Genomic DNA, 144179 nt, shown 5'->3' on the forward strand with positions numbered 1-144179 from the left:
GCCTCCTCTTTCTTGTCCTCAGGCTTCCCCGACCGCAGCCCGCCCATCCCGTCCCCCGCCCAGCCCGTCCCGTCCCCCGCCCTGCCCCGACCCCCGACTGCCCCTACATGAGTGCCCTTACCTCCGCCGGCACTGCTCCCGCCTGTCCGCTCGCACCACCGCTCCTCCCCTGCGCCATGTCCGCCGCTCCTCCTCTGCCGCTGGTCCTCTGCTCCTGACATCACCGCTCCTCCCCCGCGCCATGTCTGCCGCTCCTCGGACGCCGCTCCTCCCCGTGCTCCTAACGTGACCACGCACGTCGCGGCCGGCACTACTTTTGAGGGACTACTTTTTTTTTAATCTAAAATTTTAAATAACGTTTATTTTTTTAATTTATTTAGCCTATAACCATCTACACACCCTGCCGATTTCAACGGTGTATTGGGTGTGTAGATTGGCGCAGTGGTTCCCGAGTTTACCCGCCTCAAAGCCTGAAAGTTTCTGCTTTATTATAGTAGTATAGTTATGATCTAATCTAGGCCTAGGAGAAATGTTATTTATACCAAGGAAATGAAGGAAATTTCTGACTTTTATGCTACTTACATTTCCTGAAATTTCTTGAATTCACACCATAGTACATTTTGCATATATATTTATCTTTACCTGAGTTTACCTTGTGTTAAAAGGTCTCATAAGATACCAGTGGAAGACATTTTCTATTCAAACAACTCTCCTACGAAGTGCAGATTAAAAAGTGACATGAGAAGCCTTCAAATGACATTTTGCTACAAAATCATAATTTCACAACATTTTTATGGAATTTCAAGAAACTTCCCAAGAACAAATTACCCAATTTCGCCTAGTCTTACTCTACTCGCATAACTCCAAAAAAAGGACTTTCTTGAGAAAGCTGGAAGGCCAGAGGACTCAAAGGTCTTCTTTAGTTTCTGACTCAAGGTTCATCACACCCTGGAACATATTAGTGTTTTTAATATAACACATTATATAATCACTTTTGCACTTTTTGCACCTCAATGTGTGTAAATTACTTCTCTAACCTCTTCATAGGTAGTTTTTTCCCCTTTTCTTCCACCGCTGTAACTGATCGGAAAGGATGCATTGGTCGAAATAAACAACAGTAATGCAGACAGTGACTTTTGAACTCTTGAGATTTATTTCTATTGTGAATATTATTTGGTGTTGTTCATTTTATTTCCTAGAATCCTCACTTATCATCACAACTTTCCCTATCCAGCCACTCACTTTTCTTCCAATCTGATATATAGTTCTATAGACGAAGGCTTTTGAGGCTGAAAACATTATAAAAAATTAAAAGAAAAATTAGAGCCAAATACACTTAAATGTGGGATTCTCGGGTAGAACCTTTCTTTTACTCAATTATTGGTTGTTGAGGCTTAGAGAGATTACAGCAGCCAGGGAGATATGTCTGTATATCTGTGATATTTCTACAGTATTAACTTCACAAAAGGTCAGTGGAGAGCTATACAGGGTCTAAGACAATGAATGATAGGGCATGTAGGTGGTTTGTTGGCAGTTAAGGCATTTTGATGTAGTGTTCTTTCTAGTAGTGCGTCTCCTCCTAGATTGGAGCAGTATTGGGGAGGTTGTGATGGGATCTTGTTTCAGATCCTGGGTGAATAGATGGAAAAGGCATGTTGCCTTGTTTTTTTCTTTTTGTAATTTCTTAGTCTACAGTCTGATGGTGTCCTGGTTCTGAGTGTGCTGAGATTCCACAGTGATGGTGATCTTATCTACAAAATAAGTGGGGAGCCGGTCGTGATGAAGATTGGACAGCCTGGCAAAGGGAGCAAATGGAATTAAATCTCGATGAGGGTGATGTGATCATATTTCATGAGGTTCTGAGTGAGGTGTGCAGGGTGCCCTTCAGGGGTGCCATTGTGGAGGCTGAGAGGCCATGATGCAGGGTGTTAACACCAGCCAGATGTGTGAGTACATGGACTTAAATTGCAGTTCTGAAGAAGCTTTCCGAAAGAAACAGCTTTACTTTCTGGTACGAGGCCAACTTTTCTCTTTTGGCAATGTGTGCCTTGAGGGTGAGGTTGGTGTCTAAAGTGTATTACAGTGAAAGGTGGGGTTTGAAGCATCAAGGTTCATGTCTTTGAACCCAGTATCAGATCATAACCATTAACCTGATCAATCCGGCCAGAGGGGCGTTGGAGTGAAGACAGTCTAATCACAACCCTTTGTGTTCTTCCTGGGGTACAAATGAAAACTGTCCTCCCAAATCGAACATGCAGGGGAAAGGGGGAATGGAGAAAATAATAAATAACAGCCTATGGTTACTTGATGGGCCTGTCTTGCTGCATCTTTGGAATATGTATCGTTGATCAGTGTATGTAAGGGGCCAACCCTGACTAGTGCAACCTGTAGTCAAGATGAACAGGGCAGAATAGATATAAATATACTCACTCTTCTCTTCAACCTATTTACACTTATACAATCACACTCCCCCCTCCAGTACTCACTCAGTATGCGCATACAGACTGACAGCTGTAATTGCAGAGAAAAGAGTTCAGGAAGTTCACTATATTTATGTTTCACGTGGTATAGATTGGCATTGAGATTCCACCTCAAAGATTCTGGAGTCTACAGGGTTAAATTATCCACAGTGATAGACTCGGTGGATCTCTCATGGGTTGCTGCAGTACTTGATTGTCTGGAAAAGTGTTCTCCTTCTGTTGATCACTTCATTCTGTTTTTCTTCCATTTTCTTTCTTGTCTGTGAATGGATCATTTATTGCCAGTAAGGTATTTAGTGTACCAAGCTGGTGAAGGCTTTGACTTGTACTTCTGTATTTTAATGTTTTTCAGGGAGATCATTTGGATATCCTAGTGGATCAGATAGTGACATCATTGATATTCTTTCTCACACAGAGATTACTCCTCCTACAGTTTGTAAAAGAAGAGTGTCTCCCATAAGATGAACAATAAGACCTTCTATGCATGCATGTCCACCCACACTATGCACATCCGCCTACTAGACATACAAAAATGTCTACATGCAAAGACTTAAAAGGCAAAGATTAATACCATTAAGAGCACAGCCTACTGTAACACACAAGAAGAATTTGTGAAGACTGAAAAATCCATGTTGGATGTACAAAATAAACAATTGGACGCTATTGGCAGCAATACGGATAAAGGATTGTATTCCATTATTAATAGCACTGATAATTGAACTGATTTCATTAAATCATTATGTGGTGCAATTCCTGAGGAAAATCAGCAACAGAAGAACAGATATCACAGTGTAGTGTCTTCAAGCCACAGTAGTTTACCTGTATCTGATGTAATAAAATATATAGACGTACACGAATCAGGCAGATGAAAGAGAATGGGACTTGTCAGAAACAAATATTGATAAACTAACTCTTATAAGGTCAAGAAAAATACATTAAAGGTGTTTGTCAAAAGCCAAACAAAACTCTTTATTTTTCTCTTACATTGTGAAGTTAAAAATGTGTCTTGAATAAAATTAGCTGTATTTAATGTTGTCTTGTCACTTCCAATTTCCTGTGAATAAACATGGAAATGTTAATTACTTAACTAGATTTCCAATATGCCTCTTTATTATAATGTATTATGCTGCATTATAATGCACTTACCTTTGATAAAGTGTTTTGTTATGTATGTACTTTGATCCCTTGCATCAGCAGGCCTTGTAGCATCATCAATAGGTTTGTGTGGTGGTAGTTCTTTCTCATCAGAGCTGTCAACTTAAGGTAGATTAGAAGTACCGTTCTTGTTGCAATGTTGTGCAACACCGAACAAGCTGCTACTAATTTAGATAGCACCTCAGTTGAATAATGCAGAACCCCACCACTTGTATATATGCGGTGGAATCTAGCCTTAAGAATTCCAAAAGTGCATAAAATTACAGCTCTAATACACCTGTGAGCAACATTGTATATTCTTTAGCTACCTGTTGTAGCATTCAGGTCTGGGGTGATAATCTAAGTAAGCAGAGCGCGTACAGTCACCTAACACACACATATAATGTTACATTTTAGTTCAGCGTAAATAAATATGTAAAAAGCATAATGTACGTTAAAAAAAAAACCTAATAGAAAGTCATCCACGATGTCTCTTAAAAAGCAGTTGATTAGGCCACAGTGCCTGATGATGAATGAAACATGTGCTGATCCTGAAAATTTGACTAAAATATACTACCAGTCTATATTACTTCAAATTTGTATGTTTAAAGAGTGCTGTTTTTCCTGTTTCTGTGCAAATTTTCAGTGGCATTTGGCGGACAAATTAAAACGTGTTCCATCCACACAGACTATAACCTGAGGAAAATGAGCCATATGAAAAAAATCTTACTTTATTGTAAATCTTGGGGATTGTTAGGAAATACAATGTGTCTGGTAATGTTAAGCAACATTGCATTCTGGATACTGCGTAAAAAAATGGAAATATAACCTCTTGGAAACACCTCCTGCTGTTACTACTGCACCCTGATAGGTTCTTGAGGCTAAAATATGAAGGAAGCAAAGTACTTGAATGTGTTTCATGATAGACACACTTATGTGTGTGTCCCTAGACAAGACTGGGAGGGATATATTCACAAGGAAGTGGCAGAGAGAGGCGTCAGCCTTCTTGGCTTAACGCCTCTCTCCGCTACTTCGGAAACACAAGGCTGCACAGTATTCACAAGCATATGGTGCAGCCTTGCATTTCCCCCTGCGGTGGCGCTAAGTTTAACAACTTAGCGCCAACGTAGGCACTATTAGCGCCAACGTAGGCACCCTTGCACCAGAGTGCAAGGGTGTCTGTGTGCAGGGAGGTTTGTTTATGTGTAGGAAGGTATCCCTTCCTGCACATAAACAATCCTAAATGCAATTCTCTCATTTCCATGTGTGCTGACCTATGCAGCACACATGAAAGTACCAGAATGGCATTTTTTTAAAAGGTTGCACAAGGCAGCACACATGGAAAAAGCAAAAACGAGGAGAAATAAAGCATTTCTCCTTGTTTCGCCTGTTTAAGACCAGGATTTTCCTGGTCTTAATTTTGGCGCTGCCTCCTATTTACGATGCCCTTGTGGTAGGGTCAAAATTAATGGATGATGCAGTGGAACGCCCATCGCAACACCCATGACCCTCCCCTTGCACGCTAAATACAGCGTGAAAGGGTGCCTTATTCACAAGGCAGCGTTGAGCTAAGTTAAGTGGCTTAACACTGCCTTGTGAGTAAGGCGAGGCCCGTATCGCCATCACAATGTCACTGAAAGTGGCGTTTGTTGTGGCGATAGGGGCTTGTGAATATGCCCCTGTGTCTTATTTCAACAAAGAGATCCAAAATAACATTGATGCTCACCCTACACATATTGTAAATCTCCTCCTGAGTCTGCTGAAATAAAGTCACTCTGAAAATACACTGCTGTCTTCGTCCTCGTCACTGTTAGTGTGCAGCAAAACCCTCATCCTCCTTGACAGAGCATACAGAACAGCCATTGGGATAAACCCTGTTTTCTCTCCTTTTAGAATTTACACCAGATTACCACCTGCTCTGACTTGATGCTAATTTAAGAAAGCAAAAATGTGTTAATGCGACTACTGACAATTTCCAATTGGTTAATGCATACCATTTGGGAAATGCAGTTATTGCACAGGCCGCCCCCACAAGGCTAGAGGGCCGGCGCCATAACCGACGCCGAACCCCGGAAAAAATGGTTTTGGCGCAAAGAGGCGCCCAGAAGCGGGAGAATCGCCCGCTCCCCGGCCCCGCGACAGCCATCAGGTAGGTGCCTATCCCCCGGCCAATGGGGAGACAAGCGGGGTACAAACACCCCAATGGGAGAATCTGCCCGTGAAGCTGGAAAGACACAGGGGGATATAAGCCGCCTCTCCCCCTGGCAGCTCCTATCTTCATGGAGCGGGGGAGCAGCTGCGGCACAACAAGAATTTTGTCGACAGGAATTTTGTCGCCTGATTGTGAATCGCCAGTATGGGAGTCAAGGTGAAGCCCTGCGTGAGTGGGTCATCAGGAGCAACCACCGCCGCTGAAAGCATCCACCCCGCCTTCACTCGGGACTGGAGGGCAACTCTCCCAGTGCCTGGAGCAGAGCAAGACCGGCCAAGAAAAAGACAAACTAAGCACCGGAGAATCCCGGCCAGCGACGTCACCACCAAACTCGGCGGACATCGGAATCGCCGGAAGAACCCCTACGGCCTGGTATCATTGGTGTTTGGGACACGAGTTGAACTCCGGAGGGCTGCAACAGGATGGACTGGAGTCCCGCAGCCGGTTTCTGCCCCTGAACACAGGCACCGCACATAGGATGCACTTCCCGCTGGTAAGGCTACCGGCACCGTACCCCCTACGTGGACAGCAAAGAATGCTGTGATGACTTACCCTTATTACGAGAAAGGGGTGGGCCCTATGGGAAAGAGGGTAGGTAGGGCCACAAATTACTGCAAAAAAGTTTTTTTTTTACCTAAGCCTCTAATACTGATTCAGACCATTGATGTACGAAAAAAGAGGATAAATACAACTTTATTGATTTATCCTGACACTTCATTTATGTCGTTTTTCTTTATAATGAATTATAGAACTTATTTCATTTTTAGAACAGAGAAAGTATGTCATCAACTTCACATTATGCAATACAAAGATGTTTAAACACAAACATATAATATTTACAGTGCAAAAATTATGGAATTAAACATATTAAAGTGCAAATGTGCTTACAAATTCATGAAAACAAATCATTATACAGTTTCGAAAAAACAGAACCTAAAACTGTGATTATCAAATCAATTCCCAGGGGGTAAAAAACTTTTTAACCACCCTTGTCCCTGTAAAGATATTACTGTATTTCAATTTATTATAATCAGGGAATGAACAGATGCCGTTATAGCTATCTCTTTGAAAAATGGGTAGATGCCGACGCGTTTCGAGTCTCTCTGTATGATTCACAAGACTCTCATCAGGGCAGGATGAATCATATCCATGGGAACTGTTTACAAGAAAAAAAGGGATTGGGGAAATATTTTCAGTTTTTAGAAATTGGACCTCACTCCATTTGAGACTGCCATGAGAATTGTATCAAAAGATGCGGCATACCTTTTTTGACTAAAGATGCAATGATCTTAAGAATGTCTTCCAAGCCGTGGGTGTCACACTGCAATAAAGTATAACGCTAATGAGAACACTGTGTTAATAATTTGGGCTGGACTTTGTCAGTGTTTCAAGGAGGCGGACTGTTTGTTTTACCTTTTTATTTCGGTCTGACGCTGCGTTGGACAGCCGTTTCAGAATGAATCGAGGTATTGAGTGTGGTTTACATATCTGTAAAACAATGAGGAGCAGCATGTAATTCTAAACACAAGTGGAAAAAAACTTTGCGAACCGTGGGAGTGATACAGACGAGCACGACTTACTTGTCCGTGAACGTCAGGAAGCAGGATTGAATACCGCTATTAGATGTCTGGCCAGGGCGTGTGTCCTGCGGGGCACAAAGAGGAGATCACTATCTTGGCTCATCATGGGAGATAAAATTACATTTCCCCGTGTCAACATCTGTGGAACTCACCGTTAAATGTAACAGCGTTCCGCGTTGTTAGTCTCTCTCGTCCACGACTTCTTGCGAGTAGCAGTTGCCATGCATGCACGGTTATGGTATGAATCAGGTTCTCGGTCACCTGACTTGGTGGTGGCCAATCAGGCCTGTCAGAAGCTTGACTCATGTTTCCACTGTATTCTGGGCATTGTATTTTCAGGCAGATGTGTCGAATTTCAGCATAGAGGTCAGATCAATTTCTGAAAACCACAAAAACGGAGTCATATAAAGTTCACACACCCACTTTGGGTGGGAAAGAAAGCCCTCACACACCGACCTAGTCAGTGTCATGCTTCATCATCGGGCCCCACCAAAGAGGCCGAGTGCCTCTTTGGTGTGCTACGACGCCAGAAAGACTGCAGAGCTAGTTGTGTGAGAAGGGCGTGCTGTGAGGTAATAATTATAAAAGTGCCTAAAAAAGGTATCAAAAAGTAAATTTTAATAAGTGATCCCTAAGGCACAGAACACAGAGTATTATGTGTCTGAATTTTGCTGCCAAGGTATTAGGATTGGTAAAATTCAGAAATACTTATATTATTTATATCAGTCAACATGTTTCTGCCATATGGGTGGTTTAAATTTACCAAGGCATTCGTCAGGACTAAACCCCGGCGGTATGGACTCTCTAATCGTCCACCCTGACCTGGGGACGTGAAAGTGAAAATTTAAAAAGGTGGTCCGGTATCGAGGGAGCAGCTAGGTTTTCAGCGGGTTGAGAGCGCTGAGGGCGATGTGCCAGGTTCGCTCTAACCCCCCTCCTGAGACCCATGGTGCAAGTAGCGCCCTGTTTTAAAGTGCTGATACACTCCACAATTGGGAGTATTTTTGAATGAGCAACCCGCTCTTCTTTTAAGCACTTTTTCACCTTTTTTAATTTTCACTTTCACGTCCCCAGGTCAGGGTGGACGATTAGAGACCTCGGCACTCGGCCTCTTTGGTGGGGCCCGATGATGAAGCATGACACTGACTAGGTCGGTGTGTGAGGGCTTTCTTTCCCACCCAAAGTGGGTGTGTGAACTTTATATGACTCCGTTTTTGTGGTTTTCAGAAATTGATCTGACCTCTCTGTTTTTGTTTATTTGCATTTAACTGGGGATCGAGAGAGTGTCTTTGATTTTCCCTACCTCTCCTATTGTTGTTGTCGAATTTCAGCATGACATTTTTAAAAAACATGCATAGCTGTTATGCTCTGTTTACTTCACTCAAACTATTGAGTCCTTTATTCACACTGTCAAACTTCATAATGAGGTACGCCTCTTTGCGCAAAAGAGCCGCCTCCACGTTTGGTGATTGATGTTTAGGATCAACCCATGTTAACACTGTCCATTTGAAATCGTTTTCGCCATTGTTGTTACATAGAAAATGTTCAACCATAGGTGCATTTGGGACTTTTTTCTTTTTTCTAGAGCGGTGTTGTGTAATCCGTACATTGACGGATTGGCAAGTTTTGCTAATATACACTCTATTGCAAGGATGACTTACCCGGCATCCGATAAAGGACGGCAGCCCGGATCAGACCCTCCACATCGGCATTGGGTTGGTGGCACGAGGAGCAGCAGGACAAGGAGTATCGACAAGGGCAGCAGGAGCAGCTGGCTTCACTTTCGCGCTTTACTTTTCTTTTCAACGGCGATGGTCGAATGGCGTGTGGATGGGGGGCAGAGTGACCGGAGCCTCCACCCCTGCCTGTGCTACAGATCAAAGAAGCGATCCCATCGTATGGAACATAGGCTGGTATCCGCGCCGATGCAGAGTAAACCCAGGAAGCAGCGTGAAGGGCGGCCGGGGCGGGAAGCCTGAATCTCTTAAAGGGCCCCCAACCACCTTGAGGGTCCCGGCTGCCCACTACGCCTCCTGCCTTTCCGGCGTGCCTCAGGAGGGTAATGACGTGCAGGGCAGCGTAGAGCACCTGGATCCCTTGCGAGCAGCCAGCTACACTCTGAATGGGCAAAGCTCACAACAGAAGGCTGTAAAAGGGCAGTACCCGAGAGGTCTACGAGCCACGCGGTGGGTGGTCGGTGGGACCGGTGGGGGCGGCGGTGCCCCCGGGAAAACGCAACGGTAAGAAGTGAGGGTACTGAAGAGCAGCAGGAATATGGAAGGTGCTGCAGCCACAGTAGCCGACCAGGGGAGTTATGAAAAGTTAACAGACGCCAAGGAGCACCCACTGGGGGAACCGCAGAGAGGCCAGTTGTTGGACATTAGCGAAAGGAAAAGGGCAGGAAAAGGGCAGGCATTTCTTACAGTTTGAAAACACTCCCGCTTTATGCCAGGATGAGCGAGGGGTGGTTACCTCAGCTCCGCTCCCCAGGGAGCAAGCTGTAGATTCGGTGTTGTGTCTTAGAAGGACCATAACAGCCAGAGTGATCAGTTTCAGGGTCTACAGGGGGAAGGATTATTGTGCACACTATCAGGTGGGGGCACAGGCTCCGCTCGAGTCGTCCGCCCAAGGCGATGGCGCAGCCCAGCATTTCTTCCTGTGAGGTCACGCCGGTGTAATTATACTATTACGCGGTTTGGTGGGCAGGGGGGCACTTTGCACACATCTGCTTGTGTGTCACTGATGTCTCTGCAGCTCTACCGTTTATCCTTCATGGTGGCTACACGTTATTGTTAAGGCAAGCTAGTGTAGGTGGTAAGGGGCACGCTCCAACTTTAGTAAACTGTCCATGCCGGGCTAGTCTGCTGAAGTGAGTGGGAGTTTCGGAAAAGTGGCCTCTAAGCTCAGTTGGTTGGGAGTTTCCGAAAAGTGGCCTCTAAGCTCAGTTGGTTAGAAATCAGTGCTAAGAATGTCAAAGACACAAGTTCGATCCCTGTACAGGCCAAGAGTTAAGGTGCGAAGAAGCATGCTGTCCATTACAAGGAATCTTTGGATCGTCGCCCCCACCTGACGGGACACGATTTCCACTCCTGCATGATACCTCTGGAACGGAGCATCGTTTCCCGCTCTCACGGGCCCCAAACTCGAGGCCTAACCCCCGTTGAGTCGATCTGATGACTGCCCCTCTAACTTACCGAACTTCCCTTCATTGAAGTCTATCTCACCAGGATCCCTTCTCCTGCTGCTAAACGTTTGAGCACTGTCCATTAATCAACCCAGTCCTGATGAAGATCCTGAATTATGAGGATCGAAACGCTGTCGACCATACAGCGCAATTGAAGGCGCGAACATGCAATGTGGTTCACCTATGACTATTGCCAGCCTCCAAATGTACCATAATACAGCTGGAACCACATTATTGTCATAACTCACTGTATATATTCATGCACTAGTCACCTTGCGCCGCCTTTTTGCTGTTTACATTGTCACTTGCGTCGCCACCGTGCAGACCACTTGCACCCATTGAGCACCAAGTACAATTAGGGTTGTACCAATTTGTTTGTTTACAGTGCTGCTACAACTGTAATTTGTTTTTCCTTTGTTTTGGATAAATATGTTGCCACAGGCACATCTATAACTAACTTATGAGTCTCCTTTGTCCTTCCTTACAATGTTTTTTAACATGTACACTGTTAATTGTCTTTAACTAATACCAGTTGGGATACCATATTGTTGTACAAAGTCCATTACAAAGAGGCACATTCAGTTTATGGTCTTCTCACCTTGTCTGTACCCTACAGAAATGCATAAAACACGTTCAAAGACACAAATTCGATCCCCATACTGGCCAAGATTTAATGTGCGAAGAAGAATGCTTTCCATTACAATGGGGCGCATTAATTCTATGGTTTGTTCAGCTTGTCTGTGCCCTGACAGAAATTAATAAAACACGTTTGAATTAATCTCATACCCAGTTGAACTGGCGCGCAAGAAAACCCAAGAGCATTTCAGCTTCATGATTCTACGCTGGGCTTGTGTCCCTACGGCGCCTCGAGCTCGAGGCTAACTGCCATGTAGACCCGGGGCACTCGTTGAAACTTTAAATCGGGGAAGGATATTGGCACAATGGTTTGTTCCTACGTGCGGCTTGGTTAAGGCGATTTTCTGTATTTAATTGGTCCCCAATACAATGTCAGTTAGAAGCACTAGAATCGAATTTATCCAGCTAATAGCCAGCATGGCAGACTAACTCTGCTGGACGCCGACTTTGGTGCTGGAAACCAGGGTTTCGAGGCCGGGTTCTCGCCCACCTCACGTAAATACTGGGCAACCCAATGAATCTCCCTGTGGCAAAAGGTGTGATGAAGTAGCGGGGCTCGGGAATAGCGCGCCAATACCTTCGGGACGGGTTCCCGCTGTATAAATATGCAGCAAGAATTTTCTTTTGGGGTAAAAAAAACTGTTATTTTGGTATACAAATTGGACTTTGTTTATGAAAACGGATCCCATTCATTGCCCCCTGAGAAACGAGTCCTGCTCCTGATGTGTTAAAACGTTATTTCTCGATCGCAAAACGGAAATGTTTCTATCAACAAGTCAATGTTTATCAGGCAAGTGGGACTGAGAGCCAAGGTAAAGTGCAGGCTGCGGGTGCTTGCATTCCAGTGCCAAGGGCCACACAAGAGACATGCCTAAGACATCACAGCCAAGGGTTATATATGCCTGTATTGCAAGAGAAGTGTGTGGGTGCTAGGACTCGGCACTAAATGCAGAGCCCACCACGCCTTTGGTTAGGGAGTGGAGCAGCAGGAAGCAGTACATCGTAAAGATTTGGGGGGCCATGGAAGAACACATTTTGGGGGGGCTTTGTTCAGAACAGCTTCAATCAATCAATCAATCAGGTCATTTGTAGAGCGCACTACTCACCCGTAGGGTCTCAAGGCGCTGGGAGGGGGGGGGTGCCGCTACTGCTCGAACAGCCAGGTCTTGAGCTTCTTCCTGAAGGAGAGGTGGTCTTGGGTCAGGCGCAGATTGGTCGGAAGTGAGTTCCAGGTCTTGGCGGCCAGGTAGGAGAAGGATCTTCCTCCTGTTGTCGCTCTTCGGATGCGGGGGACGGCGGCGAGGGCGTGGTTGGTTGATCTGAGGAGGCGCTTGGGAGTGTAGAAGTTGATCCGGTTGTTGAGGTAGCTCGGGCCTTGGTCGTGTAGGGCTTTGTGCGCGTGGGTGAGGAGCCGGAAGGTGATTCTCTTGTTGACCGGGAGCCAGTGCAGATCTCTCAGGTGTCCGGAGATGTGGCTGCGTCGGGGGATGTCGAGGATGAGTCTCGCCGAGGCGTTCTGGATCCGCTGGAGTCTCTTCTGGAGTTTGGCAGTGGTTCCGGCGTAGAGGGCGTTGCCGTAGTCCAGTCGGCTGGTGACGAGGGCTTGGGTGACCGTCTTCCTCGTCTCGGTGGGGATCCACCGGAAGATCTTACGTAGCATGCGCAGGATGTTGAAGCATGACGAGGAGACGGCGTTGACTTGTCTGGTCATGGAGAGGGAGGAGTCCAGGATGAAGCCCAGGTTGCGTGCGTGGTCCGTCGGTTTGGGTGCGGTGCCCAGGGCGGGAGGCCACCAGGAGTCGTCCCAGGCGGAGGGTGAAGAGCCCAGGATGAGGACCTCCGTCTTGTCCGAGTTCAGTTTCAGGCGGCTGGTCGTCATCCATTCGGCTACGTCTCTCATCCCTTCGTGCAGGTTGGCTCTGGCGGTGGCGGGGTCGTTGGTCAGGGAGAGGATCAGCTGGGTGTCGTCAGCGTAGGAGATGATGTTGAGGTTGTGTTGGCGTGCGATGGTCGCGAGGGGGCTCATGTAGACGTTGAAGAGGGTGGGGCTCAGTGAGGATCCTTGAGGGACGCCGCAGATGACTTTGGTGGCCTCTGACTTGTACGGTGGTAGGCGGACTCTCTGTGTTCTTCCGTCGAGGAAGGAGATGATCCATTCCAGTGCTTTCTCCTGGATTCCGACGTTGCTGAGGCGCTGCACCAGGGTGCGATGGCAGACAGTGTCGAAAGCCGCGGAGAGGTCTAGGAGGATGAGGGCCGCTGTTTCTCCGTTGTCCATCAGGGCTCGGATGTCATCGGTGGCAGCGATGAGGGCGGTCTCGGTGCTGTGGTTCGCTCGGAAGCCGGACTGTGAGGGGTCGAGGGATCCATTCGTCTCGAGGAAGGCGGCCAGCTGTTTGTTGACGGTCTTCTCGATGACTTTGGCCGGGAACGGGAGGAGCGAGATGGGACGGTAGTTCTTGAGGTCGGTGGGGTCTGCTGTGGGTTTCTTGAGGAGAGCGCTGAGTTCGGCGTGCTTCCAGCTCTCAGGGAAGGTGGCGGAGTCGAAGGAGGTGTTGATGATGTCCCGCAGGTGGGGTGCGAGGACAGCGTCGGCTTTGTTGAAGACGTGGTGAGGGCAGGGGTCAGTCGGAGATCCGGAATGGATGGAGTTCATGGTGCGGATGGTGTCTTCGGTGCTGATCGGGGTCCAGGTGCGGAGGGTGGTGGTGGGTGGCGTCGTTGCGGTTGTGGCTTGCGTTGGTTGGTTGTTGAAGCTGTTGTGTATGTCCGTGATCTTGTTGTGGAAGTAGGACGCGAGGGAGTTGCAGAGGTCTTGCGACGGGGTGATGTCGTTGTTTCCGGCGTTGGGGTTGGAGAGCTCTTTCACGATGTTGAAGAGTTCCTTGCAGTTGTGTGCGTTGTTGTCCAGCCGGTCCTTGTATGCATTTTTCTTGGTGGCGCGGATCAGTTGGTGGTGTTTCCGGGTGGCGAGCTTGAGGGTGGTCATGTTGTCCGTCGTTGGTTCCCTTCTCCAGGCTTTCTCGAGGGCTCGACAGTTCTTCTTGGAGCACTTGAGTTCGTCGGTGAACCATGGTGTTTTTCTGCTGCAGGATCTGCTGGGTGGGGTTCTCAGAGGGGCGAGTTCGTCCGCGCAGTCGTTGATCCATTTCGCTTTGAATATATAACACAATTTCAGCTCTTTTCCTGCCCTCTTTGGTCACCGACGGTGCACAGGCATAATCGTCCAATCTCTAAACGGGTTTATACCTAAGATGCAGGGATAGCGACTTGTATGTTCCATATTGTAACACTGAAGCAGCTCACATGTGAAGCCACACAATAAATGTTAAACTGCTCAGCCTAAGGGAGGTGGAGCTCCTCCTTTAAAAATAAATAAATAAATAAATAATAATAATAATTAGTAAGGGACTGTACACCTGCGTGCACCCCAACGTGTGCCCTGCGTGGCACGGTCACCCAATTTCACTGTGCTCAATTTATAGACCATGGAAGGGGGAGAACTGAAGCAGCATCCAGATTTAAACTGCATGACCTAGAAATCAACGCACGTTTCAGCAGTGAGTGTTCAACTCACCGAGCCACCCTGTTGAAACTAACAATTCATTAGGTAATAGGCTGCTGCACAGCGTGTTGACTGGTGGCGTATTCCGATCACAATTGTATCTCTACCAGATACCAGATGTTTCTACAGCAGCCACAGTTTAACTTATGGCTATTATAATAAGAAATGTATATTCTGTAAAGCGATGTGCTGCTGGATGACCCTTGGCACACCCTACAGATAAAGTAATATAAGCAGTTGAGGCGGATATTTCAGCCACCCGCCACGAACACTCATTAAACAGAATAGCCTCGGGTCTGAACATGTCAGACCCAGCGAATGAGAGAGTACTTGCACCAGCCTTAGCACAGGGCATATATTTCTTTCCGAATCACGCACATTCCGGAGCATAAAAAACGGGCACGCTGGTTGTGCGCCTGAGATGACAGGTCTCTAAAGATAAATCGATCAAATGAGTAGGCATGACCTGGCTGTCAACTACCTTATGGGGAGTAGAACGTCTCTTTACTAGACGATTTTAAGTAATATAATCTCATAAAACATCCTACTGTTGACTAAGCGTGGGCTGGAAATCTGTTCCGTTCGTGGATTTTTGGCGATTTCGCAGTCTGCGAATCGCGCGAATTTGTCCAAAAATCAGCAATTCGCAAGCTGGCGGATTTTTTTGCTTGGTCGCGCTTCAAAAATACAATCTTGCGCGCGCGGCGTTGACTTACCGTAATTCTGAGTTCGCCAAGTTGTTTTTCCTCCTGGTTTGCGTGCGCTGCACCATTTTGGATCTTGCTGCGTGATCGCACCAGAGTTTTTCGAGCGCGAGTGCATCATCTCGGCCGCCATCTTGCACAGCCAGAGTTTGACAACGCGAGTACGTCATAAGGGCCCACGATCACGCATCGCAGGAGTAAACAATTGCAAACACGTAGATGCGGCGCGCAGCTGACTTCCGGCGGGAGATTTGAACAGCTCGCTTTCCGGAACTTGCAAAAATTGCAGTTCTGCACAAGAAATCCACCGCAGCCAGCATAAACCTTCTGAAAATGATGGTTTTGATCAGAATACCTCCTCAGATTGACATTTGGCTGCACTTTTTTGTGCAAGGAGTCCATTTTTGGGGGGGTGGGAGGAAGGAAGTGTCTCAGAGTCTCCAACTTCCTGTTCCTGTCCAGCAGGCTCCACCCAGTGCTTTGTCCATGTCCTGGTCACTTTTCATTTGGATCTGGAGCTGGAAGGATTACTTTTTGTGGCTGCTGCCGGATATTTGTATTTGAGGACTTTTTGGACTTTGGATCACTTGTGGATTTGAGATTTTACAAGTAAGTTGGTGTTGTTTGTTTGGGGCATTGCAGTTGCTGCAACTACAATTTTAAAACTTTTTCACAACTTAAAAAAATATATATTGTGGTTAGCCACAGTATCCAGTAGGCCCAGGGTTAGTCATGGGTGCATGATACAACTGTTTCTGTGAGTTTTGTTGAACTTAAACCTCATTTATGTCATGGAATTTTAGCTCACTGTTATATGTGGATTTTTTTTAATTTTGTGGTGCCTGTAAAGCCACACTAGCCAGTAGGCCCGGGGGGTAGTGAGTGGTGCATGGACCAAGTCTTTCTGTGGGGTGTCTTGAATTTAAACTTCATTGAGGGCATGGATGGCATTGGATTGTGGTGATTTGTGTGTGTTTTTCAACTTTTTGGGGTGGTGTTGGGGCCTGGCCATGTGGGTGGGGGCCATTTTGAGGCCTGGTACAGGCAGGGCCTGGCCATGTGGGTGGGGGTCAAGGGGCCATTTTGAAGCCAGGCAGTGTGCCCAGGTCTGCACCCAGTTTGCCTTGCTTTCATCCATTATGCCCAGGGGTACTCAGTGATGCATGAAACAACTCTCTCTGTGTGGTCTCTCTTCTATTAATGTAAACATCCATTTTTAATTAGAATTGCAATTTTTATTTTGGGTCTTTCCGTTTTTGGGTGTGTTGTGAAAATAAATGCCTAGTTGCAAATATTAATTGAAGCACGACATATGCAACATTTATTTAACTGATGTTCCTCTGGCTTCCTTTGCTTTTAGGTGCACAAGAGAACCACAAATCAGTCATCGTTCATCATCAGTGCCAGGAAGAAGTCCTGCTGCGGTGTGTGCAGCACAACATCACGTGACGTCACGTGTGGCCACAGACAACTCTGCAACTCATGCAACTGCGGCCTGCTGTTCTGACATCTGAAGAAGATGGACCCAAAGAAAGGTGGCCATAGCTCCTCTACCAAGAAAGTTGCCAGTGCCACTGCCAGTAAGAAGGAGCAGAAGAAGCAAGTGGCGCCACTTATCAAGGAGACTGGTGTACCCACAGACACTTTTTTTGGGAAAAAAATACCACGCCTGCAGCAGCGGGTCCGCCGGGGACCAAGCTGGGAGCAGCACCTCCACTTCATTGGGCTCAGTGCCACCACGCCAAGTTAGGTCCAAGGCCATGAGTGCTGCAGAGGCAGCCACTTTAATTGTTCAATCACCATCGACCAGTTATGTTGGCTCATCGCAAGAAAGTAGCATCCAATCAACGCAGGGTGTAACTCATCTGACGAGTGTTCAACAACCACAGCCGCAATGACAACCACAGGTGCAACTAGTACAAGCGCAAGGAGAGGCGCAAGGAGAGGCGCAAGGAGAGGCGCAAGTAGAGGCGCAAGTAGAGGCGCTAGTAGAGGCGCAAGGAGAGGCGCGAGGAGAGGCGCATGGAGAGGTGCGAGGAGAAGCGCATGGAGAGGCGCATGGAGAGGCGCAACGAGAGGCGCATGGAGCGGCACAACTGCCCACAATGCTTGTTCCTCCAGAAGTAGGGGCACATCAGGAAATCAAGATTCAAGCGGAGGTATCATCCGAGGAAGCCACTCCTCCTGATGATGATCCATTATTTTCCAGATCCCCAGCAAGAAAAAGGTCAAGGAGGGCTATTACAAGTTCTTCTTCAAGCCCCCTTTCTTCTGATGGTCTGAGAGTGAGGCACGCCATGAGCCAACAAAGGTAGCTAAGCAAGGCTTTCACTTATGGGTGATGATGACGAACAAGAAGTGGTGTATTCTGCTGCTGATGAACAGTCTGACGACAACCCAGTCATCAGTCGTCACTCCAGCCCCAGCAGGCATGCAGCAGACAGACATTTTGACCCTATTCCGAATTACTGCTGAGCGGGATGTGGGTGGCGTGGCACTGGTACCACCACCAACGCAGTTAACTACTACACCAACACAACCTACAGCTTCCATATTTTCTCGTCAGAAGGGACCTCCATTACCTCAAGTAGTGGTGCTGTGAGTGCACACCAGAGTCAAATTTAGCCATGCCCATCCTCCACTCCATCTGGCATTGAAAGTAGCACCTCCACCACCAGCAGAAATCTCCAGTCCCCAGTTTGGGACTTCTTTAGCGTTAGCAAAAAGGCGGAAAACATGGTCGTTTGTTCGATTTGTAAAACTGTAGTTAGTCGGGGTAAGCTTGGTACTAACTATGGTACCGGAGGCCAGAAAGGTCATCTCCCAAAACACTACACTATCACTTGGAAGGCGCACCTAAGGAAGATCCGGGAAGCCAAAAGTACAAGAAATCCAAAAGTATCCATTGACATTGCATCTGATGATGACGACGGGCTGATCGTCCAGGGGGGAGGTGAAGAAGCAACAGATATTTTTTCTGGTACACCCAGTACCCCTGGCAGCAGCACTACTGCATTGGTAGCGCCCACACTCTCTACCCCAGTAACATCTATGAGGCACACTAAGAGTCTGGGAGAGACACCAATGCGAAAAAGTACATCAATGAGCCTAACTGGGTTGAAGAAGTCTGCATCATCATCATCACGTATGAAAACGGTCCAGACAACCCTTGAAAGCATGTTTTGGTCGGATGCGCCATTTGATGCAATGCTGGCTAAAATGTTAGCGCTGGACCTTCTCCCTTTTTCTTTCGTGGAAGGGGTGGGTTTCTAGAATTTGTGTCAACAGTCTGCCCTAAATGGAAGGTTACCAGCCGGTCCTATTTTGCCAGAGTTGCGGTTCCAGCACTACATCAAGATGTGCTGGAGGTGATTGGGGCAGCGTTGCAGAAGAGTGCTGTTCACACTATTCACCTGACAACAGACATGTGGACCAGTTGCCAAGCCCTTGATTACATGTGCATCACTGCACACTGGGTCTCTTTTAAAGGGGTTAGAGACAAGTTATATGCAGGTGTTGACACGGACACAGTTTTTCAAGCTACTCGGAAACATGCAACAGTAGCCATGTTTGCCATGGAGAAATCTCATACTGCAGTAAACATTTTGGATGAGTTTCGGAGTAAGGTCTATGAATGGCTGCGTCCAAGAAAGCGCATGATTTGTTATGTTTCCACGGATAATGGCAGTAATATAGTTAGGGCCATGATTGATGGTGGCTATTTCAGAGTGCTGTGTTTGGCGCACAGTATTAACATTGTTGTTCAAGATTTCTTGAAAAAAAAAGTTACTGACCACCTGCCGAAGAATCTGCACACATTTCAGCCATTCTTTTAAGCCCGGAAGTAGCTGAGGAACATGCAATATGACCATAGACTGCCAGTCAGAGGACTCATCCAGGAGGTGGTAACACTTTGGAACTCAACCTTCCACTTGCTTGAGGGTCTGTCTGAGTAGTGCTTGGTAATCAATGAGTATGTCTTTGCACTGGGTTCTACTATGAAAGACATGAGGCTAGAGTTGGAGGAATGGAAGCTAGTTAAAAGCCTGACAGACATGCTTTGTCCTTTTGATGTCTTCACACGTGAAGTCAGCAGGGAGGACTGTACTTTGGGCAAAGCTATCCCATTGTTGCGCATGCTAGAGCACCAACTGAAGGCGGTGTCTTCAACGTTCAAAGGTGATACTGACAAGCAAGATGCATATCAGTTGGCTGTGAGCTTATTAACCCGCCTAGTTGACAATGAAAGGCTTAAAAAAATACATACAGAACAACATGACATTTGCGCCACTATTCTGCATCCACGGTACAAAAAGGCAGTGGCCAGGAAAGCATTCATTCCTTTTAATGAAGCAGATGTTTCAAAGTACAAACATTGGCTAGCTCTGTCAGCCACTCGGTTCGAAAAAGAGCGGCAGGAAATTGAAGGACCCGGCAGAAGTACTACTGAATCAGCAGGCCATCTGGAGTCAAGGTCCACTTCTGTGGCCGAAGGCAGTCACTTTCCCTCACAGCCGTTACCTACCCCAGCAACCGTATCATCATCCGCACCTGCACCAGGCCCAGCCATAATATTGTCGGAAGCGGATTGGATAACTCATCAAGGGTTTGCTCGTTCCAGTGCTGATGCAAAGGCCACAGATGGTACGCAAAGTGGAGCACCCCTGGAGAACCTTGAGTGGATGGTGCAGGCCTACCTAGATGACCCAACAGAGGTCTTCTTTAATCAGAACCCATTGCTGTATTGGTATGGGAAAAGGGGTCAATGGCCACTAATCACCAACCTGGCTCTAAATTATTTGTCTCTCCCACTCGCAAGCGTGTCTTCTGAACGTGTTTTCAGTGCTGCTGGTGTCATTGTAACTTCAAAAAGGACCCGCCTCTCGCCCAAAAATGTGGAGAGGTTAACAATGGTCATGATGAATCAGCACTTCATACCGCCAGATTACAAAATACGTGAATCCACGCAGGAAGAAGAGGACACTGACTTAGGTGACGGAAGTTCTTCTCTGTTAGCTGACCTACTCCCGTCTCAATTCACAGAGTTTGAGGACGAGCTCTACTTCCCTGACCCCGAGCCCTGAAACTGACTTCCTTTTTTTTCCGTCCTGACTCCTTATTCACTTTTACTCCTGTGTGTCTTTCTTTGTTTTGCAACTTTTACCAGCCACAACAAAACTCTAATCACAACAAATCCATCAGCAGCACTGTCTTTGTCTTTTTTTAATTTTTTTTATTCCTCATATACCAGAAGTGGGTATTCTAGAAAGGGTATCTCCTCCTCTCCTCAGTGCGATGTTCCGTCTGACTGGGCCAAATCTCATTTGGCTCCAGATGGGGAGAGGAGGTAGGATACCCCTCCAGCCTCCACTGTGAGCTAGGTCCACGCCATACCCTATAGTCTATACATCCCTCGGTTGGGTAGGATACCAAGCACCCACAGGACCCAGGTGAAATCACAGGAATATATCTCATCGGTTCCGCCAAGCCACCAGGGCCGCCCAAATTTTGTCAAGGCTAGAATTATCACATGTAATATCGGCTTCACTGATATATATAATATAATTTAAGAAATCTGCAAAGGTAGGAGAAATCTCCGACTTCCAAAGTTTACATATTTCTCGTCTAGCTATAATCATTACATAAAATATAAATTTAGTCCTCATCTCATTAAGCTGAGATCCAAACTCTAACCCAAAAAAATGGTCATCGGAGTGAATTTAAACCGTATATTGCACACTTCTATCATAAATTCTTCTATTTTGGACCAAAAAAGAGATAGTTTAGGGCACTCAACGAACATATGTATATCGTCTGCATTGGAAAACTTACAGCGCAAACAACAATATTCAGTATTCGTAAACTTGGACAGCTTCTTGGGTGAAAAATACGCTCTATATAATGTGAACAAGTGGTTTCGCTTTAAAGGGGCGGATTTAACAACCATATGCAACAATTTAAAAGAATTTCCCCAAAGACCTTGCAATTCGCCATGTTGTAGAGAAATTGCTTCTCCCCATAATTTATTAAGTTCAGGTTCCGTGACTTGATCTTTCTCATTTATTGCCTTGTACCAAAAGGAAACTTCTTTTTTCCAGCTCCCTTTTCTCTTTACTAGATCAAATTTAGGATTAGTTGTAAAATTCCAAGTTATAGTACTACACCAGCAGGATAACTGATAAAATTTGAATCTAGTAAGGGTTCCATTTGTTAATCTGGATAATGAGTCCCACTCCATTAGTCTTGAGTCTACGATGAGATCTTGCCACTGTCCAATGCCCGCTGTTCTAAGAGGAATCGATAATTGATCCCTAAGGCATTCGGGTGTTCCCGGCGAATCCCATATGGGGGCAAGGGGAGTGTAGTAAGGAATGTCCAATTTTTTCCTAACAAACACCCAATTTCTCAAAGCTGTTCCCAAGACCTTTAATCTGACCTTCTTGTAGAACTTCGGGTCTCCGAACTTAAATAAAAAAAAGTCTTTACCTTGAGGAATGTTGTGTAACAAAGCTTGGAATAACTGACCCAAACAAGATGTCTCGGCTTTATCGGCCATTGATCTAAAGTTTTTAAAATGAAAAGCTTGACAATAGTGGAGAATGTCTGGCAAAGCAAGTCCGCCTGTCTTAATCTTTCTTCTAAGTTTTTTCATAGAGATTCTGGGCGATTTGGAGTTCCAAATAAAGGACCCTATCCGTCCCTGTATTTTGGCAATATCCTTAGAGCTAAATGAAAGAGGTATCGAATTGAAAAGGAAGGTGATCTTTGGTAAGATAATCATCTTCAACAGATTCACTCTACCAAAGATGTTTAACGCCAGTCCCGACCAACGGTGTAAAAGTGTATTGATATCTTTAAGTACCCTCTCCAAATTAACTTTGGGTATTTCTGTAATGTTTTGTACAAGCTGGATGCCAAGATATCTCATATGGGTCTTTACACCAGGAAACCTAACCTCCTGATTCCATTGCATGACCTCAGTTTTTTCTTTGTTAACTTTGTACCCCGAGACTTCTCCAAATGCTTCTGCTTGATGAAATAATTGAGGGATTGACGTTTCGGGACTAGATGTAAACATTAAGAGATCATCAGCATATAGGGCAAATTTTAAATTTAGCTCATTCAGGCGAAAAGGTTCAATTAGATCATCTGATCGTAATTTGATAACAAAAGGCTCCAAGTATAAATTTTATAAAAGGGGGGATAGGGGACAACCCTGTCTAGTGCCACGTGTAATTTTAACCCAATCTGTAAGTAAGTTATTTACTAAGAATTTAGCTCTGGGCTGGCAATATAACGCTTTTATCGATGTTATAAAGTTAATCGGTATGCCAAACTTTGACAGAGCTTCCCACAAATACATCCAACTTACTTGATCAAAGGCCTTAGCGGCGTCGATGGCTACTATGCTTAATGGTACCTCCCCCACTGAAGCAAAGTCAATTGCCGCAATGGCCTGAAAGGTCAATACATTCAATTGTCTGCCCGGCATAAAGCCCCTCTGGTCCTCATGAACAATGGTCTTGATAACTTTGGCCAATCTCGCTGCCAAAACCCCTGCAAAGATTTTATAGTCCACGTTCAGCAGCGAGATTGGCCTATATGACTCAACCAATGAGGGGTCTTTATTAGGTTTCAAAACCAGGGTTACTGTGGCCTCTGACCAAGTCGTAGGTATAGGATCTCCTTCTAGATGTATTCCATTAAAAAGGGCCGTTAAAATGGGACCTAAAATTTCCGACCCTATTTGGTAAATTTCGACTGGGAGCCCATCTGGGCCTGCAGCCTTACCGCTGGCCATCCTCTTAAGTTGATCGTGTACCTCTCCCTCCTTAATTGGTGAGCTTAGGAATGAGCTATCCGTCTCTGTTAGGCAGGGTATATGTACTCCCTCTAGCCATTGAGCTACCTGTTCCAAAGTTGTTTTGTCATTGCTCCCCATATATAGATTTTGCATATAAGTTTTAACTTCACTCAGAATCTCCCCGCTATCTGATGATATATCGCCAGAGCTCTGTATCTTCAGTCCGGATATCTGGTTCCTAACACGATCTGCCCTAGCCTTCCAAGCTAGTATTCGCCCACATTTCTCCCCATAAGAAAAATTCTGAAGTCTACTCGTATCCCACCTTAATTTGATAATTTTATCTAGGTTGGCCCGGTATTTAATTTTTAAGTTCTCTAACTCCTTTTGAATGATGTCACATCCATCCGTTGTTCTAAGGAAGCTTTCTGTAAATCTTGCTCTTTTTGCTTTATAAGAGATAAAGAGTCTTCATCATCCTTTTTTCTAATTTTATTTCTTCTTATCATTTCGGATGTAAGTATACCTCTTAAGAAAGGCTTGAAAGCATCCCATAATATTTGATCTGATACGGTGCTCTTATTTATTTGAAAATATTCTGTCATATGTTTCAACAGTTCAAGCTTTAGGTTCTCTTGTGATAATAAAGATCTATCTAAGGTCCATCTCCTAGCTTGTAAATTCTGTGGGAGTTTAAGCACTAGCTCCACTAAGGAGTGATCTGATAATATTGCCGGGATGTAAGCAGTGGAGAGGGTCTCGGAGAGAAGACTTTGATCAATAAGAAAAAAATCAATTCGTGAGTGGTGCCTATGTCTGTGGCTATAAAATGAATAGTCTCTGTTATTCCGATTTTTAGTCCTCCAGACATCTATCAAATTGAAATCTTTTATTATGTTTCCAAGCTCCCTTTTAGATCTAAGTAGTGGAGGTACAAGAGCCTTAGAAGTGCGATCCAATCTAGGATCGAATACCAAATTAAAATCGCCACCTAATATGATGGGGGCATTCAAATCGATAAGGCTAGTTTTCAGACTAATCAAGGCCTCTGGCGCATCTTGATTTGGGCCATAGTATACAGTACACGTTACCTTTATGTTTTTTCCTACCAATGATGCGGTCAGCCATCTGCCTGTGTGATCTGTTTCATAGTTCTCAACCCTTATTCCACTATTAATTCTAATAATTATCATCACTCCTCTAGTATTAACGCTCTGTTGAGAACATAGAATGTCCTGTATCCATTTTGGGGTTTTAAAAGCCAATCTACACTCCTGTGAATTAAGATGGGTTTCTTCTAATAGAAGAATATGGGCGCCAGATTTATTTAAGAACTCACAAATTCTACCGAGTTTTCTGCTTTCCCTCAGTCCATTAACATTCCAGCTGATTGTTTTTAATGTATTCTCCATATTCCTTGATTATCACCTAAGTGGAAGTGGCTCTTAGTTACATATTGACTCTTAGTGCTCTCGGAATTTCTAGCTATATGAGGAATTTTTTTTTTTTTTGCTCCCTCCCTTCCTCCCCCACCCTCCTCCCCCCATGAGGAACCTTCCCTTATTACCTTTGGCGAAGACATCGCCATTCGAGGCCCTTCCCCCTGACTGGAATTCTGGTCCTATCCATGCATACTATACACATCATATGTACCTTCACCCATTTAATCCCAAAATAATGAAAATCTTTATTATTATTTTTTTTTTTTGTTCCCCTTCTTTCCTGTGCTTTACGTAAAGTTGTTTTTTTTTTTTTTTTGCTTCTCTTTGTGGTTTATTTCTCCTTCATCTCCCCCTCATATACCAAAACAACAACTTTAATGTAAGTATTTATATCTGTATCTTTACAAGGTGGTAATTCCATTATTATAATCCCCTAAAGTCTCAAATTTAAACATTCTGTTATCTCAGACTTTCCGAGCCTCTTTCAGACTTATTACAAAGTCGTCTAATTCCTGCGGGGATGTGAAATTATAAGTCTTATTATTCCATACCACTCGTAGGGAAGCAGGAAATTTCATCATCACCTGAGCACCCAGACCTCTCAATTCCTGCATCCTGGATCCCAGCGCCGTGTTGCCCCCGGGGAGGTCCCTCAGGGAGAGAAAGTAGATCACCCCCTATTAGTTAGCTACTCAGAAAAGAAGGGTAGAGTGCAAAACCCGCTCGCTTACCGCATGGACTCTGAAGGGCGACGATACATTAATCCGAGAGACCAGTCATTCCCAGTCAGGAAGGAGCTCTCACGACCGCCGTCAGCCGCCCGCCATCTTCCTCCTCATGTCTGAATTTCTCAATGTTGATTATGATTGTACCTACTTTTTCTGCACTGTCTTTGTCTTATTTCCTTATTGAAGGTGCCGCTGTGTCTGCAATCCTGATGTTCACAAGTTCACAACTCAGTCATGCTCCTCTATCCTCCTCCTCCAGACTCCCCCGATCCATTTCCCTCAAGGCAGATGGCTGGATTACGCAGAATGAAGAAACTGTCGCTTCGTAGACGAGTCCCCTCAAAAGAAGTGGGAATGGAATTAGTGACTATATGGTGATTGCTGACAGTTACTTCTGAAATTGACACGAGAGTCTGCCTTGTGGCCCTTCAATTTAAGAACAATATGTGGACAAAAACTGGAACAGGTAATTAATAATGCGATGGCATGCAGTGGACAGCATTGGCTGTCTGGCCCTGATGAAAGCAATTGCTGTTTGTTTGTTGTGCATGAAATGAATCATATGTCTTCTGTTATTATTTAATCTTTTACACACTAAATGTAACTCAAGTCTTCTCTGTTTTTTACCATTTTGAATTAAAATTGTACTTCAACTGCAGGGGCCACTACGTTGCATTTTCCTTTTCCAATATGCAAAATGTCCATGGACTCACTGTTTGCCAATATACCACGATGATGATGAGTGTTGATGATCAAAGTTAAATAATAAATATTTTTTCTTTACAGTCACTCACTGGGATGGATGGATCATCATCGTCACTTTGCGGAAGAACTATGGCCAATTCATGAGTGGCAAACAGGTAAACCAGTCAACAACAACTACTACAGCAGAACTACATGTCTGTCTAGTCGTGGTATGGAGTGGTCGAGCCAGTGTAGTGTTGTTATGCCAGAGTCCAGACAGCAGTTCATGTAAAATTGCGGCTATGTGGCTTGCTGCATACAATTAGATATGCTTTGTCTGTCTATGTCAAAGAGGTATGCTACATCAGGTTGCTTCACTCAGTGGTGCCTGCCTTGACCCTCTGCATGGCCCGGGCCTGCTGTGTGCTAATTACTATCCTTGAAAAGGAGACTCAGAGTTCGCACTTTAGAAATGATGCTTGTATGTAATACTGTCGCCTCTGAAACTGAAAGTATTATTTTTGCACTAAACAGTGTACCTTATATTTTTTTCTCTGTGGTGTTTTAATAACACTTCCTGTTTTTCCATCAACAATTACAGGCCGGCTTTTACCTTGTGCGACGGGAAAAACCATTAACTCAGGCTTACCATTAGTGATCCGCAATTCCGCATCCGCCAGGCAGGCAGTGGACAGTGTGTCTGGTCACCAAGATTGATCGACGGAGCGTCACATGGAATGGAGGAATACCGGCGAATAAGAGGAATGGCTGGATGCATGCAACTTCCTAAATTCAACAGGATAACTACAACATACAGTTACAGTATCCTCTTCACTTCTCCTTATCTTTTAAATAATGTTATTGTTGTGAACTTCTATGAGTGTGACTCTGTGCATTTTTTTGCTCTCTGCTTCAAGTTCATCCCTCCAGCCATTGTATACGTTTTTCTTTGCTATTTTTAAAACTAATTTAATGTACTATGGGCCATATGTATCAACATTCCGTTTTGCGATTCCTAAATAGCGATTTTTAAGGAATCGCTATTTAGAAATCGCAAAATGGTATGTATGTAGGAAATCGCTTCTTTTTAGCGATTCCTTAACATTCCTAAATTGCGATTAGCAAATTGCTAATCGCAAATTGTGAATATTTTCAAGGGTTCAGGGGTGTCTCAAGAACACTTGCTTGAAAAATTGAGAGAGACCCCTTAGCACACCAGGGGAATGGGGTTCTTGCGAACAGTGAAAAAGGAAAGGATCCCTTGGCGGACAATACTTAAAAATCAATCATATGCTATTTTGCATATACCATATTAAGCTCAAGAACACCCTGCTGCACCCCTGAAAATGACATGTGTGCGCATATTGCGCACATACATGCCCTAAGGGCATGTATGAGCGTCACATGGCACCTTTTGATGTTTAAAAAAATGATTTTTGAAAAGAATTCGCAACTTACCACCAACTAGAAGTTGGTGGTAATTTGCGATTCCTTAATGGCATTTTGGTGTTTTTTTTTTCATTGATACATTGCATTTAAGGAATCGCAAAATTTGCAATTCCTTAAATGCAATCGCAAAATAAGGAATGGCAAATTTAGTGATTCCTTATTTTGCACCAAAAATGTATCATACATACCATTTAGCAAAAATGGGATCGCAAACGCCGGAATTCTGCGAATTTCGGCGTTTGCGAACCCATTTTGCTTTGATACATAAGGCCCTATGTGTTTATTCTCTCTGAGGGCAGATAGGCAGGTGAAATTGCGTAATTACTGCAGCCCTGTACTGTCACATTGTTTCTTCATAGTTAGTAAGTTGTAGAAAGTACTACTTGGTTTTCAGTAACCTAACCATCCATTTAGCAAACAACTTCATGCATGCAGTAGTGCATACACTTACTTTATGTCCCTTAAAAGGTTTATGGATATCTTCGTATCCAAAGATTTGTTTATCTTTATTTGTTGTTTGTCCATGCTGTGTTTTTTTTCCTCTCTCCATAAAACTTTGCCCAAAACCCCCATTCCCATCCAATTTTCAAACCCTAACCCTCTTCCCCCGGGATGTGTGGTTTTCATTGAGGTGTGACTAAATGACAACAATAATTCCACACACTTGCTGGGGAGGATAAAGTCAAAGCAACAGAAAAATCATTCAATTCAGAATTTCATGTGCGCCATCGTCGATTGATCACCAACAACATCCTCCTCCTACACGTGATGAATCGAATGCTTAATGCTTACACTGCTGTGTCCTTCACCTTCAATACTATTTCTTATAATAGCCATAGTCCACGCAACTAGTACTGATATTTTGAATACTTTAGCACTGCTTAGGCTACAATTTATGGCACTGTTCTCTAAAGTACTATCTATCGTACTGTTCTAATGCTACGCTCAGGCCACTCAATGTTTCATTTCCTTTTTTTCAAATGCTGCTACTGCCAGTGTGTACCACTACTACTACCAGCACAACGATGACATTTCATCCATCCAGGATTCATTTGCCATGCAGCTAGCCCTGTGCCTAGCCCTATTCTCAAACACGAATCACAGGTAAGATAAGCATTTTGGGGAGGTAGAATAATGGGCAAGGACTCGGAGGAGAGGAGAGAGTGACAGTAGTACTAGTAAAGTACTAGTCGGGCAATTGAATTCACTAACTCTGTTAGTGGCGCTTTTGTACATTTGTGGACATTTAGATAATTCATGCTGGTAAGTTTGAGGAAACCATACGTACAGTAACCCCCGCCCACCACCACACAAAATAATATGAATGCGTATACTATGTTTAAGTATGTAAAATAAATAAATATATTTTCCCTAACAAAAATAAACTATTGAAAAGACCCAACCCACCCCCCTCCCTAACCCCAACCAATGTCCAAATGTCCAAAACTCCCTTTGAATCCTCAACGCCCAATTCCTACCCCCCCCAACAGTCTTTAAAAAAGGGGCAAGGGACAGTCACTTCTTCCGGCGTAGTCCTGTGGACAGGTGGTCCCGCATCTCTTTGCGAAGGTTCCGGAGCTGGCGCTTCTCTACCACGCGCTCCAGGGAGTCCACTCTCCAGTGGACGCGGCATTGACGTGTCATCCAGGCTCTGGGGGGGGCAGGTTGTGTTGTCTTCTTAGCTGCTCCGCGTCGGCGGCGGGAGGCTGTCGGGTCACGGCGCCGTACCGCTGGAGGCTGCTGACTGGTGGACCCGGGGGCACTGGAGGAGGATGCAGCTGTTGCCGTCTCCTCCTCCTGCTCCCGAGCCACCAGCCACCGATATTCGGCACAAATGGCCTCCAGTTTCCGGGCCCTGGCCCGGCCAGCCATCTCCTTTCTGGTGATCTTTTGTGGAGCATCTATGAAAAAAGAAAGAAAAATAATGTAACCAATACTCTTTAACATTAACACAAAATAATTCAACAGAATGTTGTCTCACAGTAACACTAGCAACTTGCAAGCACAGTATAACATTTTGGCATGTATCTTTCCGCCGTCTTTGTAGGCCTGTAACATTAGTGGGAGTTTCAGGAATTCTACTAGCAGCACTATGGACTCACTACATAGTCAGAGAGTACACCAGTCTTCTTCTTTTTTCTCTTGTTTTGCAAACGAAATGACTTGTACATGAACTTGTGGTAGCCGGCATAATGCCAGCTCAGTCAGCTTGCACCCAAGAAAAACAGACACAAGCCATGATGACGCAGACTCGCATTACTTTAAGCAGTACATGCAGGTGGGGATAGGGAAGCTCTTACTTTTCTATAGGGGTTGCACTGGCCATTCTCGGTTACATCAAGGGCTACTGCTCAATGTAATTTATATTTCGCACTGCCCCCCGGGCCTTCACTACTACAAAAGGAAAATGAAGATTATTAATTTCTGATCATATATCCAGCCGATCACATGATCTTTGCTTATATGATGGATGACTTTAGGTGATTTGTTTTGATAGATTGAGTGAACAACAGCGATAGTCCACCCATGATTGACACAGCAGAAAGAAAATTATTAACATAGGGAGTGAGTGTGATACCCATAATTGCCGGAGGAAGGGACTTGAGTTGATATAATTTGAACTATACAATACATAAACAATATATGCTGTGCTTGCAAAGTAAACTACTGTACTGTTAGTCAAGGGAGTATTTGTGAACAATCACAACTTCTAGTATTTGGATTTCCTCTGCTTTGCTACTCTGGCACGGACATGCTGTTCAAAGTAACACTCTTCAGCCACTGAGCGTCTGCTCTACATACACCTCTGCTATCTATGAGGAAGAAGATACCATCCAGGCTTCCAAAGTAAACGTCGATCATTCTTCTTAATGTCTCAACTGTACCAATTTTACTTTTTCTCATCAACCAACTAACACCCTTTTTATTTTATTTGGTAAACCACCGTCTTGACTTGCATTTGAGTTTCATCCAAATTATATATTGCAATGCACACCACACATAGATTTTCTGATTGATCCACACAGGCAGTCATCTTTTCTTTCTCCTCCAACCATCCTTGCCTCAAGCAGCCATGCATCTGATTCCTTCCTATCAGCCACCTCTGCCTGCATTCAAAAACACGTATCATTCTTTACAGTCACAAATGTTACAACTCGCTCGTCCTTCCTTTCACCCTTCTTTCCCTGTTCGTTCTTCACATCCCTCAAGTTCATCTGATATGACTTGGCTTCACAATAAAAGTTTCCCAGCTGTGTTGAAGTCAAATAGAGGGGGCCATTGCTTACTCGAACTACGGCCTCTAATGCTATTGCTAAGTCAATGGTGACTGTCTTCTCCGTGATTGGCAAAAATGTAGTTCTAAATTAGTAACTGTTCTTAACAGTACCCTGTACTTGTACTAGTGTACTGTCTACTGTACAGTACATCATACACTCCTTTGCGAGCCTACTCTAAAATGTCAATAAGTAAGGAGTATAATAACTTACCACCGTCCGCCGCTGCTGAGCCATCCGCCACATCTCCTCCTGGTGGCACTTGTGACGCCGCCGCATCAGCCCCGGGAGTAGTGGACGCCTCCACACTGCTGGCCCCGGCACTGGTGGTAGGAGGTGCCACATCAGATGTTGTGATGACGCTTAGAAAAAACATGTCATATTTTTAGATGCCATACACCACCCCCTATTTTGTCTTGTAATGGAAGAAAATGTTAATACATAACCAATTTTTAATTATTGGGAATGAAAAAAAGTGACGGTTTTGGGGAGGGTGTTAACCTTTTATATGCTCAGCCATTATGTGCTACATTTTTTGGCACATAATGGCTAACGTGCACCATTTTTCTAATTACAGACAAAAGATTCCATTGCCCTTCTGCCAACAAGAGCTTTTCAATTCACCACCTACTCCTCATCACCACCAGTACTTGAAGTTCAAACAAGGTGAGGGCTCCCGCACAGTTATTCTAATAATTAAATGTGTTAAGTTGAAATATATTGATTCTAGGGAAGGGTGTTTAAACTTTAACGTCATCTATCACCACTGCTCGCTCGGAATACTGCGCTACTAAAAATAAAGAAATAGTTGTTTTATTTCTTATTTGAAAATAAAACTAAAAAACTAAAAAACACTGTGTGGTTTTTGTTCACGAGTGAGTGAGCGGAAGAGTTTGCACTACTGCACTTTGCAGGCATGCTTCCGTGATTCTTATTAGATCGGGACTCGGTTATAGTCTTCTTCTGTTCTTCTGGGTTGTATAATCATTGGTCAGACAGACTGGATAGTCGGTCAGGGGATTGGAGGTTCATCTTCTGTTTGGACTGAGGTATGTGGAAAGTCGAACTGCACCTATCATCAAAAATGTTTTATTTCTCTTGTCCATACTTTAGTATGTGCAGAATAGTCCCTGAAACACTAGCGGTATGGTATATGCTCCTATTAAATAAAAAAATCCAACTACTAGCTTATTCTTGGTGGACACATTGACATTTTGTTGTTGGAAATTGTCAAAGCACTTACATTAAGAAGACTGGAATAGACAGCAAGGGCAACCCAGAGGACTGCACTCAGGGCCCGATTCACAGAACTAACTTAAGACAAAATCCTAAACTTCCTACCATTTTGGTATTCTCAGAAGGCACTTACTCATTTTGGTATTCACAGAAGGCACTTACTCATTTCGGTATTCACAGAAGTTAGGAGTCCTAACTTGAGGACTCTTAAATGCCTTCTGTGAATACCGAAAGTCTTAAAGTTAGGATTTTTCTCAATTTAGTAGTAGTAAAGTTAGGACTCCTAACTTTAGGACTCCTAAATGCCTTCTGTGAATGCCGAAAGTCTTAAAAATAGGATTTTTCTCAATTTAATAGTAGTAAAGTTAGGACTCCTAACTTTTGGACTCCTAAATGCCTTCTGTGAATACCGAAAGTCATAAAATTAGGGTTTTTCTCAGTTTAGTAGTAGTAAAGTTAGGACTCCTTACTTTAGAACTCCTAAATGCCTGCTGTGAATACCGAAAGTCCTAAAATTTGGATTTGTCTCAATTTAGTAGTAGTAAAGTTAGGACTCCTAACTTTCGGACTCCTAAATGCCTTCTGTGAATACCGAAAGTCTTAAAATTAGGATTTTTCTCAACTTTACTACTACTAAACTGAGAAAATTCCCAATTTTAAGACTTTTGGTATTCACGGAAGGCATTTAGGAGTCCTAAAGTTAGCAGTCTTAACTTTACTACTCCTAAACTGAGAAAAATCTTAACTTTAGGACTTTCGGTATTCACAGATGGCATTTAGGAGTCCTAAAGTTAGGACTCCTAACTTCTGTGAATACCGAAATGAGTAAGTGTCTTCTGTGAATACCAAAATGAGTAGGTGCCTTCTGTGAATACGAAAATGGTAGTAAGTTTAGGATTTTGTCTTAAGTTAGTTCTGTGAATCGGGCCCTCAGTGCCTAGAGCTATTGCTGGATCAGAGTTTTGTTTAACACAGTTTGCCGACTGGGCAAGCTTAGCTACCTACACAGACCATATCATAATAATAGTAAATAGTAATAGCACAGAGAGTGATAGTAGAGGCAGGATAAGAATGTAGAAACAGTCTACAAGAAGATCAAAGACTATTTTGTAAAAAATCGAATTAGGAAACAGTTTGGAATGAATAGGTGCTGTAAAAGTTAGGGAAGTATAATTATTAATATTAATATTAATATTACAAAAGAACAACTTACTGGGGCCAGCAGAAGAGATCTCGGCAGACCGATCCTGCCCACCTTGTTCCGCCGGCGTCGCTGTCGTCCTCTTGCCCCTGGGAGTTGCTGATGATCATGAAATAAACACAAACATGGATGATTGATTTTTTTGAAATATTTGATTTCTTTGACCCCAATCTAAAATTATCTCGGGGAAACAAATTACCAACAATTGCACTACATGTATTGACCTATCTGATCTGGTCAACTTGGAGGATAGTACAGTATTGCTGGAGAATTTCGCCCATACTTACTGTTGACACACACCTCATGTGTCCATGTCACGCGACAACTGCTACCCGCAATGGGTGCTGGGGGCAGCCGACTTGACGGATAGGTTTATAGCGGTTACTGGGCACACGTATATTCAACAGTTTTGATAATAAATGAGTTTAAAACAAAGTAGGTTGACACCAGTGGTGTGGTAAAACATGTTGTGTTATGTAGATTTTTTCTTCAGATTTTTACAACGCCAGCCAACACGTGTTTTGCCAGACAGGGCGATACCTGTGACTCATCAGGGCTGCATAAGGCGTGGATCAAAAATCTCTGACACATCGTATCTACGAGCATCGCCGGGACCCCTCAATCCGAGGTATCCGCCGCGCAGACGAACCCGACTTCGCCCTCCCCCTGTATCCACTCCACCGTACCTACGGCCCTTCCACCACCCTTGACCGGGTTGGAAATATCACCGGTCCTCTAATTTTCGATCCACGCCTTATGCAGCCCTGATGAGTCACAGGTATCGCCCTGTCTGATGAAACACGTGTCGGCTGGCGTTGTAAAAATCTGAAGAAAAGATCTACATAAAGCAACATGTTTTACCACACCACCGATATGAATCTGTTTGATGCTTCGGGCCTAAATTTTCAGTGGTCTGCAATAGTTCTTATCTTTTGGCATTTGTGAATCCCTTAGCGGAACAACAGGATGACAATCAGGCATATGCGTGTAACGTACAGGGATGGAATGTGCTTACTACTTCTGTCGACATTTTGTGGTAAACTAGCTTGTAGCAATATATGCTTGCTTCTTCCTACAAGATGTGATCCATGCTGGCATCGTACAGTTCCTGGAGGTACAGAGCAGGTCTCTGTGGGTGCACAGGTCCAGTAGACCATGTCAAGGGCTGGGAATTGTCATCACTGGGAAGCGGTATTAAAATTTGCAAGTATCTGATTGTTTTCTTCTCTTTTATTACATTCCCTCTGTTAATGCAAAGATTGGTTGGATGGAACATATTGTGTTATTAGGAAAATCGTTTGTTACTTGGATTCCTGCTTTTTGGAAAATGCACCTATAGCATATTGGCTGCTTAAAGTACCTCTTCATCCATCTGAAACGGAGCTTTCCTCACCCACGCCCCATTGGTCAGCAATTGGAGACTAGGCTTGGTGAAATTCCAGAGAAAGCAGACACATTTTTTTTTGCGTTACTCTTTTGAGTAACTTGGCACAAAAATCCTACAGCAGGAGCACAGGAACACTGAGGGGTATATTCACAAGAACGTGTGATAACTACTACAAGAGTAGCGTAACGCAACTTTCAACATCGCAGCCTATCACAGGAAAATAACCCAGTGTCAACGTGGAATTCACAACGCGGCGGTAGCATGCGAGTCTGTCAAAACCGCGGACAATGTCCGCAATACAACCACCTAAATGGATACAAAAACACAAACCACAACACCAAAAAACCTGCGATGGGCCAAAGCACGATGAGGAAATTAGCAATAAGCAGGGCCAGGCATGCAACACATACCTGGCTGGCGGGAAAAATTACCATAAAAGTAGAAAAAACACCCAAACACAAACTGACCAACATCCAAGCACCATGGAGGCAGCCGAAGCAGGCGCAGTGGCGAGTGTAACCCCAGAAGCACCCCAGAAGACCAGCCCGGGACCTAGAGGACAGGGAAGGGCAAGGACAAGAAAAAGAGGAAGACGATGTTCAGTCTGCAGGCGAACAGGATCATAGTCACGGCGGTAATGGAACACCATTAACAACGGTTCGTCACCTCTAACGTGTCATTGGTCAACAAAAATGGAATATGATGGGACATCATGGACAAGGTGAATGCCGTCGGAGAGCACAAGAGGACAATGGACGAGATCAAGAGGTGATGGAATGACATCAAGCGAAGGACCAAGGAGAAACTCTCTGCCAACCAGAAGGCAGCAACACAAACTGGAGGTGGGGGCCCAGCGCCACAGCTCGAGCTGGATGACAGGGAGGAGCTGGTCATCAGTGTGGAGTCTGTGGCCGGAGTCGTGGGATCAGACACTGCTCGATAGGACACAACACAACCACAACAGGGTGAGTGACCACCAGGTACTGAGGGGATGAGTAGAGATGGGCACAGTGGCACACATGCACAATCAAGCAGAGCACAGTGCACGCCCACAATGACTCTGGGTCCTCGCCCAGATCTACAGACTGTCACAATGTACAATGCCATGCTGTCTGAATGACAACATGTACCATGCGGCCACATACATGTATACACATTGTAATACACCATCTCCCCTTCACATCGCAGGGGCACTGTCAACACCTCCTGCAGAGCAGTCCCACCCACTCTTCACTCATGACGAGGAGGACAACACCAGCATCAACAACCAAACCATCTAAGACATCATTGACCTCATCCGCCACTCACCTCTGGGATCAGGGCAGCCCAGCTACCCCACCCACTACCCAAAGCACCCAGAAGTAGGGACACACAGCCCTGCCACTCCCCCAAGACCGCCAGGAACAACACATGCCCTTCCAGCGCCATGTGCTGGAGTACCAGAAGGAAACTGCGGAGCAGGTACGGTTGAGCTTCGGCATCATGGTAACCAAACTGGACGCCATCCTTGGGTGTGTCGGCCTGCTCTATGGTCTCCAATGAGCCCTGACTGACATCACTGGAGTCATGACGTGGAGAGAAGAACACATGTCCGCTCAGAGTGGCTTCAGAGATACCAGCCGTGAGCTGGCACACATACGGAGGCTCATGGAGGACATGGTGTGGATGGAGGCGGAAAGGAGGGCAGCCACTGCTGCACTTCAGCGGAATGTAGCTGGGATCTACCAGGCCCTGCAGATCCTCATCATGGCATTGCTGCCCCAAGGCATGGCTATGATGAATGCTGCTGCCCCCACACCATCCACATCTCCGCCCCCTGGTGTGTCTCTGCCTCCCAGTGTGGCAGGCCTAACCTTTCTGGCACCTGACATGTCAGTGGGACACAGTGCAGCTGACAATCCACCTCCGGCCCCTGATGTGTCAGTGGGACACAGTGCCGCAGCCGGTACAGAATCACCCACAGGTGGGGCAGAGCACTCATCCGGGGACGAGGATGTGGATGTGCCTGTGATCAAGAAGGACTCAGTAGCATTCATTTCCGCCACCTGGCTTTTTTCTCCTTGGTCCCGCACATGGTCTCATGACCTTCCACTGACCCCCGATTCACTCAGATGCACTCACCTTGGACAACAACATGGACTGCCACATCCTGTTTGATGACCAATGACATGGTGACCAGATTGCGGACTGTACCCCTCCTCTTCCGCAGTACTTAGACTCTGGCTGACCCTCCACGGGCCCACATTCTGTGGTGTGCTTGGCATTGCCCTGTACCGCTCTAGCTGCAGAACTGGATGTGCAATAAACATCCAGTGTCGCACTGCTGTGTCATGTCTTTCATCATTCATGTATGTATGTGTGGATGAATATAGGGTCAGTGATTTCACTTGCATCAATGATGCTCTTCCTGTGGGATGCCAGTCAGAGGGTGCTACATAGCAATTTGTGTAACGGGTCCCCTGGACACCACAACAGGGACACACGAATCAGCCACTTCCTTGTCCAGACATGGACTGAACCACACCCAGTGCCCACGAGTCATTTTTGCAAGCCCTGTGCTGTTCTGGCGTAAGGCAGGCCAGACCACTTTGTTAACGCTCCGAGGGGGGCCTCATTGCTACCCATAGCCGGCATACTCGCTGGTGGTGTGCAGGTCACTAGTCTAGTTGTCAGCATGTCACAGCCACTCCCTGGGGCAGGTTTGCATTAACACCACATCCATCTGGCACAGGTGTCACAGGCCATGTGACCCCGTAAATATAAGGGGACGATGACATCACATACCCCTCTGCCGGTGGTGACTGGATGATGGACCCAAGGCTTTAAGGCCGGCACAGGCCCACCACAACGGGATGCTGACTGATGTTGAACAGGGTTTGTGGCACATGGTGAATTGCACCTGGCACAGGCACCCCGCCACGGGACCGTGACTTTGGGTACACTGAGTCATTGGCACCTTATGATGCTGAGAGGGTATGCAGCCTGCGATGATGCCCCGTCCCGGCGGTCCAGACTGCTCATGATTTGTGTGCCCTGCTGAAGCACAGTGTAGGCCGAGCCAGCACGCAGCGCGGGCCTAGTGCCACATGTCCTTGCTTCCGGGATCACAGAGTTAGTGGCACACATTGTGGTAAGCGGGTGTGCAGCCTGTGATGGTGCCGGGTGCCCTATTATGTCCTATGACATGGATAATCAAAACCCAGCACCAGACATGAGACCAGGTGGCCTGCACAGCGTGGCCGCATGGTATGGAGGGTGCCATGTCTGTGGGCCCCGGGCTTGTGGCTTGCAGTGGCATGTGGTGACACCTCCTGTCTACACGCCAGTGGCAGAAGGAGTGAGGCCCAGGTATGCATGGGTGGGCATGCTCCGATGGGCGGTGGGAGGGGCTGGGGTGCCTCTGCCTTGGTGTGGATGGGCGGGCGGTTGGGCGATGTTGTCTTGTGCAAGTGTGTGTACTGTGCCAGTCATGTACCTGAACTCTGTTTCAGATGACGGCTCTGACTCTGATGTGTGACCTGGTGTACTGCTATGCATACCGGCAAGTGATTGGCAACACACCGGTGGCAGCAGGTGAGCAGTGTGGCCTGGGTGTGCAGGGGTGGCACTCTCTCTCTCTCTTCCCCTCTTTTCTTCTCTCTCTCTCTCCCCCTCTCTTCTTCTCTCTCTCTCCCCTTCTCTTCTTCTCTCTCTCTCTCCCATTGTCTTTTTCTCTCTCCCTCTCTCCCCTCTGTTCTTCTCTCCCCTCTCTCTTCTTCTTTCTCTCTCCTTCGTTCTCTCTCTGTCCTTTGTTGTGTGCTGGACACACCTTCTCATCATGTTTTTTGCCTTGCAGGCTGTGACCTATGGATTGTCTCGAGGGGAGTCGCCATGTGTCTTCATTTCATTTCAGTGTTCATTTCAATAAAGTTTCATTGGTTGCTTCAAAAGTGAATGTGTGATGCTCATTTCTGTGACGACACATGCATATCACCAGTTGTGATTGTGCGACATCAGGCGGATTATTTCATACATGTTTAGGTGTAGCTGATGTGGCATGTCTTTGGTCAGGGGGGGTGCCAGGGAGGGGAGGTCCTGGGTGTGGTGTTGGTGGGTGTTGTGGCCCTCTTGGGTGTCCATGCTCGTTGTTCAGTTGCTCCATGGCATCGGTTTGTCTTCAGGTGTGGCTTTGGGCTGTGCTTCCTTTTGTGGTGCAGGCTGTGGTCCAACTCTCCACCAGGTCAGAGCAGGTGTTAATTTCCTGCTGCTAACACGCCTTATCGCATGTTGTGTCGTTGAGAATGTTGAGGTGTTGTGTTGTTGCTGCTTTTTGCATGGGAACGCACACTCTGCATCTAATTAGCGATAGTTGCAGGGGTCCTCTGTGGCGATGTTTTTGTGGCATCCATCGCGGATGAACTGGTGCTGTGGGCTATTAACACCAGCTTGTGAATGGGGAGGTAAAGTTATCACGACTTTGGCTGTGTTAAAGTGTCGTTAATTCGGCAATAGCTACTTGTGAATGTGCCCCTGAATGTGGTGAGCATGAGTGGCTGCTGGCTGCTGCTGTTTGTGTTCTTTTGCATTTAGCGCTTTTTGTCATGGCTTTTTAGACGCAAAAGTGCATTTTGAGCTAGGAAAATATCACTAAATGCTGAGTGAAGCTCCTCACATATTCTGCTGTTACTATAGCATTGTAGCACATTCTTAAACTAGCCTCCCTTTTCATACCAATCTAGAATTTCTATTTGTTCTGTATGGTAGTTTGCAGAAATGTATTGTGTCTAGTTTAATAAAGGTTTGCATCGTTTAACCTCAATATTGAAGTAGAATGGATTTGGTTTTTCAAAGGCTCTTTGTACTATTTTATATGAATCGATCGGTGTGCCAAACAGCTTTGACATTTTTTCATTCTGCTAGCTTGTCACTTGTCTGTTGCATGGTGTAAGAAATTAGTAGTTACCCACTTCAAAGAGTAATGACAACTCTTGTCAGTGTGCACACTTAAAGACACTAAATTAACCTTATCTCAGACTTCTGGGAGCAATGTCACAGAATAGGCAGGCTTAACTGAGGGTAATGTGAAAATGATTTGTGCAGTATGAAAACAACAATAAGGTCAAAGACACAAAACAATAAAATTCTCAAACTGAATTAGAAAAATAGAGAAACTCTAATCCACAACATTACACCAAAATTATAAAAATCTAATAATGGGAACCAGAAATATGAACTTTAAAACAATTAAGTGAAAATAGCACCAAAACTCCTGACCAGCGGCAATGTCATTTTGGGATTGGTCACTGAGGGAACATGCAATTTGTAATGTCACATATGTTCCAATCTTAAATACTATGCACCCTAGCTTGTGGGCAACAAAGTGCGCTTAGGGGTGACACATTTAATATTTAAAATCAAGATTTTGTACTTGTAAAAAGGGTGATTTTGACAGACCTGGATAGCAGGGTCCAATTTCTGCTGTCAGTATGAACAGGGAAGGCCTGAAGTCATGTTTTCACTGCCACTGTAGGGGATGGCACAATAGGATCTGCCGTCCACTGGTGGTATTTAACTGTCCAGGCCATGAATACATTTATACATCATATACTTGGCTTCACCGGAAAGGTTTATGGGCCAGTGAAGGTTAAAGTCAATATAACCATGTTTGTAGGTTCACCTATGATACGAACCTCAGGCCACTTCAAATAATAATCAATCGCAATGACAGAAAACTAGATGGAGCTGGTAACGCATTGAATGGACCAAATAGGTCAATGCCTATTTTTTCCAGGGCCTGGTGAGATATTTAATTGGTTCCATAGGCTGTGTTCTAAGTTTAAACCCTTTCTCCACACTGCTACACACAACACAATCACCTATTCATCACATTTTTCATCTGAAAACTGACCCTTTTTTTGCAATGTGTGCAGCTGTAGGTTTGTGACTTTGCTAAGTAGGCCCCTAGGGAAACGTTGCAAACCTGCATGTCTTCCAAAAATAGAAATCCAGCGAATTCCATGGTGGGATGACTTGTGTGGCTCTCAGCAGGTTTTCTTACCCAGATGCCTTTGCAAAATCTCATACTCTGACTAAAAACACATATTCTCCTCACATTTCTGTGAGGAGATCTTATAGAATCTGTGGGGAGTCACAAATGTCTTACCAATCAACATTTCCCCAAGCCTCTGATAAAAAATGGTACCTCACTTGTGTAGGTAGGCCTAGTGCCTGCAACAGGAAAGGACCCAAAACACAACATGGACACATCACATATTTCCACTGAAAACGTAAACTTTTTTTGCGATGTGGGTAGCTGTGGATTTTGGGCTCTAGCTCAACTGGAACCTGTGGATACCTAGGAAACCAGCACATTTTTTTTAAACTATACTCACAGGGAAATCCAGGGTGGGGTGACTAGTGTGGCTCTTCCTGGATTTTCTGACCCAGAAGCCCTTGCAAACCTCACACTTTGATTAAAATACACATTTTCCTAACATTTCTGTGAGGAAAACTTTGGAATCTGTGGGAAGCTATATATGTATGACCACCCAGTGCTCCCCTAATTCTCTTGATAAAAATAGCACTTGATTGTTTGATTGATTTCTTTATTCGATTATAAAAGTATAATAAAAGAACAAGCATGATGATACATTAAATTGTAATACACATTTGCAAAAATTCATCAAACTATTTTGTTAGACCTGTCAGCCCCAGGGTGGTCTTACCCCGTTTTTTAGTCCCTTTTGCCACCGTCTTTTGTTGGACCTAGGTCTCTGGGCACCTTACCACTGCCAAACAGTGCTGAGGTGCAGGTGCTTTCTCCCAGCAACATGGATGCCACAGGCCCCTGCTACTGCGTAGTGGCCTTTGTACACATGCACTAGTAGTCAGGAGCAGGCTGGGACATCATGATACAGTATCACTACCATCCCGCCTTTTTGTTCCATAGCCTAGAATGTAGAAGCTCCTGGAACCTTCCAGCCCTGGGAGAGGTTACGCTTTGCCGCCTTTAGAGGAGGGTCACCTGACCTAGGAGTATAATAGTAAAGGAGGGAAACCTGCCTGTCAGTTGGGGCACCACTGGACCTGGGGGAACCTCTGCAGGAGTTTAGGCGGTTGGGCCTAGGACAGGAACCTACACTACTGGAACTGACTGGGCCTAGGCACTGCTTTTCTAAGTTAGATGATGGACTCTGCCAGCCTGCTGATCTAGCCCAGCGAGGGGGAACCCAGGAAACCATCTCCAGTGTGCTGCAGGGAACCATCCTGCCTCTGAAGCCCACCAACTTAACCACCCTTTCTTCCCCCCAAGAACCTACACCAGGACCTGCCCTCAATCCCCCTAAGAAAGGTGCTGTGACCATCAAGCGATGTCAGGAAGCCCCTGTGAGCACTGCTGGGGTATCAACCAGGTAATCAGCGCTTACTGCCTGAACTGTGCCCCCTGCACTGTGTCCCTTAAGCTGTGCCCTGTGTGACTGGCTCCCAGCGCTGTGACTGATCCCAAGCGCTATTTTGCCAGGACTTATAGAGACTGCTGAATGCCTCAAGGTTATACCGGGCTCTGCCTCCAAAGCGCCGTGACCTTTAAGTGCTATCCTGCCCATATACTGTGCCACTAAGCGCTATGCCCATAGAAGCGCTAGCTTGCCATCACCGCCGCCACCTGGTTCCTGTGACTGAGTGCTGTGACCTGGAAAGCGCTGTGCCATGGAAAGCGATGTGACCTGGAAAACACTGCGCCCTGGAAATCGCTGTGCCCTGGAAAGCGCTGTTCCCTGGAAAGTGCTAGTTGCCATTCACTGCCGCCGCCCGGGTGCCACGTAAAAGGAAGCCCCAGCTGCTGCCCGCATCACAGCTGCGGCCCCCGAAGCCAGGAGAGGGCCTCCGCAGCGGCATTGCAGAGGCCCTCTCTGGCCCTGTGAGGCCAGAACATCCGTCACGTGATGGGACGCTGGCCGCGTCACAGGCCGCGCCCCTGCCAGCTGGCGTGCAGCCATTGGAAGAGGCTGCCGTGCCACGCAGGCCGCTGCCCTGAAGGCCCCATTTGACAATCTGAGGGTCCTGTCGGCCCCTGGCGCCCAGACTAAGAGTAGGACTGCCATAGCCCACCTGAGTGCAGTAAATGATCACATGCCAAGTCCAGTGTTAGTGCCACCATAGTGACTCAGATGGGTTACCTGCTGGTTTAGTAAATGCCCCTGAGGTGGTACACATGCAGCCTAGGTGTTGCTCCTGAGGAATGTGGGTGTAGAAAATGTTAATGTTGCCGTGCTCATGCCATGCATGATTCTGTTGTGACCTTTATGCTCCTGTTGTATTTTTGCAAGGTTCCTGGAGCACAGGAGATGTGTTAATGTTGAAACCAGACCTATGCAATGTTGTCTTTAATGAACCTGCTTAGGAGGAATGTGTCTGCCTAGGCCGCCCCTACATAATAGTGAGATATTTACGGAGATATTTGCCTGATGTTTAAGAAATGTTCAAAACCTGAAGTGATGCCTAGTATCTAACAGTGAGCTACTTACATGCACTGAAGAAAGTCTAGTTTGAAGCAACAATCTGGTGTGGTGTCATTCTATTGCGTGTGCCTCCCGGTCTCAGTGTGAGTGTGTGCTGCACTTCTACTTTACACATTGCCTTCGGGTGCTTTCGGGTGCCTTTCTGCCTCGCGCCAAGCTACCGTGGTGGAATTGGTGACCCCCGTTCTAACATTGGTTGTCAGCGGCGGGTTAAGGACCTGTGGTTGCGCAGCACCCTCCAGTGATTCAGTGTGCGCCGCAATTGGACACCTGTTGCATGCAAGACTAACAAATTGACCTCCACTGTCTAATTGATTAAGCAGATTCTTGTGTGAAACCTGTTACCTACGTCCTAGTGGTTCTTTTCCTTAAGTTTTCTGGGGCCCCACCTGTCAGGATGGAGTTTAAGCTGGCCAACCTAGAAGTGTAACGGTGGCGCAGCTGAAGGACTTCTGTCAGGGGATGGGGGTGTCCGTCAAAAAGGTTCAGAAAGCCTTGAGGGCATGGGTAATGGCCCACCCAGAGGGGAAAGGGGGTGGGGGACAGGAGGAGCTGGGCGCTCAAGGAGAGTTAGACCTACTGCACATTGACATTAGGGAGAATGTGTTGCCAGGAAGACGTTCCGGGGTGGGCAGTATTGTGTCAAGGAGGAGTGCATCGCCGGAGGAGTATGAGGACAGCAGAGAGGAGAGGCAATTGAGATTGGAGCTTGCTAGAATAGAGAAGGACAGAGAGGAAAAGAGGCTAGCCATGGAGGAGTGGAAGCTTGTGCACAAGCTTAGCCTAAAAGAATTGGAGCTGCGAGCAATGCAGATAGGGGCGCAAGGCAATATGAATAGTGGCAGCCTACCAGCTGAGGTTCAACGAGAGCCTAAGTTCTATCTACCTAAGGAAGTGATAGCCAGTTTTAGTGTGAGGGAAGACATTGATAATTGGTTGGCGGCGTATGAGGTGTCCTTGGTAGCCCATGGGGTGCCCGAGAGTTACTGGGGGGGTGGCCTGTATCGGTACATACCTCCAGTGGTAAGGGACACACTCCTGAATTTAGATAAAGCGGACCAAACCAAATACCCTGTCATGAAGGAGGGGCTGCTTAGAAAGTTTGGCCTCACCCTAGAGAAGTATTGCCAGAGGTTCCGCAACAGCCATAAGCTTCACACACAAAACTGGGTGGATTTCTATGATTATGCACGGAAGGCCTTAGATCGTTGGGTGTGTGGCAGTGAAGTGAGCAATTATGAAGGGCTGTACAACTTGTTTTTAAGGGAGCACCTTCTAGATAAATGTTTTACGGAGCTGCGCCAACACCTGGAGGACCGCAAGCTCACCGACCCTCGGGAACTTGCGGAGGAGGCGGATACCTGGGTTAGCACTCGGGTGTCCCACAAGGGACCCGGGGGAGATGCCCCGAAAGGTGGACAGGGTTTTCTCCAGAGGAGAGATGGGGAGATAAAAGGAAGGAGTTCTCTAGAGGCCCACAAATAGACAGCCTGGGAAGGGGGTAGATTCCCCATCCCAATCTGGATTCCAGAAGCCCACTTACCCTGACAAGAGTCAGCAGCCCAGAACTGTCCGATGCTACGAGTGTGGGGAGGTTGGACACTACAAGGGGGATCCCCAGTGTCGTAAGAGGTCCCCAGCCCCCACAGGAGGTAACAGACACGGGGTGGCTAGTGTAGCGCTGGGGGAGGAGTTGTCTCTAAATAAGGGGGTGAGTGGACAGGCTTGACCGTGGTCTCACTCGGAGATAGAGAGATGGTCCCAGAGACACAGTTACCCTCGAACACTGCCAATTACCGGCAGAGGGTACGGATGAACAGGCTGAAGGTGGAGGCTCTGAGGGACACAGAATCCTGCATGATGATGGTACTGAGACAGCTGGTGTCCCCGGAGCAAGTGATCCCAAACGTACTACATCCGGCCGTGTTGGCTGACAGCAGTATGGGTCACTACCCTGTGGGTCAGGTTCCCTTTGAGCGGGGAGGGGTCTTGGTCCAGCTGAGAGTTGCTGTAAGTCCTGCCTTGCCAGTTGAGTCTCTGCTCGGAAACGATCTAGAGTATACCGCCTGGAAGGTGGTGGAGTTCCAAGCCCACATGGAAATTCTGGGGTTACCAGGATGGACTTGCGTGGTCACGAGGTCCATGGCTGCCCGGCAAGGAACTCAACCCAGGTTGGAACCTGGAACAATGGCCCAGACCATTGCTGGACAAGAAGAGGATGATGTGGAGGACACTTCCTGTGATATGGATGGGGAGCCTGGGGAGGTAACCCCGGTGTCCACGGAGGTGGATGTTGTTCCTGTGGTGGACTTGCCGATCACTGCAGAGTGGCAGGTGGAAGGAGGCCTACCTGGGAGGAATTCTGTTGGGCGCAGAGAGAGTGCCTCACGATTAAAGGCATGCGGCGGCAGGCCAAAGCCCAAGGGGCATGAACTTCATGTGGCCTACATGCAGGCCATGTGGAAGGAGTGCGGAGTGACCTACCGGTTCTCCACTCCTTACTACCGCCAGACTAACGGGCTCATAGAGCACTTCAATAAGACCCTGAAGGGGATGATCCAGAGCCTGCCAGAGGACGTGAGACGGAAGTGGGACGTCCTCTTACCCTGTCTGCTATTTTCGTACCGCGAGGTGCCGCCGAAGGGACTTGGGTTCAGCCCCTTTGAGCTGCTCTATGGCTACCCCGTTAGGGGGCCCCTCAGCCTTGTGTAGGATGTGTGGAAGAAGACTTCGAAGAAGCTTCCCCGTGACGTGGTCAACTACATGCTGGCATTCCACAGATGGACAAGCTGTGGAAGGAAGCCTCAGACAACCTGGAGGCTAGTCAAGCTGTCATGAAGCAGTGGTATGACCGCAACGCTTGGACGGTGGAGTTGGATGCTGGACAGAAGGTGTGGGTCATGGAGCCCAGAGAGCTTAGCGCCCTCCAGGACTGATGGACTGGACCATATGAGATCGTGGAGAAACGAGGCCAGACCACTTACGTTGTAGACCTAAAGACCCCCTGACAGCCCCATCGGTGTTCCACATCAACCGCCTGAAACCGCACCATAAGCGATCTGAGCTTGCTCTCCATATGGTGACGGATGGGAGTGAAGAGGAAGAGAGCGAGCCTCTCCCAGACCTTCTGGCAGCCCAAGAGAAGGATGGATCGGGGAAGTGAGTGGTCCTCTCTCCATCCTTGACCCCTGAACAACAGAGGGGCTATAGCCAGGTATTAGAGCAGTACGCCTCGTTGTTCTCCCTCACTCCTATATCACGCATCTGTGTACCTATGACGTGGACACAGGGGACAGCCCACCCATGAAAACCAAGTCTTACTGGCTGTCCGACAAGATCAAGACCAGCATCCATAATGAGGTGGCCAAGATGTTGGAGATGGGGGTGATTGAGCCTTCCAGCAGCCCTTGGGCTAGTCCGGTGGTGTTGGTTCCGAAGGCAGCCCCACCGGGCACCACACCGGAACTTTAGTTCTGTGTGGACTACTGTGGTCTGAACTCCGTAACCAAGATGGATGCTCACCCGATCCCTCAGGTGGATGAGCTGATTGACCGAATGTGAGCAGCTCGGTATCTAAGTACCTTTGACCTGACGTCAGGATATTGGCAGATTGCCATGGCGGACGGAGCAAAGGAGAAGACTGCATTCTCCACCCCGAGGGCCCCTTTCAATTCCGGGTGATGCCCTTTGGTCGCAAGAATGCTCCGGGCCACTTTCCAGCAGTTGGTTAACCAGTTGCTTTCTGGCGTAGAGGCCTTCTCAGATGCCTACCTGGATGACATAGCAGTCTTCAGCAGCAGCTGGGAGGACCATCTGGAGCATCTCCAGGAGGTGCTACAGGCTTTACAACGGGTTGGCCTAACCATCAAGGCTAGCAAGTTCCAGATTGGACATGGATCTGTCGTCTACCTGGGACACTCGGTGGGCAGGGGTAAGGTGCAACCCCTCCAGGCCAAAATGGAGACTATCCTGGCCTGGGAGCTAACCAAAACCCAAAACCAAAACGGAGGCCCGAGCTTTCCTCGGCCTCACTGGTTATTACTGCCAGTCTGTCAAGGGGTATGGAACCATCGTAGCCCCCTGACTGAATTGACGTCTAAGAAGCAGCCACAAAAAGTAATCTGGATGGCTGCCTGTCAAGAGGCATTTGACAACCTGAAGCACGTGATGTGCACCACTCCGGTGCTTACAACTCCAGATTTCTCCAAGGAATTTATCATGCAGAAAGACGCCTCTGAGCATGGCATAGGAGCTGTGCTCTCTCAGCTAAATGAAGAAGGCCAAGACCAGCCCGTGGCCTTTATCTCCTGAAGGCTACCCCCCAGGGAACAACGGTGGAGTACGATAGAGCGTCAAGCCTTTGCCGTGGTTTGGGCCCTGAAGAAGCTAAGGCCATACCTTTTTGGCTCTCACTTCCTCATTCAGACCGACCACCGATCTCTTCGCTGGCTCGTGCAAATGAGAGACGAAACCCCCAAATTGCTAAGATGGTCCATTTCCCTCCTGGGTGCGGACTTTCAGGTGGAACATCGGCACGGAGTAGACCACGCCAACGCTGATGGTCACTCCCCGTTTATCTGCCTTAGTGATGAGAACTCCCTAGAGGTTGGGTAGCTCTCCCCACTTTCCTGTGGGGGGATGCATGTTAGAACTGTCAGGCCTAGGGTGGTCTTATCCCATTTTTTTTGTCCCTTTTGCCCTATTTTTGCCACCGTCTTTTGTTGGACATAGGTCTCTGGGCGCCTTCCCACTGCCAAACTGTGCTGAGATGCAGGTGCTTTCTCCCAACAACATGGCTGCCACAGGCCCCTGCTACTGTGGAGTGGCCTTTGTAGACATGCACTAGTAGTCAGGAACATGCTGGGACTTCATGATACAGTATCACTATCATCCCGCCTTTTTGTTCCATAGCCTAGAATGTAGAAGCTCCTGGACCCTTCCAGCCCTACGACGGGTTACGCTTTGCTGCCTTTAGAGGAGGGTCACCTGACCTAGGGTTATAAGAGTAAAGGAGGGTAACCTGCCTGTCAGTTGAGGCACCACTGGACCTGGGGGAACCGTTGCAGGAGTTTAGGTGGTTGGGGCTAGGGGAGGAACCTACACTGCTGGGACTGCCTAGATGAGGGACTCTGCTAGCCTGCTAATCTAGCTCAGCGAGGGAGAACCCAGGAAACCATCTCCAGTGTGCTGCAGGGAACCATCCTGCCTCTGAAGCCCACCAACTCAAGCCCCCCTTCATCCCCCAAGAACCTACACCAGGACCTGCCATCCATCCCCACAAGAAAAGCGCTGTGACCATCAAGCGCTGTCAGGAAGCACCTGCCTGTTGTGAGCACTGCTGGGGGATCAACCAGGTAATCAGCGCTTACTGCCTGAACTGTGCCCCCTGCGCTGTGTCCCTTAAGTTGTGCCCCTGTGTGACTGGCTCCCAGCGCTGTGACTGATCCCAAGCGCTATTTTGCCAGGACTTATAGATACTTCTGAATGCCTCGAGGTTATGCCGGGCTCTGCCTCCAAAGCGCCGTGACCTCTAAGTGCTATCCTGCCCATATTCTGTGCCACTAAGTGCTGTGCCCATAGAAGCGTTAGCTTGCCATCAACGCCGCCGCCCGGTACCTGTGACTGAGCGCTGTGACCTGGAAAGCGCTGTGCCCTGGAAAGCGCTGTCACCTGGAAAGCGCTGAGCTCTGGAAAGCGCTGTGCCCTGGAAAGAGCTGTATCCTGGAAAGCCCGGGCGCCACGTAAAAGGAAGCCCCAGCTGCTGCCTGTGTCACCGCTGCGGCCCCCGAAACCAGGGGAGGGCCGCCGTGGCATTACAGAGGCCCGCGCTGTGCCTGTGAGGCCAGAACATCCGCCACGTGACGGGGTGACGGCCGCGTCACAGGCCGCACCCCCGCCAGCCGCCGCACAGCCTTTGGAGGAGTCTGCTGCGCCCACGCAGGCCGCGCTGCGATTGACGGCTGCAGGCGCGCCTCGGCCCCCACTGCCTCCTGATTGGTTCTGGGCTGGGGGAAGCACCGGGAGGCCCGTAACTCTCCCGGAAGCTCGGCGAGGGGGCTCCCTGGAGAGGGAGAGCCCCCGATCGGCCCCAGACCTGCAAGACGCCCGAGGGGCCAGCCAAGGAGCTGCGGGGAGCCCGCTTAGCCTGCACAGGTTCCCGCATTACACCCGAGGCCGGGAATAGAGGTAACACCCCCCGGGGGAGGGCGAAAGACTATCGTGACCGCCCCTCCCCTCTGGAGCCTGCAGATGGGCCCTGAAGGCCCCATTTGACAATCTGAGGGTCCTGTCGGCCCCTGGGGCCCAGACTAAGAGTAGGACTGCCATAGCCCGCCTGAGTGCAGTAAATGATCACATGCCAAGAGAGTCCAGTGTTAGTGCTACCATAGTGACTCAGATGGGTTACCTGCTGGTTTAGTATATGCCCCTGAGGTGGTACGCATGCAGCCTAGGTGTTGCTCCTGAGGAATGTGGGTGTTGAAAATGTTAATGTTGCCGTGCTCATGCCATGAATGATTCTGTTGTGACCTTTATGCTCCTGTTGTATTTTTGCAAGGTTCCCCAACCACACGAGATGTGTTAATGTTGAAACTAGACCTATTCAATGTTGTCTTTAATGAACCTGCTTATGAGAATGTGTCTACCTAGTCTGCCCCTACATAATAGCGAGATATTTACAGAGATATTTGCCTGATGTTTACGAAATGTTCATTACCTAAATTGATGCCTAGTATTTAACAGTGAGTTACTTACCTGCACTGAAGAAAGTCTAGATAAAAAGTCTTATTTGAAGCAACAATCTGGTGTGGTGTCATTTTATTGTGTGTGCCTCCCTGTCTCAGTGTGAGTGTGTGCTGCACTTCTACTTTACACATTGCCTTCGGGTGCCTTCCTGCCTCGCCCCAAGCTACTGTGCTGGAATTGGTGACCTCCATTCTAACATATTTCCAAATAAAAAGATAAAATAAGATACGAGTTAAAAGCATAGCTCTTCCATATTGCCTCCCACATAAAGATCTATGATGCAGTCATGCTGTAGCCACACTGTTGAATGAGCAGCCAATAATAAAAGGAAAACTTCAAGACAGTAAATGAACCTGATTGAAAAGTGCCTTGGGAAAGATCAAAAAAATCAATCGACTGTCGCCAGCACCAGGCACTTTTTTAGAAAAGCACCTACTGGATGACATACATCCTACGCTAGTCATATTCAGAGAAAATTGAAGGCTGGCTTGTGCTGGAGGAAGCCTGGGGGATGTATAAAACTTGCAGAAAAAAAGTTCTTCAAAGTATGAGGTGAAGATTCATCACAGGGACACAAAAAAATAGGCTTGGTGTAAAATTAGCCAGTAGGAAAGCATACATATCTACTGATGGTTCCCAAACGAAAATATGCCAAGGGTGCACCTTCCCAAACGTTCTTTACATATGAAACATATGGCTCAGCACTTGCTACAGTTCAAAGGCAAACAAGCTCTCTCCTATTAGACTTCATAAGCTCCCTGCCTTCTTTATTGGCCATGGCTTTGCTTAGATAGAGTTCCTTGATCTTCCTAAAAATCCCCCTTTCGGAAGGCTTGAGGTGTATTAAACAATTCAGTCCTGCCCAAATGTTCCACTGTATTCTTGATATAATTGATCCATGGGGTCCTGAACCCAAAGTCACACTACAGACAATGTCCAAAAACCTCTTGCATTTGCATTGCACCATATGGAGGCCCACAGAAGAAGTGGGTCAAGTCCCACGATGTCGGTCACATAGGCAAGGCTCAGCTCTTTATGTAAAAAGATTTGGGGACTGCCTCGGCCCAAACCTAATAGGCATTTGCAAAAACAATTCTCTTCTCTGTGCAGGCTGGATACAATCTCAGACATCCTATATTCCAACCCCATTTGTGAGCACAGTAAGGCACTTAAGTTTGTAAATTTCCAGCAGCTGGAGAATTGGTTTACAGCCAACTTTTGCAGATATGTCAAACAGAGGCATTATGGCGTGGTTGAATTGAAGGCAACACTTCAGGAGAGAAAACTTCTATGTGCATCGAATATTACTCCTAGGTAACATTAATCTTTGATCTGAGTAATATGATTCCCTTTGATGGGTATAACCTTACTGCTCTGCAAGACACATATCATGTAATGGTTCTTGGTGATGTTAGTATTCAGATCCACGTTGTCCATAAATGATGCAAAGTTCACAACCATGGCACGTAAGCTGTCAGGCATGCGGGAGAGAAGAACTGCATTGTCTGCATTGAGTAACATAGGCACAGTCTTGGAGTTTACCATTAGTAGATCTTTACAGTTAGTGATGAGAAATTGGTTTAAGTCATTTATGTATTGCAAAAACAAGATCGAGGCCAGGACACACCCTTGGCCGGCACCTCGGAAAAAAAGGAAAAGAGTGAGGTAAATTCCCCGTCCATGCCATACCTAAATATAGTGTAGACCCCACGATAAAATGCTCTTAGAAAGTCAACCAAATCTTGTTGCATACCCATCCGTTGTAGGATGGGTCAAAATTTGGATTGGCTCACGCAGTTGAATGAACTTCTCAGGTCCATGAAGGCAAGGTAAAGGGTCCCTTTCTTAGCTATGGCATATTGCCACATCAATAAGCTAAGATTTAGACATTTTTCCTGGGTCGACTTGCCCTCTCTGAAGCCGTTTTGTACCCTACTGAAAGGCCCCAGTCGGCTTAACTCAGTCCTCAGCAAGATGACCCCGTCTACTACTCTGACCACAGAATCCAGTAGTGAAATCGGCCTGTAACAGTGCAGATCCTGTCTGTTTCCTTTTTAAAAAATTAGGACAATGACGGCTTGCAGTGAAGAGGCAGGGATCCTGTGGGATGCTGCAGAATTCATGGTATCGATAATGATAGGGGCCTATAGTTTGTTGCTGTCCTTGTATAGGTCCATGGGGACCCTGTCTGGCCCAGGTGCTTTCTTCATTGGGCTACAAGAGATGGCTACAATTTCCTTTTTGAGCCTGCACCTTATGGCTGGGGGTAATGAGGAGGGTACCTAGTCCAAAAACAAAGGGTGTTCTGTCATCAAATGAATAAATGCTTTTAAAATGACTGACCCAACTAAGAGCACTGATGTTGGTGCCCAGACCGTCACACGCTTTAACTATAGCCCAGAAGCTTCTTGATCCCTTTTCCTTGCATGACCTAGTAAGACAGGCCCGGATTTCCTCCTTTTCAAGGGCCTGTCTGTAGTTTTGCCTGGCTTTAACTACAATGTTCTGGTCTCTAGGACTGGTATTTAAGGCGTCCTGCAACATTTGGTTGGCGGCCCTACAGTCCTTGTCGGACCAACCCAGAAGGGAGCTATCAATATTTCTGATGGGGCTATGGAGAAGTGACTCGATGGAAAAATGTAGGTTTTCAAAGGTCCTAATTACTTTCAATGGTGGACGATCTGGTATTAGTGGGTGATTTAAGAAAGATCAACATTCATCCTGACAATAGACACTAGCAGGGAAGGAATATCTATTCCCTGCCATCTAAGTTTGAGGCCGTTGTTCTAAGGTATCAGATTAGTAACAGCCTTGTATGAAGATATTTTTCAGATTGCCGGCTGAAGGTATTTTATTTCATTGCGGTTATGGTCGCTGTAATCACTTCTGCTAGTGCCCCCTGCAACTACCAGATTGATGAAATCCCTAGAAAGAAAGACATAATCAGTAATCGTACCTTGCATTCAACCTGTAAAGGTAGGATCTTGTATTGGCAGCGTATCCCCATTTTTGCCAGAACAGAGGCTAGGCGATAGCAAGTGACTCATAAGTGCTTGTCTTCTATGGTCTGTCTTGAGTCAGGGAATTTCCGAGGCTATCATTGAGAATGGATCACAAAGAGTTTCAAATAAACCCCGCTTACCATTGAAATCGCCCCTAACAACCACAGAAAATCTGCACAAGACCCAGGTGGCTCTGTTTCTCAAGATCTCAACAGTGTCAAATAGGGTCTTGATTTAACAACCCATTACCACCACTGGGTTATAAAAATGAAACAAGAAGAACTTGATAACCTAGAAACCTGGATGGTTACATGCAATTGTAAATATATTTATTAGCTTGGACACTCGGAAAAGAGTAGTCAACTCTTCCAAGGCTCTCCCTTCAGCGGAGCGCATGGCTGCACAGTAAAGGTTTCATAACCATCCCAGGTGAGGTCCCCCACAAGCCACAATTCCTGCAGCATCATGATGTCCTAATTTATGATAAAGCAAAGCTGCTTTGATTCTGATAGCTTAGAATGTTCCAGAAGATAAGATTTGTCGGGAGAATGGAATCTGGTTGCAGCTCAGGGGGCAATTCCAAAGGGGAGCGCATATCCCGGTTTCCTACTCCCTTACTTTCATTCCTAGGATCAGTGAAGGCAATTTGTACAGTTGGCAGTCAGTCCAAGCACTCCAAGTCAGATAGAGATCTGAATCTGAAGCGGATGGGCATAGAAGGAATGAAGGCTCTGTTGGGATATTGAAAGGGTCTGGGTAACGGCCGCTATTAACCAGCTGTGGGCCAGCAAGTTGACGATAGAAATACCCCAATGGTAGAACTGTTATATGGTTAATAGTAGCATTCAGATCTTCACATTGAACATGGTTCTAAATTATTGGGCCAGTTTAGGTGGGATTGCAACAATTGATGATCACAAAGATCCCAGCAAATTGCTTACTTGTTGGCCCACTCCACCTCAATCTTCTAGCAATTAAGGGGCATATTATCAAGCCTGTGCGATAAAATTATTGCAGCTTTATCGGCCGAAAACGGCCGATAAAGCGGCGATAATGGGCTTGATAATATGCTCTAAGGAATTCCAATCGAAGCCCATGTTAGATGTGAAGACATCTAACATGGGCTTCGATTGGAATTCCATAGAGCATATTATCAAGCCCATTATCGCCGCTTTATCGGCCGTTTTCGGCCGATAAAGCGGTGATAATTTTATCGCACAGGCTTGATAATATGCCCCTAAGATGTCATGATATTTAGAGATGCTGAAGTCCAAGTGCTTAGCTAGTCAGTGACAAGCCTTTTTTTTAGATTGGCTTAGGATTCAACTATGGCCTAGGCAGGAGTGGGACGTTAGTCAGAACTATCACATAAGGGCTACTTTCACGAGGAAGATTAAGATGGGTGGGATTGGAAGGGCCAGTATGGGGGGTGCATACTGTCAGTGCTCGGGCCAGATTTTGCACTGGTCATATGAGCCTGATGGTGGATAGAGATCTGAAGAGGCCAAGGATCTCCTGCAGTAATGAACGGGGGAGCTGTCACATTTGTGGATAAGGGGAAATGCCAGTCATGACTTTCCAAGACAAAGTTAGTATCAGCCCTGTGGGTTAATTGGCTAAGCTGCCCTGGAAGGGTTGGATTTTGGGGGGTAATTAGAGCTGGAGAGCTTTTAGACAGTCTGAGGATGCATAGATGCATAGATTCCTCAAATTAGGTGCATATATATACCTTTGAAACTAAGGAAAATATGCTGGGTAAGACTGTCTTAAGTTCTATAAAGAGCATGTCCTAAACTACTAAGGAAGTTAGGGGCATATTAGCTAGGGCGTTATCGCCGCTTTAGCCGCACTTTTTGCCAATAAAACGGCGATTTTTTTATCGCCCAATTACCAAGCTGTCGCTAACAGCAGTTAGCGACAGCTTCCAAGCGATAGCAACCGGTTTGGGGCCTGCTTTGCATGTCAGCGATATTTATCGCTAATGACATGCAAAGTGGGTGTACCTAAACTGGTAGCGACTTACAGCTATCACCTATTAGCAACACCCGCGACGCAATAAAAAAACGCGCGCTAACCCCGATTAGCGCCAGGATTTTACACCTGGTAAAAACCTGACTTTGCCATAATAGTCAATGGGAGGTGGATTCTATGGCTAAGTCCCTACCTGTCTATTAGCAAGATTTTCCTTAGCAATAGGATTTTTATCGCTGTAAATCTCGCGTTAAACATGGGATTCGCCGCTATCACTGGATTTTTTAGCGCTGTGGAGATAAACGTTGGTAATACTGCGTTATCTCTGCGATAAAATCCAGCGATAGGAACGGATAAAAAAATCACGCTATTTGCGATAATTTTTGCAAGTTGTAGCTAATATGCACCTCAGTTTTGGAACAGAGTGCTCAGTGAGAATGTTGCATATATCCCATCCACTGGTATGTGACATGCTGTGACTGTAATGCATTTGCCATAGGGCAACTGAACATCTCATGTGTTCAGAAGGAGGATAAACATAGTGAGTAAGACACATATATGACCCATACTTGCAGTGATGTGTGCATTGTGCTGTGTAATATGTGTATTTGTAAAGCGTGCTATCACCCTGGACGTTATTCTGCCATAGACACAGGAGCAGTCAGTGCAGAGCCATAGACTCAAACAGTTAAAGAGCCACATCTTCAGCTTTGTGTGAAATGCAAGAATTTTTAAACCGGAGCAGATGTGTAGGGGTAGGTGATTCCAAGCTTATGGAGCAGAAGTCACTACTGCCTGTTCTGGTGCTGCGTAAGCATGAAATGTGTTAAGAGTAGCAGGCTGGCTGAGCAAAGGTGTTCGGAAGGTTTCCTAAATCTGAGGTAGTTCTGAGGAATGCCTGGCCAGGTTTGTTTGAGGCTTTGAATATGTGTGTCAGGATTTTGAAATGAGCTGTGAATGGGAAGCCCCTGATTGCATAGTCAATTTGAAACTTCAACGCCCTTCCTTTGATCAAGACCTGTACCTACTTCTTACCTTACCATGACATTGGAATTTGCATTTAGTGCACATTGAAAGGTTACAGATTACTTGTAAACCCTTTATGGACAGGCTTGCTGAAACTGATCTTTGTTATCAGTATTTAAAAATGTGTTAAATTGTCTATATCTTATTCTTTGATTCACTATCTCACTTCCCAACACCACTATTCTATACAGGGATGCAGCACTGTTTGTGCCACCCTGCATGAGACAGAGACAAGATGGATTCCAGACTGCCACTGCGGACAGAAAGGGAATTATTTTACACTGCTAGCTCTACTTTACGATTACATCTAATGGCAAAGCCACCACTTCCCTTAAGTATATATGTAAGTGTCCCCTAAGGAAGGCCTGTGAAGCCCTGTGGCAGGGAGCTATATATATCTAAGTAAGACATATGATTTTTAATATGTCTTAGCAGCAACACTTTGAATAGTCGTTTTGCTTTGGAAAGGTTAGGAGCTCCATTGGCTAACACATGGTTACCTGCTAGAATCCCAGCCCGGCTACCTTGTGAATGGGACTGCCTAACAGGGTCAAGTAAGGTATTAAATTAATTCTGGCATTAGATCCAACCTGATGCCCAGGCCAGATTTAAAGCCACTATTAAAGTTACGCAACTTTTAGATGGTTGCTACTCTGCACTCCAGCTAGTACAGTGGCCTCACAAAGCCCTGACACATAGACAGGTTTGTTACCGGCTAGGGAGACGTGTGAATGACTGCCAGGCCCAGGAACAAATACAGTTGCCGCAGAGCTACCTTCACCAACAGCAGTGACTCTAAGGATCAGTCAGCTGATCCCCTGTAGCTTAATCCAGAGGTACAAGAGCTGAAAGAGCCTAAACTACCAAGTTTTTCTTTTAAATCTCGTTATTGAGCAAATAAGCAATCCACTCTTACATGTATAAGAATCATGCAAATAGACAATAAGCAACAATTGGAGCATTATCCAGTAAACAAACAGTCACGCAGAGGGATTTCGGACGTTGTGTATGTCACATTGCATTTTTACAATGTTGTTTTTAGTGAAACCATAATCACAATAATGTTTTAGAAACGGCAAAAAAAATAAACAATATACAAAAAACAAATCATATCTGCAAGTTTGCGAGAACGAGGGAGCAGATCAATTAGCACAACAACTTTCCCAATCTTAGTACGGTGGTCCGACAAATGCAAACATCATTACATTCTGCATCAGGCCAGTTCGCGTTGAGCACTAAATGAGGAGTATTTTCCACAGTAAAACAGGCACACAACAGGTCGTCCTATGAAACACCCATGCCATCCGTGATTACAACAAACAACTGTAGCTGATTGTGTAGTGTTGGCGTATCTTATACAGAAATAGTGGAGGGTTCGGCCACAGCGCCGTCATGTAAACCAATCTAGCCAACCCCTTCCGGTACAATGGCATTAATCGATTGAGACTGTGTTTCCTGAGTGAGTTTCGCAATATACGTGCGATATGGCCCGCATATGTCCACTGGTCGGGAAGCAGACGGAATCTGTTCGGAGTATTCCACACTGTTAACATTGCAGTAGGCCAAACTGCGGAGCCAAGCTTGGACGGTTGGAGCGCGCCTAGCGCACCAGAGCAGTGCTATCTCTCTTTTTGCCAATAAAAAGCCAATGGCCGCCAATTTACGGAAAGAACGTGGGAAATTGACGACATAGCCTAGTAACGCTATTTCAGGAGTGGGTAGCAACTCCAGGCCCAATATGTCTCCCAAAACACGGTGCACCTGAAGCCAGTATTCATGCAAAAGCGGGCACGTCCAGGAAAGATGGGCGAAATCAGCATGTGGGGCTCTGCATTTAGGGCAACAATGTGGCCTGCTAGTGTCGATCCTATGAGCAAGTGCAGGAGTGTGATACATCCATCTCAAAAACTTAAAGTGTATAAGCTTATGTCTGCTGTTAATGGACACGTCCCTAGTGGCAGCACAGCACGCTGCCCATTGGTCGTCAGTAATCTGGGTACCCAGATCGCCCTCCCACGCGGCGCGCACCGCTGTGTCTGAGGAAGGAAGTGAGGCCAGACATAGTTTGTATAGTTTAGAGACAACATGTGATCCTGTCTGGTTCTGTATTATGAATGGCAGCGTCCTCAGGGGGAAGTGGGAATGTGCGAAACTCAGCACGGAGCATGGATCTGAGTCTAGTCAGTGTGAAAGAGTCCATAAATGTTCGGTCAGCAAAGCGCTGATCCTCTGTCATGGAGAAAACATGACCTTCCGGGAAGAGCTCCCCGACCGTATCCAGTTGGTATTTGGATAATGTGCGCTGTACCACCGATTCACCTGTGATGGGGAGCCAGTGGGGATTAGGCAACGGAAGGGCAGGAGAGTATAATGTCTCAATGTGAAGTAGTCGTCGTAGCTTTTCCCAAGCCCAGCATGTGGTGGATACTGTTTGTATATATCTTGAGGGTCCCGGGGAAGCCCTCTGGGAAGGATGGAGTTAGGGGGCACAGGTAGCGCCAGATCGGCCTCAGGCCTCAAATAAAGAATTCTGGCGTCCGGGTGAAACCAGGAATATGCATACGAGCATTGTGCAACTAAATAATAGAGAAAACGGGCACTCCGAAGCCACCCCGCTCATAAGGAAGCGTCAATGTACGCCAGGACACTCGCGGATTTCTACCGCCCCATACCAAACGCAACAACAAGGAACGAAGTTGCAAAAAAAAATCATGGTGAGAGGAATCGGGATATTGTTAAATAAATACAAAAACTGAGGAAGCCCAATCATTTTAATAATGGCGATCCGTCCAGCCATGGACACGGGAAGCCGAAGCCAACGTTCCGTATGGTCCTCCAAGAAATCCAGTGCATGTCCGTAATTTAAGCGGACAATGGACACCGTGTCAAGGTGGACATGGATTCCCAGATATCTCACGGAGTCCGTGTTCCAATCTAGAGGAAAAGCACACGGCCATTGCGAGGTGGAGGGGGTAAGCGGAAAAATAACAGATTTGTGCCAATTTATTCTGAGGCCCGAATATTCGCCAAATCGGGCTATTTCCAACACCAGAGGCTCCAGATTGGTCCGAGGCGTCCGAACATACAAAATCGTGTCGTCCGCGTATAGAGAGACGAGGAGAGGCCCAGTGCGAAACTGAAGCCCTCTGTGGAGGTGCTTCTCTTGAAAATGGCGCACCAGAGGGTCCATCGCGAGGATGAACAGCAGAGGGGATAAGGGGCATCCTTGACGGGTGCCTCACGAAAGTGTAAAGCTTTCAGAGATAGTGCCATTCAAACATAGCCGGGCAGGTGGTGCTGTATACAGTAACTCAACTGTCACCACAAACATCTCCGGCATGCCCATTCGCCTCATGACCGATAAAAAGAAGGGCCACTCCAGTGAGTCGAACGCCTTCTCCGCGTCCAAGAACACTGCTGCAGCCGGGGTAGAGGGGTAAATTCTGTGCAATACAGAGAACAGCGTCCGTAGATTGAAGGAGGTGGACCTGTGCGGAACGAATCCGGATTGAGCCGGCGAAATGATGGATTCCATTAATAGAGATAGGCGGATCGCGAGAACTTTAGCCAAAATCTTGTAGTCCAAGTTTAATAGGGACAGGGGCCTATAAGAGCCACATAAGGAGGTGTCACGGCCTGTTTTGGGAAGTAGAACAATTACCGCTTCCCTGAGCGTGGGTGGGAGAACGCCAGATTCCAGAGCCTCTGCGTAGACATCGACTAGCCGTGGTACAAGTTCCTCCTTATATTCTTTATAAAAATCAGCAGAGTAACCGTCAAGGCCCGGCGCCGAGGAGCCCTTCAATGAATCAATGGCCTCAACTATGAAATCCGGAGTGATGGGCATGCCAAGAAATTCCTGCATGTTTGTCTCGAGGTATACCATGGCAATTTCATTCAAATAAGGGCCGGGGTCGCGCTGTTTCTCTGAAAGCGTGGAAGTGTAGAGAGTTTTTTAGTATGACAAGAAAGTGCTACATATATTGAGAGTGGAGTGATGTTGTGTGCCCTGAGTGTCTACAATGTCAGAGATGTAGGCCGCCTGGTGGGGCGGACGGAGCATTTGCGCAAGCAATTTGCCAGGCCTGTCACCTTCTCCATACTGACGTGCCATATAGTGTTTGCCCATAAACCATAGTTCCCTATCTGCAGTGTCTCGAAATTCCAATAGCAATTCCAGGCGTTTGGCTTCCTGGGATTCTGAGCGGGCTGTAAGTAATTCCTTCTCTATCGTAGAGATATCAGTTTCAATACGGGTTAAGGTGGAGCGAATCTCCCGTAAAGCTCCTACATGTTTAGCAATACAAACCCCGCGAATGGTGGCTTTGAATCCCTCCCATAACGTGGCCCAGGAATCTACAGAGCCGGTATTAATGTTGAAATAATAGTCAATGGCGCTGCGGATCTCTTCTTTAAAAACCGGATCCAGCAGGGCCCTACCAGGAAAACACCACTGCCTTTCGTAGCCACCCTGCCTAGGGATTGATAAAGGTAACACAATGGGGGAGTGGTCCGATAGCGTGCGTGGAAGGGTGGAAAGGCCATCCACCCAGCCTGTGACGCCTGGGGAGAGGAGCCAATAGTCAATTCTAGTGCTAGTGTTGTGGAACCCTGAATGATGTGTGTAATCGGGTGTGTTTGGGTGCAACCTAGCTTCTATGTCTATTAGGGAGAGATGGGAACAAATTTCTGCAAGCACTGAGCGGGCCCGGGTCTTGTAGTCCGGGGAAGGAGAAGGCTAAACTACCAAGTTAGTAGTCACCACAGTCTTTTTTTGCTACCAGTCGCCGAGCACAACAAGGGAAAAATCTGAGATAGGCCAAACTTGCACCCAAGTCTCCTGGACTCTGTAGTGCTCTCAGAGTCCATATTCATTATACACAAGGGACACCAGCACCGACCAAAGAGTTTGCATCCAACCGCAGTGCAGCGTGACCAGTAGTGCAGCATCGGCTCTCTGACTACTGAAACCTAGAGGGCTTCAAGGAACCCAGATCTCCATTACCAAAGTCACCCCATGACACCTGTGGTCCAAGGAACCACCACCTAGACACCCCTGTAAACCGCAACCCACCTGAGCACCTTTTGAGCATCTTTGCATCCCTCAGTATCAGGACCACTCCATTGACTTCTATCGCAGTGGTGCTGTAAAGTTTGAAACTTGCTGTAAAAACACTCTGGTAGCCGGGTAACTGTCCAAAGTATCCTTTCAGGCCCCTTACACCTCTTCCCTTCCGGATTTGGTCACCCAACACAGGCTAGAGCACCAACACTGTTTCAAACTTTTGAACAGTTTACAAACTTTTTGTTGACCAATGCTTGTTTGCGGTTGCATTTAAAAGTGGTTAAAACTTCTAAAATCTGTATCAACAAAACACTCCGGTGGATTTTAATGATCTAGGTGATAAATATGCGCTCTGTTTGTATAAATTGTAGTCATATCCGTTTATTAATGTGTGATTTTCTTATTTCATGAGTTGGTGCTTCATATGCTTCATACTAAGTTCCTTTGTGAAGCCTCACTGCTCGCAGCCACAGCTATACAGGGTTGAGCTAAGGTTGAATAAGGATACTGACTGAACGCAAGACGGTGTCTGGGAGGGTAGTCCACGATACAGGGAGAGAAACGTTTTCCCAGGAAGAACTATATCTGAGGAGGAGCTTAGAAAAGCCCTCAAAGCTTGGGAAGAGTCAAGGAGTGTTCAAATCCAACTGGAAGATGAGATCACCCACACTGACAGTGTTGAAGAGGGGGGTGAATGAGAGTTTGATGACCTAGAGGGGGATTAAAATGAGAGTGAAGTGAAGTCCCCACATTTCGTTCAAGGGTCAACTCCCAGTCTAGGAGTGAAATAAGTTCCTCTTTGTTGAGGAGACCACAAGACCTCTAAGCCCAGCTCAGCCTCTTGGAGATCCAGGAAAGGACGTTGGCCTCGGAGGAGAAAAGATTGATGAGACCCCAAGAGAATGGTGGCAGCAAAGAAGCAGAGGTAATACCAGGTGGTGCCTATGATCCCAGGTTGCCGATGGGGATTGTATCTAAATACACTGACGGGGTGACGTAGACAAGTGGATAGCATCATGGTAGAGAGCTCTTAGGATGAGTACAGCGAGCGGTCAACCATGGGTGTCCTTACTATGGGAACTGATACCTACAGTAAGGAGATATAGACTCCTTACACTTGAGGATGAGGTGGCAGAATCTTACACAAACATGAGGGAGGCACTCATTGAGCTATTTGGTCTTACCCTTGAGGAGTAGAAACAAATGTTTAGGAGCATACACAGGGGACCAACACAGATATGGGTGGACTTTGAAGATACCTCTGTGGAATTCACTGGAGTACTTCATTAAAGGTAACAAGGTAGATACCTATGAGGGATTATACACTTTAACGGTTAAAGAGCACATTCTCACAAATTGTACCTCAGAGAAGTTGCACCAGGATGTGGTAGACTCTAATCTATCTAGCGTTATAGGGAAAGGGCAGGAATGCACTGTATTTATCCCAATAAGGCACATTCCTGTCCTTTCCCCCACATCAGTGCACAATGGGCGTTAAATGCAGGCACAGTTGCATCATGGTGCAAAGGGGGCCTGTGTTGTAGGCAGAATTGTTTTTGTGCAGTAAGGGACACTTTCCTCTACAAAACCAATCCCTCAAGGTATTTATTCTTCCATCTATGTGTGCTGCAAATTGCTGCACAAATAGAAAGAGGAAGTAGCTTGTAGAAATTAAAATATTTCTCCCTGTCACTCCTATCCTCAGAAGGCGAGCATTTTGGTGCAAATGCGTCAAAATGTATGGAAGTTATGTGGGAACACCCACGCAATGCTCATGGAAGTACTTCCCAGGGCAGAGTAACACAATGCAGCAATTTGCTATGAGTAGCATTACATCTGATTTATCAAGCCACTCAGGGCTTTTTGCTTAAGTCGCCCTAAGTGGGAAGGCTGGACTGTTCCCATGACGAACAGGGTCAAGATTGATTTGCATATGGCTGGGTCCAAACTGGGGTTGCGTGGTGAGCAAAAGAACAATGGACCAAACCCAGATCTTTGTGACTGGGGGTGAATGTTGGCATTGTTCAGCATTCCGTCCATCATTTGTTCCTTTTGCTTTTGTCACCCTAAGGGAGAAGGATATGCCCAAATGTATGTCCTTTCTTCACTTCACCACTGGATTCAAGCAGCCTGGCTGATGAGGGGTGATGCTCCAAAACCGGTCCCAGGAAGCTTGTTTCTGGGTCAGGGAGGACCTGGCTTGACAATTTGGGCTGGACTGTTCTCATGAGAAACAGGGTCAAGACTGATTTGCATATGGCTGGGTCCAACCTGGGGTGGAGTGGTGAGCAAAAAAACGATAGATTAAACACAAATCTTTGTGACTGGAAGGGAATCTTTGCATTGTTCAGCAACATTTGGTCCTTTAACTTTTTAAAAGTGGCATTTTCAAAATTGTAATTTAAAATCCGACAGAATGATGAGAGAGGACTTTTCATCACAATTCCAAAGACACCAAACAGGAACTGGTTACCTGCTCCCATTTGGAAATTATCACATATTACATGTAATAAGGCAACTCTAATGGTATCCTAACGGAGAGGTAGGCCTTGCAGTGTTGCTGAACGAATGTAAGAGTTTTTCACTACCAGGATACGTAAAAATAAAAAGTACATGTCCAACTTTAAATACACTGCACCCTGCCCACTGGGCTCTCCAGTGTCATGCACTCACCGGGTCCCAAATGTGGAGATGACATTGGAGCCTATGCTGGACCTCCGATCCCTCTTAGGGCCCAGCCCATTCAAGGAATGGAAACTTCTTAATTAAAGTGGACCCCTGGGTTTGAGGGGTTGAAATAAAAAAATTAAAATAGAGATTTGCAGTATTTAATCCGCTCTGCAGCTGTGCGACGCTGCGTAACATATGTACCTGGGACCAGAAGCTCTATTTTTGTGATGACGCAATGCACTGGAAATAACAAGAGGAGGCAGTTACTATCTGTACACTGACAAGTCTCTACAGACATGAAAAATGCCTTAACTTCAGTGACACAAACTTACATGAGAGCAGAATAACCATAATCACAGATTGGAGTGAGTCACTCCTAGGAATAACTTGAAATACAGATTTTGATACAAGATACATACATATAACAAAGATTTTGAAGTGCTTTCTCTAGGCCCTACTGATTTTCAGAGAAACACGGAGCTGAAGTCCTTATCCTTGTGTGATATAATTATAATATTGAGATTGTAGGGAGGGTCGGAGGATAAACACACAAGAAGTGCTGGAGTAAATCACCAAGAAGAAATGAAGGAAATTTCAATAATCTTTGAAGACGGGGATCCTCAATAGTGTTTACTACTGTAGGAGGTTCAGGGTGCATTAACCTGACATCAAGTAATTAGCCTAGTACATCAACTTGTCTGAAGTTCGAAGAGGATCTCGAAGCGTTGACTCAGGGAAACAGGGGGGTCCAAAGTAGCTGTGCAGGAGGGAGGAATGAGGAAGAACTTGAGAGAACGGATGCCACAGGAGCCACTTGCTTGGATGGACTTTAAGGAGACTGGAGTGCTTCTTTGTTCCAGCAGGATTCTTCAGTGTGAGTGGAAATGGTGAAGCTCATTCTGCTGAGACCGAGGCCGAGCTACAATTTGGGTCTGGGTGGGGGTTATATACCATCGCAAAGGCTTGATGGATGTAGTTAGATCACGTGCAGCACGTTGGGCAAATGGCCATCTGAAAGGATCTCAAACCTCGATTTTCACGGGGGGAGCGCCCGGTACGCGCACCGAGGAGCGTACCGGGGAGCGTACTATGGAGAAAAAAGAATGACAGAGTTTTTAAAAAATGTAGCATTTTTATTATAAATTGGAGGTAGTTCTGAAAAGAACTTTTTTTTAAATTTTTGTTTTTTTAATATTTTTTTATACTTTTTTTAAACGATTTTATATTTTTGGGGGGAGTTTTTCAGTGGAAAAACAAAAACAGGGATTCCAAAACTGCTCAACAGGAGCAAAAAATTGTGAAAAATTAGGGACGGGGAGAGCAGCGGTGTTCCTGTCTCTTTATAGCAATGAGTTCAACTCTCTGCTCCCCATAACAGAGCAGTTCATCACAGTCCACGCATAGAAATTTTATGCCTGCAAACATCGGCTGCACGTTAGGGACCATTCTTCCACGTGGTGTTCCTGAAGGTGTTGCTCCACCAGTGGAGGTGCTGCTGCCATCTCTTGGTAATTTCCGTGCCAGGTCCCTCACAGTCTCCCTGGCATAGTTTTTTGGGTGTCTTCTCTGGACATGCCTAATTAAATTGGCATTTCCAAAGCTATATTTTTTATTAGGATTGCCTCTGGATAAAATACTGCCACATATCTTGCACGTTACCTTAGCAGCATTAACCTTTTTTTTCCTTCAGGGATGTCATAAAATTTCTAAATGAAGTGGTCCTTTGTTTTGTGGTGAGGAGGGTCCTCACGCAAAAAACCATCAGAATCACTGCTGGATGACTCCCTTGCAGCTATTGCTGTAGATCAGGAAACTTTGAGAAGCAGATAATGCAAAGAACACCTCTTGCTCTCTCCAAGTACAAAGCAATAGTGAGAGAAATGGGTGGGTTTCTCAATATTTTGAAAAAAAAATGTTCTGAACCAATGAAAAGTGTTATTTTAAAGTCACATGGCTTGACGCGCTTACGCTACGCGCCCTGGGGCGCGCCCCGGGGCGCGTAGCATAAGCGCGTCGGGGCGCTTACGTTGCGCGTTCGTATGCGATCGCGTGCTTCCGGGTGCGCTTACGCAGTGCATCATATGATGCATCACGCGGCTACGCGATACGTCACGATGTTGTTTTTGTTCGCGGGAAGAGCGCTAACGGGACGCTCACCGGCACGCACCCCGGGGCGCGCCGCAACATTGCGGTACCCGTGCGTTCACCGGTACGCGCCCCGGGAGCGCACCAGGCAAAAAATATTTTACAAAAATGTAAAAAAAATTAATACAAATTACATATTTATACATTATAAAATTCATTATAAAAAATATTATTTCATACCTATAGAGATTTGCTATTAAAAAACCGATGAAATTCACTGAAAAAACCATAGGTTTCACACCAGTTATAGTTAGGAATTAGCATTTAAAAAACTTATTAAATTCACTGAAAAAACCATAGGTTTCACACCAGTTATAGTTAGCTGGAAATTTTACTGGCATAAAACCAATGAAATTCCCACGTTATAGTTAGTTGGACTCACTATAACTTGCGCGTGCAATGCACTGCTGATGACGTCACATATTACATCACTCATGACATGGTCAGTGACATCACTCAAAAGCAAACGTCCCTTGCTGGAGAAGGAGCGGCCAGCCAGCTGGTGCAGGTGACGAGTCAAGGACAAGGCTCGTAAATTATTTGTAATCCAAAGAAAACACTGCACTCTTCCGTAGTCTACCGTGAACAAGAACATTTATTGTTCGAAACGCGTAGGTGAAGGAAGTTTTTGAGAACTGGATTAAAATTGCTTTAATCATCCGAGAAGAGTGCAGTGTTTTCTTTGGATTACAAATATATATATATATATATATATATATATACTGGCATATAAAAATTATATAACAATCTAGCATACCCCTACTATGCCAACCCTAGCCTATGTGTCTAGGGTGCAGGTGTTTGTTCTGCCAAGAATGCCCTTACTGGATGATCCAACCCCATCAGCTAGTGGGTAAGAATGTAGGACCATGTCTTGGTCACAAACTGGACACCCCTCGCGGAGATGTCAGTCCACGTTTTGCGAAGCATCAGCATACCTCTCGAAGACAGAAGATGTGTCTCCTCTGACTATACTCAGAAACAGATGTTTATATATAGAAAATGACATCCTTGCCTTGGGCCGAGATCGTGATCAGGCTGCCAGTGTTTATATTCAGCAGATAGCTGTATCACCATATGGAAATTAATAACAAACACATTTGCACAATCGTATGTGTTGGCCTTGTACACAATGCCAAGGCAGTATAATAGTGTTCCTGCAAAGTTTGTTCATGTAAGCAAGGTCTATGTTTCCAAAAAACTAACTCGCGAGTCACAAATGCAAATGTGTTTCAAAAGTCGATGTGAAATAAGTGAAGGCAACTTTAGGAAAGATCCATGTGCATGTAGAAATGGCAAAGTTTCCTACTAGGCCTTCCTGGTACACATGACAATGGGTGGCAGAATCAGTGTTGCAGGCCAACACGCAGTAGTTAATTTAAAGGCCCTGGGCACTTTATAAGGGATTTGCAAGTAAATTAAATATGCCAACTGGGTATGAGCCAATCTTACAATGATTTAAGGAGACAGGCACAAGCACGTGAGCACCGGTTAGCACTGATAAAGTGTGCAGAGTCCTAAATCCAGCAAAAACAAAGTCAGCAAAACAGGTGGTCGGAAGGCAAACGTTTAGGGGGAAAACCAAACAAAGGATGCTAGGTCTAACACCTATGTACATATGGTGCAGCTTGCAAAACACGAATTAATAGTGGGTAGCAGAACGATGTACCAAATGGCTATTAATTAGGCAGGTCCCAACATTTGAATCCCTACATTTGGCTTGAAAGACAGTAAAAACTACCTGCAAGGGAAAGCAGACAACCATACCTGCCTTAGCATTTCAAAACGAAAAACTTTTTTTTGAGCAGCCTGATTTCAGTATGGGGGCTTGGGGGTGGCATTCAAAGAATGTCCACCCCCGGGCAGCTTCCGGCGTGTAGTATCGCCCAGGACCGATCAAGCGCTGGAGAGGCGCCTGTGTCAGAACGCGGCGTTTGAACGCCGCGTTCTAATTAGAGTCAGTTGGGGGTCTGAACGGCAGATAGGCAGGAGGCGCGCTATTTTTATGCTGCTCCTGACAGTTTTATTGGCTCTGTGGGGGCTCTAATTGGTTGTAAACAATGACGGAAGTGGAGAGAAAGTCAGGGAAGCACTGAGGGTTTTATGTCAGGAGGGGAGGGAAGATTTGCTGGGCCCTGGGGTGCTGAACCAAGCCTGGACGGGGTTAAGTTTAAAGAAAAGGGCTTCATCAGTAGGGGTGTCTGCTGCAGTGATTGTATGTACTCTGACAGACAGGTCCCCTGAGGTGGTGCTAGGTGATATTGAAAAGTCCTTAAATAAAATGGCAAAAGAGGTTCCCCTGTTTACTGTACAGCAGCCAACTCCTCCGGTGGTGTTAACATGTAGAGGGTGGGCTTGCACACGCTCAGTGAGGGGCAGAGGGCTTAGGAATTCTTTATTTGTTAAAGGTATATCACAGCTTTCAGAAGGGGATGTCATGGATAATAATGAGGCGTTGGCGCCACCTAGGGCAATGTTCATTTATGTAATTCTGATGACGTTTTGAAGAACGTTTCTGGTAAATTGTCTGTGAGGCGTGATATTACTATATTTAATACGAAAAAGGTATTATCCAACGCTGTGGCTTCCGCTGCTTGTGACAGGCCACTTTCTCCAGTTATTTCTTCTGTTAATAGTGAATTTTTAGCAAAAGGTGATGTTTTACATCAAGTTTCTCCTTCAGAAGTGGGACACGATAGGGCTCCTGAGGTGTTTTCTGGTTTGTCTCCTTAACAATTTTCAGTCAGTAAGAGGGTTAGGTGTGTGGTCTCAAACTCTGAGGTTGGTGGTGCTGGGATTAGCCTCCTGAGGTCAGCAAGTGAGCCTCCTAGAGCAGGGGTTGGGTTTGGATGGAAGGGAATACAACAGGCAGTCTGGCGATGCCTGAACCGTACTCATCTGCGAGTAGTGGTGGCTTACAAGGTAATCCTACTTTAAAATTGAAGGAAGGCATCAGGGGTAGCAAGTTTCCAGCGTCTTGTTCACCTTTTCGCACGTTGCCTTGTAATGTTCAAGGACCCTACATGTCGGCAAGTAGCAGCGACTTGCTGGCTGACTCTTCAATAATGCTGCAGAAGGGCAACAGGTGCGGTGCACGACCATTGAGCAAGTTTCAAGCGTCTTGCTCGCCCTTGTCTCCAAAAAGAAAAGCTGTTTAAGAAATGTTTCCAAATCCCCTACCTGATATTATGTGGATTATTATTATATTAGACTCTCCCAGTTCAAGAAAGCGGTGAACTGGAGGTCTTTTGATGGTGGTGTTGGGGATGGGGCTTAGCCTCAGGTAGCGGGGGTACAAGGTACCCTTATGATGAGGATAATGACGATGTATCAGAGCTTGAGGAGGGTGAGATTGCATATCAAGAGACCCTTTCAAATGACTGTTTTCCTTCCACGCAGGTGGGGGCTGGTTAATCAAATTTCTCAAGCTAATAATTTACAGGCTCCAGAATCCAGCAGAAGGTGGAAGTAGCTTGAACGTTTCACCAAAGCTTCAGACGGTCTAATTGCGAAGAAAAGTGCATCATTGGACAAGCCCCTTCACACAGGTGGGCAAGGTATTTGCTGTTGTTCTCAATCTAATGTTAGAAAATGTAAAGCAATATCAGTTCCCGAAAAAGTCAGAAACGCTAAGGTCTGTTGTCATTGTGAGTCTGTAAAGTTACAAGAGCAGGTATCACCTTAAACAGATACAGTTGCAGATTAGGCATCTAGCTCAGTTTCTCAAGAAGATTAAGATGCAAAAGACAAAAAACACGATTTTAAAGAGGTTACCCTATATAGGTGTGTCTATGCCCTTAGGTTCAGAACTAAATAAACATACAAAAGACAAGATTTGGAACAGGGAGTTTGTAGATCTCTTTAAAATACTGCATAGAGAGCTTCACTCCAAAAAGGTTCAAGGGAAGAGGCCGTGGGGTGGCAGATTTTTTTTTTTTTTGCATGGATGCATTATGATGAGGAGTTTAGAGCTCGGTTAGTGCTAATTCCTGAAAAACCTTGGGGTGAGGTTGATAATGAATTGTGGTTTGAGTGGATGTATCCACAGAGGCCTCCTCCTGCATTGCATACCGCCAGTGGTTTGGTGGTTACTCCCTGGCCCTTTCTTGGTCGACCCACTCCGGGAGGGGTGATTTCCTGGGCAAAAAACACAGCCTATGCCGCAAGAGCCTGTTGGAATTTTAACAGGGGTTTCTGTAAAAAGTATCTATGCAAATACTGGCATGAGTGCTCAAAATGCGGGGGTAAGAATGCTGTGCTACAATGTTTTAGCAAACAAACATCAAGCTTTTTCACAGGGCAGAGGAAGAGCGCCCCTGTCTAGCCTCCTTTCACAGGCGGTTACACCAATTGATATTCCCATCTTTTGCAAGTGGCTTAGTTTTTATCCTCTCAGAGAGAAAGCTTTGAAACTGGAGTGGGGGTTTAAAGAGGGCTTTCAAACTAGGTTATCAAGGTCCAAGGCAGCGCAGGTTTGCGTAAAATTAAAAAATCTTCCAAGAAATTTCCACAAGTGATAGCTAACAAATTAGACTCAGAAATTGTCAAAGGTGGTCAAGGGGAGGCGGGGAGGAACATGGCGACGGGTTAACGCCGGTCGCGGGAAGCTCCAGAAGCAGTGCGGCGTCCCGACGCGGATATGGCGATGTTTGGACTCGCTATGTACAATAAACTCACCTGGTAAGAATATGCTTTTATTAGAAGTCCCAGGGGGGTCCCCAATTTGATGCGATCTCTGCTTTTGGTGTTCCTTTTTCTGAGCGAGCAGTTCCCGAGTCTCCGAGGTTGGACGCCGGCACTAGGACCGGGGGGATCGGATGGCCCGGGAACCTGAGGCGGAGCTGGAAGCTGGGTCACAGCTTCGCTGTGGTCTTTGGAGCAACCGAGCAAGGCTGTGGACGCGAATCAGGGTGGCAGCTGCGCGGCTTCGTTCTGGCTCTGGCGGTTTGAGCGGAGTGAGTACTTTGTATCTTCATGTTCTTTGGACCCACGGAGCTCCTTGAGCTGCTGCGGGGGGAGCAAGATACCTGAAAGAGGTCAGTGTGAGTGTATGGCTCTGGTCCCTCTTTTTTCCTGTAATACCATCGGATAAAGCAGTGCCGGTTTTGAATATAGAGGGGGAGGCGGCTGTGCCTGGGGGCCCTTCGGTTATGAGAGTGAGAAGGAAGGAAAGAGGGATAGAGGAGCCGGTCACTGGAGGAACTATAGCAAAGAATAGATACCAGCTTCGGTGCCAGACCCAGGTGGCATTTAAAATCAGGGGCACTCTGGATTCTTCAGATAGCTCGAATAGAGTCGTAACTGCGACCCCTCGCAAAAAGAAGAATACTAAGCCTGGGGGCATTGTAAAATCTAAAACCACTGGTGGTATTTCTGTACGGTCTACTCCTTCTTTGAAATCCTATTTTAAAATTATGGAGCAGGCTGTGAGGTTACAAGATCCAGGAACTGGGACAATCCTAGAAATTGCTTCAGCCTTGCCTAGTAGTCCCCCTCAAATTCCTCTCAAGAACCGTTTTTCTCCCTTGGTTGAGATGCAAGAGGCGCAGGGAGTGGAAATGACCGTGGATTCTGGGAGTTCCGCCAGTCCCTCGAGTCAGCTAGAGGACTTAACATTAGGGGGTGCAACCGCCATCACTGCCTCTCAAGATTCTATTCAATCATCCTGTCAAACAATAAATTGTCAAAGGTAGAACAGCCAGCCCCGTCTTTTCCTGGCCTCTTCCCAATCTTATTGTTTCCCCTTTAGGAGTGGTTCATAAAAAAAGCGCAGGGAGAATTCCGCATGATTCAACCTTTATCTTGGCCTTAAGGATTGGCAGTCTACAATTTTATAGCAAAAGAGGACACTGTAGTTCAAATTTGCCTCAGGGGACGTAGCTCTGGATTTAGTTCAAAAGGCCGGCTCAGGAGCGGAGTTGGCAAAATGTGTTATATAGTCAGCTTTTAGGTTACTTCCAGTACATCCACAAGATTTTGAGTTACTGGGCATATATTTCCAGGAACATTTCTATGTCGTCAAAGTGTTACCTATGGGTTGTGCAGTATCATGTCAACTGTTTGAAGATTTCAGCTCATTTCTACAGTGGCTTTCCTCATTCAGGTCAGGCTTCATGCAGTTGTCTCATTATTTGGACGATTTGCTATTTGTTGGTCAAAGAGGTTCGCAAATGTGCAGTAAGGCCCTTCAATTTTTCCAAACAATGGTGCAGGAGTTGGGCGTGCCCTTGGCAAAAGAGAAAACAGAGGGACCAGAGACATGTTTAATATTCCAAGGAATAGAGATTGATACGCTGAAAATGGAAGCCAGGTTACCTAAGGTAAAAGTGCAAGAAATTGTAAATTTGCTGAACCATGCTAAAGGGTCACGAAAACTAACTCTCTTTGGAATGAAAAGGTTGTTAGGACATTTGAATGTTGCCTGTAGAGTAGTGAAAGCTGGGAAATATTTTTGCAGAAGGTTGGGTTTTGCCATAACTGGCGTGTCATTACCACATCACAGGGTCAGAGTTTTCCTTTCAAATGAGAGCAGATTCTCAGGTTAGGTTTTTTCCTGCAAAGTTTTAAATGGCGTTCCTATCAGGTCCATTGACGAACATTTTGTGCGGTCTATTCAGATATTTTTGATGCTTCAGGAGCTAACAGTTTTGGACTTTTTTGGGATGGAAAATGGTGCGCTGAGCTTTGGCCCCCTCACTGGATCATTGAGAAGCGCAGTATTGCATTGTTTGAGTTTTTTCCCTTGATAGTAGCTTTGTCAGTCTGGGGTAAGTTCCTAGCAAATAAATCGGTGCTTTTTCACGTTGATAACAAAATTGTGGTTGATTTGGTCAGGTGTCAGAAGGCAAGGGATAATATACCTGCTGCAGTTGTTACAGAGCTTTATGCTAAGTTGTTCAATGTTGAACTTAACCTTTAGAGTTAAGCATATTCCTGGTATGGACTATAATATAGCAGATGCGTGATCTCGTTCTCAGTGGCAGAGATTGTGTTGTTCGGCACCTGCAGCAGAACCAGAAAAGGCTCCAATTCCTCAGGAGCTATGGCTGCTAGCGGACTGAAGATAAGGATGTTGGTGGAGCATTCTCTTGCTATCAGCACGCGCTTAGATTATAGGAGGGCTTGGGAGGAATTCCGGCAGTCAGATGCGACTTGTCGTGACAATGATCACCTTGGCCTGTTACTAGGCAATGATGATATACTGCGTTTTGTGCTGAGCAATATTGATAGAGACATAGCAGCTACCACCATTACAAGAAAACTGTCAGGGATAACTTTCTATGGGAAGTGCTTTTGGGGGTTATGCCCTATCCATGGGCGAGTTAGACAGAAGACTATTGCTGGGTTGGTCTAAGGTGAAAAAATGTGGTACAATAATACGCAAGCTTATATCTTTTGAATTGTTGGAAAGGCTTAAAACAACGTTGCCTACACTTTGCTATTCCAAGCTTGAAGTTGCGCTTTTTCAACTGTGCATGTTATGGTTAATTTTTGGCACCTTTAGGGTATCCGAACTTTTGGGGAAGCCATTTATTCAAGGTCTAAGATACTCCAATAAGTCAACATCATCGGATTCAATAAGAATACGTTTAGACTACTCTAAAACAGATCAGAGAGGAAAAGGGGCCATTGTGGCGTTGCGGAAACTTAGCTGTCCAGCTATGCCCTTGGTTCGCCTGGTCACAATTTCGAGAATTTCCTCATTATCCTAATAGTAAATATACTTTTCACATGAGGATAGCTCCGAGCTCACCGTGTCCCAGCTTTTAGCGGTATTGAGGAAACCCTTGCTCTCCTTAGGTTTAAATCCGCTAGATTTTGGCACACATTCATTTCACATAGGAGCTGCTTCAGGAGAAAATGATTTCATTCAATTATCTGGTCTTGGGTTCCTTCTTGAAGTAAAAGCTGACTTAGCCAGAATTGTACTTTCTTGACCTGATACAAAAGTTGTATTAACTGCACTAGTACCTAGGCAGGTGTGGAGAGGTGCTGAGAAATTTTCGGCTGTCGACAGGGCCCATCGTAAATTTAACAGGGAGCTTCGCCAGTTCTGCCTCATCAACAACATATCTTGGTTATCATATGATGACATCGGTTAAGATGACTTTCAATTTGTCAGATCGGATGGGGTACTTTTAATATTTATTGCAAATGAGTTGTATATTGTGACTATAAAAGATAAGTTATCTTATATTTTGGGGTTACGTCCGTGGGGTGGAAGGTTTGCACAAGCGGCTTTCATTCTTGTTTTTGGGGTCAAAAAAATTAAATGAAAGAAATTGTTTGTTCTGTTACAGTGATGGTTCTTCCATTTTTTTGTTTTTTTTACTATGGTCAATATATGTTTTACGAATCATTAAAATACATTAAAAAAGGGGGCTTGGGGGGGGACAGAAAAAATGCCTTGACAGGGTTTTTTCCTGGTGGCAGATTGGGACGGGATTGAGGCAGGTAGGAAGGGTTGGGGCAGGCAGAATAGCTTAGGTCACAAGGGAAACAGAGATAAGGGGTTGGGCTAGAGGTTACAGGTGGGGGAGAATTGGGGATCAATGTGGGGGAAACATTCATGGGGGAAATCTCTTCGGGGATCAATATGGGGGAAATTTCATTGGGGGATCGATGTGGGGAAAATTTCATTGGGGGATCATGGATGGGTGGCGGGGTATATATTTTCATGAAAAATGATTGATTGCATCATAATGTTGTTTTACCGTTGCTAAATAAAAGCGACATTTTAACCCCCATCGGTCTGCGATGTGAGTCGTTGCTCTATGTGGGCTTGGGGGTGGCATTCAAAGAATGTCCACCCCGGGCAGCTTCGGGCGTGTAGTATCGCCCAGGACCGATCGCGCGCTGGGGAGGCGCCTGTGTTAGAACGCCGAGTTTGAACGCCACGTTCTATTTAAAGTCAGTTGGGGGTCTGAACGGTAGGTAGGCAGGAGGCGCGCTATTTCTATGCCCCACCCACCCGCCCATTTATATGTTCTTTTGTAGCTGCAACATTTTATATCCTATTTGGGGTTTTTTCCTCTGTTTTCCTGGGTATTTGCCACCTTTTCTTTTTTGGGGCAGATTGGGACGGGATTGAGGCAGTTAGGAAGGGTTGGGGCAGGCAGAATAGTTTAGGTCACAAGGGAAACAAAGATAAGAGGTTGGGGTAGAGGTTACAGGTGGGGGAGTATTGGGGATCTATGTGGGGGAAAAATTAATGGGGGAAATCTCTTGGGGGATCAATATGGGGGAAATTTCATTGGGGGATCGATGTGGGGGAAATTCCATTGGGGATCATGGTGGGGTGGTGGGGTATATATTTTCATGAAAAATGATTGATTGCATTATAATGTTTTATCGTTGCTAAATAAAAGCGACCTTTTAACCCCCATCAGTCTGCGATGTGAGTCATTCCTCTAATGGAGATGGGACTGCTTTAAAAAAACTGCTTTCAGATTTAGAAAATTTCAGTGAGAGTTGGTAATGGTCCTCCGGACCTCTATATACAGCCTTTGAAGCTGCCAAACCAATTTGAAAAGGGGAAGGGCTTTCACTTTTGCCAATGAGCTCCCACACCAACGTGGAAGATAGTAATTCATCAATAGCTTGCAATCACAACAGTCAAAATCCATTGCTAAATATTGTACTAATTTGATATTTAGAAGGGACATCCAAAACATGTCCTTTTCAAATACCGACTCCAAAAATTGGTTTAATCATGTGAAATAACTTTTTTAGTGGATCCAGGCTAAACTGTTTCGAACATCTAGACCTAAATGTATACAATCATAATGAAAACACTCATTTAAAATTGGCTTATCACTGCATGTGCTTTTGTGAAGGCAGCCTTGAAAAGTTTCTAAGATGACGCCTTTGAAGCGACTGAAAGCTCTAATGTAGCGAATTGTGCCCTCATTTCAATTCCATAAGCTCTAAAATATTCCAGTTGCTGAAACCCTATTAAAAAGCGATACTTTGCTTTTTTTGTATTATGACATCTGAGCAGCAGCACTATGGTGGGACTGCCGTGGGCCCTCAAATGCTAATCCGTGGGTAACAATCAGTCTAAAAAAACGATAATACAAAGAATCTAATGGTAGGTGCTCTACTTTTTCCCTTTTAAGAATTCCCAGCATTCACGAAGAGGACTTTGGTACTTAAAGTGCAAATGAGACACATTTCCAAAAATTATAAATAGATCAAAGTGCTGCTCTTCAGACGTGACAGGTGGGGCCACTTTGCATTTCAAATGACGCAATTACCATGTTTAAATGTTCTAAGAAGTGAAGGAAACAACAAGTCGAATTAATCGTAAAACTATGGCAAATTGTGCGAAACAACTGCTAATAATAAAGATGTTAAAAGAGTCATTGTGAAGGAAGAATTGCTTAGGTTTCAATACTAAGTCCAAAATTAAAATTCAGAGTATGTCTCCCTTTCGCTCAAGGTAGCGAAGCCTCGGCCTGTAAACTCAATTAAACATATGCAAGCATCCACAAACACTTAACTGTAAGCCAAGAAAATGACCTCGGGAACTAATATGATTTTTTTTAAAATTGGCCCAGATAGAATCCTTTTCTGGCCAGGGTAGGAAAGCTGCAGCACAATTTCTCGGAGCATCCTTTCGTATTTGCTTCAAAGATTCCCAATAGACACTTGAAGGATGCTTACGATTCCTGCTTACAGTATCTTAATTAAGCACACACGTTAAGAAGCAAAAAGAAACGCCCGACTTCAAAGTGATTGTCTGTGTGAAGCTGCGAATGATACTTACAGCACTGCGAGCTTAGAGGCTTATGATGAAAAAACACAGAGGTCTAGAATAGAGGCTTAACTCCTGTCCGCAGAAATCACTGCCGTTCAAAATGAGCCGTGGACGTCTACCATGTCAAGGAATACCACTGAAGTGCAAATATGAGATGTCGCCTGCCTGACGGTCTTCCGGAGCTGTCTGTTTAACCTGCTGACCAAAGCCAGCTCAACCGGAAAGCCATCGCTTTCGTCTACTTCGCCGTCGGCCGTTTAGTCATCGGTGTCATGCGACAGGAGCAGCAACAAAGCTATATGCATGAGAAATTGTTTGTATGCAGCCATGGTACAAGCCCTAAAAAACAGGGGGAACCAACCAAATTAGACAGTAGGCCAGTGACATCATGGTGCGTGAGGTCAGAGCGTGTGACATCACAGTGCTTGACATCGCAAATGGCATCACAGAATGTGACATGACAGGAAGAGGTATCACAGCCCATGACCGCACAGGCAGTGACGTCACAAGAAGTTATATCAGACCTCACACATATGTTTAACTTTAGCAGGTCTATCATGAGCACATATGAACGTATTACTCGATTTAACAAATTAGATTTTGCGTCGAGTTGTGCCATAAAAGGGACACGATCTTAACAACAAAACCTGGGCCTCAATGTATACATTTATTTTGTAAATAATCTGCCATAAATAAATTGGCAACAAGGTGAAATGTGACAGTAAATATGTTCTGTTGAATTAGATACTAAGTCTGTATTTTAAAATATCCTATGGATTTAAGGCACCTGCTGCAGTGATCTTAGGCCCAGATTTACAAAAAATTGATGTAACGCAGCGCAGCAGGCACAAATGCTGCGCTGCATTGAGTGACAGGGAGGGAACAGGAGAGCACCATGTCTACAGACATACGACTCTCCCCTCCCCCTAGCGCCCGTGCTGATTTTAGCTGCCCTGCGCCACACACACACCTTAGTACCGTAGTAAAAGGATGTTTGCCTGAGTCTACCATAGGTTTTGTACTGGAAGGGTTCCCTTCCGTTACAAAATGCTATACTATGCAAACTTTAAAACTTTTCCAACTTTGTATGAGAAATAAAAACTTTTCTCCTCTTTAAGCATCCTTTCAAATGGCGTTAAATTTTGGCGCTAAATCCGGTCTACTATTGTTTGCAGATAGGGTTTTTTCATCAATAGGTATGGATGGTAGCATGGGAACTCCTATGCACCTCCCAAGTAACGCAACCTTGGCGGTAAGTAACGCAAAACAGTGCTTCACTCTGCTTTGTGTCACTTTATGCGTACTTTCTAACATAAAACAAGTTTTGCACTGGGAAGTAAATTAGGAAAAAAACATTACGTTCTGGTTAGCATCACTTTTGTGACGCTAACCCAGTGCAAAATATGAGTGAATCTTCCCCCAAGCATGCCTAGTAAATCTCAGGTAATAATAATAATAATGGTGAGATAACTCTGGAGGTTAACACATTTACTGGAGGGATCTGCGTTTTGTCTTTACCCAATTTTCAATCAGTCGCATAGAGGGTTAATTTGTCTCCAGCAAAGCACATATTGTAAAATGCAGATTACAGATATTTATTGTATTTAGATAGGTGAGTGGGTTACTGCTTTTAACACAGAGATCCGTTTGTTACTTGCCATTCATAAATTGTGAATCTTCTAATATAGCGCAGTGAGCTTGAAGGCCATGTGACTCCTTCGCCTTGTCACTGTCTTATGTAGCACACCTGTACATTGATTTACACAAATATGATTTATTGTCGGTGTTTATGTGCATGTGTGATGTAAACCGCTCTAACACCCTAAACTGGGATGAGCAGTACTATGAAAAAAATAAAACAAAATAAAATAGTGGTATTTAAATAGTTTTTTGTGTAAATACTGGGACAGACCAACACATCCAACATCCCTCCTGTGGATCACTGACAGAATATCGGAAACAAAAATATTATTTGGACGGAATATCGTGTTTAAAATATCTAGCACCAAAATAGCAAGAAGGTAAGTGCAAATAAGTAAGTATAGGACTTGGTTTTGAAAATTAGAATATTCTATCCTTTAGAGGCGGAATTTTCTAATAACTTTAGAACCTTCCGTAGTGGACTCTACCAGCCTTTAAAGGTCCGCTCCCTTGTTAAAGGCCCTCGCCTTCTGCCAAAAAAGATCTAGCAAGGGCTAGTGAGAAAGTGTCAAAAATTGACAGAGCGAGCACTTTGCTTCCAAAAAAGAAAGAATTAGTCAGACACAAACTTTCCTTTGTTACAGCATATTGCGTACAAAAAGAGAAAATCAGACAAGCACTAAGTAGGAATTGGACCCTGCTGAAGGGTGTTCCGGGTCTGTCTACAATACTGGATGAGAGACCCTCAATAACATTTAAGAAATGTCCAACTATCAGGGACAAAGTTTCAACGAATTACATTCGTCCAACAATGAAACAAGCGAAAGACTGGCTTCCAACTCAGCCCAAAGGTTTCTATACCTGTGGGACATGCGTGATATGCCCGCACGGCGTGAATAAAACAAAAACTTTCAGATTCAACGGCACTAAGCAATTTTATATTAATGAATTTATTAATTGCAATAGTGTAGGAATAGTATATGCTATCATTTGCAGCTGTAACAAAGTGTATATAGGGAGCACGAAAAGACCCCTTAAGATAAGAATGCAAGAGCATAGACGAGCAATCATGAATCGAGACACAAGATCCCCACTTTACGTGCATATGGAAAAAGAACATGGTGCCAATTTGGAATTTAAATTCCATGGCATAGAAAAGGTGTCCCAAAATGTAAGGGGGGGAAATTGGGAACTACGAATTCGTCAAACTGAAGCACGTTGGATAATAAAATGTCGCAGTATGCTATATGGTTTAAATATTGATTCTGAACTACATCATTTTTTGGCATAATTATCAATGAATGAGGACTCAAAATGTATATGACTAAAACAAGTGGGTTTAACAAACATATGTTTTATTAGGCATTTCTAATTGTACACATTCTGGGACATTGAGCAGGCAAACTGTTGTTTTCTTTGCGGATGCCTTCTTTCAGTATGACATGAATGCGTCCTGGCCCATATTTGGACGATACAGTGTGGACATGTCCGATTAAAATTTTGGAGTATTTAGATGACTTTTTGCCCCATTTCTCTGAATTTAGACGAGGGCTCGAATAAGGAATACATCTCTTGATTATCAGAAATAAGATTGAAACTTATCAGTAATACGCCACCTATTCCTAATATTAATATGAAGGTTTATGCACAAGTAGATTAATACTCAGGGGAATAGGGTAACGTAGCATTAATATGATAGAGCATGCCGCAATAAATGTCGGGCGAAATTGTAGCAGGTACGATGATGGATCTAGAAGATTGGTTCTTCATATTTGACGCATGTTGTTAAAGAAGGAAGGCGGGCTTATTTAGTCAGTAAGAGGCGTCTTACTGCAACACTCGGTGTGAGAAATCTAATCAACACCATGCCGTTATTTTGAAAACATGCGAATATACTGTGACGCCAGATAAGAAATTAACTGTGTAGACGAGGGATCCGAATATATATTATCGGAAATATTGTGCAAAGATGATTACTAATGCTTAGGAATAACTTCATTGTGGCAATACAAATACTTATTCACATGGCGGACTCGAATGGAAACTCGCTTACATAGTTTGCGCATGACCGGAAATACTAGCATGACATTGCTGTAACACAGTTACTCATTTAGATGGCGGACCTAAACGGCAACTTGCGCATATGATATGCGCATGACCGGAAATACTAGGGGCTGTTGACTTGCCTGCATAATAGTTGGGTGCGCATGAGCGGAAACACTTAGCAGTTAGAGAAAATAAACAGAGCGGAGGTAGCGGACCGGAATGGAAACGTTTACTGGCGCACAGGTGAATAGAATTACAACACGCGCGAAATTTTGGTGTGCTCTGATTGGCTATTGGATCCTTTTTAAACGAAGGGAGTACAGGGAAATCTCACCTTCGGGATTTATCGTACCCGGATGGCGTGGAGAGGAACAGGAGGCCACAGTATGAAAAGTAAGCGAAGAAGGTTAGACAGAGCGTAGTGTGATAGTTAACTTGGAAAGAAAGAAGCGTCAAGATTATACTATTTTGTCTATTTTGTGTATTTTTTAGATTTGGCTGTTTAAGAACGCATTGATAGGACCACTACAAAATAGATGTTATTTTTCCGCTTGACTACATTTCAATGGAATGCGGTGAGTGAATAAGGAGGCGTAATAGAATTCTTTTTAAATACTTATAAGGGCTAATAGAGCAATCTAATGTATTAATGTACCCGGACTTCTTGTAGGTATGAGAAGCCACTGGCAGATCGTTTTTAAAGGACTCTCGGTTTAAAGAAAGGATAAACCGATTTTGAGGGAAGCATTGACTAATATTCTTGCAAGGTATGCATCCTAACAGGTGGGGTATGTTACTGTGTTTGACGGAGTCAGTGCTAGAGAAGAAAGAATCAGAACAGTGAAGGTCACAACTGGGTAGATATATAGTATTCATTTAATAATTGATCGGTCTTTCCTTTTTCTGCCTCGCCCTAGTTCATGAACATAACCTTCATATGAAGAATCGGCCTCTTGTAGCGAAACTGCCTAGACCAAAGGTTAAAAAATCTTTTTTGAAGCCATTAAAACAGAGGAGCCTCATTACAAGAGCATGAGGTGAGCTGTTCACCAACAACAATATAAATTCTTTGTTCATTAACACTCATACAACAGTTTGCCAGCACTTCATCTCAGGATGTAGATAGAATCATTGTGTGTTCGAAGAAGGAACAACAGATGAGCTGTAGAGTATTTGTGTGTTCGAAAAAGGAACAGCAGATATGACTATATGTGAAAAATTCAAGTCAACATTTTTCCGCTTGTTGTCGAGTATTGTTTAAGTTATTGAATTTCTTGTCAGTACCACCCGGCACAGTAAGCTGTACTGGATTTAAAAGTTACAAAAAGATGTGGGTTCTTTTGCTTTTCAACAGGTTATTACTGATGGATATTGTATATATGTACTGATGTGTTTGTATTGTGTGTTTGCAATTGCAGCCCTGATGACGTCCTGCATCTAGGACGAAACGCGTCGGCTGTAGAACAACAAGAAAAAGAAGAATTTTGATTGTACTTTTGGATTGTACTTTTGCAATTTATACTTTTGGACCATTGATCTATTTGTACCATTGATTTATTAGTGTTTCTTTTGGAAATTAAAATACCAAATTGTTTCAGGCATAAATAAGCACTCCCAGCTCTCTTTTTTGTATTAGTTCAGTCTAACCTGGGGTTGGGACGGTGCCCCAGTAGTTGGTGGAGTGCCAAATAGCGTGATTTTTAGTGTACTATCCCTAGTGCACCAGATCATACCCTACGTCGTCCAATAATTTTTGTGGTATGACAGACCAACACATCCAACATCCCTCCTGTGGATCACTGACAGAATATCAGAAACAAAAATATTATTTGGACGGAATATCGTGTTTAAAATATCTAGCACCAAAATAGCAAGAAGGTAAGTGCAAATAAGTAAGTATAGGCCTTGGTTTTGAAAATTAGAATATTCTATCCTTTAGAGGCGGAATTTTCTAATAACTTTAGAACCTTCCGTAGTGGACTCTACCAGCCTTTAAAGGTCCGCTCCCTTGTTAAAGGCCCTCGCCTTCTGCCTTTAATGGTGTAACTGGCCAATAGTGAAAGTGCTGGAATGCACCATATTTAACATGATAACTCGCATTCCTGTCCTTTCCTTGTGCTGGTTCACTTTGAGCTGCATAGCAGCAACACAGACACCCTTGTACCATGGTGCCTTATTTGTAGGTAGGATGGTTTTTGTGAAGGAAGGGACACCTTTCAGAACAAACACGTTTGTTAAAGGCATGTTCCTCTTTCTATGTGTGGTGCAGAATGCAGCACACACAGTAAGAGGAAAAAACAAGGGGAAATTAAAATATTTCTCCTGGTTACACTTCACCTGTGGAGATGTAGCATTTTGATGCATTCCCAGGTTTAACAGTAATTATAAATCGTGAATGCCCCAAAATCCATGGGTGGAGGCATGGGAACGCCCATGGTCCAAGCATGGAATGCCTCTTTGGGGCAGATTAACGCAATGCATTGATTTGTGCTGCATTGCATTACTCTAGATTTATCAAGCCATGGTAGGCCACTAAAGGTGGCCTTGCTTGACTTGATAAATAGTGGCTGTTTCGCTTTTGCGCCCATTGTGCGAAACTAGGGTTTCTCAATGGCTTGATAACTATGCCCCACAGTTTTTAAGCTCATTACATTGCCACACAGTGAGGAGGCCTATCACATGGTGTGCTGGAAAACCTTTAATAAAACAGATTTCTAACTAAGGTGTGAAAGCTGCACTGGGCTGCATTTAAAACTTCTCCAGCATGAGTGATGGCTCCAGATAACTTAATTCTTGCTGTGTGTGTGGGGGGAGGAGGAGGCTTCCAAAGCAGCACATGCTGTGTCTTAGTACCCTTTCTTAGGCAATTAACCCATTTCATCTTGCCTGCGTAAGCACATTACACCAAATTGGTTTAACTGCCTTAGCAGGTTCTGCCCGGCTGCCTTCTTGGCATATAGGGGCATATTTACAAGCCCCTATCGCCACAGGAACATCAGTTTTTATGATGTTCCTGTGGCGATAAAGCCTTCGCCATATTTACAATGTGGCATTAGGCCACTTACCGTGGCTTAACGTGCTTTGTAAATAAGGCACCCTTTCACGCTATACTTAGTGAGAAAGGGGTGTGCAAGGGTGTTGAAGTGGGCATTCTACCACAACACCCATTGATTTTGATGCTGCGCTATTTACAAGGGTGAGGCAAAAAGAAGATAGTGTCAAAATTAAGATCAGAGAAAACATGGTCTTGACATGGCGAAAAGAGGAGAAATGCTTCATTTCTCTTCGGTTTTGAGGCACGCTTAGAAACAGCCAATCACCATGAATGATTTTTCATGTGCAGAAAAGTGTGCCTTCCTGCACATAAACAATCATTTAAATATCTGTGCTGCACAATTCAGCACACATAGAGGTTACAAATCGCTATTCTAGATTGTTTATGTGCAGGATGGGAGACCCTCCAGCACAAAACAATCATTTTGGTGCAAGGGTGCCTGCCTTGGTGCTAGGCAGCTAGATTTATCACCAACGCTAAAGGAAACGCAGGGTTGCGCTGCATTCATACAGCGCATCCCTGCACCTTCAGAATGGCAGAGCATGGCGTTAGCAATGTTTCCTTAAGACCACGCTTCACCATTCCCTTGTGAATATGTCCCTTATTGTCTTGTGTTTGTCATAAATATGTTGAAAGTGCACAAGAAAGTGTTATTTGGGTATGAAATGATGGGATAACAGATTGTTTTGAGTAGGTAAGAGTCGAGAGGAGTCCAGAGATGAAAAAAGTGTCTGTACGAATCTATGGTATAGAGTGAGTGGGCTCTAGAAATAATGTGAAAGCGGGGAAGATAGACAGGAGTGTCAGGACCTATAGCAGAGAAACTTGAAGAATGAATGTGTGTTAGAAAAGGGTCCTCTGATCCAGCCTCCCTATCGCTAGCCCCTTGAGGTTCCGTGACGATTTGACTCGTGTTTTTAACATTGTCGTAAATACATAATTTTGGTATCAGTGAACCGCAAATGATCCATTTAGTATACCCTGGTGTTTTCGCTATGCTACGAGCAAGAGCACTCCTGTTACCAACACATTTGTGATTTACCCATGGCATCCATCTTAGAACACGGAAGCCATTTTGTATTCCTTGCCCTCACATAGTCAATAGACACGCAATGACTTCTTTTATTTAAGGACACGTAGGCCTTAACCGGCGATTCACCTTGCTAGTGACACGTGCACCTTAGGCCAGCAACGCTGTGGCAGCATGACTCGGCAAGAACTGCCTCCCCAGCCTGAGGCCAGTCCTGCTATACTGGTTCTTGTGTTCGTTGGCCTGATCATGATTAGGCGGCCGAAGCTGGTAACCGTGCCCATTTACGACCCACAAACATTTCTTATCCTGTCTTTCTATCTTCTGCACCTGGCTCTGCTCCTTTCCTTCTGGGCCTTTATTAGGGGGAGGTAACGAAATTTACGATGAGGCGGCCCGGGTCTTGAATGAAGAATTGACATGGGATTATGATGGACTAGTGGGAACCCCTCATTCGTAATGTTTTGACATCAGATACTGTTGACGATTCCTGTGCAACGCCAAATATTTATTGTTTAAGACACGAATGTTTAGAACTGTGGTAACATGTAAAGAATTTGCCTGAAGCCCAATATTTAGTATATAAGGAGCAACCCTCTTTGTACAAATCGAACAGGCTCCTAGATACTGCCCATGTGTAGTTTCTGTGACTTCTGTGTCCCTGCAGTAATAAACCTTTGGTCTTTGACGCCACCATCGAGAAGCCCGTGTTTCTGTTTGTTTGTGCACCGAGACAGGTGGAACTCCGGGGTCTTCGGGTGTTATCCCTGACACCTCTGGACGGAACCAAAAAGTCCAGAACTCCAATTGGCGCCCAACGTGGGGCGACGTCATTCGGTACCGGTCCAAAAGCCTGAAGAGTTCGAGGAGCTTCGTGTGAAGATTTCAGAGGGAGGCGCCCCACTTCATCGATCCCGGCATATCGCAAAAGTGGCCCCGACGTTCTCTTCCACGAGGGTTCCCGTTCAGACGGCTGCAGTGGTCCGTTGCCTTGACCGTCGCCCTGTCTTGGACCCGAGGTGCAGTCCTCAGTACGGCGAAACGTGACGGGTTTCTCCTTGGTGACGTCTTCAGTGCCTCAGTTAAGTATTCAGTGGTTGCTAGTTGGTTATTTTGTAAGGGTTGCTCCTATTTGGATAATCCTTTTAGTTCTCAGTTCAGTTCAGTTCTGTAAGGTTATACGATAATCATTCTGTTCAGTTCAGGTATCGATACATTTGTCAGTTCTGGTAGGCCTAAGTTCTTGGTTCGAGTGCGCATCTTTTCTGTTTGTGTCTTGTTTGTTTTGTGTTCCGGATTATAAAATGGTAAGTCGGAAAAATCGTATGTTGTCTTGTTTTAGTTGCAACAGTGATTCCCAGTTGGAGGACTCGTGTTTGGTTCCTCCGATTGGAACTCCCCTTTATGATCTTTATTGCAAGTTTGGTGTGGGCCCTATCTCTTATAACGAGATATGGATCCACTACACAGAGAAAGATGGTGTCCTTAGTTGGCCACTACATGGTAGTTTTGAACCTGAAGTTCTCGATAATCTAGAAAGAAGGTTGTTTAAGAAGAAAGCCCGGCCGGCAATGTTTGATTCTTTCCGTTATTGGCGAAAAGAATCTAAACAGAGAGAAATTAAAAAGTTGAAGAAAGAACAGAAAGAGCAAGAGTTGACTTTAGAACAGTCTGCTAGGCAGCTGCAACTCAACGAGTCTGAGAAAGCGATGGAGGTGGCCGATAGAGAGCGTAATTTAGCGATAGACAAGTGCTATCCTGCTTTGCCATCGAGTACGGCTAAGATAGTAGAGGACCCTGAAAAGGATCCCCTGTTGTCTTACTTGTTACGATCACCCCCACCGTATGCACAGGGTGCTACGGCTCCACCTATACCGAATGTTCAATTACCGGTTGCTGGACAACCTGGTGTCCCTGTTCCCGCTCCCCTGAATCAAGTTCCTGTACCTCCTGTAGTCAATATTAATGTTCCTTCGACAACCCCTCTTCTAGGGTTGCCGGCTTCTTTACCTATGCCTGTGTCGCTCACACCTGCTACTTCACAAGCTATTTTTTCTGCTACTCCTACTGTTCCTGATCTATCTGTTCCAACTACTACTCTATTCACTGCCTCTGCTAATATTATGACTCCGCTTTCTGTTCGTCGAAGAATCACTGATTCTGTCTCTAATATTTTATCTCCCTTCTATAAAACTCTGATTAAGACTCCTACCTCTGACTCTGTGCAGAGACGTAGTCAGCTTCCCAGTACTGAAGAAAGAGGAATACTAGATTCCACTGCTCTTAGATGGGTTTCGAAAGTTGGAAGATATAATGTACAAGATGTATTAGATACATTTATGCAATGGAACGAACCGACACAACGATATGTGTTCGATGAAATGTGTTTCCTTCTACGTGAGGAATTGGAAGAGGATGACCCTGAATCAAATCTAGGAGAATTAATTAATGTTCAGAAAGAGTTTGCTGCAGGTATGATAGTTGGACAAAATATAAAAGAAGCGATGGAACTGATTTTAAGTTATAGGAATGACCCATCCCTTCGTTCACCGAGAGAATTAGAGAAACGTAGTACGAAACAAAATCGTCAATATCCAATGAGAGAGGTTCCACCAATTTGGCGTGAAGCTGTGCAAGCTAACGCAAACCTTGGTATTGCAGCCGCTCCGGCCCAATTCCAGAGAGTCTGGATACATATTCCATGGAAGCGAGCTGAAGTATTAGCAGTGAAACAGGCCTTGCCAGATCCGCGTAAAAATCCTGCAGGGTACTACAAAGAGTTGGCTCAAACAGTTGACGCTTGTGTATTGAATTTGGCTGACATAGATCTGCTATTTGGTAATGTAGTACCGCAACCAATTTGGGCTAAAATTCGTAAAGAGAATCATCCAGTTGCCCTAGGTGGTGACTGGGCAGCTATAATTGCAGCGGATGGTCAACAAATAGGTGGTTCCAAACCTGAACCTTTAATTGCTAATTTGCCTGGTAGAATAATCGATTTAATGAAAACCTTGATGCCAGCATTGCGCGTTAACTGGGACAAATTGTCCGCGTGCAAACAAAAGAAAGACGAAAGCGTCTCCGACTTTTTCACAAGATTCGAAGAGACTTTCGTGGATCATAGTGGTCAGGATATGAGCACAGAAGGAGGCCAGAGATTATTTGTTGATAAATTTGTGCACAATCTGTTGCCAGAACTTAGTAGTAAATTAAAGAATTCTGAAAGTGCGTGGGCTGTCTCTACGACTGCGCAAATACTTGCGACTGCTCAGTACTATGAAAATAGGGATAAAGAAGAGAAGGAAAAATCAGATAAAAAGACGAAAGATTTAAAAACTAAAGTACTTTTACAGCAAGCTTATCCGCCTCGCATGAATCAAACTAATATGCAGCAAGGGTCATATCAAAGAACGGATTATAATTTTCAAAGGCCACAATACCAATGGAATCAATGTGCTTATTGCAAAAAGGAAGGTCATTACAAAAGTGAGTGTCCAGTTCGAACGCAAAATAATGCTGCGGCAGCTCAGAGAGGTCGTGGTAGTTCTATGCAAAACTCTAGAGGTCGAGGACGAGGTGCTATGCCTCCGCAGACGAGTGATCGCCCCTCTAATTATTTCGACCAGCGAAATGGACAATCTGCCCAACAGAATAGGTCTCCACAGTAACATGTCGAAGACTATTATGAAACTAGTGAGGAAGTTCAGCAAAGTGAATACTAGGACAGCCATGGACAAAGAGAGGGAGTAGTATCAGTTCCAGTAGATCAGAGTGGGCCTTATGTCGCAGTAGCAACATCAGGTATAGTCGAACCGTTTCTGTTGGATACTGGTGCAGCAAAAAGTTCTATCATACATGCGAAACTCCCTGGCGCACCTTTGTCTGGCTCAACAAACGTTTCAGTAGGTTTTTCGGGCGCCCCTGTTCACAACCCTGTTTCTGGTCCTTTGTCTATTTCTGTTGGACCCCGTCAATTGAAAGCACCCCTGATTTTGACGACAGGTTGTAACGAAAATCTGCTTGGTTTAGACTTGTTAAAACGCCTGTACGCGACATTGTACTGTTCTCCAGCAGGAGTACAGCTTACGTTGGGTAAAAGAATAATCTCTCCGATGTACTTGTCGATGGATGCGCTCCCACCAGAGCTGCGTTCACTCCCTGATACTCTTTGGGCGACTGGTCCTAATGATGTAGGTCTATTGGAAATTCCACCCTATGTAGTAACTTTGAAAGCAAATGTTAAACTTCCACGAATTCCACAATACAGAATCTCTAGTGAAGGTGAGCGTGCGCTCCTACTGATAGTACAAGACCTGATCAAGAAAGACGTTATAGAAGAGACTAGAGGTAATGTCTGTAATAGTCCTGTACTGCCTATTTTGAAACGAACTGACCCTACAAAGCCTCCAGTATATAGGTTTGTAATTGATCTTAGAGAGGTTAATAAAATTGTGATCCCACAGTTTCCTGTGGTTCCAGACATTACTGCATTGTTAACGTTGATTCCTGCTACAGCAGCATGGTTTTCGGTTGTCGACTTGAAAAATGCCTTTTTCAGCATTCCGATAGCCGAGGAAAGCAGAGATATCTTCGGTTTCTCTCTAGGAGGACGAAGTTTTAGATTTAAACGCGCTCCACAAGGTTATTGTGAAAGCCCATCCATTTACAGTCAAGCATTAAAAAGCCAGTTAGATTCCTTCGTACTTCCTAGTGGTTCTGCTTTAGTACAGTATGTCGATGATCTTCTAGTGGCTGCCGATGACAAGGAAACTTGCAAAACAGCTACGATTTCTTTATTGCATCACTTGTCAGATTTGAATCACAAGGTGTCACCTTCAAAAATGCAATACTGCTGCCAAGAAGTGACCTACCTAGGTCATCTCTTGTCAAAGGAGGGAAGGAAGTTGACCCCAGAGAGAATAAAAGCAATTACACAGATGAACGTTCCTAGCACGCAGAGAGAAGTACGTGCCTTTTTGGGTATTACCTCATATTGTAGGCAATGGATCCCAAATTTTTCTCTTCTAGCAAAACCATTGGTAGCCTTGACTGGGAAAGGTGTTCCGAGTCCGGTACCATGGTCTGCTGAATGTCAGCAGAGTTTTTCTGAATTACGAAATGCACTGTGTTCAGCACCTGTATTGGGTACACCCGACTACAGTAAGCCATTCACGCTCTATGTCCGCGAGAGAGAAGGTTGTGCATTGAGTGTTTTGACGCAGAAATTTGGTGATAAACAACGCCCTTGTGCGTATTTTTCATCAACATTAGATCCAGTAGCTAGAGCATTGCCTAGTTGCTTGAGAGCTACAGCCGCAGCTGCAGCTTCCATTCGACAATCTGCTGGTGTAGTAATGAACAACATGCTAGTAGTTATGGTTCCTCATGCTGTGGATACACTCATGAACCGAACCAAGACGCAACACCTTACCAGTGCTAGATTATCAGGTTATGAACTGACACTGTTAGCTAGTCATATTCAGATCAAAAGATGCAATGTATTGAATCCAGCAACATTGTTGCCGACTAGCCAAGAGTCGAGTGATTCCGAACCACACGACTGTTGTTTCAAAACTGAGGAAGAAACAAAAGGACGAATCGATCTAAAAGACACTCCGTTGTCAGATCCAGATGGCACGTTGTATGTTGACGGGTCTTGCTTCAAATTGGAGAATGGTGATGTGACTGCTGCTTATGCAGTAACAACTTTGAGTACGATTGTGGAAACTGCAAGAGTGAGTCAGAATTCTGCCCAGGCTGCAGAATTGACCGCGCTAACAAGAGCGTGCGTTTTAGCTAAGGGAAAGAGAGTGAATGTGTTCACAGATAGTCAGTACGCGTTCGGCGTGGCCCATAGTTTTGGCCGTTTGTGGAAAGAAAGAGGTTTCATTACGTCCCATGGGACTAAGATTCAACATGGTCAGCTAGTTAATGACTTGTTGGAATCTCTAACCTTGCCGACTGAAGTTGCGATTGTGAAATGCAGTGCTCATAAAGCAATCACGGATGATGTTGGTCGTGGGAATGCTTTTGCTGATGAGATTGCAAAACAGACAGCTAGAAATATGATGAGTAGAATGTATGTTGCAACGTCTGCAAGATGGATTTCTGAGTCTGGAATGTGTGAGAACACAGTGGAAAGCGTGAAGGAAATTCAGAAAGAGGCGACTGAGGAGGAAAAACTTGCATGGAGAGAGAGCACGGGTAAATTGGACTCGAGTGGGTGTTGGATTGACTTGTCGGAACAACAGCGTTGGATGTTGCCTGATGCGTATGTGCTTGCAGTAGTAACGATGGCACATGGAACAGCGCACATCAGTTCAAAAGGGATTTGTAAGATGTTGGCTCCGGTCTGGAAGAATGACGGGATTAGTAAGTGTGCAGAGAGAGTGGTGAGGAATTGTATGGTATGCTTGATGCATAATCCTGGCAAGGGAATCCCCACACCTGCAGGTCACTTCGCTCCTCCTTCCTGCCCCTTTGAGGTGATCCAGCTAGACTTCATTCACATGGATCGTTGCAATAATCTGAAATACGTCCTAGTGGTAGTTTGTGCTTTCTCCAGATGGATCGAAGCATACCCGCTAAAGGACAATACTGCCTTATCCACTGCCAAAATTCTTCTTAAAGAATACTTCCCCAGATACGGAATGCCACGGATTGTATGGTCAGACAACGGAAGTGAGTTCATAGGGAAAGTTATGCAGAGTGTGTGTGCCGGCCTAGGGATTAGACAGAAATTTCATAGTGCGAATCATCCCCAGTCCGCGGGTTTAGTCGAGGGTTACAATGGCACCCTTAAACTGAAACTCGCTAAGATACAAGCATCCACGGGTTTGTCCTGGCCAGACGCATTGCCTTTGGCTTTGCTATCAACAAGAGCAACTGTACATTCTAGAGTAGGGCTTAGTCCTTACGAAATAGTTTTTGGCCGCCCTGCAAATGGTTGGGGGGTACCTAGACCGAAAGAATTTAAGCAGCTGGAATACCCAATGTTAATTGATTACCTTTTCGACTTGACTGCTAAATTGAGTCTTATTCACCAACAGGTTTTCGATGCATTGCCAAAGCCACCGGAGAGTCCAGGCCATCAGCTGAAACCGGGTGATCAGGTGGTCATCAGAAATTTTGCAAGAACAAAAAATCTTCAGCCCAGATTCATTGGCCCTTTCCAAGTCCTGCTAGCAACGAGAACTGCTATTCGTGTGGCCGGAAGGAAAAATTGGATCCATACGACACATGCTAAACGTGTGCCTCTGCCACTTCCTTACGACAACTGGGTAAAGAAAGGAATCGGTGCCTCTGAAACGGAACAAATCCCCAGGTTCATACCTTTCAGCGATGCAGAACTGATCACGGATTCACCAAATTCTGACTCTCCTCCTGAAACTGCTCTTTTGAACCCTGAACATTTGTCATCCACACCCAATGAACATTTGCCATCTGCACCAAAAGAACATTTGCCATCTGCACCAAAAGAACATTTGCCATCTGCGAACGTGAACATTGCAACGTCAGCTGAAAATACATTGTTTCCAGATCAGACAGCTCCTGCAAAACTGAGATACAACTTACGTTCTCGCAATATGGACAAATAAAGCAGGAAACTGCCTATTTTCAGATTTGAATTTGCTATACATTGCCTCCAGCCAGGAAGTTTGCTAATACTTTGTATTGTTTCTTTTTGTTTTAAAATTGCCTTGCCGTCTGGGTAGCCGTAGGGTCGTGGCTGTGTGCCTAGTTGAATCTGCGGGGGTCAGACACAAGGTCGATCTTTCTGTTAGTTCTGGGAACTCCCAGGGCTGATAGAGGCATTTTCATCTACGTACACATCATCAGTGGTCGCGAACGGTCGTAGAAGATGGAGCTTCCTGAGCTACAACGAGAAAATGTAATTTATGTTCGCAGAAATAGACTGTACAGAATACTACACAGCAAATGCTTTCTAATGCAATGTGCAGTTACATTTTTAATTGTTTTGATAACGTTGGTGGGTGGAATCGTCTTTGGTGTACATTTGATTTTTATGCCAGTAACTACAGTACCTCCCCTTGATCCTACTACTTCTACGGTTTCTTCTATGCATTCTTTTCACTCATTTCCTGAACACGAACAAGCTCGACGCTCAGAATTTATTAACAATACATTTGTACAGCTCTTGCATCAACACCAACTGATAGTTAATACTACAGACTGCTGGGTGTGTGGCTTGATACCTCACACTATGAATAAAGGCATTCCCTATCTAGTCTTGCCTTTCAGCTATAATGGATCATTTCAGGCCTTTCAGACCATTTTTTCATATGCCCTTGAGACCTATCCTCCGCGTCCACCACGGTCCACTAAATACAACTCAGCCAACAAAGCTTTAGTCCAGGGAATTATTGACATGAGTAAAGACGTCAATAATACTCCATCTTATCCTAGAGATGAATTACTGGTGTATTTGAGTTGGAACTCTACAGAGTATCGCCTTAGTTTGGGAGAAAGCAAGCGTAAAAGCTCCACTTCAGTTTGGGTCGTGCCTCACCGAGGTCAGGTCTGTTTGCAAGGAAATGGGAGAAATCTGAGAGCTCAGCTAGAGAGGAGTGAGTGCGTTGAGACTTACGTATTTCCGTCTAACTCCTCCCCTGCCTTTCTGACTGCTAGGGGTACTTACTTCATTTGTCAGGACAGAGCATATACATGGCTGCCTGCTGACTTTTCAGGTTCATGTTATATTGCTCGACTGTTACCCCCGACATACACTGCTTCTTCAGATTATCACAAAACCAGAGTAGCAAGAGGTGTCTTCAGCAAGGAAGATACCGCTGGCCAAGAAGCTGGAGACTTTTTCAAAGGTTTCCTTCCATTTTGGGGGCCTATGGCCAATAGTAGAAATCTTCGTCAACTAACACGGGTAGTTGAATCTACTATTACAGAAACTGCTGGTGCCCTTAGTAACTTAACAGCTGAGCTTCAGGCGGATCGTCTCATGACGTTGCAGAACCGTATGGTTCTAGACGTAATACTTGCAGATCGAGGTGGGGTATGCAGAATGATCCAATCGAGCTGCTGTGTCTTTATTCCAAATAATGCTCCAACAGTCTATGAAGCAATCTCTAAGCTACATAAGATTTCCGACTCTATACACGTAGATAAGGGAAACTGGTCCTTCATGGAGTGGTTTTGGACTCTGGTATCAGCGTGGGGATGGAAGGTTCTGATGGTTATTGGTGTCATCCTAGTATTTCTGTTCTCGTGCTGTCTTATTATCCAATGCGGTCCCGCTCTATGTAGCCTCTGTGCTGCAACCTGTTTCAGAAAACCACCTGCATTAGGAGAAAAGGCACGAGACAGGATGATGATACAACAACATGTCACTGACCTAATGAGCATAGAATTAGACTCTGACTCTGATATAGACTGAGTAATTGCCTATGTAAGGGCAAAAGGAGGGTCTGAGGTTCCGTGACGATTTGACTCGTGTTTTTAACATTGTCGTAAATACATAATTTTGGTATCAGTGAACCGCAAATGATCCATTTAGTATACCCTGGTGTTTTCGCTATGCTACGAGCAAGAGCACTCCTGTTACCAACACATTTGTGATTTACCCATGGCATCCATCTTAGAACACGGAAGCCATTTTGTATTCCTTGCCCTCACATAGTCAATAGACACGCAATGACTTCTTTTATTTAAGGACACGTAGGCCTTAACCGGCGATTCACCTTGCTAGTGACACGTGCACCTTAGGCCAGCAACGCTGTGGCAGCATGACTCGGCAAGAACTGCCTCCCCAGCCTGAGGCCAGTCCTGCTATACTGGTTCTTGTGTTCGTTGGCCTGATCATGATTAGGCGGCCGAAGCTGGTAACCGTGCCCATTTACGACCCACAAACATTTCTTATCCTGTCTTTCTATCTTCTGCACCTGGCTCTGCTCCTTTCCTTCTGGGCCTTTATTAGGGGGAGGTAACGAAATTTACGATGAGGCGGCCCGGGTCTTGAATGAAGAATTGACATGGGATTATGATGGACTAGTGGGAACCCCTCATTCGTAATGTTTTGACATCAGATACTGTTGACGATTCCTGTGCAACGCCAAATATTTATTGTTTAAGACACGAATGTTTAGAACTGTGGTAACATGTAAAGAATTTGCCTGAAGCCCAATATTTAGTATATAAGGAGCAACCCTCTTTGTACAAATCGAACAGGCTCCTAGATACTGCCCATGTGTAGTTTCTGTGACTTCTGTGTCCCTGCAGTAATAAACCTTTGGTCTTTGACGCCACCATCGAGAAGCCCGTGTTTCTGTTTGTTTGTGCACCGAGACAGGTGGAACTCCGGGGTCTTCGGGTGTTATCCCTGACACCTCTGGACGGAACCAAAAAGTCCAGAACTCCACCCTATGGGTGCACAATCAAGGGTCAGTCAAGCGCAAGTGGATATTAGGGTGTGAATGAACAATACCTTTCCTTTCCCCTCTATGAGATCACCTCTAAAAATAATCGAGGGAACACCCACCTTGTTCTCCACTTCCTCTTCACACCCCTCCATTGGATGAGCTATGGGCAGAAGGCAGGCAGACATGTTCCCCTGTTTTCCACATGCGTGTGAGCAGCAAGAAATAGCAATGGGAAATCTGAACCTATCTTGCCCCCACCCAAAGGGGATATGTGGGGTTAGGTATAAAAAAATTTACATGCTTACCTTTCAATATTTTGTCCCTCAATGTTCTGGTTAAAATATTGTGACCCTTTGAAATTCTTTCATCGTTATTCCTGACCCACACCAGATCGAAAGCTAGTAGCTGCTTCCCCTTCCACATGATAAGAACCCCTCTCTTTCTTTTCTTGATGCTCTTATTCCATTGGGGGGCCAGTCCACGGGCACGGGTAGAGCTCCCGTCCATGTCCACTGGGCCTCCTCTTACTTAATGAATATTAAGAAAGAGTTCCACAGTGTAAGTGACAACCCAGCCCAGTTCAGTGAAGAGTTTCAGAATGTGTTTGAAATATATAGGCCAAATTGGGCAGATGTGAATCAGATGTTCCAATTGGTGGTACCAAGTGAGGTAGGAGATCAGTTGGTGTAGAAGTCCTCATGGCCGAGACTACACCCTGAAATGATGGGATCTTGAGTAACAAATAGAATAAGTCTGAGTCACCCTCAGCCTTTCTACACAGGCTTAAGTTGTGCTTGACAGGTGCTGTTTTATTGCCAGTCCCATGGTGTTGGCTCAGGAAAGAGTGGATGTTGCAATTGTTCAGGCATTTTTAACTGATGTGAAGATCAGCTGACAACAATATGCACTGAATGACAAACTAAAAAGTTAGTGGAGTTAGTAGTGGTTGCAAACAATTAAGTGGCGTTGGAAGAAAGAAAGACATTGAACACCGAATAACAGCGGATTGTTTTGAAACTATAAACACGTATCAACAATAAAGGGAAGAGGGCGTGGATCCACTCAAAGGGCAGAAAGAAGGGGAAAAGAAGACGAAAAGGGAAGAAGAGCTGGATGGGGCAAAGGATGGGGTGCAGGAAAGGCCCTGGGAACTGGAGGATCTTGCTTTGCTTGATGAGAAATAGGGCATTGGAAATGTTGTCAAATACTGTGTTCACCCATTCGAATTCCATAAAGTTGCCCAAAGTTTAGGACGGCTTGACAGGTGCAGACTGTGAAACGAATACCCGAATTACAGTAGATCAGAAATATCCCAGTGCAGATAGCTTATCAATTGTAAATACACTACTTGCCTTACTCATAGTGTCAATGAAACCAGTGCAAACCAAGACTGACCCACAGAAGAAGCTACTTAAAATACCACAGTAAACCTCAAAGCTGATTTGCTTAATAAGGGTGTTTTGTGCCTACTGTCAGCATGTGTAATACCCAAATGTTGCTGTAAAGCACAGGCTTGTGCAGGATTTACGCCCAATAAATCATGTGTATTGTGTATTGTCATGAACGCAATGGTTTTGCCTTTGGATATTAGTCCAAGACCCTCGGGATCAGAAAAAAGCCTGTAGCCAAATATTCTGCAGCCCTGGAACCAGTTGCGGCTGATTCTTTCAGTTGTGGCATTGATGCTGTAGCTGCTGCTACCTATCTCGGTGAAGTCTTTGGAAACACTGGGGCATATTTACAAGGGGATATCGACACCAGAACGTCACTTTAGCGACGTTCTTGTGGCTATATGCCCTTCTCCACACTTTTTGTTGCTTAACCCCACCTTGTAAATAATGCCCCTTTACATGCATTGCATTAAAGGGGCTTGCAATGGGTGTTGCTGTCAGTATTCCACCACAACACACATTGCTTTTTCATACTGCCCCAGATTTACAAGGAGATGTAAATCTGAGGCAGCGTCAGAAACTAAAGCCATGCAAGAGCAGGCATTAGAATAGAGAAACTAGGAGAAATACCTTTATTTCTCCTTGTTTTTGTTTTTTCTGTGCTTCATTCTGTAGCACAAATAGAAAGAGCAAAATGCCATTAATGATTGTTTATGTGCAGAAAGTTGTCACTTCCTGAACATAAATAATCATTAAATAATGATGTTTTGGTACTGCTATGTGCGCTGCATTCTGTAGCTCAAATTCGCCATTAGGGACACCTTCTTGCACATAAACAATCATTCCCTGCAAAGCAGATGCTGTTGAATTATTGGGCAAAGGTGCCTGCGTTGGCGTTAGGCAGCTACGTTTACAGCCAGCAACAGGGAAAACACAGGAGTGCGCCATATTCTTGTGAATACGCACATCCCCGCACTTTTAAAATGTCAGAGGGTGGCGCTGCTAAATTTGGTGCAGCTTTCCCCCCGACATTCTCGTAAATATGCCCCACTGTATTTAACTCCACTTTGATTGCTGCTGTGCCTCATGCTGTTGTTGCCCTTCTTCTCACCAACAAGACCCAACACCCATCTTCAGCTAGATTGTCTAGATAAGAGATTTTATTGTTGGCTTCTGATATTGCTCTTGTCTGTTGTCGAACCTTGAACTCAGCATCTCTAATGCCCACACTTATGGCCATATGTAGGTGGGCCAATAGCGGTTGGTAACGGTGAAATTCGGTAACTAACACCATTACCGACCGGTATTTAGGCAATTGAGATGTAGGGAAGGATTCGGTAATTATGAATCGGTAAATACCGATTCATCCTTGCCGATTTCAAAATTACCGAATCGGAATTACCGATTCCTTATTTACTGAATTGGTAAATAAGAAACGGTAAAAACAAGAAAAGAGATGTAGGGAAAAATCGATAATACCGAATTTCATGAAATTCGGTATTTAGGAGTCGGTAATTAACACTGACTGAAAGCCAGGTGGTAATCAGCTTCAGTGTATATAAGCAATCCCAAAATGCAACTGTGTGATCACTATGGCGGCTTTCTATGTGATTGCAAGGCGGCTACGGCTACAGGCGGCAGGAGTGAGGATCTGGAGATGGGAGTAGCGCGCTTACAGACAGCACATAACACTCTTCTAACAGACTGAGGCTGAGATCCATGAAAGGTACAGGCTACACCCTCACACCATCCTGGACTTGATAACGGACCTGCACCCACTCCTGGAGCACCCAACACCATACCATACCTCCACATGTGCAGGTGCTTTGTAGCCTACCCCTACTTGCATCTGGCAGTTACCAGGGGGTGATAGCTGCGGTAGGCGGGGTATCTCAGAGTTGCCTGTCCCGTTTCTTCATAAAGTTCCAGGATGCCATGATGCAGAGAATGCATCACTACATTAGCTTCCCAAGCACACAGGCAGAACTGCTGAAAACCAAGACAGACTTCTACCAGATGGCACAGTTCCCGCATGTCATAGGGTGTATTGATGGCACACACATTCCAATATGCCCACGTGCAGCCACTGAGTATATCTACAGGAACAGAAAGTCCACCCACTACATAAATGTGCAGGTAATCTGCGATGCTGCCAACATAATCACCAACATCGTGGCCAAATTTCCTGGGAGCACCCACGGCTCATACATCTTCCAGAACAGTGGGATCTACACACGCCTGGCTGCGGGAGAATTTGAAGAAGGATACCTGCTAGGTAAATCACTGTGACACCCTGATAGTTACTGCAGATGAAGGTGTTTTGATGTATGTAACTAATGGCACTCTCTTTCTCACCTAGGCAATAGTGCATATGCTGTGCGGTCATTTATCCTCACTCCCTACCTAAACCCCTCAACCCCAAGTGAGAGACGATACAATGTGACACACAAATCAACACACAACTTTGTGGAGCGCACCTTTGGACTATTAAAAAGCAGGTTCTGCTACCTCCACAAAAGCGGACGCGCACATCAGTACACACCCATCATCTGCTGCAAAATCATTGCAACTTGTGCTATGCTGCACAACCTTGCCACAAAGAAAGGTACAGAAGTTGAATTAACTGATTTTGAGGACAATGATGATGAATGTGCACAGCCAGAGCCCAACGCAGCAGGAGTGGCGCCAGCAACAGATGGGAGACAAAGACAGACAGATATCACATGCAACTATTTTTAAGTAAGAAAGGAGACACAGCCAGTTGTTCTATGTAATGACGTAGTTATAATATCTGGGCACTACCCCACAACACAAAACTGCCAAACTTGGCAGTCCAATTTGTGACATTCATAGAAGGAAGTCATGGGTTACTTCACCCAATTCAGTTCTGAAAGTGCGGGCTGCATCAGCATCTGCGGCCACGCACAACAGTGCTGGATGCCATCAGCTGACTGTCATCAGTGGCTGTGGAACTAGTGCCAGCTCCATGCTCTCTGCTACTCCTCCAGGTGTCTGTTGCAGGTGGGTAATGTTGCTCCGACTGGTCTTGTCCTCGCTGTCCCCAACTTCCACAGCACCCTTAGTGGTAGACTGAGTGGTCAGCAGCACCTCAAGTGCAGTGGTTACCTTTACCAGCCCCCTAGAGACATCAGTGCTGCAGTGCGCCAGCCCCTCCTGCATGGCCACGGAGCACTTGCAGAGCAGAGAAGTGGCAGTTGCTAGGCGGTTCACTGCCCTCGTATGGTGTTCCATTTTCTGCCTCTCCCTGAACCGTGTTACCCTTTCCTCATCCATTTTGCTGCACAGCCACATCACTGACTAGGACATGTCCCACATGCCCGCAGCCATCTCCTTCATGACCTCAGCCATTGAGCTAATGCCCTTCTCAATGTTCACCATGTTGTTATTGAGGTGCTTCATTTGTCGCTGTACTGACTGAATTGCCTTGCCTTGTAGGCGCTGCACCTTCACCATGTTTGCCTCCAGTCCTGCGAAGACACCGTGACCCTCACCCTGTAGATGTTGACCGTTTTCCCAAGCCCTGCGGCGGCGGCTGGCTCCTGTGTGTGCTCCCTCAGAGGTGGACAGCAAACCAGCATTACTGCCATCCAGTGGTACAGTTGATGTCCCCCCCCCTCGTGTCTTCTGAGGACGACTCCATCTCCTGGAGTATGGCAACAGCATGCCTCCTGGGTCTTACCACTGCAGGTGGTGGTGCTGCTGGTGAGGCTAGCAGTATTGATGACGCTGGCATTGGTGGCGAGGCTGTCAGTGGTGGCGAGGTTGGATGTGGTGGCGAGGCTGGCTGTGGTGAAGAGGCTGGCTGTGGTGGTGTGGTGTGGTGTGCCCTGCACTTGTATTGGCCTTCTCTGTACTGTCCTTCCGGGGCGCCCTTTCTTCCTTGTCCTGAGCAGTCCTGCGCGATGTCTTGCATGTGGACAGAAATTGTACATTAGCTCAGTGGTCCTGCAGCCCTGCATTGCAGTATTAAATATTAATTTCTGCCACACTATCTCATTGTCCTCTGCCTGCTTATCGCTGATGTGTGTCACATGCCTTGTTGTTCAGTGCGATTACTGTCATGATAGGGGTTTCACTGACTACATCTCCCATAATGCATTGCTGGTCCTAACAAAAACCTGTACTGGAGTGGGATTCACACAGCCTAATTTGGGATTTGGGATAGGGAAAGGGGGGTGCACAATGCTGTGCATGCTTCTTACCTTGTTTGGTAGCAGCTCTGGCAGAGCTGTTTGCATCCCCGATTCCACAGACACTTTCTGACTCTATCGTGGACTCCACAAGCTGCTCAAGTTCAGTCAGGGCAGGTGCCCTGTTCCTTCCTCCTCCTGTCTGGCTGGCTTGTTTTTTTAGATCCCCCATCTTCTTTTTGGTGATGCTCCTGATGTCATACCACCGTTTCATGAGCACTTCAATGTCCCGGGGGGTCACACCTATGGCATTCACCTGTGTCTGGATTCCCAGCCAGATTTTTCTTTTTTCCGATTCAGCCACTTTCAGGGACTGCTTCCCAAACAGCTTGGTATGCTGTTTTACTACCTCCTGCACAAGGACCTGCAGTTCCTTTTGGCAGAATTTCAGTTTCCTCTTCCTTTCTCCTCCTTCTCTTTCTTTGTCCTGGCTGGCTGCACTGTGCACGTTTTTCTGGAAAAGTTCACCCAGTGGACTCTCTGTTGCTCTCTTCTGCACTCCCAGCCGCTCCAGAAGGTTCTGATTGAGTGCACCTGCCTCGGTGTGGCCACTTCCTGGTTTGGAGGGGTGGTGGCTGCACAGGATTGGCTGATTCCTCAATTGCAGTTTATTTGAAATTACAAATCAGTATTTACCGATTCGGTAATATTTACTCATTCCGTATTTTCCGATTCGGTAAATACGACTTTTACCGAATCAGTAATATTTATAGATTTTTTGCGTCCATCGGAATTACCGATTTTTAAATACCGATTCGGTAAAATTCGGTATTTAGGAATCGGTATTTCCAAGTTACCTACATATGGCCCTTAGTGAGGTAGAACTGCATGACTCTTTAATTGTTAGTGTTCCAAACTGCTGTACTTTTTTCAAAGATCATGTCTCAGCAGTGATGAAGGTGTATTGGTCACAGGTTAAGCTGTATGACCTGTATAAAATTTGTAGAGAGTTGTTGATTGCCTAATAACAAGTAGCTGAACTTGTTGAACCTACTTGTGACTGTTTCCTGGAAGAGAAACAGTTTGTAACAGTGCGCATGACTCAAGGTATGCATGACTTTGGGCTTTTATGGATGCAAAGGGGATTTCTGACCTCTGCCGGGACCCCCATTAAAATTGGTCAAAATGTCCAAAACGTACTCACTGCCTAATGTTACCAAAACAGATTGCTGTGGTGAAGGGCCTTGCCCACAAATACCCCCAACATGATGTATGTATAGGGAATGCCCTTACTATTTCAACCTCTAGATTATTTATTTTCTGCACCTTCTCTGAAAGATGTGTCACTGTTGCATGAAAGAGCCTCTGAGAATGAGAAACAGCATTTTATCAAGCATAAATGTGAAAGCAACCCTGAGGGCATGAGGAGAGACAGCACTTAGCATGTGGTCACTCCAAAATGTCAGTTATATCATGGAGTCACCCACGTCGCTAGGGATGGCATGTTGAATGTTGCAACAACCCACCGGTATGGGCTCTTTCATCTATGGCCCAAAATTATTTCCACTTCTGTGTCACTTGTCTGTCTCATAACACTGGGATATGGATTAGGATCGTCCCTCTGCTCACCCTGCAACTTAGGAACCCTTTTTACATACATCGGAATTACCGATTTCTAAATACCGATTCGGTAAAATTCGGTATTTAGGAATCGGTATTTCCAAGTTACCTACATATGGCCCTTAGTGAGGTAGAACCTCATGACTCTTTAATTGTTAATGTTCCAAACTGCTGTACTTTTTTCAAAGATCCTGTCTCAGCAATGATGAAGGTGTATTGGTCACAGGTTAAGCTGTATTACCTATATAAAATTTGTAGAGAGTTGTTGATTGCCTAATAACAAGTAGCTGAACTTGTTGAACCTACTTGTGACTGTTTCCTAGAAGAGAAACAGTTTGTAACAGTGCGCATGATTCAAGGTATGCATGACTTTGGGCTTTTATGGATGCAAAGGGGGTTTCTGACATCTTCCGGGACTCCCATTAAAATTGGTCAAAAGTCCAAAACGTACTCACTGCCTAATGTTACCAAAACAGATTGCTGTGGTGAATGGCCTTGCCCACAAATACCCTCAACATGATGTATGTATAGGGAATGCCCTTACTATTTCAACCTCTAGATTATTTATTTTCTGCACCTTCTCTGAAAGATGTGTCACTGTTGCATGAAAGAGCCTCTGAGAATGACAAACAGTATTTTATCAAGCATAAATGTGAAAGCAACCCTGAGGGCATGAGGAGAGACAGCACTTAGCATGTGCTCACTCCAAAATGTCAGTTATATCATGGAGTCACCCACGTCGCTAGGGATGGCGTGTTGAATGTTGCAACAACCCACTGGTATGGGCTCTTTCATCTAAGGCCCAAAATCATTTCCACTTCTGTGTCACGTGTCTGTCTCATAACACTGGGATAGGGATTAAGATCGTCCCTCTGCTCACCCTGCAACTTAGGAACCCTTTTTACGTACATCGGAATTACCGATTTCTAAATACCGATTCGGTAAAATTCGGTATTTAGGAATCGGTATTTACAAGTTACCTACATATTGCTCTTAGTGAGGTAGAACCTCATGACTCTTTAATTGTTAGTGTTCCAAACTGCTGTACTTTTTTCAAAGATCATGTCTCAGCAGTGATGAAGGTGTATTGGTCACAGGTTAAGCTGTATGACCTGTATAAAATTTGTAGAGAGTTGTTGATTGCCTAATAACAAGTAGCTGAACTTGTTGAACCTACTTGTGACTGTTTCCTGGAAGAGAAACAGTTTGTAACAGTGCGCATGACTCAAGGTATGCATGACTTTGGGCTTTTATGGATGCAAAGGGGGTTTCTGACATCTGCCGGGACTCCCATTAAAATTGGTCAAAAGTCCAAAACGTACTCACTGCCTAATGTTACCAAAACAGATTGCTGTGGTGAATGGCCTTGCCCACAAATACCCTCAACATGATGTATGTATAGGGAATGCCCTTACTATTTCAACCTCTAGATTATTTACTTTCTGCACCTTCTCTGAAAGATGTGTCACTGTTGCATGAAAGAGCCTCTGAGAATGAGAAACAGTATTTTATCAAGCATAAATGTGAAAGCAACCCTGAGGGCATGAGGAGAGACAGCACTTAGCATGTGGTCACTCCAAAATGTCAGTTATATCATGGAGTCACCCACGTCGCTAGGGATGGCATGTTGAATGTTGCAACAACCCACTGGTATGGGCTCTTTCATCTATGGCCCAAAATCATTTCCACTTCTGTGTCACTTGTCTGTCTCATAACACTGGGATATGGATTAGGATCGTCCCTCTGCTCACCCTGAAACCTAGGAACCCTTTTTACACCTGCAGATGTATTTCACCCAGATGCTGTAGTGTGCCTCATGCCCATATGTTGTAGTGATAGTCTGAATGTTTTGAGGGTGAGTGGAAGGATACAGCTGCAGAAGAGAACATGCAATCACAGTTGCAAAATGCCTACTTTAACTGTAGTGCAAGAGATTTGTAAAGGCTTAGGAATAAACCAGCACTTGCAGAGTGCTTATCATCCATAGTCAGTAGGCAAGTGGAAAGAAATAACAGTACCCTTAAAAATAAAAAAACAGCAAACATATGTTCTGCACACAACTGAAGTGGCACAACGCATTGCCCTTAGCTTTGTTGTTTATCAGGACTGTACAGACAAAAAACCTTAAGCCAGCTAATGTGCAACATTATGAGCTGCTCTATGATGGTTCAAATCAAAACCTCCCTTATCTGCTGCTATGTTAGACTTACAGCTGAATGATGATGCCAGTGGTGGTTGCCGGCAATCTAAAGTAGTAGGGTGGCGCAGGGTGGGGGTTAGGGAAATAAAAATAAATAAAAAGACTTACCTGCCGCTGCTGGCATCCTCCCAGCAGTCCATGGGCCACAAAGAACAGGCTCCTCACCCATTCCAGATGCTGTTGTTTTGTTATACTTACCATGAGAAAAGCATCAAGACTGGCCTGAGCGGGCTGGTCTGACTCTCGCTCAGGCAGAGGGAGCCTGTGCCTTTTCTCCATCCGGCTGTGTAACACAGCTGAGTTGGAGAAATATAAGTGTGCATGTCGGTTTGTCCGTCCGAAGATGGCTGCCCAAGCTGACGCGCATTTATAGTGCCTTCTACTCCTACTGCCTGCCAGGCTTTGCCCCGCCCTAGACTCCTTTCGGCGTAGGGTCAGTCAGACAGTGATAAATAAAATGATAATAACATTGTTTTATTATCATTTTATTTATCATCTGCTGCCTCTGAGCTTTGAGCAGTGGGGTGATGCTCTTCCACCTGGATGATGCAGTCCTAAAATCTTGCAGAGGCCTATGTTTAGCTTCCTTCTCAGGTCCAAGCTGCCCAACCTGAGTGCCCAACTGACACTTGCCATTCTCTCCATCCAAAGACTGCACCAACACATACATTAAATCTAGTGGCCTTACAAAGTGGCTTAACTTCTCTTAGAGCAAGAATGCTACACTTCCGTGAGGCAACAGACCTCAATAACTAACCTCCAGATCTGCATCCAGTCCAAGACTGGGGCCCTCTGACAGATGCTCCTGCTGATGCTATTTTTTTGTGAGTTTTATATATCCCGAATTAGACTCGAGGTATCAGGCATCATAACACTTTACATGAGCACCAGTTTCTTTATAGATGGACACATTCATTTTTTTTAGGCACGGGGAGGTTAAGTGATTTGCCCAGAATCACAGGATTTTGAGCGTCATTACCGAGATTCGAACCCAGTTACCCAGCTTCGAGGTTGACCGCTCTAGCAGTAAAGCTACATCCTCTCCTCTGCCAGTGGATTGAGTCTTTAGTGCCAACATTCTTTGTCTGCCCCTTCAAGTCATACAATTTTGCACCCATCCTCCTTTATCATTACCACCTACATCCAAAATAAAAATCAGTCTCCTGGATATTGGAGCTCTCTGTGGTTCTGACCTGGTTATTATGTTGCATTTGGTGAGCCACATCATTGTTGTGGATTGGGAAAACATCAACAGTACTATATTGAACCTGTCATTGGGCAAGGGCGTTGCTCTGTGTATGTGAACAACTCATCTGTACTGTTGTTTGAGAAATATTGTGAATCAATTAAGCTGTCTTCCTGCTGGATTTGCACTCACTTGCCTGTTGATGGTGGTAAGAGTGCCCTTGTCTGGAGTGCCCTTCAACAAAAATTTAATTTACCTGGATTTATTCTATCATGGGCACAGACTGCCAGAATACGCCAGCATTTCCCCAAGTCGTTGCAGGGACTCAAAAGGTGCAACAGCAGCCTTAGCCGTCACAGATCCAGTGTTACTCACATGCCATGTCAGAGTGGGGGTTGGTTTGTGAGCCCTGCAAAGGGGTCAATCAATATGTCTTTGTGGTCTGAAGTGAGTGTGACACTGTTGTAGAGACCATACTCTTTGAATTACCCCCTAATGAGTACCGACTCTACACTTGTATGGTGTTTAAATGTCATCATAAAAAAGGATAAGCTCATTTAGTTTACGGATCTAAAATATATCCCTGGCTGCCTCAAGAGAGGGCTGGGGCCCATTACTCTGGCTAAGTCGTCCCTGGTGTTAGACATTCTGTTGTTCACCCTCACCAACGATGGCCGGTTGCTGTGAGAATTCTGAAGCAAACAGATTCTTCTCCTTTTTTTACCAATGTATAGTGTAGGACTGGCTATTCGTCAAACTAGACACAATGCCTAAATGCTGGAAAAGTTAACCTATGCAGCCACTATTTCATTAGGGTTTATTACAGATCAGTTAGATGCTAGAAAATAAAATAGAATGGCTTTAGAATGCCTACTGGCAGCAAAATGGAAGGGAGTCTGTGTGATTGCAGGTTCTAAGTGTTGTACATATCTCCTCAACTCCTTACTTAGCACACATTAACAAATAGACTATATTAAGGATAGTGTTAAAAAGATACATGAAATTCAAAATAAATTTGATTTCAACCTGAGTGGCATTTGGTATTGATTGACAGGGATAGAGGGGAAGTAGGGAACAAAGATAGTTGAAATTGTGATTGCAAAACTTATTTTTGTGGTAAACGTGTATGTAGTAGTCAAGTCAAGTCAAAGAAACTTTATTCAGTCAACATAGGCCATAAAAGCAGATAAAACGCACAGTTTAAAAAAATATCAAAACTGATCGATACAACATATTAAAAGCACAGACTCATAATTCATACAACTATGTCAGACAAAACGGAGGTATATTACTCAGGAAGCACAGAGGTTAGGAATTTTAAAGTGCAAAATAGTGCAGTACATATTTATATATAAAAACACTAATATAAGACAGTAAAACAACTAAAACAACTTCGTGCTAAATAACGTAAGGGAACAGACACAAGAGCTAATACACTTAAGCTAAATGCAGTTTTTTCATTGTTCTTAAAGCCCCTGATAAAAAACTGGAAACTCCAAAACAGATCAGAGGGGAAGACAGCATTTGAAAATATATCAGGGCTGGTTTCACTTGAACAAAGTTACAATGCCTTAACAGTGAAAGAATATATTTTGTCCGTAGGTTGCAATAAAAATCACAGAAATAAATAAAGTGCCAGAAATCTTGTTCCAAGAAATGATCTCAAGAACAAGGCATTAAAGCACCTGTCTAGGAAAAGCCCCTCGGGACAGGTAAACCCCAGTGAATAATATTAAACCCAAACCTGGTTAAAAGAGAGCTATGATGTTGTCTCTTAATATACATCCAATAAAGTTGTCCTATAGTCCCTGGGCTCAACATTAAATATGGCCTTCCTGTAGCCTTGGTGGGTTCCCTGTTTTTCCTTTCTGCCATCCTTCTTGCCAAGAACAGTGATTTTATATCTCTCAGCTCCTTGGGGCATATTGGCCGATGATGTATAAACGGCTCAGGACACCCTAGGATCTTCAATTGCTTTAAGAGGTAACCAAGCGATGGATTATCAAGGACCCATCAAGCTTCATACAGTCCTCTAGAATAAAGTGGTTCAGCATAGGAGTAGGGATGGACCAGATTTTCAACCAAGGCATTACTGGGGCCACAGCAATAAGATAAGAAATACGAATGTCTGACATAATATCGACAGACAGAATATCTACATGCAAAAATATCGACACAAAAATATCGAAATCAAAAATATCGAAATTATATCTACATAATGGTAAGTACAAAAATATCGAAAAAATAATATCGTTGTACAAAAATATCGAAATTAAAAATATCGTTTTTTCAAATGTATTAATAATAATTTAAAATAATTTAAAAATACATATAATTTTACAAATATTAAATAAAAACATTAAAACATATTTAAAATATTATAACTAATACCTATACATTTAAAATAAATTTAAAATTGTACATATCCATTTATAAATATACTTACTCCACATATTACAACAGTAGAAAAATCGTTGGATTGCATAGGGTTTAAATTACTTCCCACACTACTCCCTCTGTAACACACAACACACTAAACATTATAAAACAACACAATTAATAAAATTTCAATTAATCAATTAATAACAATAAATATTATTAAATTAATGTAAGTATTAATGAACTATTTAACACTTATTAATTAACAATTAATTAACAATAAATACCAATAAATAAATACAATCTCTTCAATTAATTACATGTAATTATATAACACCCTACTCCCCTATAAACACGGATGTATGACGTTACAACGCAACTTTTACAACGCACTACCATTACAACGAAATTTTTACAACGCAAAAACTATTACAACGCATACATTTACAACACATGTTTTTACAACGCAGATACTTTTACAACGCATACCATTACAACCTAAGTATTGGTAAGTATATAATAATTTTTTTATGTAAATTAATTAAAATTAATATAATATAATTTAATTTAAATTTAATTTTACATTATTTTTACACTGTACCCCTGTACCCCAAAAACCCAAAACTGACCCTGAACCCTAAAAATACCCCTTTACCAAAAAACTAAAAACTGACCCTGAACCCTAAAAATACCCCTTTACCCAAAAACTAAAAACTGACCCTGAACCCTAAAAATACCCCTTTACCCCAAAAACAAAAACTGACCCTGAACCCTAAAAATACCCCTTCACCAAAAAACTAAAAACTGACCCTGAACCCTAAAAATACCCCTTTACCCAAAAACTAAAAACTGACCCTGAACCCTAAAAATACCCCTTTACCCAAAAACTAAAAACTGACCCTGAACCCAAAAAATACCCCTTTACCCAAAAACTAAAAACTAACCCTGAACCCTAAAAATACCCCTTTACCCAAAAACTAAAAACTGACCCTGAACCCTAAAAATACCCCTTTACCCAAAAACTAAAAACTGACCCTGAACCCTAAAAATACCCCTTTACCCATGGGTATCCGTTGTAAAGGTATCTGCGTTGTAAAAACATGCGTTGTAAATGCATGCGTTGTAATAGTTTTTGAGTTGTAAAATTTTCGTTGTAATGGTAGTGCGTTGTAAAAGTTGCGTTGTAATGGTTGTTTCCCTATAAACACACAACCCACTACACATAAATAAATGAAATCATTTAATCACTTAATAATTATTAATGACCAATTAATTATTAATTAACAATATCAAAAATTAATAAATTAAAAATATTAACACATTAACTCTAATTAATTTAATTTACTACTTAATATTATTTCATTACAAATTAATTATTAATTAACAATAACACTAAATTAAATATATTAGCACAATAAATCTAATTAATGTAATTAACTAATTAACATTAATTAATTACCAAATAATTATTAATTAACAATAACAATAAATTATATATCTTAGCACATTAAATCTAATTAATTTAATCAACTAATTAATATTAATTAATTACCAATTAATTATTAATTAACAATAACACTAAATTAAATATATTACCACATTAAATCTAATTAATGTAATTAACTAATTAGTTTCAATTAATGACAAATTAATTATTAATTAAAAAATATTTAAAAATATATATTAATTATTTATTTATTATTAAATTACTTCCCACCCTATTCCCCTATAAACCCACAACCCGCTCTAATACTAAAACGCAAAATGTTAACATAATTACTAATTTTCAAACATACATTTCTAAACATATTTAGCAAACATATAAACAACATAATAAAATACATAACACTAAACAACACAATTTCGATATTACTAACATACATACCTTAATCTCGATATTCTGTCTGTCGATATTATGGCACATCGATATACTATACCATCGATATTAAAACATCGATATTACTGTATATCGATATTTTAATTTCGATATTTTGTCTGACTACCCTTGGAGTGTCACGAGCACTTGTGTGCACCAATTTTGTCGGCTTACTTACGTATTCATTGCTTACAGTGCTTGTACAACTGTTCCCAATGTATCCGTATCCTTCCTACTCTTGTTTTTTTCCCATATTCATTCAAATACATGATGCCTTTGGCACATTCAATCAAACAATGAGTCTCCCTACCTTCCTTTCTTGCACTGTTTTGTGCATGCCTAATTACCAGCCTTTTACATAATACTAGTTGAGATATTGTTGTTTGTTTATACCTCTTCATCCTGATTTTAACTAGGTCTATGGGTTCACTCCTATTGCTTGTACATACTTTCTAAAAGTGCCATTTTCAAGCACACAATTTAAAAAACATCTTTACCAAAAGATGTGTTATTAAATTCTGAGTTCAGAGAGCCTAAACGTTATTTTTCTATCTTGTCTCAATGGGAAGTTATACTTGTAAGATGTTACAAAGTATTTCCTGTGCTATCCTATTGGAAAGATAGCCTTTCAATAGTGAAAAACGTAATTAGCAATATTTCACTATCAGGACATGCCACCCACACCAGTACATATCCTACCTTTCACATACACTGTGGACTGCCCAGGTGGATACCTTGGGTCTGCCATAGGGGCTCTTACATGTAATAAAAGGGAAGGTAATGGCATGGGAAGTAGGTGCACTTGGCAGGTCGACCTGTCAGTTAACAAGCTGTGCACAGACACTGCACTGGCAGGTCTAAGATACCTTTTCAGGGCTATTCATGTGGGTGGCACAATCAGTGCTGCCGCCCTCTAGTAGCATTTGATTTACAGGCTCTGGCACACTTAGTGAACTTTACTAGGGACATACCAGTAAATCAAATATGTCAATCAGGGAGAACCAATTGAAATCACAATTTACACAGGGAGCACTTGCACTTTTACACTGATCAGTATTAGCAAAGTGCCCAAAGCATCTAAGCCAGCAAAAAAGAAATCCAGCACAGCATAAAAAATAGAGGAGGTAGAGGCAAAAAGTCAGGTGAATTAACATCAAAATGCTAAGTCTAACAAGTATGTTTTGTACAGAACATACTACAAAGTGCATATTTTCCTATACTTATATGTGCAGAGTTTTCCGCACAAACTGAGGATCCTCCACATGTGTAAGCATAGATTTTTGTCGTACATGTGGGCAGGACACAGGTGCATGCATAGGAAAAGGGCCAGACTTACTACGAAAGGGGATAGGATTAAGGAGCAGTACGAAAGGCTTAGGGATGGCCAGGGAGGCGTTTAGGGAAGGTCGTCATCCATCCACACAAGGGTAGGCCAATTGCATTACTCTGAGGTAGAGACATGCATATTACACTTTTGTAGTAAGTTTACATTCAGAGGGCCAGGTTTACAAAAGTGTCATGCAACGCAGCTCAGCAGCGACAAATGCTGTGCTGCTTTGTATGACAGGGAGATAGCAGGACAGGGCCTTTTCTACAGAGACATGGCTCTCTCCACTGCCATCACTAGCGCCAATGCAGAATTTTGCTGCCAAGTGCCACGCATACACCTTTCTGCCATAGTACAAGGGTGTGTGCATGAGTCTAGCATAGGTTTTGTACTGGAAGGGTTCCCTTTCAGTACAAAATACTAAAGGCCTGATTACGAATTTGGCAGTCTTCCTGTGTGCCGCCATGTCAGTGCCCCACAGGAAGACTGCCATGCTCATAGTCAGACCACTGCCACATTACAAATGTAATCCTGTGCTGTGCTGCGGCAATCGAATGGCAGTTACTTTCTAAGGCTCAAATTCAAATTCAAATTCAAATTCAAATTCAAATTCAAAGATGCTTTATTCGGTTTGTAAAAAAATACAACCATGTAGTAACATACATTTAAGAGAAATTTGACACAATACTAAATTAGGCTATCCAAAAGAAATAAAAGAAATACAATCTTACATAATAGCACTCATAATGGGACATTTTAGCAGTATCAATAGAGCATAATCATTAGGTCATACAATTATTAGTTTAAAATTTTAGCAATCCTACGACCGTTAATTATGTGCAATATGCAATTTAAAGTGCTAAATATTGTCTCTAGATTTAGTAAATGTGCAAATTGGCAATTCTAAAGTGCATATGCGAGTAGCAGCACATAGTCTAACCATTAACAAGAACAATAATAAAATTCATGTGATAAGCCAACCCTATGACAAATATAATAGTAGCAGCAGTGAGTCCAACGGACATATGTGTGCAAAATACAAATACGTGATATAGCAGCATCAATTGTAAAGTGCATAATACATTTAGCAGCTAGAGGAACTCATATGATAATTGATTTTCTTGCAGAGATACATTTTAAAATATAAGTAGCCACATAAAAGCATACATCTGGGGACTCTAGGTTAAACACTAGTGTCATTGCTGTTTGTAGATGATGCGTATTGTATTTTTAAAAAGATGGGTTTCAAGTAATATTTCCTTAAAAAAGTATAAAAAGTACAAGACAGCATAAAGTGACACGTGCCCTGTTTGGATTTGCCATCACATGGGCATACACAGGTTCAAAGGAGAGCCTTAGAAAGGTACAACCATGGGAGCGTCATAGCATGTTCCTGCACAGAAAGAAATGCACCATGTTGTGCATGTCTTCTCATGCAGGAGCATGAGGTGCAGAAAGTAAGGGGGGCACACCATGTTCCCTTCCTGCATGCACTCCCATGCACAGAGGTGACAGGGGGTCCTGTAAGGGTCCCCCTTAGTTTCCTCATGACCACCCTTTTCATGGCTGGCTCACAACCATGAAAAGGAGGGCAGTAATGAAACTCATTTTTTTTAAACTTGTTTTTATTGGCATTTCGTTATCATAGCAGTACAGACCATGTAAGTAATCACATATGCTAGAAAACGTAGGATAAAAAATTCAATGAGAAAGGAAAAAGCGCAAGCATGTGAATCAACATCATGGGGATCATTGGAGTGGGTCTGCAGAGGCTGTACGGCTGTGTTGCCAAGTAACTGGGGGGACAGAACTCGGGGAAGGAGCATCTGGGCGTTTGCACGGGCATATCGAGAAGAGATGGGGGTAGGGCGTTAGAGGGGTCAAAGACTCGTTTTTACAGTGAGCCGGGTTGCTAGAGGGCGGGAGCGTTATGTTAGATTGGGCATCGGGCCTATCGCCCCGGGAGCAGGGTGGAAGTGTGGGACTGCGGGTCGCCAACGTCCGGCACTAGTCGTTGGGGCAGTAATGAAACTCATAATATGCTCAGTGGTGCTGTAGCGACACCACCAGCATATTACTCCCTCCTCTCGCTGTGCCACCAATGCAGAACCATGGATCTCCGGTGGGTGCAGCGGTCCTGTGACGCACTCATAATATGGTAGTCGGACTGCCAGTGCGGCAGTGGCTACACCACCACCGTGACTATTGCAGCCCAATGGACCACTGTAGTCGTCATTAGTCCCAAGGCTTAGACCAGTTTTAAAACTTTTCCTTCTTTGTATGTGTGCTGTACAAAGTCGGAAGAGAAAGAAGAAATTAAAACATTCTACTTTTAATGCCTGCTTTTAATGCAAAACCCTGTCTACTATTGTAGCAGAGAGGGTGAAGGCATAAGAATGCCCATGTACCACCCATGTAAGACTCCCTTGATGCTAAGTAATGCAAATCTGTGCTTCGTGCTCCTTTGTGTTACTTTTAGGAAAATTCCCAGCAGAAAATAAGTTTTGCTCTGGAAAGTAAGTAACAAAAAAACTATTTGTGCTGGTTTGTGTCACTTTTGTGACAGAAGCCCAGTGTAAAATGTATGTAATTCCTCACCAGTGTCTGTGACTACCGAAAGCAGTGGGCTTACTAGAAAGTGTAAACTCACTTAAAAGTGTAATTTACCTTTGTGAATCAGACCCTTGACTATTTACAAAATGGTATTGAAATAAATACATTGACACAGGAACACAGGAATAATGCAACTGAAACTTTAACACTAGCAAGGTCATTGGGGAGTCCATCTATGTCACCTGGTCACAAAAAAGATTCAATGAGATACTGGCACTGGGCACTTTAACTGACATGGGTATACTGACATTGAGTTGAGACACTGAAACATCGACACATCACTGATGTAGAGATATTGATACTGGGACACTACAACAGAAACATTAAAACCTCAAACAGAGACACATGGGCATGGCGTCAGTGGCACTGATACTGGGGCATTGACATTTGGACACTGGCATGGGCACACTGACAAAGAGACCTGCCAGCTGGCACTGACATTGGGAGCCTAAAACTGTGACACCAACAGTGGGTTATGGAGAAATATATGATATGTTGACCCCAGTAAGCCACCATTCCTGACATTCGGGCACTAACACTGAGACATGAAGAGTTAAGGATAAAAAAAGAATGAAGAGAAAGAGTAGACCAGACTGAAAGGCCACAGAGGGGCAGATGCCAATTACATAATAAGAAAAATGTTAACAGTCCTGACTAAATCACAATATTGATTAATAATCCTCGGCACCAAGAGGTCACAATATTGGCAAATGTTACTTATCAGAAATACTTCCTAAACGTTTATTCTTGAGATAAGCAGTAATGCACTGCTACCTGTGAGGTTTTGTGATCGATCATATGAATCCAATTCAATTCAAAATACCTTTATTCGGTTCCAAGGACCATAAAAGTTTAAGAAACAAACATCACAGTTTTAGGATTTCATAACATATTTGTAAAACAGTGTAGTTAAAATTAATTTAAGAAAACGTTCATAGGAATCTGACAGGTAAAAACATATAATCCATAATACAAATGACCTAACACTGCAAGATATATCACTGATCATAAAACTGCAAGGATATAAAAGTTGTTCATTAAAAGATTACAACTTTCCTGGTCAGCGTCTATGCTCATAATGCTTTCTAATGGTCATTGCAACTATAATATAGGTAGAGGCCACAATACAAATAGCAGAAGTGACCAATGAGTGCAGCAGATTTAAAACCTTCAATGTATATGCAAGGCCAGATTTCCCTTAGAAACGGAGCTCAAAAATGTTCCCCTTGGCTCTTAGTAAAGGTGGCAGAATAAAATAAAGTGCAAAGTATTCTGAGCTGCCAAATTTTCGCACGGGCAGGGCATACGTTTGTCAGCCCAACCTGATTGTCTTGGGAATACTTCTAAAAAGTGCAGAGTGCATAAATGAAGTCTAGTTAAACTAAATCATGTCTGTACATTGGTGATAAAAGTTAAGTAAAATGTCAGTTGGGCAGGGAACAAGCAGAAGAGACTAGTTACCTCAGTTTATGTATGGCTTATATTTGCCATAGAATAATGCACCTCTCTGATGATGGCTTTCGTGTTTGTGAGGATACTATCAGGATTATAGTAAAAATGCCCCGAGCCTATCACTTGAAAGTTATCTCTCACAAATAGAAGCCAATGGATCGAAAGGGCACTATCCAGTTTAGTACAATCTTTAATCACATCCCTGGATAACGTTAATTCCTCAGACAGCCACATTTTTACCCATAGGAGCCAAGGGGCAATGTTTATATGGTCCTTCAAGAACTCCAACCCAGCTCTCGATGACAAAGGAGTGTGGGGGCGCTGTTTGGGGTAATAAATAAGCTTTTTATGAACTTATTTTCCAAAACCTGTAGTTGGTGGCTTTTAGCGTGGCCCCACACCGCTGCACCTTAAGTTGCCACAGACAAATATTTAGCTTTATAAAGGGTGACTAGCTCTGTCACCAGCTTGTAACCTAGCCTGCAAACAAAACAATATAACTCCTCCACAACCCTACTTGTGTGTTGCACCCTTGCTGTTATGAGTGGCTCCCAATTCATCGTAATATTTTATACGTTTCCTAGGTAGGTAAAATTATTCAATTTATCAAAGCTTTTACCCCTTACAGCAAAGTTTTTAGTTTTGGTTAATTTGGGGCCACACACCATAATATACGATTTAATAAAGTTAACTTTCAAATTAAGCGCCAACATAAAATCCGTGAAAGCGTTGACCCATTTTTGGAGGCTATTTGCTGTCAAAGCCGTTAGCACTGTGTCCTCCACATACAATAGTAGCTGGACAGGATTGCCACCAATTTTGGACAAATCTATTTCCTTATCTAATAAAAATGCCTCTAGGCCATTAGTATAGATTAAAAAGAGAAAATGAGCTAAAATGCACCCCTGCCAGACACCTTCTGTAGAAACAATCGGCTTAGTCTTTTCCCTTTGGGGGCCATATCTAATGGCATCAGTGGTGTTAGCGTGTAACCTACGCAAGAGGGAAATGAGTGCTTTCTCAACACCCATTTTCCCCATTAGTGCCCACAATGTCTCCCGATTAATGGTATTAAAGGTGCTAGACAAGTCCATGAAGGCCAGGTGGATAGAACCCTACCTGGCCCTCGTGTACTTGCTAATAATCAGGGACAGATTGGTGCACTGCTCTTTAGACCCAACCCCTCCTACAACCATATTGAGTTTTGGACATGACCCCTGTGGTGGTCGCCCAGGCTTCCAGTCGGGCAAGGACGACCATCCCCAGTAACTTTGCTGTGGCGTCGATAAGGGAAATTGGCCTATAACAAGCTGGGTCATTCCTATTGCCCTTTTTAAAGAGAGGAATCACAGTAGCCTCCTTCCATGGTACTGGAATGGGGCCAATCACCACTGCTTTAAAGACATTAGTCAATAGGGGCGCCCAAAGGTTGGGCTTCTTTTTGAACAAAGTGGAACCCCGTCAGGACCTGGGGCTTTCATGCATATTCCCTTGGCTAGCGCCTCCTCAACCTCGGATATTGAGATGGATGAACTTAATTGGGAGAACGCGCTTAAATCAAGAGGCAGGTCCCCACTATTAATCTCTAACTGCAGGCAGTTCAGGTGAAAGATAGCCGAGAAGTGGTATTCCCGGACATCCCCCAAAATCATTTAATCCATCTGCCTCACATCATCCATAAATAAAGGGTGATTAGTAATGTCCCAGAAGCTTTTAGTATCTTTAAGGGAACTAGCTCTCTTCCGGTCTTCTCATGCCGATCTCCTCACTTCTTCTTTTCTTTAGCTGATAGTAGTTTTGTATGTTTGCCTCATACCTTTAATTTGATTTCTGTCATAAGGGCTAGCATGAAGGGCCATTTTAAGGTTCTTTTGAGTCCTTGAGCATTCATTGATAAACCACAGTACCTGGAATTCCCTTCGCTGGATCAGTCTAGTTAATCTCCTAGCTACATTTGAACAAATCAACTCAAATTGCTGAACAACCTCCTCTGTGGAAGAATCTTGTTGTAGACAACTCATAATTGGGTGATAATTTGCTACAACAGTTTCTTCCTCAAATTGGGGAGGGTTTATTTTACCCCAATGTAATCCTACCACTTTATTAGGATTATAATGAATCAGGTGACCATCACATTTCCCTACCTGGGCTGTTATACTGAGAGAAACTGTGAGGGAGCTATGATCACTAGCATTATTGGGTTGCACCTCGAAGTCGCTGACAAGCGGCAAAAACTTCCTTGAAAAAAACATATAATCAATCAATCTTACTCAGCCACCTCCAAGATATGTGGGGCACTGGGGTGAGGAACTACAGGCCAAGTTATTAACAAGGCTTAGGTCATTCTCAATGATGATGGAATTTAAGGCCACGCCCTTCAGTGTGTGTGTAAAGTGCGGCTGGGGCTGACCCTCTGTGTCCAACAGCCCACAGACTCGTTGGGCACTAAACCCGCAAGTAGTGCAGGTAAAATCCCCCACCCAGAAGATACATAATGGCTGCCACTTCCCAGAAACTTTAGCAATTTCAGCATGTAGGGCTTCAATAACCTGAAAGGAATGTTGGTCAAAGATGTTATAATACCGATTCACCACTAGTATCTTAACCTTTGTCAAATTGGAAACCATCATTAATTACTACCAGGGTGAAGATCCTACACCAAGGGCTTTTATGGACCCATATTTTACCAAGATTAACGACACCAGCCCTCCTTTAGCCCTCCCTGCCGGAGAAGGTATTGCAGGGACAGTGAAAGCACGATAACCGCTCAACACAATGTCATCCCTATACCAAGTTTCTTGGAGAAAGATGATGTCAAAACCTCTGACGTACTGTAGCCAAACCTCATTGGTCAGTTTGGGGTGTATTGCTGCAATGTTCCAGGAATAGATTTTGAGGGGAAGACTGCTATGTCCCTGATTCACCAAACCCACTGGGGCACAGTTAATAGCAGACATAGTGTCAAAAGCTACTGTGGTGTAGTTCCTATATTCCCAATAGGTCGAGCTCAGTGGAACAATATATCCTATAGATTTGACGTAGGACTGAGGTCAACTAGGTCTCTATCGAATATACTAAACTTAATTGTGTGTGTGCCAGCTACCTCAGAGGTCACTAGAAACATTCTCGAATACACAAGAAGGGATTCGTTTCTGACAACCGCATAAACATGACAACTTTGTTTCCCAAGAATAAGAATATATCTCTCAGTGTCGCGGAACAATAGATAAATATTTTATTCAGTCAATCGTGCATGCTTCGTTTCTTCAGAGTTGCAGAGAAATAGTGAGACGGGTGTTTTCAATAAAAAGGGTTTATTGAACAGTCTTCTTTCTCATGCAAGAGAGGTGAACTGCTCCAATTGTTATGCAGACTGCAAAGTATAATGCATACAGCGTAAAGAGTAATATGAAATAATACTGTAAGAGCATTGTATGGTTTCTAAGCCATATAAAAATACATACATAAATAACATTGACTAAAATACTCAACTGGTGCTTCTAAAATACGCCTACCCCAATGTACCTAACCTAAGTCTAGTACGAGGGAGAAGTAAGTATTGTGTAGCATAGATTTAGTTTTTGCCAAGAATCTACAAAAGGTTTCTCTAGGTTCTAATCAGCTTTATACCTTATTAGAGGTGAACAACCTTTACAACGAAAGTATTACAACGCACTACCATTACAACGCGGTCATTACAACGCAAACCATTACAACGCATTGCGCTGGGGGGCGCTCTAGGATAGGGAATAAGTTTAATTTACTATCCAACACCTTCCCTAGTGTCCACGGGGACTGGTGTTGGAATAGTAAATTAAACTTTTCACTATCCAGCACCCCAAAGCGCTATGCGTTGTAATGTATTGCGATGTAAAAACCGCGTTGTAAAGGCTGGCGTTGTAATAGCCTGCGTTGTAACGTCATACATCCCTTATTAGAATGAAGGAGGTCTCGTATCTCTGTCTCGGGACTTGATTTCCCAACACCCCACAAGGGGAGCCGGAAACACTGGAGCTGGATTCTCAGCAGGAGATGGGCCGCTTCCTGATCAGTGCATCTACTGGAGAGTCGGCTTCCTTCTGCACTTGCTTTAGCGAGCTGCGTCGGGCAAGGAGGTCTTCGAACTGCTTTGAACCACCGTATCTTGCTAGAACAAGTGAATGTATATTTATACCTTGAAGGTGTTTAAGAATGCCATAGCTTGACGTAAAGTCGGGCGTGTGAACTTCAGGAAAGAACCGCTAGGGAATAGTTGTTCTTTGTAAAGTAACTGAGTTCTTGGACAAATCAATATTCAAGCCGGGGGAAGTCCCTGACTGCTTAAGCTGGTTTTCCAAGAAGTAGTTGTAACGTTTGGTACGGGTGGAAATAGCTATGCCTGTATTTGGGTAGCATGGGCTATGCCTAAATAAGAGCTTGATTTCTATGCCTATATAAGGGCAATGTGAATTGTACCTATATAAGGGCATGAATCGGGAAAAATTCACTCAGAGCATAAAACGCCACACAACACCCACTCCACTTTCTTATGTACAACATTACTAAGTTCTAAACACATAAAAACAAATCTAAACATGATGTGTTAAAATCCACCCAAAATACATAAAAATTAATTGGTACTGGTTGTACACGAAAAGCATTTGTGCTGTACGCATTTAAAGCAATGTTTCATTTAAAGCATATAGATGACATTTGAAAATGCTATCCGAACGAACCACGAAAATACATTTATGAAATGGCTCTTAATTACAGAAGAAAATGTTGAGACCATTTCATGGCAGATTATATAAACTGGTTGATTGTGGACAAGGTCAAATATTGTCTCTTTAAAGTTTTCAAAGAATTCTAGTTCTCTGTGAATAGTTTTACTTTAAGCAGATTACTTTGTGCCAAAAAATGAAAAAGAAAAATTTGGAAAAAGAAAAGTTAATCATAGAAGAAAGGAGTTCCAAAGTTAGAAACTTTGTTTTGAAAAAATGAAGGTCGAATTCAGAGTCTCTTAGAACACTGTGTGCCAAATCAAAAGTCAGTGTTATTTTTAGGAGAAAGGGCCCATATTATCAAGAAAGGGCGATACATTATCGCCGCTTTTATCGGCAGGAAACTGCCGCTAAAGCGGCGATAATGGGCTTGATAATATGCCCTTGTGAATTCCCATAGAAGCCCAGGTTAACACCAGAACCTGTGCTTCTATGGGAATTCACAAGGGCATACTATCAAGCCCATTATCACCGCTTTAGCGGCAGTTTCCTGCCGATAAAAGCTGCGATAATGTATCGCCCTTTCTTGATAATATGGCCCAAATCTTCTAAATCTGTAAAGAATTTGTCTATCATTGTAGGTGAAAGTTGGATTACCTCGTTAAGAAGATTATTCGCACATAGATGTGAAGCACCGCCATCAGCGTTGGTCGCATTAGCAATGTTCGAAGTGGATGGTACCTGTGTGTCGCTTTCCTCTCGTACCTCACCGTCAGCATTTTGTGTCTGTGAGATCTCAATGAATGCCGTCATCAGAATTGGTAGCCACTGGGGACAACACAGTGCAAGAGCCATCACTGGTCCAAGCAAAGTATCACCATCCGTTGGCATGACTGATGGGAGTGTGAGACAGATGTCTAACACACATTCTTCTCCACATAGCAGGCATCATAGAACAGGTAAGATGCAATCTTGCCAGATTGGTCTGAATGACGTAAACCATGTGGTATTCAAAACAAGTTAATCCCAAAATTTTGAGTATGTGCTCACGACACTTCATCGTCAGTAGAGATTTCTCCACGGTAAACTGGGTATCGCTGGTGACTTGGCTTGCCATATCGAAGCAGTAGGAGCAAAAATAGTATCCCTGCAGCGAGTCCCAAAATGAGAGTCAGTCCGCCAAACACAGAATGCACGAAGTTTAGAAATATGCCTAGGACTGCTTCAAAAGGTGCTAACAGTCCCGAAAAAACTGTCTTAAATACATGTACAATACCGCTCGTATCAGACAGGTTTAAAATACGACTTAACATTTCTGAGAAATGTACAGGGCAGTATGTATTTAATAGGGTGTGTATCTCTGCAGAAGTCCTTGCGACTTGCAGATCATAGGTCTCTTTGGCCGAAGTCAGTTGCACAGTTTTCTGTCAAATAATGGCTTTCATTCTGCTTAAAGTATCAATTTGTATGCAAGAGATGTTCAGTGAAGGCCATAAAGGCGACTCCCTGTCTGTCTTGGTTTTTGTAAACAATACTTGCATACAGCTAGTGACCCTGGCTGACACAATTACGAGATAGGCTAAACCTGGCAACATGCCACAGCAGCTGTGATCATTCAACATAATGTAACTCCCATTAGAAAGTTGCCTAAAAATTGGATTAATTCCTGCAGTTAGTGAACCTTGCAAGTGGCAGGATAAGTTGTTAGAGGAACCATCACAGGCCCCGTGTAAATTAATACCCTGACAAAGGAGAGAACCGCTTAGTGCGTTTTCACAATTTTCACTACTAAGAAACACTTCTTTCCCCCCACTCCAACATTTGTGTATGTATGGTAATTCCCAGGATGTCTTGATGTATTCTTTACCCAACCTCTCATATACTCCTGCTGGTATATGTTTTAAGCAATACTGAAAATGGAAAATTGTAACAGGCAGAGTGATTGTTCAGTGTATTATCGATTCAATTGCTGGCTTTTCAGCAACTGTAAATGGCAATCCTTCCAGTTTTTCAATGCTCAGCACCGTATAGTCTGCTCCCCTCTGTGCCAGTTTGAACTTTTTATCAGTGAGATTGAATTCTGAAAAGAGTGATGTGGTATTGATTAAACGCCAAGGCACATGGCCTGAACGGAGGTTTTGTAACGTCCAGCCTAATAGCATTACAGAACGTAATTGTGACTGACCATGTTGCAACATGACCAAGTCCTGTTCCATTATGTCTTTGGCAGAGGATACTATGCTGTCCAAATAATATATCCTGGACGACAGAGTCGTTAACCCATTGTCAACTACAGAGAGAGATTTCTCTAAATTATTACAATCAATTTCTCTAATTCGTTCTGCAGTCTCTGCTTGCGTAATCTTCCATGCTTCATTATAAGTAGCATAGATAATGGCGTATATAAAAGGTTTATGATGTGGTTTAGTAGGTCCTTGTAAGAAGTCCCTCAGATCAGCGCCATCTTTAGGTAAAGATAAGAGTTGTTTTACTTCCTTTAGTGTAGACTTGTGTAGCCATTCAAGGCACACTTTCCCTACACTGTATGTTGTTACTATTCCTGGATGCTGTCTCTGAACATATCTTGGATCTGGCCTAGTGAATGTGAACCCTTGTGTCTTATTCCGGAATCTATCTAGACAGTTGTTTGTGTCTGTGGCCAGATTAACCATTTTTTCCAATCTGTATCTGTTCTGTTGTGATGCAAAATAGTATGTACGTCGACCCCCCCTCTGAAGTGTTATTGATATCAGGTGTAGGTGTAGGTATGGACGGTTTGTTTAACTCCTTGATCTTGGCTAACCCAAGACAAGATGTCTGTTGAACAGTGTCATTCAAAAACCTTATTTGCTCTGGGATGATGCAGGCTCTAAATAAAGCTTCTAAACCCTGCACCTGCCAGTCTTTTGGGCCCCAGACAGTTTTTGTCTCAATTGTGTCTTTCCAAAAGTCAAAACCTAACCAAGACAGTTGAGCATAAAAGGCAGCAAAAAAAATTGCTGGGTATTTGTCAACATACTTGTCATTCCTGTCCTATTAACATTTTTAAAGTAAAATGATTCTGGATTTGAAACATTAAAACCTGAAAAGTATCGAAATTTGCCATAAAATGTTTTTGAGCTACGCTTTGGTGGCGTTGGACAATGTTCCCATTGGTTATATTTAAGTACATTTCTAGGATTTACAGATTTGTGCAAGAAATGATGACCATAGTGATTATAACAATACATTTGCTCAAAATCTGATGAACCGTCTAAGTATTCATGATTTGTAAATACAGCAGACATTTCTAAGTCTGGCATCATATTATTAACATTCTCGAAGTCCCAATTATCCTGAAAAGGTACTAGATGAAACAAAGTAATTCAAGGAAATCTTGAACTGGTGTAGAATCTTCAACAGCTCTGCCGGACTGAAAATGTCAATCAGTTCTGTCCCAAGCTATACCACCAGGTATAGGAACGGCTGTGATGTTCACTAATGACAAGTCTCTTTGTTCACGATGAGATGATTTGTGTGGCTTGAGGAGTAAGTTGATGTTCTTACTTGCTGTGTCCTTTTTAACATATCTTCCATTTATCAGCATTCCGAAAGATATGACAAGAGTCAACCAAAGTAGAAGAAAAAGTGCACCCAACACAATCCAAAGTTCAATCCATGGTGAAACAAGATAAGTCTTTTTCTGGGGATGAAAAAGCTCTGTTACTTGTTCTTTAAAAGCTCTTTTTACTGGCGTCGTCTCAGGCTTGCTGGGATCCTCGTAAAACGTATCAAAGTTAATGAAATAGCCAGTCAGTTTTGTCAATTATAGGGATTGCTTCAGGATTCGTTGAAATTGCTGGAACCCCTTGATCACTTGTTACATTTGTATAGTCAGATGCTATTTCATTGTAGACAGGCGTATCTTGACGAACTGTTATTTGGGTCTGAAGAGGTACAAGTTCCATTGCTTTGTTGCATAGTCCTTCTTTTCGCACTGCAGATTCTTCAAATGTGATGAGTCTCTCAGTTTGAACCTCTTGGATAGTAGCCAGATTCGGGCGTCTGCTACATCTTTGGAGTCCACTTGGCCTACTGCTTATGATCAGCCACATGATGTGGTTTGACCAGGTCGATGGACACAAACCTGTTCTCCTTTTTACCAGCAAGGGGCGGCAGTAATACTGTTCTTGATCAGTGGATTGCTAGGACAGGTTGTGGTTGTCTGTAAGAAGGCCCAAATTCCTTCTTGTCCACGATCTTTTCTCTGACTAGATCTCCAATCTTTGAAATCCAGACAGGTCTTGCTGTGACGGTTGGTTTCACTTCAGTGGTTGTTGGCTTCAGGAACGCGTTACTTTGGCTTTTCCTTATCTCACTTAAGTCCTGCAAAACAACCAAACGGTCTTTGATATCAAAGGGTTTTTGTTCTACCAATTAAGTCTGACAATCAAGATCCGAAATAATCATTCTTGTTCCAAAAAGGATTTCATATGGAGTGATTTCCCCTAGAGAACTCCTTGGCAGATTATTAAGACTACGTTAGACACTTATTAGATGTTTAACCCACCCATCACCCGAGTCTAATACCCTAGCTGTTATAGATTGCTTTATGTCCCGGTTTTTTCTCTTCACTACAGAATTTCCCTCAGGATGGAATGGACTAGAGTACCGCAATGCAATGCCCAATTTGGCCATGGCCTCCTTGTAAGCTTGAGAGCTAAACGCAGGACCCTGTTCAGAATGTAACATGCTGACTGCGTATGTGCCGATAAAGACTCGCAAATCTGTTATAACAGTTCAAGCGTCAGCCGAGCACTGAGGCCACATCCAAATAAATCTTGAACATGAATCCACTGCGACCATAATATATTTATAGTTACCATCCCTCTGCAAGGGACCGCAGTGATCTAGGAAAGTGCAAGCTAATGATTTATCTGAGATTAACAGGGGCGTCTGCACAGGACGTTTCACTGTAGAGACTTTCATCTTTTGGCAGATTTCACATTCCAAAACATAGTTTCTGGTCTGTATCCAAATGCGCGGCCACAAGTATCTCTGTTTTAATAACGACACAGTAGAGGAAACGGGAAACATCCTTTACAACCCAACTTTCACACTGCACTACCATTACAACAAAACTTTTACAACTCAGGATCCATTACAACGCATGCCATTACAACGCATGCCATTACAATGCAGCTGCTATTACAACGCATGCCAGTACAACGTAAGTATGGGTAAGTATTTATTTAATTTTAACCCCTACACCATCCAACAATTACCCTACAATTACGCCGCCCTGGAGTTAGAATAGTAATTTTAACCCCTACACTATCCAACACTTACCCTACTATTACGCCCCCCTGGAGTTAGAATAGTAGTTTTAACCCCTACACTATCCAACACTTACACTACTATTACATTCCCATTTATTAAAAAAAGAATAATACTTACCCATACTTACGTTGTAATGGAATGCGTTGTAATAGCAGCTACGTTGTAATGGCATGCTTTGTAAAGGATCCTGCGTTTTAAAAGTTTCGTTGTAGTGGTATGCGTTGTAAAAGTTTGCGTTGTAACGTCATACATCCAGAGGAAACACCTGCCTAAGATCAGTCCTAATCTATGTTCCATGTTTGGAATTACTCTATCCCCCACTCAAGGGATTCAAGCAAAAGGAACATTATTTGCATTAGTTATATATGAGTATTTGAGTGGAAAGCCTTTTGGTAATATTTTACCACTGTCTTTGCTTGAAGCATTGACAGCTTGCATTATTTCGCTGTCTATTTTCATTTTTGAACAAGTGATTGCAGCTACGGAAGCCGTTTGCACAGCTGCCTTCGCGGCTTCATCAGCCAATGAATTCCCTGCAACGTGAATGCCTTCACGTTGATGACTCAGTGTATGTATCACGTGAGCCTTTTGTAGTTCTTGTCGTAATTGAACTACTTGTTCCCAAAGCAATTTATGCTTAATTGTGCCAACTTTTGCATCTTTGTAAACATTTTGAATTCAGTTTTGCAAGTATTCATTGTAAGATTGAACACAATAATACGAATCGCACACTATTAGTGTGGGGAATTCGAGATCTGTATTTTCAAGCACCTTCTTGAATGCTTGTAGTTCACCTCGCTGAGCTGTACAATCTCCTAGAGATTGTGTTTTAGTGACCATTGGTCGGAATTTACCATCGTGCCAGCGACCTTTAACAATCGCGCAAGCAGCACTATAAGCTTGTTTACCCCCCATGGCGGGTTGGGCTGATCCGTCAGTATAAATTATACATTCATACTGCTCTAGAGGCAGAATCTCAGTGGGCAGAGGACATTCTTGTTCATATTGTAGAAATGCTTGTGTTTTTGAATAAGGTTCGAAAACGTATTCAACGTCTGTTGCAGCAAGAGAATGAACCCATTGTATCCATCTCGGATGTAAAGCTTTAGCATTCGGAATGCTCGCTTTTGTCACTGTCTCTAAGGCAGGTGCAGGTGCAACGACCATAATGCGCTTACCCTGTGCGAGGGCTCTCTCTTTTGCTACTGCAGTTTGAACCGCTGTCGGAATTTTTTCTGTTGAAGTGAATTTCATTTCTGCTTGTGTGTACAAATGTGATTTGTAAGCTATTGGTATTTTTTCTCCTTTATTAAAGGTTAAGTATGTGGATCCGCATTGTCCTGGAATATTTCGGATCACTAAGTTGCATGTGCTTACGTGTGTTTGTAAATATTTTGTTGCTAACATGTCTGTTTGCAATGAACGCAAAATTTCTGTGTGTTTTCGAGTCCAATTAACTATTTTGAAATCAGGCTGGATTAATTTGTAGAGAGGTTTAACCCTTTCTGCATACTTTAGAATGTAAGTTCTTCCAAAATTCAGGAAACCTAGAATTGACTGTAAGTTTTCTGCGTTTTTGGAGGTTGGAGCAGCGCACATTTCTCTAGAAAATTTGCTGCCAGGCTTTTGCCTTCACTTGATAGTTCATATCCTAGGAAAAGGACGTTTAAATGGGCAATTCTAGATTTTTTTTATTGAATTTGTAACCCTCTGAGGCAAATCCAAGTATAATTGTATTCATCCTATTCAAGTGCCTTTCCAAGTCATCGTCTGATAGATAGATGTCATCGACATATGATAATGCCTCATCATCATAGGTTTGTAGTAACTCTGTTACTCTGGCTGAGAATAACCCTGGACCATTCTTAAATCCCTGGGGGAGACGACAGCATTGACGCTGTGTCCCCATAATTGAGAAAGCAGTCAAGTACCTACTCTCTGGTGCAATGTTTTGACAGAAGAAACCGGTAGAAATATCTAATGTGGTTTTGTATTTTTTTCGCTCAATGTTATTCATTAGTGCTGCACAGTGTGCATTTTGTACTGCAAAAGTTTTGCAACAAGAGTTTTGATGTCTGTAATCCAAAACTAGAAGATATGTATTGTCTGGTTTGGAGACAGAAAACAAAGGATTATTCATGGATGAGGTGCATATTTCAATCACCCCTTGGTATTCAAGTAGATCTAATATCTCCCTTATTTGTTTCTTAGCTTCTTGCTTAACTGGATACTGCCTTTGTACAGTCGGTTGATTTTTTAACTGGATTTTATGGTGAGGAGAATCCTCATCTCATCCTACATAAGTTCTATATAATGCAGGACCCTGGGCTACAGCCCATTTCCAGGCATAGGTGTACTTTAAATGAATTGGAAAGTGGTTGGAGAAAGCTGGCATAATGATTTCTTTGCGCTGTAGGCACTCCCTGACAAATTCAGGTGGTCCCTCTTTTTCAGCTAGAAGAATGTCATAACCCTGAGAGAGTCTCTCACAAAAGAGTGCCCTTATTTTTCTAATTATGTACCCCTCCATCTGGAGTGTTACTTCGTATAACTTATGTGGGACACTAATTCTGGTATCTGCAGTTTCAACTTGGATGTACTCATTCAAGTGCACTGTCTCCAGATGTTCCTTCAAGTTCTTGCGAGCTATGGTGTCTTCTGCTGCGCTGTCCAACATCATTTGAGCCCATTCCCCGTTCTTGAGTTGTGTCCTCAAGATCCTCGGCATGTCTGATTTTTAGACCTCCTACATTCTTTTTGGTGAATTGAGTTTTCTTATTTATCTGAACGTGTTGATCGTCTTTGAACTTCACGCGTTCTTCCTTTTGTTCTGACCGTCCTCTTCTTTCGGATTTCTGTGATGAAGTCTGAAAGGTACGAGAGGAACGTGTATCAGTATCTTGATATCTATCAGGGTTTCTCAAATTATCCCTATTCCTGAGGTTATACCTCCTTTCAGAGGCCTCCTTTTGAGGAGAACTACCTCGCTATTGAGAACTCTTCTCTTTAGAAGTTTGTTTAGTGCTCTCCCACTTCTTCTTAATAGGAGTAGGAGTGTTTTTTAGTAAAGACCTTTTCAGGACTTTCTGACAGTTGAGGTTTAACTGGTTTCCCACCCAGACTGTTTCTGCCTAATTCTTCATAGCATTTTTCAATTATTCTGGCCAGTTCATGTGATTGCTCAGTTACATCAAATTCTCTTAGCTTTTGGCAGATCGCCACGGATGCTAAATCACCTTTAATATTAGCTAATATTATTGTTGAGACCTGATTGAAATCTTTCAGTAATTTCATACCTAGATTTAGAGCAGGCTCTGCCCCGTATTCATTTTGAATCTGTTTCAGGACATCTGGGTTTACCGCCATAGACGGAACACCATGTGTTTTAGTGTAGATTGCAGCAAAGACTGTGCCCCAAGTGCCACAGTCCTCCAGGTGTGGTGCGATCCCCATTGGTAAACATATTGTTAGAATTGTGTGTTTCTCATGAGGGGTAGTATCAGGAAATACTGCCTCTATTTGAATAATATTTTGAGCTATCAGAACGGAATTTATTCCTGTTTTGCGGGTAATTTACCAGCGGCTGAATGTTGGGTCTGTGGTGTAATTGTATTTATGTTCCCCTGGTAAGGGGTGTGTTGTGGAATTCTTATTGCCGTCTGGACCGTGAAAGTCCGCATGACATATTGAACCAATTGTCTATAGATTTTGATTAGCTCTTTGAGTTGAACTAATAGTTCCCCATCCGACATTTCTTCAATGGCAGGATGTGGTGTATGGCTGGCTAATACCGGCAATGCTGCTCCTGGTCTACCTAGTGGACCGAGCCTGGTAATGTGATTTATATGTTTTAGTTTAACAAAAAATGGGGTAACGCTGTGTCACTCAGAACCAGGGTAAATATGAACTAAACAACAAATGGTTCTGTCGGGTTGAAAATACGTTACTTAGTATAGCTCTTAGTGCTAAAAAAGGGATCGCAACCAATGGAACATGCCTATAGAAAAAACATTTACTCTGAAGGAATTAAAGACAAAGCGTAAATGCTGGATATTCTTTCTTTTTATGATAAACAGAAGTGATTCATTCAATATATCATCACAGTGAACAAGTAAGGAAAATAAAATAAAGACTGTCAACATAAAATATTTACAAGACAATGGGGTGAGTTATGTGACAAAAGTGCTCAGTGCTGTACAAATGTGTAATATATACAAGATGCTGGTGGTTTATATATACAAAAAGGGGGGAGTGTTGGGCCAGATGTAAATTTCACACCAATGACTCCTGGCCTGCGTTGGGTGGACTGGAGTTGGAATATTAAATTGTAGTATTCCAAAATCCAGTGCCCGCTACAGCAAGTCGTTCTAATGACTTGCGTTGTAATAGTATGTGTGGTAACAATGCGGTCTTTGTACTGACCGTGTTGTAAGGGCATGCTTGGTAAACACATGCGTTGCAGCATCATATATTCCTTTTATTACTACATGAATGGGTTAGGGGTTTTACCCATTTCCATGGACAAGTAGCACCAGATTTTGCCTCAATCTTTAACAGGGGGTTAAATAACTGGTCCTGTTACCCCTATTGCGACTCTCTCCCCACATCCACCTGTATAGGAAGCAGACAGTCCTATACATACTGTTGAATAGCCCTGCCCCAGACAATTAGGAAGTAAATTTTCACTCTTTTACTGTTGATTTTCAGATTCTCTGATTGCAAAAATCTTTGCATGTCTTCATGAGAAGATACACCCCTTCTTTTGAGCTGTTGCGTGTATTTATTGCCTCCAGATACTGGGACAGATATTTACACTGGTAACCTGGAGGTCGGGGTTTGGTTAGTGGGCTTAACTTCCCCCGAGAACACAGTTCTGCAGTGATTAGGGTGTAGGGGTCTGTGCTCTCACACTTCCTTAAATCCCTCTTTACCGATATCTCCTTTAACCTACCCCTCTCCTCAGGCGGCTCTAATAAGTTGAAAGATCACACCCCACATTTCCCTGCAGTAACTGCAGATAGAAATACCCCCAACTACCACCTAATGTGGTAAGAACATTTTCTCTCAACGCCAATGGCCAGAATCACTTTAGAAAACTGAAAAAGATCCTCACTTGCCTGTGCATTCACAATCCAGACATAGCCTTACTCCAGGAGACCCACCTATCAATAGTAGAATATGAAAACCTGATCTTCTCCTGTATTTCTTAATGAGTTACTTACGGCTAAGCAGGATCTTAAAGAAATTCATACCATACAGGCGAATCTGCCCACTTTCACCGAAAACACCATCATTATGAACAGGGGAAGGAGGCTGGCAGGATGTCAACTGCACAGTAGAACACCTTGGGCCTCATTTATGAGGCCTTGCGTCAGTTTTGCGCTTCCGATGCGTCACTTTTTGTGACGCATCGGCGGCGTAAAACATACTTCTTGTTGCGCACTATTTACAAAGTGATGCATCTGAGCAGATGCGTCACTTTGTAAACCCCAGCGCTACATTATACCTGCGTCAGGTATAATGTATGCAGAGGGGGCGTTCCCCCGCAAAAAGCCTCGTAATAGTGATGCAGTGAAATCTATGCGATTTCACTGCGTCACTTTTAGGACACTGTTGCATCAAAATCTTGCGCCTGCCTCACAGCAGGCGTAAGACTGACGCAAGCCCTTTCACATGGGGCTTTCCCCATATGAAAGGACGCATTGCTGGAGTTGCGTCACTTTTGTGACACGTTCCAGCAATGCGTGACTTTTGCGCTTACAGATACGTCAGAAATACTGACGTATCTGTAACTCCTTGCGCCATGATGCGTCATAGTGTAAATATGACGCATCATTAATCTCGCAAGGAGAGCGCAGTGAAAAGTGACGCATCGCTGTTTTCACGCAGCGATGCGTCACTTTTCATAAATGAGGCCCCTTGAATCTAGTAGGATGATCCCCTCTCTTTGTACTGAGAGGGTCTGCCTCCTGAAGAACCTCATGATATGCAGCAGGAATTTACCATGTTTTACAAAGCATTATATACTGGGGCTCACACATTCCTTAGTAAAACTAAACTTCCAACGCTCCTACTAGAACACGCAGAGGCGCTGGGAGGGGAGATTACTCCTGACGAAATAGCACAAGCCATCAATGCCCCAAGTGGTGCTGGATTACTGATAGAATTCTACAAGATAACTAAGTCCCTTGTAATCTCCATCCTAGAGCAACTAATTGAAGAAATTTACAAACCCTCATATTCAAACATCTGCATTCCATAGGCCACAAAACTCGTTACTACCAAAGCCTGGGAAAGACCCTCTGTTGTGTATCAATTATAGACCTATATCATTGATAAACAATGATGTGGAGACCATGGACATCATTCTGGCCATTTGATTGAAACTATATCTCTCCTCTTTGATCGACCCCTCACAGGTAGGCTTTGTGCCTAGACAGTCCTCCACAAATCATCTATGGACTCTCTCACACCTATTATGGCAGACAAGAGATAACGCAGATGATGAGATACTGGTCTCCTTGGATGCAGAGAAGGCATTTCGCTGAATAGAATGCCCTTATTTTTTTAGGGTCATGGAGCTCTCTGTAAATCTTATATTTTATTTATTTATTTAGGAGTTTTATATAGCGCTAGCTGGACCCGAGGGTATCAGAGCGCTTTCCAACATATATCATATATTGACAAAGTATGATGGCTCTACTTCATACTAATAGCTTTTGTGTCATGAGACAGATATGTGTCTCCATATTTTGCTTTCAACCCGGGGCAGAGGGCATTCTTCCTTCTGTTATTCCTCTTGGCACTGGAAACCCTAGCTGCAACCAATAGGGCAGCTCCAGCCATCCAGGGCTTTGGAATGCCTAAGGCTATGCTTTAGGCTTCTGACATCTTAGTTGCCCTCTCACACGCTCACCCCTCAATTCAAGCCCTCATATACTTAATCAACTCTTTCTTGAAATTCTCGGGCTACAAAATTAATTGGAGAAAGTATGACGGTACAAGAGCTTCTTTGAGTTCCTCACCTTTTCAATGACTGCTGTCACGCCTCAAGTATCTAGCAATTTTCCTCAGTCCAGGCCTTTGCACATGGTTAAAGACAACTTACTTCCCGTCCTAGATAGAGTATGGTTGGACTTCATCATCTGGTCTCAATGACAACTGTCTCTGTGGGGTAGGACCCAGATAGTGTAAATGAATGTGATACCTAAGTTCATATATAAATTTGGCATGTTTCCAATGCTCTTGCTATTTCCTGCACTCTAACAGATCGAAGGGAACATATGGAAATGTATCTGGGAGTAATGCAAACCGTGACTCAAAGTGTCCAAACTCTATGCCTCAATAGCTGTCGGTGGCCTCCGGGTCCTCCATGCTGAATCCTACACACAGGCTTTACAATTGGCACTGACAGTTTACATCTTTAAAACAAAGTGGGAAATGCTGATGAGGAGGTGTATGGAAAGTCACCTGGAATTCCAATCAAAGCTCATGTTAGATGTGAAGGACATTTAACATGAGCTTCGATTGGAATTCCATAGAGCATATTATCAAGCCCATTATCGCCACTTTATCGACAGTTTCCTGCCGATAAAGCAACGATAATTTTATCGCCGAGTCTTGATAATATGCCCCCCTCTTCTTAAACTCTACTGTAGCTTCCATGTGTCATAGAACTTGGCCAGCTGTGGTATGTATGCAGCGGTCTCTTATGAAAATATAATTTACAAGTTGGATGCCCTATGCAACAATTTAATGAAGTGTGGGGTCCATTCCTCACATAGATGGTGTCCGACCAGAACTATTCCGAAAAGCAACTCCACAGTTGAGATATGTCTGAGGAGTAGTTAGTTCCGCAACTTTTCTGTACCTTTGATACCTATAATCTTTGCCGTTTGGGGGAGAATCCCATTTGAGAGTTTGTTTCACACTGTACCCGAATTGCATACTTCTATTTTTATATAATGCTTGAATATTTCAGACTTTGAGATTGTTCTAATGATACTCTCTTTACCCTGTATTCCATCTTCCTTCCCCACCCCAACCTTCCTTTCACCTTCCAATTCTCTTCTTCCATTACTAAATCTCAATGTATATGAAAATGTGCAACAAACCGATCTGTAGCTGGAATCCGGTTAGTCTCAAATTGCTAATAAATAACTGGAATGCCCCAAAAAATAAATTCTATTGAATTTTTTTGTAAGTTGGTTGTGGCTGTGCGAATAAGTTTTTTTATTGAGTTTTGTGTCCTTGTGGTGAGCCAGTAGACATAATAATGACTTTTTACTGTAAATAAAATTGTAAATAGCTCATCACCGTGATAATAATGAGACACAATGAAGCATCCTGAGTAACCTTGAAAAGAAGTGCACTGTACAATTGTCGAAGCTGTATTATTCGTGTTTATCGAGTTCAAACAAAAAACAGAAAGAACCACACATTTGCAAAAGAATGCAATACAAGCAGCTCATTGGAACTAGAGGGGAGATATAGAACTTTAATGACCTCTCAGCAAATGATGTATTATGAGAACTTTTATTCAGTGTAGTGCAAAAAAATGCCATTACTGTCCCATTCTAATTCGATTCAATAGAAAAAAATTACAATAATGATTACAATAACGATCGGCTGATTGGACAAATTAGTTCTATTTTAATAGCCCCAGCAGCACACTTTAGAAAGCTTGTCGGGAGAGCAAGGATATTTTCGCCTTGCCTATATTTATATTTATGAGGACAGCTTCACATGGCAATGAGGCAGGCACATTCTTGCTCTTTGAAAAAAAGAAAAAAAAATGTGCTCACCTAAAATGTCCAAATTTCAAGGTTGAATAATTGAACGCGTATACAGATTCCAAGGCAATTGTGCATCTGTTGCTGTTAATGTTCTGTGGGGGATAGTCTCAAGAACGTGTGATAACCATTGCAAAATTAGCTTAACGCAACTCTTCACATCGCAGTATATCGTGACAAAATAACACTGTGTTAACGTTGTATTTCCAACCCGATGGCAGCATGCCATAGAAGCAGGATAACGCAACAAATGACCATGTAAAAATCAACACGATGCAGATAAAATGCTAAACACAAATGTGAAAAATGGTGCGATGCCCCCTAAATCGCGATACAAAAATTTGTGACTACCAGCGGCAGGCCTGCAATTCCCACGCTTTATGTGGGAAAATGCACTACAAAAGCAACGAAAAAACACACCAAAACCAAATTAAACTGCGTAGCAACATGGATGCACCCAGACCGAGTGCAGAGGACAACTTGAACCCCACAAGCCCCACGGAGAACCAGCCAGGAACCCCGTGTCCGGGAAAGGGCATGGAGAAGAGGAAGAGGTAGATGGGGTTCAGTCTGCAGAAAGACCGGATCATTGTATGGGAGGTGATAGGACACTACCAACAACTGTTCGTCACCTTCACTGCATCATTGGCAACACAAACGGAAATATGGCAGTCCATCGTGATCAACGTGAATGAAGTCGGAGTGTCGAGGAGGTCAATGGAGGAGGTCGTGAGGCGCTGGCATGATGTGCAAAGTCAAACCAAACAGAAACTTGCTACCAACAAGAAGGCAGAAAAGGCGACTGGAGGTGGGAGTTCTGCGCCACAGGAGGAGCTGGATGAGCTGGAGGAAATGGTGGCCACAGTCATCAGTGTGGAGACAGTGCAAGGAGTTGGGATCCCAGACACAGCTTGACATGACCTGACCTAACAACAACAGGGTGAGTAACGACCAGGGACTGGGGACTGAGGGAGATGGGCACAATGGCACACATGCACAATCATGTGTAGCAACCTGTACTCATACAATGATTGTGGAACATGTCCCTGATACCCTTGGCACACAGTAGCACACATAGAAACACCAAATAGGCCCCCATCCATAATGTGCACAAAAGGGTCCCCCTCCCTATCACCAATCCCACAACCTACCATGCACATGTGCCAAATCCAAAAAAGCAGCGGCTCTGTGAGCCCCCCTGACAATGCAAGCAATACTGCATGACCGATAGCATGGCTGCAGTCAATATACATGACATGGTGCACGACAGGACATTGGGGTGGCTGAGTGTGGACCACATAAGGTAAAGGAGCTGGTCACACTCTGAAAGACCCACGTGCACCTTCAACCCATGACGTCAAAAACACATATACAGACAAACAATGCACAAGAGTACAAAATCTGTCCAAGAGCACAAATGACCCAAGTCGCAAACATCACAGCACCCGAAAAACACTCAAGTCAAAGGCACACCTTCTCAAAGGGATAAGGGGGAGCTAAAGCAGAGCTGCAGGGGCGACTCACCAACAATCAGCACACACACATAGCAATCACAGTACATCAGCACTTACGAGAATGTGGTACAAAGTGCAACACATACATCACAGGACAGAAGACACAACTGGTGCAGTGTGTGCATAGAAACTGGCCAATCACATCTGGCATTGCATGACACTGTGAGATGATAATGTACGAGTACAACCTCACATCTGTCATGTAGTCGAAATGTCCACTGTCTCCCATCAAAAAGCCAGCTTCACCAAAACAGTCACAATGTACATTGTCATGTCGTCTGTATGTAAACATCTACAATGCGTCAAATACATGGGACATACTGTTAACCTGCATCTCCCTTTTACATTGCAGAGGGACAATCAACACCTCCTGCAGAGCAGAACCACACATCTCTTCAGTGATGATGAAGAGGACACCCTGCACATTTGGTCAGACACCCTTCAACGGCTTATGGACAGCCTCTGCACCCCACCCCCAGGAGCAGGGCAGCCCAGCTGCATCGAGGTGACCCCATCCCCTGCACAGATCACACAGCAGGAAGCACACACCACCACAGCTGTCTGCCAGGATCCCCACGACCAACACATGGAATTACTGTTAGGGTGCCAGGAGAAGATGGCTGATCAGCTGTGGGAGGGTTGGACCTCATGGCAGCCAAACTTGATGCCATACGTGGGTGTCTGAGTCCCATCAGGGACCACTTACAGTCCTTAACTGACACCCACTGTCCGCACCATGCTCTCCAATAATCCTTGGTTGACATCGCTGGGGAAATTACTCGGATACAAGAACTGTCTAGTTAGACAGGCACCAGCGATGACAGCACAGAGTTGGCACAGATGCAGTCTGGAAGTATGGCTGCCACGGCTGAACACTAGCGAGATGTAGCTGGGATCTTCCATGCCGTGCAGATCCTCATCTTGCCATTGCTGCCACAGAGTCTGTACCAGATAACTGCTGCAGGAACTTCGACACACACATCTCCGGCCCCTGATGTGTCATTGGCACACAGTGATGCAGCCCTACCACCTTCGCCCCCTGATGCATCAGTGGCACACAGTGATGCAGCCATAACACCACCACACACACCTGACAAACCAGACACAGAAGATGTATCAGAGGAGTAAGATGTGGATGGTAATGACTGTGTGAGAAAGGAGGTAGTAGCATCCATCCCGCCATATGGCCTGTCCCTGCCTGGTTCAGCCATCTACATCATGCCCTGGAACAACACCTCCCACTGTCCCCCGAAACACTCTGCAACATTCACCTGGACCCCAGCATAGACTGCCATATCTGCTCTGGTTACCAATGACACAGCAATCCGGCAGCGGACTGAAATTTCCCTCATCATATGAACTTTTCCTTCCCCCAAGGACTCTGGTTCGCCCACCACTGGGTAACCATGTGATGTGGGCTTGGCATAGCCATGTACTTCTCCAGCTCCAACACTCCCCAGAATGTGAATAAAACATTACAAATCACACAGATGTGTCATGTCGATGTTCATTCAAGTATTAAAGTACGGATGAATGTAGGGACATTCATTGCACAAAAAGGTCACCCTGCTAAATGACTTCAAAGTGCATGTTTGACCCTGAGCAACATTGCGAATTAGATGACTGTGAAGGTGTGAACTAGCTGTGGCCTCATTGCACATGAGCATCAATCTTGCAACCCCCAATGTAACCCCACATCCATGTATTACATAGGGCTGTGTGTAGAAATGTCAAATTCGGTAGCAGGCCTGTAGTGGTGTTCCCCATCACATGTGAGACCTGAACGTCTCTTCGCATACCTAGTCACACACATATGTGTGGACACCCTCTGTTTTGATGGATAACATTGATCTACATGGCAAGAAGTTGGACACCATACTCACATTGCTGAAGACACGTAACAGCACATGTCTACCAGCAACTATCCCAATCACAATGTCTGGCTCACAAAGGTGGAGCTGTCAATAGAGACTCATCTCCCAATGTACAAGCGTCAGTCAGTCCCTCCCTGTGTACGGACAATGCTCATTGAGGCACACAATTTGTCATTATATTCAACACTCATCACAGTTGTATACTAGTGAAGTTGCGTAGACTTTATTAGTATGTGCGTGTCCGTACGGGCAAGACAAGGGACACAAGGCTACATGAGAAGAGGATGTAGCCTTACTGTTAGAGCTGTCGACCTCAAAGCTGGGGAACCAGGTTCGAGTCTCGGCAACGACGCTCAACATCCTGTGATTCTGGGCAAATCACTTAATCTTCCCTTGCCTAACAAAATGAATGTGTCCGTATGTAATGAAACTGGTGCTTGTGTAAAGCGCTCAGATACCCTATGCCTCGGGTCTAGTTTGCGCTATAAAAAAGTCTTTAAAAAGAAACATGCAGACTAATGCTTCAGACCCTAACAGGCAGCATAGGAACATGTCAAGGTGCAAGAAATGGGGTGGCAAAAATGACACGTATCATTACGGATGGCAACCGTCTCAGCCCACCATGCCTTGCTGGACGAGTCATGTGGCAAAACCCGGTAAAAGCCACACTTAGAAAACTTTGGGCCTACCTGGAATGCAGTCCAAATGAGCTCTGCAGCTAGGCCCTAACTCCCCTTTTTCACCACGGATATTCTGAAAAACAAATGCAATCAACATTAGACTGTGGCAACAGTGCTCCCAGACCCCAAAACCCACCCCCAAAAACCTGGAAGCCCCCCAAACAGCACCCCAAAGCAAGGCAAGTGAGCAAAAACACAATATACTTTTTCACCTCCGATTTTCTCCAAACCACTTTTATCCGGTATTAGACCTTCACAGCAATGCCCCAGACCCGTCAACTCACCGGCAAAGAAGTAGAACACCCCCACAAGTGCAGAGTCATTCTTCATTGGGAGTAATCCAGCCATCTGCTTTGAGGGAAAAAGGAGTCTGGAGGAGGAGGCACCTTCAAATCAATAAGCAAATAAGTGAAGACAGTTCTGCTGATGGGCTTGTTTTTGTGATTAGGTGATTAAAGTTTTTTTATATAGATTTTGCAAAACAAAGAAAGACAGACACACAGGAATAAAAGTGAATAAGGACGAAAAAGAAAGTTAGTGATTCATTGACTCATTTTCAGGGCTCGGTGTCAGGGAAGAAGTGCTCATCCTCAAACTCTGCGAATTCAGACGGGAGTAGGTCAGTTAACAGAGAAGAACTTCCCTCATCTAAGTTGGTGTCCTCCTCGTCTTCTTCCTGCGTGCATTCTCGTATTTTGTAATCTGGTAGTATGAAGTGCTGATTCATCTTGATCATTGTTAACCTCTCCACATTTTGGGGCGAGAGGCGGGTCCTTTTGGAAGTTACAATGCCACCAGCAGCACTGAAAACACGTTCAGAAGACACGCTTGCGAGTGGGCAAGACAAGTAATTTATAGCCAGGTTGGTGATCTCTGGCCACATATCTATTTTCCCATGCCAATACACCAATGAGTCATGATGAACATAGACCTCTGTTGAGTCATTCAGATAGGCCTGCACCATCGACTCAAGGTTCTCCAGGGTTCCTCCACTTTGCTTACTTTTTTCTGGGACCTTTTGAGAAGCAAACCCAAGCTGAGTTAGCCAATCCTCTTCTTCACACAATATTACTGTTGTGTCTGGTGCAGATGATACGGTTGCTGGAGTCGTAAACGGCTGAGAGGGAAAATCACAGATGCAGAAGTGGATTTTTGTGACTCCGGATGGCCTGCTGATGCTGATGTACTGCCTTTTCCTTCAATTTCCTGCCGTTCTCTTTCAAACCGAGTGGCTGACACAGCTAGCCAATGTTTGTACTTTGTAACATCTGCATCATCAAAAGGAAAGAATACTCTGCCTGCCACTGCCTTTTTGTACCGTGGATCCAGAATAGTAGCAGAAATGTAATGCTGTTCTGTGTGGATCTTTTGAAGACGTTCATCGCGAAGTAGGCGCTGTAATAACTTCTCCGCCAACTCAAATGCTTCTTGCTTTCCATCTTTTTGAAACGTAGAAGACACCGCCTTCAGTTGGTGCTCTAGCATGCGCAACAATGGGATAGCTTTACCCAAATTAGAGTCCTCCCTGCTGACTGCACGCGTGAAGACCTCAAAAGGACGAAGCATGTCTGTCAGGCTTTTAACTAGCTCCCATTGCTCCACCTGTATCCTCAGGTCTATCATAGGTGTACCCAGTTTAAAGAAATACTGATCGACTACCGCATACTGCTCATACAGACGCTCAAGAATGTAGAAGGTTGAGTTCCAACGTGTTACCACCTCCTGGATGAGTGCTATCACTGGCACTTTACGTTCATGTTGCAGGCACCTCAGCTGCTTCCGGGCCTTAAAAGAATGGTTGAAATGTGTGCACATTCTTCGGCAGGTGGTCAGTAACTCATAGACTGGACTTTCTTCATGCAAGAATTTTTTAACAACCAGGTTTATACAGTGCGCCAAATACGGCACTCTGAAATAGTTACCCATATCCATGGCCTTAACTACATTGGCGCCATTATCCGTGGAAACATAACCAATCATGCGTTTTCTTGGGGACAGCCATTGAAAGACCTTTGTGTTAAACTCATGCAAAATGTTTTCTGTTGTATGAGTTTTCTCCATGGCAAACATGGCCACTGTTGCATGTTTCCGAGCAGCCTTATAAACTTTGTCTGTGTCAACACCTGCGTTTAGCTTTGTTTTAACCCCTGAAAAAGAGACCCAGTGTGCAGTGATGCACATGTAATCAAGGGCTTGGCAGCTGGTATACATGTCTGTTGTCAGATGTATGTGTGTATGTATGTATGTGTCTTGTAAAGCGCACTGCTGCGCTGAGGCGTCGTGGCGCTGTAGACCGCTGGGGAACCCGTCCTGGCTATCCCTGTGAGATGGCCCCTACTGGGTATCTCCAAGGTGAAACCAGGCATCCCCGGCGAATGTGGGGGGCCGTTGTAGAGATGAGGCAAGCTAATGCCCAAAGTTGCCGAGTGTGATCCCTGGTTAGAGTAATTTCAAAAAGGGGGTGGTGATGGACAGAGTATCTGAGTTAATCAGAACACTCCTACCCAGTCAACAGATCAGGGCTTGATCTATCACCGTTTTTTAGCTCACTGCACCATCCCAGTTCAGAACCTGGCTATATGCAAATTAGTCTGTCCCTGGCCCAGTGCATCATGGGAACAGGGCAGACCAAACTGCCAAGCCAATTCTTCACTGGAAAGGAAACAAGCTTCCGGGGACCGGTTTCTGGCATTACAGCCGTCTTCGGCCCGGCTTGCTTGAATCCTGATGGTGCAATGAGCAAGGGACTCATGTCTGAGCATACCCTTCCACACTCATGGTGGCCAAAATAATTTCAAAAAGGGGGTGGTGATGGACAGAGTATCTGAGTTAATCAGAACACTCCTACCCAGTCAACAGATCAGGGCTTGATCTATCACCGTTTTTTAGCTCACTGCACCATCCCAGTTCAGAACCTGGCTATATGCAAATTAGTCTGTCCCTGGCCCAGTGCATCATGGGAACAGGGCAGACCAAACTACCAAGCCAATTCTTCACTGGAAAGGAAACAAGCTTCCGGGGACCGGTTTCTGGCATAACCGCCGTCTTCGGCCCGGCTTGCTTGAATCCTGATGGTGCAATGAGCAAGGGACTCATGTCTGAGCATACCCTTCCACACTCATGGTGGCCAAAATAATTTCAAAAAGGGGGTGGTGATGGACAGAGTATCTGAGTTAATCAGAACACTCCTACCCAGTCAACAGATCAGGGCTTGATCTATCACCGTTTTTTAGCTCACTGCACCATCCCAGTTCAGAACCTGGCTATATGCAAATTAGTCTGTCCCTCGCCCAGTGCATCATGGGAACAGGGCAGACCAAACTACCAAGCCAATTCTTCACTGGAAAGGAAACAAGCTTCCGGGGACCGGTTTCTGGCATTACAGCCGTCTTCGGCCCGGCTTGCTTGAATCCTGATGGTGCAATAGGCAAGGGACTCATGTCTGAGCATACCCTTCCACACTCATGGTGGCCAAAATAATTTCAAAAAGGGGGTGGTGATGGACAGAGTATCTGAGTTAATCAGAACACTCCTACCCAGTCAACAGATCAGGGCTTGATCTATCACCGTTTTTTAGCACACTGCACCATCCCAGTTCAGAACCTGGCTATATGCAAATTAGTCTGTCCCTGGCCCAGTGCATCATGGGAACAGGGCAGACCAAACTACCAAGCCAATTCTTCACTGGAAAGGAAACAAGCTTCCGGGGACCGGTTTCTGGCATTACAGCCGTCTTCGGCCCGGCTTGCTTGAATCCTGATGGTGCAATGAGCAAGGGACTCATGTCTGAGCATACCCTTCCACACTCATGGTGGCCAAAATAATTTCAAAAAGGGGGTGGTGATGGACAGAGTATCTGAGTTAATCAGAACACTCCTACCCAGTCAACAGATCAGGGCTTGATCTATCACCGTTTTTTAGCTCACTGCACCATCCCAGTTCAGAACCTGGCTATATGCAAATTAGTCTGTCCCTGGCCCAGTGCATCATGGGAACAGGGCAGACCAAACTACCAAGCCAATTCTTCACTGGAAAGGAAACAAGCTTCCGGGGACCGGTTTCTGGCATTACAGCCGTCTTCGGCCCGGCTTGCTTGAATCCTGATGGTGCAATGAGCAAGGGACTCATGTCTGAGCATACCCTTCCACACTCATGGTGGCCAAAATAATTTCAAAAAGGGGGTGGTGATGGACAGAGTATCTGAGTTAATCAGAACACTCCTACCCAGTCAACAGATCAGGGCTTGATCTATCACCGTTTTTTAGCACACTGCACCATCCCAGTTCAGAACCTGGCTATATGCAAATTAGTCTGTCCCTGGCCCAGTGCATCATGGGAACAGGGCAGACCAAACTACCAAGCCAATTCTTCACTGGAAAGGAAACAAGCTTCCGGGGACCGGTTTCTGGCATTACAGCCGTCTTCGGCCCGGCTTGCTTGAATCCTGATAGTGCAATGAGCAAGGGACTCATGTCTGAGCATACCCTTCCACACTCATGGTGGCCAAAATAATTTCAAAAAGGGGGTGGTGATGGACAGAGTATCTGAGTTAATCAGAACACTCCTACCCAGTCAACAGATCAGGGCTTGATCTATCACCGTTTTTTAGCTCACTGCACCATCCCAGTTCAGAACCTGGCTATATGCAAATTAGTCTGTCCCTGGCCCAGTGCATCATGGGAACAGGGCAGACCAAACTACCAAGCCAATTCTTCACTGGAAAGGAAACAAGCTTCCGGGGACCGGTTTCTGGCATTACAGCCGTCTTCGGCCCGGCTTGCTTGAATCCTGATGGTGCAATGAGCAAGGGACTCATGTCTGAGCATACCCTTCCACACTCATGGTGGCCAAAATAATTTCAAAAAGGGGGTGGTGATGGACAGAGTATCTGAGTTAATCAGAACACAACCTACCCAGTCAACAGATCAGGGCTTGATCTATCACCGTTTTTTAGCTCACTGCACCATCCCAGTTCAGAACCTGGTTAGAGTAGGCACCGAGGCGAGAATTATCGAGTCCGCTGACCCTGGTCCACGACCCTGCCGCGTCGGGAATTGAACCCTGGTCCCGGGCCGTTCTCTGCTTCTGGGTCTGCCGCCTCTAACCAGTGAGCCACACCACTCCAAAGATGTATAGTGTGAACAGCCCTCTTCTGCAAAGCTACCCCAATCACCTCCAGCACATCTTCATTTAGTGCTGGAACCGCAACTCTGGCAAAATCGAACCGGCTAGGAACCTTCCATTTAGGGCAGAGTGTTGCCACCATTTCAAGAAAACCCACCCCTTCCACAAAAGAAAAAGGGAGAAGGTCCAGCGCTAGCATTTTAGCCAGCTTAGTATTATACAGACGCGCCGTTGGGTGGTTGCGTTCAAATGGCGCATCTGAAAACAACATGCTTCTAATGGTGGGCTGGACCATTTTACGGGATGATGATGACTTTTTCGACCCAGTTACGCTCAGTGATGATGATGAACTTTTTCGCATTGGTGTCTCACTCTCTCCCACACTCTTAGTGTGGCTCATATATCTTGCAGGGTGTGTGCTGCTGACAGGGGTACTGGGTGTAACTGAAGAAATGTTTGACGCTTCTTCCTCCTCGTCATCATCAGATGAAATATCAACGGATACAATTTGTTGACATGCAATTCGGCTGCATTGATCTCCCTTAGGTGCGCATGCCATTTGACAGTGTGCTGTCTTTCAAGATGACCTCTCTGACCTCCGGTACCATAGTTGGTACCAAGCTTACCACGACTAACTCAAACCTTACAAATGGTACAAATGGCTATGTTTTCCCTTGTTGGGCTAACACTAAAGAAGTCCCAAACTGCGGACTCCAAATGTCTGTGGGGGGCGGAGGAGGTGATACTGGGAATGCAAATGCCAGATGAAGTGGAGGATGTGTGTTGCCGAAATTTACTACGTTGTGCACTTACAGCACCACTAATTGAGGAAATGGAGGTCGAGGTGGATGGAGGCCCCTTCTGGAGAGAAAATATGGAAGCTGTAGGTGGTGGTGTACTAGTTATCTGCATTGGTGGTGGTCCCATTGAGACATCGCCAACATCACGCTCAGCAGCATTTCGGGATAGGGTAAAAATGTCTGTTTGCTGCATGCCCGCTGAGGCTGGAGTGACGTCTATGATGACTGCGTCGTCGTCGTGAGAGTCTTCATCAGCAGGAGTATACGCCACTTTTTGTTCAGCGTCATCATCACACTCCATAACTATGAGACTTTCGGGGACCTTCCTTTTACGCTTAGCTACCTTTGTCAGATCATGGTGTGCCTCACTCTCAGACAGCACTGGTGGTTCCCAATTTTGATCCATATCATCAGAAGGAAGGGGGCTTGAAGAA

Source organism: Lissotriton helveticus, chromosome 4_1 (assembly GCF_964261635.1).
Source record: "Lissotriton helveticus chromosome 4_1, aLisHel1.1, whole genome shotgun sequence".
Classification (NCBI taxonomy): Eukaryota; Metazoa; Chordata; class Amphibia; order Caudata; family Salamandridae; genus Lissotriton; species Lissotriton helveticus.